The sequence below is a fragment of the Phyllostomus discolor genome, chromosome 4, assembly GCF_004126475.2.
Source record: "Phyllostomus discolor isolate MPI-MPIP mPhyDis1 chromosome 4, mPhyDis1.pri.v3, whole genome shotgun sequence".
In the NCBI taxonomy this organism is placed as follows: domain Eukaryota; kingdom Metazoa; phylum Chordata; class Mammalia; order Chiroptera; family Phyllostomidae; genus Phyllostomus; species Phyllostomus discolor.
The window spans coordinates 95,654,584-95,798,762 of record NC_040906.2 but is presented as its reverse complement, the minus strand read 5'-3'; the positions used below and the strand labels follow the sequence as shown (position 1 = coordinate 95,798,762).

Here is a 144,179-nt window from a genome sequence, read left to right as displayed (position 1 = left end):
TTGTTGTTACAGTTGGAGAGATTTATGTATTCAGCTTCTACTCTTGCATTCTTTATGTATGAGGAGGAAACAAATACAGATAAACTGAAAAGCCAGCCATTTCTTCCAAGAGGTTGTTGAGCTGCCCCAAGGCTCAGGTTGCCTTGGTTCAGAGAAATACAGCCTCAGGGAAATTCTTAGAGGACTTTTATCTGCTAACCTGCAAGCTGCTAAAAATTGAAGGATTCCTGGATTCGTAAGTCCCAAACAAAGCCTTTGTCAAATGTTGATGGGTCAATCCCAGAAGTCCCCTCCTTTTTAAAAAAAAAATAAAGCAGCTTCTTCCTACTCTACTTTTTTTTCTGAGCTAGAACAGAAAGGTGAGGTATCATCTGACAAGAACTCTACTAATCTGCTGATTGGTTGGGTGACAGTATCAACAATGGACACAATTTCTCTGCACCCTCTGTCTCCCTTGAAATGTGCCCAAGGACTTCTGTGACATTTCTAGGCACCCTAAACTTTTCCCCAACAGGTCTCATTCACTAGTCAATCACCCAGGACTCTTTTTTTTAACTTCCTCACTACATAGCCAAACTTTTTTGCTTAGTATTTGATAATGCTTTCTAACCAAGCTGATAAACTAAATCATAGGAACTGGTGGACAAAAATAGCTTAAAGTATTGCCTCTTCCAGGTAACACAGTTGTCCCCTTTCCTACCAGCTTCGAGTATAATAAACTAAGATTGCAATGATTATCCTGTCCTACGGGAGATAATAGGCCTCTCTTGCTTTCTAATGTCCATCTCACAGCTGACCTTATCAGCTCTTTCTCACTGACTTGTCATTGGGAGAATAATTATATTGCATGCTTGAAGAGACCAATGAGTGAGGGTTCAAGGCCCAGACTTACTGGCATCCTACCAATTCTACAGGGACTCTAAATTTAACCTGTCACAAAAGTTGAGTGGAATTGCTGGTGAAGTATTTTGGATCTGTTTATCACATCATTGTAGAGCACCTGGAAGAATTGTGCTATTGTCAGAAGATTACTATATCTCAAAAGAGGCAGGTAAAGTGGTGCTCAGGAGATATAAAACTCTATTAGGTATCTAGAAATTTAGTTCACCTTATTTTTTATTTTATTTGATTTGCTTTAGCTAAATAGAAGATTCTTGAATAGACAGTTTTCCAAATGTGATATACAAATGACCAATAAACATGTGAAAGAATGTTCAAAATCATTAGTCACCAGGGAAATGCAAAGCAAAACCATAACACAGTACCACTTTACATCCACTAAGATTCCTAAAATAAAAAATAAAAAAATAACATCACTTTGGTGAGGATGTCAAGAAATTAGAACTCTCATACACTATTGGGAGAATTGCAAAATAATGCAGCCAATTTGGAAAATAATCTGGAAGTTCCTCAAAAATTTAAATATAGAGTTACCGTATGACCCAGCATTTCCACTCATAAGCATATACTCAAAAGAATTAAACACATATGTTCATAAAATCTTTTACATGAATGTTCATAGTACCATTACTCACAATAGCCAAAAAGTGGACACAACTGAAATATGCATCAGTGGACGAAATGTGGTATATGGATACAATGGAATATTATTAAGCTATAAAAAGGAATGGCATGTACTAATGCATGAATGGACATTAAAAAGTTAGGCTAATTGAAAGATGTCAGACTCAAAAGACATCATATTGTATGCTTTTATTGATATGGAATATCCAGAATAGGAAAATCTATAGAGACAAAAAATAGATTAGTGGTCATCCATGGCTGGAAGAAGTAGGAATGAGGAGTGACTGGAAGTAAATACAGGGTTACTTTGCAGGGGGATGATGAAAATATTCAAATCTTAGATTGTGGTGACATTTGCAAAATTTTATAAATACTAAAAACCATTTGTACTTTTTAAATGGATAAATTGTATATCATGTGAATGATCTCTTAAGTTGTTAAGAATGAAAAGATATCTTATTTAAATAATAGATGATTGAAACTTTTTACACAGTAAAGGAGACCATCAACAAAATAAAAACACAATCTATAGAATGGGAGAACATATTCACCAATACATCTGATAGTGGGTTAATATCCGAAATTTATAAAGAACTTATAAAACTCAACATCCCCCCTCCAAAAAAATCCCAAACAATCCAATTAAAAATGGGCAAGGACCTGAATAGACACTTGTCCAAAAAGGACATGCAGATGGCCAGCACACATGTGAAAAGATGCTCAATGTCACTAATCATCAGAAAATGCAAATTAAAACCACAATGAGATATCACCTCACACCTGTCAGAATGACTATCATCAATAAATCAACAAACAAGTACTGGTGAGGGGGCGGAGAAAGAGGAAGCCTTTTGTGCTGTTGGTGGGAATGCAGATTGGTGCAGCCACTATGGAAAGCAGTATGGAGTTACCTCAAAAAATTAAATATGGATCTGCCCTTTTACCCAGCAATCCCACTTCTGGGAATATATCCAAAGAAACCCAAAACACTGATTCAAAAGAATACAAACACCCTTATGTTCATTGCAGTGTTTATTTACAATTGCCAAGATATGGAAGCAGCCCAAGTGTCCATCAGTAGATGAGTGGATTAAACAACTATGGGACATTTACACAATGGAATACTACTTGGTGGTAAAAAAAGAAGAAAAATTTACCCTTTGTGACAGCATGGATGGACCTGAAGAACATTATGCTAAGTGAAATAAGTCAGTCAGAGAAAGACAAATACCATATGATTACACTCATATGTGGAATTTAATGTACAAACTGAACTAACAAGCAAAATAGAGACAGACTTATAGACAGAGAATGGATGACAATTATTGGGGATGGGGTTAGGGAATCAAGGGATTGAGCAAAAAGGAAAAAGAACTCATAAACATGGACAACACTGTGGTGATTGCAGGGGGAAGGGGAATAAGGGGATAATGAAAAAAAAATACAATTAAAAATGTTTTTAAATATATGGTAAATGATTACGAATGTTATTTATTTTTTATCTTCAGCAAACCCGTTAAAGCCTTAGGAGGAAAAGGCAACCCAAGTGGTCTACAGGGCCAGACTCTAAAACCAAAAATGAACCCCTTAGTAGTGTGGCATCAGTTAAGAAAAGTTGTGCTTTTGAAAGGAGACCCTGACCCTCCATGGGTCATGAACAGATATGGTCTTCCTGTATCATTTTAAGACAAACCTGGGCCATTGAGCTGCATTTGCACATCTATAAAGCCTTTATTATGGTGGTCCTAGACCTCTGAATTCTCCGGATCAGGCATTATAAGTTTTCAGAATTTGGAACTATCTAGGGTGATCAACTTGTCCTGATTTGCCCAGAACTTCACCAGTTTTACCATTGAAGTCCCACATCCTGGTAACTTCATCAACATTAGGCAAAGTGAGAAGATTAATCACCCTAGGACCACCACATAGAGCAAATGGTTTGTAGAGAGCAGCTGTCTGTTTTTTATTCTTATAACCAACAGGCCACAGTGGGCAGAAATTATTATAATCTCTTTTGCTACAGAAAACAGACTCCCATCTTTTCCCCTGGGGCCCTGGGGCTCACTGCTGTTCTTATCCACCTTGGAAGAATGATCAGAGTTCAGAAACAATCCAAGAGGGTAAATCATATTTCAGGTTTAAAAGCACCAGAAAATACTCTTCACTGGTGGAATTCTGTCTCACTCACATATTAGAGGTATGCTGGAAATTCACAATGAAATTTATAGTATAAATAGAATGCTTTCCAACAAGTAGACACCAAATAAATCATAAACTCTAACCTGAAGCTAAAACTATTGATAAAAGGTATTCATTAATGAGGGAAACTTTCAAGTTAGTATGTGCTTCTCTGGCTAAAAATGTCCTAGAAGCTAATCATAACTCTCTGAAATATTCACTTAATAAAATTGATAAACTGTATCCAAACTGAAATTTTCAGAATAAGTCAATATAATATTAAAGAACATTTTATACATCACAACTAAACTACTTGTATTTTCAGGAAAGAAATAACACACATTCATAATCAGCTACCAGTACTTTAAAAATTACTTTGGTTTTCTTTTGTGTGTGTGTGTGTGTGTGTGTGTGTGTGTAATGAGAAACATTAATGTTTTGAGTTTGAAGCACTTGAGAGTTAAAAAAAAACCCATCCTCCTGAAAATAGGTCTGAAGTATTCTTTTCCAGAAATATGATTCAGGCTCCTATATACTAGAGAAGAAACTGTGATGGAAATGAACAAATAGTAGAAAAGTTTTATACAAAAGAAAGCTTAAGTTTCAATGGCAATACCAATGATAAAGCCCTACCCTGACAGTTGCTGAGTTTGTATGTAGTTCATCCAAGTGATGTCCTGGGATCAACTGAAGCAAACTGTTTTACAAAAATAAACTAATATGAAAACCTTTTCTCCAATTGTCATGCAAAGAAGATAATTATAATTTAAGATGTAATGACAGACTCTTCCTTTTCACATGATGAACTCATGGTTTCTTAGCTGTTCTACAGTAAAAAAAGGCATTTGACCAAAAATGACTCATTTTTGTTATATAATTTATAAAGTTGTTAAAAGGAAAAGAAATTCTCCCTTTCTTCCTTTTGTTTCTCCCTCCCTCCCTCCTTTCTTTCCTTCCTTCCTCCTATTTATCTACCCCGACTTTCTCTCTGTGTGTGGATGCTTTACAACTTGTCAGAGGCCAAAGGCATTTTGTGGTTTTGAAAGTCAAACACATGTTTGTTACTCAGTTGATAAATCCCACATGACAATCTCAGGACTAGTTGGTTGTTTTTGCCAAGGTGTCACTACATGGAGCTTCTCCTCCTGCTTAAAACTGCTCAGCTTCAGTGGTATCACATTTCCTCAGCAAGATACTTCTTTCTCATGAACTTATAGCTAAATTCTATGCTACTTCTATAATACAACCTACCATAAAATCTTCTATTTAAATGAATAGTTTTAAGCATCATTCATTTAGTAAATGAGAAAAGCAGCAGTTAGTTGAGCAAGGCAGATGGTGTAAAGGCTGTGCTTCTGTCACCACATAATGACTAAGGCTAATATGTTGATAGAGCTCTTTTTCTATATTAAGTCAAAATAATAGGACTGTTTCTTTTTCTTTCACATTCCTGTAGCCAGTCTGGCCTTTAGGACTTTTTCTCCTTCAAATCTGGTTTTAGAACTCAGATAAACCTATTATTATCACCCAGGTATGGTTTTACAACAGATTCTCAAAAAATGTCATTTAGTTCAGTGTTGCACTGATGAGATGCTGTAGGAACTTGATTCTTGTTTATATCAATTAGCCTGTGGTAAAATTAGTTTCATCATGCATCATTTTGCTTACAGTCATACAACCTACTGATGACGTTAAGTGAGGACTTCATGAATTTGACCCAGCTTCTCACGACCCCAGGAACAGTGCAGGATCCTGCTTTCCTGGGCAATAGGTGGCCAGCCCTGCATGTGCTATCTCCCAGAACAGATGTCATATTGCATAAATTTAGTATCTCTAATGCTGGTCATTTTCAAAACTAATTTGAAGTAAAAGAAGGCCCTGGAAGCCCCTTTAGCTTTTGCTTTTGAGTTTAATTGGATCAACATTACAGTGTTTCAACCTGAGTTTTTTCACCCAGGGTAAATAAGTCCTTCTATTCAGAAGGTGCAGCATGGGAATACTTCCCTTGGAGATTGCCTTATCTCACTGGTGATTGAGAGAAGGCACTGAGCATGCTTAGAATGGCCACTATGCTTTATTATTCTGACTCTCTGCCCTACCTCTCCTCAAGAATCTCTCATCCTGTTTTTCCATGAAGTAACCTTTCCATGTCAGGATCTGGTCTTGCAGTGGGGAGACTTGAAGTTTGGGATCAGTAGGGTTAATCCAGAGAAGAAATTATCAGGGAACCAGAATTTGGGTAGTTCTTATTCTTCATTCTCCAAAGTGGCCTTTTAAGCAATAAGAATTTTGTTCTTCAGCTGTCTGATTCTTGTGTCCATTTCTAAAGTCAGAATGTTGACAACAAATTATCACTTCTATAGAAACAAAGAATCCCCAAATCTTAGTGACTAAAAAGACAAAGGTTTTTGTTACATGTTCACCAGAGTTCTAGTCATCTGCTTTGACTCTTTTTCAAATGCTTGAAATCTGAGAGCTCAAAGCAGTTTTTAATACTTGAATACATGACACACAGTGACAGTTCAGGATTTCTAAAGACAGATGCAAATTTCAGCACCTCTGAGTGGGACTGTATTAGAAAATAGAACCAGAAAAAAATTTCAGATTTGAACCCTGGGATGTATTACAAAAACTGTGCCAGAGCGGTATCTTTAAGCTTAACTCTTTCTACTGAAGACTATGTTTATAACAAACAACATAAAGAATCACCTAAAACTGAAGTCTTTTCATGTCCTTCTGACTTGCTGAGAATTATTTTTAGTAATACTTAATACAGAGCTTTTTTTTCCTTTCAGATATCAGTTATACTAGATCAACCTCTATTATTTCTGGATTACATGTCAGCAATGGAAAATAAATTGAGTGCTTTGAGAAGAAAAAAATCATTACCAGAAAGATGAATAAATCTACTGTAATGGGTTACCAAAAGTTGGAGCTCTGGAAAGATCATTGGTTTGTTTTTTCCAGGAAAACATATCTTTTTTGGATATTCTTCAAAGTTGTGATAATCTCCTCCAGCAGCAGGTGGGAATTAGGTCTATTGACATCGCTGGTTCTCTGACCCACTGACTTCAGAGACAGGCCTTTCTTTGCTATGTGGTATTCAAATATAAAAACTGCTTTGAGCTCTCAGATTTTAGGCATTTAGAAAAGAGTCAACCACCAGCCAAATTTATATATTTGTTGCTTTTGCTATTGGAAGGAGATATCTTATTTCAACAGATATGTATTGTTCCTACCCTGTACCAGATAGTGTTGTGCGCCAATAACACAACAATTATCAAGACTGACATAGCCTATTACCTAATGGACCCCTCAATCTTAGAAGAGGAAGGTGGCTCTATATGTGTAAACAGCCTACAATTCAGTGTGAAACATACCTTGATGAAGACACACAGGGTGCTATGGGAATCTTATAACAGAGACAATCAGGGAAGACTTCCTGAAAGAAGTGACTTGTAGTTGTGATCTCAGGGTTAGTAGTTCTTAGCCAGAGGTAGAGAGAATTCGCAAAGGCCCCGAGTTTTTAACCAAAGGAAAAGAAAGTGAGCAAAGGCTCTGAGGTTGGCATCATTGTAGGATCTGTGTATGGGTAGGGGAGAAAGACATGCTTTTTAGAGAATAATTGAATAGAAAAGGGACAAGGCATGAGGTTAAAGGGATAAGGAAATGCAAGGTTATGGAAAATCTAGTAAAACATGTTAGTGAGTGTGGCCTCTATCTCCATAGAAATAATCATTGAATGGTTTTTAGCAGGAAACTGGTTTGATAAGATTTGTTTTTGGAAGCAATTTTGATTGCTAAGTTGAAGATTGGATGAAGCCTGGAGGCAGCAGTTTGAAAGGTCAAAGAGGGATTAAGTAGTGATCTAGGTGAGATATTATGGTTAGCTGTGGAAAGCAGAATATAGACATATTTGAGAAAAATATAAAAGGTAGAATTAACAAGACTTGATGACAGACATGATATGGATGGTGTAAGAGAGAAATCTAGCTTGCCACTGAGATTGTTAAGTCTCTGATTTGGACACTAGGTTGATAGTGGGGTCACTTACTGTAACAGGAAACTCAGGAGGAAAGTAGACTCGGAGGTTAAGATCTTGAATTCAGTTTGGGAAGTGTGTAGTAGACATGGCCAGTTGTCCACTTGCATCCCTTTGGGCTACCATTGAAGTCACCTGCAGATGTACCTGCAGGTATAGAAAGCTTCTGTATCTCTCTGTCTGAAGTCATTCTCTGGCCACAACGTAAGCTGAGCTGCAGAGCACATGTAGTCAGACTGGAAGTTCCAGAAAGTTAATGTCTCAGGAGTGACCGTCAACAGTGAGGGACACGAACTGATGAATAAATACCTCAGTTTTTCTGTCCCTTTATGTATCAGTTCTGAGGCATCTTCCACCCAGTGTCTCAGAGGGTCTTCAGTGACACTGAGCCACATTTGCCAATAGTGATAATCTGCTCATGAACACTATTAGCTTGCTTTCTTTCCTCGTCTCAATTCTTGTTCCCTTAAAATTCATCCTGGGATCACCTCCCTCCAAAATAAACTAGTTGCACCCGAACAGGAGGTGTTTGTGAGACAACCACATGGAAGTTCCAGAAGACAAAATGAATATTAAAGTCTGAAACTCAAGAGGGAAGTTTAGGCTAAAGATATCAACTTGGGAGTCACAAATATATTCTTAATCATTGAGGCTGTGGCTATAGATCATTTGCAAAAAAGAATGTGGAAGAAGAGGAGGGTCTATCATAATAATCATTTGGGGACAGGCAGAGGAAGCGTTGGCCTCAAATGTGACAGAAAAGGAACAACCAGAGGAGTGGGAGAAGGAGCAGCAAATGTGGGACCACCAAAATCAAGGGAGGGTATCTCAGGACAGGAGGGTTCTCAGAGCTGTGTAAGAGAAGAACAGAAAATATGGTCTCTGGACATAGCTACAAGGAGGTAATTGGTAACTTTGAGGAACACAGTTTCAGTAGAACTTAAAGGCAAAGTCAGGCATCATGGGTTAAGTCATAGTTGAAAGGTGAGAAAGTCTGGACAGAGAACATAGACAATCCTTTTAAGAAGTTAAACCATGAAGGGAGGGAGAACAATAGAGCAGTAGCTGGTGATAGATATGGGGAAATGGAAGGGTTTTTTCTGCACAGTGTCTTCATACTTCGCTCTGATTTCCTCTCCTGTCACCCTCTTCCACTTTAAGGATCTGTGATTACATTGGGCCAACCCAGATAGTCCAGGATAACCTCCATATCTGAAAGTCAAATCATTGGCAACCTTAATTCCACCTGCAACCATAATTCCTTTGACATGTACCATAATATACTAACAGGTTCTGGATACTTAAAGATTATTTTTTCATTGATAGTTCAATTTTTAATACTGTGTCATCAGTGTGTTATATCAAATTCTTCTAGGACAACCTTCCCAATTTTTGTGATATTCTTATACATAATACATTGTTGCACAGTAATATGTGTTTGGCCTGAAAGCAGTTGTGATTATTTTTATTTTTTCTTTTAATTGTTTTATTGTTGTTCAAGTATAGTTGTCTGCATTTACCCTCCTCAATCCCCTCCCCAGCCATCCCCACCTGCCTCCCCTTATTCCAGCCCCCCTTTGCTTTGTCCATGAGTCCTTTATAGTTAGTTGTTCTGAAAACCCTTCCCTCCTTTCCCCGCATTATCCCCTCACACCTTCCCTCTGGTTACTGTCAGATTGTTCTTAATTTCAATGTCTCTGGTTATATTTTGCTTGCTTGCTTGACTTTTATTTTTATTCATAATTTATATAAGAAACACAAAACTCAAAATTTTGAGACAAATAGTAAATATATTATGTGGTAGAAAATAAATATTTATAGGACTTTTTCCCCAGTCTTTCTAAAATTGATAATACAGCAACTCAAAGATTATGAGGAAGCAATCAATATTAAACACCAAACAGAAGCAGTGGCTACCTAATGGTTCTCAGAGCATACAGCTGATCTTAGTAATGATTGTTTTCAACCAAGCCCAGTTCCTGAAGTTCTTTATTAGCACTATTCCTATAAAGCTTTAATGAGCTCTATTCCACTTTGATCTGGGAAGAAAAGGAGAAGAAGGGAAGGGAAACAGAAAGACAGATGTCATCAGTGTGGGAAGGGACCCTGGGGCATGAAAAGAGCGGCCTCACCCACCCACCTAACCAGCCACTGGCACAAGGTGGCCAACTCACAGAAAGGCCACAGCCCATCCTGAGGGGCCCAACTGTGTGGAAACAGGTGCTTTCTGAGGGCTACTGAATGACCCCAGATGCTCCCCACCTAATGTACGCTTTTTAAGCCACCATTCCCTAATTGAAAAGTCAAAAAACAAACAAACAAACAAACATCTCTGTGATGATTCCTTTACAAGACTGACTGGCAGATCAGTGAAGAACATAAGGGAATGGGACGCCAGCCTCACAGGGAAGCAGCCAGAGTTGCCCAGAGAATGTCGTAGGCCACCCTAAGCAGAGTGGAGAAACTGGGCAGCAAAATGCCTTCCTGGAGCCTCCTATCCCTTTATTTTCATATACATGGGAATGAACTAGCATATGAAAATAGCTCACTTCCTGAATAAGCATTATACATCACATCTCGCATTAGATCCATTACATGCATTATCACCTTTAATCTTATCACCAGTTCAATGAGTTCCTTTGAGCACCCATAATTAACAAAATAAAACTGAGGCAGAAAAAGGCAGTTACTTTGTAAGGCCACACAGCTGATACCTTTAAGAGCTGGTTTCAAATTTAAGACTTCTGACTCCAGAGCTCCCCGTTTCAACCAGGATCTGTGAACTTCTTACAGCCTTCTTTTCCGAATAGTTTCTTCTTCAGTGGAGGGATGATTCAAACCATCAGCCCATCTTACTCTATAACAAGTGTTTTGTTTTGGTTATTTTTTGCTTGTGGGGGGACTAGTATTTGGAGTGAAGCCTGGGACAAATGTATAAAACAAATAGACAATGCAAGAATACCAGCAGGGGAAATAAAAGAATAGTGGGCAGGTGTTTTGTTTTATCTACATTTCAAAGATGATAGTTAAATTTTGATTGCTTGGGTGAGAAGTGGGGAGAATGTATAATAGTCCATACCAAAAAATACACTTTAGTGTCATTACCAGAAACAAGATGCCACCTGAAGTTATCTCATTCCTTGTCTGCAGGAGGGCTTTTTTGACTTGATTTTCTTCTTTACCTCAGAGAGATATGAGGTTGCCTAGCCACTGTGGGGAAAGGAACTTGTGCTGTAATGCCTTTTCTAGATCTGACACATCCCTAGAATCTATGGTTCCTCATTTTGTTGAATCATTCTCACACAAGCACTTAGAGTGTGTTGTGGCAGTGAACTGTAAAAGGGTATTACTGGGTGTGCCATGACCATCCATCAGTTTCTATTGACTGGCCAATTCACTTATGAGGTCAATTACTATAGGTAGCCACAGTGTGCCTGGTAAAGATGAGGCTGAAGTTATTCCCTCTCTCTGAAAGAATCACAGTGAGGGTTAGGGTTACCATGTTGAAAGAGAATAGGACAATTACAGCCACAAAATCAAATCACAAGCAAAACCTTGTTGACTCTTTGTATAGAAGCAAAATTTAAATGTTAAATTATAAACTCTACTTTAGGGCTACACTATTGCAAAAACCCACATATTTTGGTGCTTTTTAGCCCAACATGCTGTACTTTATTCTCTTAACTTCCCTTCTCTAGAAATTCTTTCCAGAAAAAGTACATTTAGAGCAGTCTATTATATTCATTTTACTCTATTTTATGAGTGTATCAGAATTTATTTAAGCATCCCATTACCGATGGTCATGCATGTTGTATCCAAACTTTGCTCTGTCAAGGAATTCTTGCAATGAATATACCATTTTATTTGAATCATTTCACACATGTGGAACCATCTTTGTAGGATAATTACTTAGAAGTGGAACTCCTGGGTCAAAGGATATGTGCATTTCTGTTTTTGAAAGATATTTCCAATTTGTCCTTCAGGGAAATTGTATTAATTTACATTCTATTAGCAATGATTCACGATCTTCCCCTATCATCTGCCTATTTTTAGTAACTAATTATTTTAACACAATTTCAGACATTAATGAGTATTCAATTATTCATATCATGAAATTAGCATTAATAATTCCTCAATCTTTGTTTATATGACATTAATACTTTTGAAGAATCTGGGACAGTTATTTTGAAGAATGACTTTCAATTTGGGCCAATCTTTTTTTTAAAACAAAGAACCAAGGTCAAATAACACAAAGCAAAGAAACAAGCCCTGGCTGGCATAGCTCACTGGATTGAGCGCGGGCTGCGAACCAAAGTGTCGCAGGTTTGATTCCCAGTCACGGTACATGCTTACGTTGCAGGCCATGACCCCCAGCAACTGCAAATTGATGTTTCTCTGTCTGTCTCTCTCTTTCTCCCTCCCTTCCCTCTCTAAAAATAAATAAATAAATCTTAAAAAAAAAAAAGAAACAAGGAGAACCTGTCAAGCAAGAAGAGAATAAGCAAAATAAATTGTAATACATTTTAAAAACATAATTACTAATACCTATCACTTTTTAACATTTGTTTTTTTGACTACTTAAGCATGTTTTGAATACTTACTAGATCACTTTGCCTGGTGATAATAGCTATATTTATTGAGTGCAAAATTTGTAACAGGCAGAATGCTAAGTGCTTTATATGCATTGTCTCATGTGTTCCTCATAATAATTCCTCAAAATTCCCCATATTATGGATGAATAAATTGCAGTATAAAGAGGCAGAATTGTTTCCCTAGGGTCACAGAACTAGTTTTCTCTCTCTTCCCTTCTCCTCTTTTCAAGTTACAAAAGTCATACATGCTCATTGTAACAAGTCAACATAATCTAGAGGAGGGTAAAGCAAAAGTCAAGCGCCTAGCTTCTCTCCAGTGCCCCATACCACAGGTAAACCTCTAATAACTCGGTGTGTTTATTTCCAGACCTTTTCTATTAGTGCCAAGATTTGAACACAACCTTTTCTGAATCCAAAGTACTTATTCATAATTAATATTAAATGTTGTCTCCTATATGCAAATAGAAAATTATATAGTTTTATATATATTATTAAATAAAATGGCTCTAAAAACACCAACTAGATTATGGTTGAAAACATATTAAGCACCATCTCTCTGATACAAAGAGACTTTCTTATTCACAGCATAAAGAACATAAACTTAATTAATTAATTAAAACAAAAAGAGATTTTGACAACTGACACCCTGCAAGTACCTTTTGTGAACTTTTTGTTTGGCCAAGTGTTGGCTATAAAAGTAGAAACAATTAGGCATGTAACCCAGAAGGAGGAACAGAAGCAGTTTTATTGTGCACTAGCTAATCTAGTTGAAGGTATGCTGTAGAAAAAGGTTGGAATTAATGGTTCTAACAAAATTCTTGCAGCTTATCAGGTAATCTAGTATTAGACACCCTGTATGGTATTGACTGTCCAGTATCCTGGTAAGGTGATGGTGGTGACCAGCATCTCATGCATGTTCCATCTACCCAAGGCAAGAACAGCAAACTATCAATGGTAATGGCACAGGAACTCACATTTTCAGGCCATAGGATGATCCAATTTAAAAAATTGTCCTTGTATTTTGGTGCATGCCTCATCCTTCCTAATCCGGAAAACTGGGCACTCAGGAAGACCCAGCAGTTTCACTGAGTTAAGCTTCTTTCTACCACCATGGCCAGGTGGCTCAGTTAGTTGGAGCATCATCCCATACACCAAAAGGTGACGGGTTCAACTCTCAGTTAGGGCACATATCCAGGTAGTGGGTTCGATCTTTGGTTGGGGAATGTATGGGTGACAACTGATCAGTGTTTCTCTCTCTCTCCCCTGCTTCCTCTCTCTCTAAAATTAATAAACATATTCTTGGGTGAGGATTAAAAAAATAATAAAAATAAAAACAATTAAAATTTTCTCTAAAAAATTCTTTCTGCCTTCTTTCTACTTCCACATTGCAAATAGATATCACTGGGACTCAGACTGAAGGTCTGTTGGCTAATACCTTACTTACAAAATTTTCATCTTTAATTTTTTTTCTTGTACTGTTATTATCCCTTCTTGGTGTCAAGGTAGTTACAACTTCATAAAATAAAGTACATGGTTTTCCTCCCCATCCTCTTTCTCTTTGTTCTTTAAATCTCTGAAAACTTTCAGATTATCTTTCTTTAAGGGTTTGTTAAAATACACCATAAAATTGTCTGTACCTGCCTTTGTAAGTGATAAGAAGAGGGTTGGAAGTTTCTTGATTACTCTTCATTTCTTCCTTTGTGTTTTCATTTTTTAGCATTTTGGTAATTTTTCTTTTTTGGAAAATAATACATTTTCTTAAAGTTTTCAAATTTATTGGCAGGAAGTTCTTTATACTACTATTTATAATTTTTTTTAAATCTCAGCTGTATCTCTAGTTATGCCCTCCTCTTTGCTCCTCTCTCTGTCACTCTCAAATTCTCTGTGAATTTCTCTGTCAGTAAGTTAAGAAGTCTGTTTTATAAGGCTTTTCCGAGAACCCACTTTGAGTTTTCATATTTTGTTTCTTCTTTGGAGATTTATTCCTTTCTGACTTGTTAAATTGAATATTAAACACTTGAATGACTTATTTTAAATATATTTTTGTAAGTACATTTCAGTGGTTTATCTCTCTAAATACCACTTTAGCTGAGGTCTGGCAGTAGAAGTTTTCCCTGATTTGAATCTTGGTTCTCTCACTTACTAGCTACGTGATCTTGAGCTAGTTATTTCACTGTTCTGTGCTTCAGTTTCCCCTTCTTGTTGTTCAGATCAACTATTCTTCATCATTATTAATGTTTCAAATAGGTGATCTATTGCTATTTGAGTGAAATTCTCCCAGTTAGGGGCTTAGCTTATTTCAAGGCTTTTTTTTAAATGAGAGGAGCATATAACTACACGATGATTCTATCTTCCTGGTGGACTGTTCCTTATCATAAAAATGTTTTTGATTTAAATTATATCGTTGCAAATATTAGCACTATTATACCATATTTTCTATTCAAATAGATGCTGACAGGTTTATATCTTTCTGTATCTTCATTTTCAAAAACACACAGCTAGTGACTGGCAAAATTAGATTTATTCTTAGGTCTGCTGACCCCCTCTGCCCAGTCCAGCATTCCTTTTCCTTACTAACATACATACCAGTCTGCCTTCTTCCACAACACTGCTGAAATCACTCTTCACTGTAAGGCCTCTGCCAACAACTCAGCATGTAGTAATCGCATCTTCCTCTGAATGAATGCTCCATGTCTACAGTACTCACTTAGCCCTTAAGGTATGCTATCCTAGTTCTGTGTGTATATCTAAGAAGTTTCTTGAGAGCTACAGTATGGATTATGTTATTTCTGCTGGCAACTTCAGAATTACTTAGTTAAGAAAGTTGTAGGGTACAATCTAGTGTCTAAAGGATTTGTCTTGAAGCTGAATTTGTGTTGCAGGCATGCTATTTTTATTTGCAGTGATTGGGGGTGGGTGTTACAAAGTTTGAGAAGAGGTTAGTCAGAGCCCTTGCATGCCATTCTTTCAGTCACCTCTGTCTTCTACTGACTTGCCTATGATGATGGTTTCTGACAGATGTAGCTGCTCTTCAAAATCACCTTTGGAGTGAGATTAAAAAAAAAAAAAAAAAAAAGGCATACCTTCAGATCCCCCTCCAGAACTAGAATCTTTTAGGAGAAGTCTTGAAATCTAGTGTTCAAGAGACTCTGTTGAGAAGTTCGAGTCAAAGGTATCTGATCCTCTACTTGGCAGACAATAATTTCTTGTAAATGCACAGTGGGCATCAAGCCTGGAAACACAAGCAAATACATAGTAAATGCTTTAATTGATATTGTAATACACAATAATGTGGCATTTCTGTTTCCCAACTCCCATTGCCATTGTTAAATTAATTAAACAAGGAGGCCATTAGACTGAGGTAGCTTTAGTACCTTAGTAGCCTAAGTAAGCAAACCAAAAAATATGTCTGATTGCTCCAGGGTTAAGAAACCAAAATCTAAGGACAACCAATCACGGACAGCAAACTAGGCTTCCCCAGATAAGGCAACCACTTAACCTATAGCTAGTCAAATAATTTCCTTGCTTTACTTCCATCTCTTCTCTGTAAAAGTCTTTCCGCTGGCTCCCATCTGTGTAGCATCCCTAACCTCTTCCAGTTTGGTGCTGCCTTTTCCAATAAAATTTTGTTCAAATAAACTTAAAAATGTAAGATGCCTCAGTTTATCTTTTAACACTACAAATATGCTCTATTCAAATAATTTTGGTAAGCATTTATATTAATTATTCACTTTAAGGGTACAAAAGAGGCATGTAGTAACAAAAATAATAATGGTTAATATCTATTGAGCACCTAAAGTGTGTCAGGCACTTTGTTGCTCAATGAGGGCTTCACATTCATTGTCTCATTTATCATTTACCCAATACACTCCTACTACGTGGAGACCGTAATCATGGCTGACCCAATCATTAGGCTCACTAGCCACCATGCCTGGGGTCCACAATACTTTTAGAATTCCGTGAAAATGTTTTAGTTTCTTTCAGAATCAAAAGAGAAAATAACCTTTATTTTAGCCTTTATACTTACAGATATTAGCTGTTATACTCACACAGTCATAAATAGTATAATTTGTAATATTTTTATGGAATAAGGGGCCCATAAGGCAAAAGCCTGTGAACCTGTGAAAGTCATAATGCAATCTTCACCATAGTCACTTCCACTTATCAGATGAAGAAACTGAGACTCAATAAAGATAAGAAGTAAAAGTTTTCACAGAGTGAGGCAGGAGGCAGAATGGAGGAGGTAATGTTTGGAGCCTGTAGATCTTCACCAATGACCATTTTAATTACCGCTCTATACACTGTACAGCATTATAGAGCAGTAAACTCTAAGTTGAGAAAACAAATTGGTTATACATTAACCAGTTTGAAAACACTTCAAGGAAAGAATTAATTAAGTACCTAAACTCAGGAACAGATCCAGTTGGTGTAAGACCCAAGGCTTTTATGACTTAGAAGATCTTCTTTAAGAAAAAAAAATATATATAAAAATTAAGTACCTAGTCTTGGAGAGGGTTGTCCAAAAAAGGGGCCCTCAAATGTAAGCCTCATTAGCTTTGTGGCAAATTCACTCCACCTAAATGTCCTTGGGCCTAAAGAATGCCAGAGAAAGAAGGAATGGATCTCAGTCAGGAATATCAGCAAAAGTTTTAAGGAGAAAAGGGGACTTTGAGGTATGGCTCTGATTTGGGAACCCTGAGTGCAAAGTGTGGGGAACAAATATGAACATAGTTTGTTCAGAGAAGGGAAGAGAACTCCATATGGCTGAAACCCACAGCAATGTTGGTGAGAAGGGAAGTGCTAGGTTTTGAGGAAGGTGGTGCCTGTTTTAAATACCAGGATGGAAAGCCTGCTAGGAATCTTTGTATGCTCCTGGGCCTCCTGTCATTACATAGTGAAAGGCAACACAGAATTTGAGGAATCTAGTACTATGGGCAGGACTCTCAGGAGGGGTGATAATAAGCAAAGCAATCTAATTACACACTAATTTGGGTGTGTTTTAATGAGTAATTCATGAGTTACGACTGGAAGGGAAGAAGCGGGAATAAAAAAAGAGAGAAAAAAGGAAAGAATAAGAATCAAAATGGATCAATCAAGTAGATACAAGAAATAGAAGGGACAAGGAGTCTGTAATAATTTTTATATTCTGAGCCTGGATAATTGAAGGAATAGTTGTGGGATAGCCAGAAATTTAGAGGTTGATTGGGTTTGGTTCTGGAGAAGTTAAAGACAACAAAAAAATATTGCAACAACTGGACATCCATCACCAGAAGAAGGTGAACCCTGGGACCGGGAGGCATTCTGAGCAGGGCTTGACTAGGCTCTGCTGGCATCATTAGCCTTTGCTGTGTTTTCTGCATACCAATGCCCCATCTAACCAACACACTCTTTCTCAATTATGCTCTGAGAAACTTGCAGTCAGGTCTCACTCTTCCTGTGGACTAAGAAGCATTTTGCCTTTTAACATGATTTCTATTATGAGATTAGTTTAATTTAACTCAGAGTTTCAGCCTGCCTTTGACCTCTCCAGATGAGTGGTCAAGAGGACGAGTCACAACAAAAATAGAAGGAAGAGGATGGGTTTGAGAGGGCATTATAGAGCTATAAAAAATAGAAAGGTATATGGAATTAGAAAGAAGATGGAGGCCTTTGATGATTCAAAAGATATTTATTTCATACTTAGCATGTTGGGCTTTTTCCTTGGAACAAAAGCCATTACTATGAGTGAAATGTAGTTTCTTCCCTGAGAGTATCTGAGTTTTCAAGGACAGGTTTTGGGAAAAGTGACAGGGTCATGCAGAGGATTAAGAAGAGGATATTCTAGAGGTGGAGGAGCAGGATGATGAACTTAGTTTTAGCTATTTTAAATTGGGTGATCTGAAAATGTATGTCTATACCCATTTATAAATATGGGGATGGAGGTTAGGAGAGAAGCCAGGGCAACAGTATAAATTTTAGAGTATAACAACCAGCACAAAGTTAAAGCCCGAGGCAGGTATGGCGTGGAAGTATTGCTTCCAAGGCTAACTGCATAGTATAAATGGAGGTTAGCAACAGAGCTACAGGTGCCTCAAAAATCAAATAATTGATAAAAAAAGAAAAGAGTTATAATTATAACTCTAAAAGTGTAATTATAAAATTGTAATTGGTGGAAAAAGGAAAATAATTAAAATGAATAGACTAGTGAATATAGTACAAACAAGTAAGGCAAACCAGGAAGACCAACTTGAGATCTTACTTTTTGATATATAAATTTCTCTGTAAGTAATACTTTACTTACATCCCCCCAAAATCAAAGATATATAGTTTATATTGTTGCTCATCTCCAAATATTAACCCATTAATTATATAGATGTCATTTCTAAATATATGCGTTATATTGGTCATGACAGAGAGATAGAGGACTGTGGAAGAAACACTGTTCCGTGATATGCCTGACCCTGTCTGACTGCTGCTGCCAGACCTTTGTGCTAGATTAGCTACATCTGGGCCAGAACAGAGACGCTTTCCGTAAACCCCTTCAGAGACTGTCTGACTCTTCCCCTCTGCCCCAAGCATGCTGGTTCCTAGAACAGCCTTTGCCCTGCCCTGTGTAAGTATGTAAGGCATTTCCCCCTTACCTGGGGCAGGAAACACGCTAATACCCCTATCTATCCTGTTTTGTCATATATATCTGCGTGGCACCTGCCATATAGCTTTGAGGATATCCATGTCATCTTGCTGCTGCCCAAGATGAGTCTCTATATTGATTCCCTTAATAAGCTTATATTGTAATGCTGGAGTTGTCAGCCTCTTTCTTTGGGCTCTTCCACCACAAAATTTTACATAACAATGATAAATGGATAAATGTAGATATACAGATTTGACTAGAAAGGATTTAATTCAGAGAACTGATTCCATGGTGACTGTGTGCTAAGAAGCCAACTGGGTACAATGAGTCAATCCAGAAAGTAGCAACAGCAGGAAGCCATTACCATTGTAGGTCTGAAGGGATGATAGAAGGAGGTGGCTTACCCCAAGCTTAAACTTGGAGTCATCTGAAGTGGGGATGTCCCAACAGAAGCTGAAAGCCAAGAGAAGTTATCTGTAGCAAGGAGGAAACAACTTGCTTTTTCCACTCTTCCTCCCAATCTAAGCTCAGAGCAGTCCTGTCCTGTGTCTCCTTTGGCAGAGACTGAATGCCAGAAGTCAAGGGAGTCTGGGAATTGTAGTTCTCTTTTATAAGGGGAAGAGTAAGGGGAAAACCGTGCTGAGAAGTTGACTACCTTTCTGTTACTGGTTTGTGATTTTATTATATTATGATCAAATATTGTGGTCTATAGGATAATGATTATTTGATATTGGTTGAGACTAACTTTGTGACTTAGGCAAAAGTCAAGTTTTGTAAATGTTCCAAGTGTTTTTGGAAAAATAGTATATTCTTTATCTTTGTATATATGTGCAATATTTCATATACAAACATCAGATTTAGTTTGTTAATAGTGTTATCCACACAATAAAGATACATTTTTATCTATACAACTATATCAATAACATGAAGTCAGGTTTTGAAAGAAGTTTGTTAAAAATCTCATTATGATTGTGGATTTATCAAATCCACACATCAGCTGTATGGGAAATAATCTATAAGAAACATGAATGAAAATAGTTGGAGGGCTGGTACCGTGGTGCAGATGAGAAACCATGGTGGCCTGGCCTAAGATGGTAAGAATGTAGAAAGAAAGGGAACAAGAGAAATTAATACTGATTCCTAAGTTTCTGGCTTGGGTCACTGGATGAATGGTGGTACTACTGTTCACATACATGGACCACCACTGACCAGCATTTTACCTCATGCAAATTACATAAACTCTCTGGACTTAGTTTTCTTATTTATAAAACTGGGCACAATAAATTGTATTTCACAGGATTATTGTGATGGTGAAATGAGTTACTATATATAAAGTAATAGCACAATATCTAAATATCTGTTCAATACTTTTTATTATTACCAACTAGGATATGCTTAATGCATATCCTAGAGAAGTTTGAGTTTGAGGTGGGAAATCAAGATTTCCTACTGAGGCCCATTATATTTGAGTTGTTGTTTTATGAGTTATCTCTTAATAAAGAGGGTCTGAGTCATCTCAGCAAATACTGCTAAGGTATGAAAGAGGATAGAAGTAAAAAACAATGACAACTGGAAGGTCAGAGTCAACTTTCAGGAGTTGGCAGGGTCAAGGGAAAATTTTCTTCAGGTGGTGAGAGAGGATCATGGTTTCAGTCAGAGAACACAGAGCCATCTCAGAGGAAAATGGACTAACTGCCTTCATGTACTTTTTTTTTTGTGTGTGTTGTTGTCTGGCTTGGTTCTAGATAAGGAAGCTCATCATCTCCAAAAAGCAACAGAAAACAATGTTCTGGAAAAAATGACTACAATTTACAGAACAACATTAACTTACATTGTATGTGATTTATTGTATGTTTAGTAAGCAGATTACTATAGTGACAGCTTGTTAAGAAGTATGTATTGCACTTTTGGTACAATAGGGAAAGGTGATTAACTTGACAAAGACTCAGGAGCACATATATTTCTGGCTTTGAGCTACTGTGTGGAATGAAGACTGAAATTATGAATTCCATAGCATGCACTGCCATGGCAGATTTTAGTGTAAGATTATGCATGACTACACCTCTCCCACAAGTTTGCACAGGCTTAGGCATTTTCTCATTAAGGTTGTTATGAAACCTGTTGGCATACAAATGCATGGAAAGATATTCCCAGGAATATTAATCTTGACTTACAATTATGTGTTCCCCTTCAACTGGGTTAGTGCCAAACTACTTTTTCTGTTCTGTATTGCTAAAGAGGAAAACATTACTTTAAGACTATTGTAATGGAGTCATCTTTTGTAAACCAGTGTTAAATCTATCACAAATAAATTATAAGATAGATTCAATTATGAAGGAATTAACACATTTCAAATAAACAGAAAATGAAAAACAAGTTCTGTGTAAAGATGATTTAACATGCACTTCTACCTTTCAGCTTCTTGGAACTCCCTCCACTAACACAAGTGAAGGGACAGTTTAAAGCTGAAACTCAATGAATGGAGACAGAAAAAGTAATCCAAGAAACAGATGAATACATAGTGATAGAATACGCAGAGCTGAGAAAATTGAATCTAATCAAACAGCAGAGAAAACTAAGAATAAACCTGACTTAAGAATATCCAAAGACTTAGAAACTAATGTCTTAGGTACTTTATGGAAGTAAGAATCAAATGGAATGTGCACTCAATAAGGAGTATTATTAGAAATTTTGTCTTAGAAAGAATTAGATCCCTACAATTCTCCCCAGATCTGTGCAGCATCCCAGAAACTGCCCATTCTTAACTGACAAAGAGTGATGGTTCATTTTCAGAATGAGGTAAAGTAGATGGTCTATGTGGAAGAATACCAGTGAGGCTAAGGATGAGGGAACTGTAGTAATAATAGGGGATTAAATGAGGGTGTGCATATTAGCTTTGTAAACATAACATGCCACATCTGTTCTCCTTTTTGAGTCCAGGACACTGAAAGCTAGGCTTTCACCCTCCTGGCAGGACATTGGAAGAATCTGTCCTGGGAAATACGGCTAGTCCATGATGAAAGACAAGACACTGAAAAGATAATGAAATGTGAGGTTTCCACATTAAACGGCCCACTCTGATGCTTCTACAGTGAAACTCACATTAGACCAACATCTCATAGCCTCCAAGCTTCCAGCCTGTGTTTTGTGTCTTACTCTTAAATGTTGTCAAATACAAAGACTAAGTTATCTGAGAAAAGCCTTTAACCTGGAAGATAGAACATAAAATAAAGAGGAAAAAGTAATATGGAGGAAATAAAAGTAAAACAAATGTCAAAAATCTCACAAAGAGAAGCTACTATAACCATGAAACAAGAACAGAATTCTACCCCAATATAAATTAACAAGTAAATAAATAAATGCAACAAAACCACAACATCAGAAAGGTGTTAGAAATTATGATAGCAGAAATGAAAATTTTTGATAGAAAGTTTGAAATATGAAGTTGACAAATTTTGCCAGTAAAAAGATAAAGAGATGGAAAGTAGGAGATTAAGAAACTAAGACAATTAGGAAAATGATCAATGAAGATTAGCATTTAAAAACAGAAAAATGTAGTGCCCCACATAAATCTATTTGGCTATGACTACCATTTCAGTGCACACCAGCCTGACATCCTGAGTGCCAGCACATAAACCTCTTGCATAGGGTTTTCTGTGACCACTAGTGCTTAATCTACCTATATGCGTGTGTTAGGTATGGACTCTCCCTGTCTTTGCAGGGAGAGCCTTCAATGGCTGATTGACAGGAGCTGGCTGTCAATGACTGATAAAAGTATTTTAGTTCCCTTGCATCATAGATGGGATAACTACCATGAATATTTTTTACTTGCTTCCAGAAATCCCCAGCAGGATTGCACTTAATAGGAACATAGTTAAAAGAATAAAAATGGCAATAAATATGTACCTTGATAACAAACGTTTTTATTGGTTTCCTTTATTTTTGTCTCCATTCTCTACTTCCCTACTGGTGTTCCCTTAGATCACCTCCTAAATAAACTGCCTGAACTCATAAAAAGGAAAGAAAGACAGGAAGAAAGAAAGAGAAAACAGAAAATGAACAGAAGGAAAAAGTTAATAATCTGAGTTTCCAGACTGAAACATTTACCAAGTGAAAACAGACTCAGGCTAATTCTATAACACTGTACAATTTCAAACATTTCAGGCAAAGAGAAGATCCTGCCAGACTGTAAAGAGGATAAAATATCCGGGTCATACACATAGGATCAGCAATTAGTGAGAAAAAAAGAGTTCCCCAAAACTTAGATAAAGATAATTGTTCTGTCATGGTAATAAGTGTCCATCCAAACTTGGTTTTTAACTTATCAAAGTCAACTGTTCTCAATGAACATGCTTTTGAAAGCCAAACAACCAGCATCAGTCCCTTACTTCTGAACATTGGTCAATCAGGGGTAGACTCACTACAATAAACACACCCAAAGAACTATGTTTCTACAGATGATAGCAACCCAATAAAGCCTCTGAAAGTCCACCAGTCCCTGAACTCCATGCTTCCCAAAAACCCAAGACAAGCTTAGAAGTTTGTTCTGCTTGAAGAGACTGAGCCTAACAGTATAGTTCTTTCTTACTACAGCAAGCAGTAAATTCATGTTTGTTTTCATTTCAGACACTGTGTGATGGTTTCATCATCTTTGGACATAGATTAATTTTTAACTTCTGAAAAAGAGGATTGGAAGCTACAAAGCAATGGAGAAAGACTTTCAAAATTCTGAAGGAAAATAATTTGAAACCTAAAATTTTACCCCCAATAAAACTATCATTTAAACATGAGAACAGAAAAATATATATTTTCGAGGAAGGTCCATGATGGTGGAGTAGATGAAAGATGCACTCACTTCCTCTGGACCAAATCAAAATTATAATTAAATTATAGAGCAATCAACCTGGACAACCATCTGAAGAGTAGCTGGACAGAAGTCCCATAACTAAGGATACAAAGAAGAAGCCACACTGAACTGGTAGAAGGAGCAGAGATGTGAAACTGGCTGGCCTTGCACCCATGTGCTGTGGTTATGAATCCAAATGGATATCTCAACTGCAGAAGTCCCTCCTGAGGAGCAAAGGGGTCTCAACCCCATGCCAGGCTCCACAGCCCAGAGCACCAGTGCCCGGAAGAGGAGCCCACATAATATGCTGTGAAAATCAGCAGGGATTCCATCTGCCCCCTGTAAGACAGAAGACTGCTGGGAACCCAGGCATCCTCTTAAAGGGACAACACAAAAACTCTTATTTGTAGGCACTTAACTCTGGGCTTCAGCAGAGGGATGTCAGCTCAGAAGGTAACAGAGTAAAACAGGGAGAGACTGAGCATTGTAGCTTTGAGGCAAGGACTGCAGGGAAAGTCTCCAGTGCCCCCATGTTGAGTCCCACCATGGCCTCCATCTTTTGTGGGTTAAATACTCCCCTAACACAGCAGTAGTCTGGTGAGTTACACTAGTTCATCCTGACTACTCCCTAGGCCCTGCCCTAACCAACTCATGCACAGCCAAACACTCTGTCAGCAGCAACCAGCCTGAGCCCACATTGCAGTCTTTAAAAAAAAACTCTCAAGGAATTCCTGTCAAGCTCAAGGAATGCCAGAGATACACAGGGAGAAACTTGAGTTGTTTTGCTTCAAGGCAAGGACCATCTTCCCACACAGGTGTCAGGCTCCACATTTTGTTAAACCCTTCTTCCACCCTGTCAAGTCTTAAATCTGCTAGAGCCTGGTGAACTTTACTAGCTCCACACTTACAAATCCCTGAGATCTCTTACTCCATTGTAAAAGTCCACAGGCCCCAGGTGGGTGATGTGTGGCCTCAGCATATCCTAAAACTTTTGCTAAGTGGCCTTAGACCCAGCACGGGTGCTGAGTTTGAAACTGGATTAACCTAGTAAACACCACTTGCCTCTAAGTACTGACTCTCTGAAAACCTGTCTCATGCAACTAGCATACTACCCAAGGTTTTTTCAGTGGCTGAGCCCAACAGACAGCCAGCATGCAGCAGGAGGTCTTAAAGTGTCTTGGGCTTTTTTGCTAACCTACCTCAGGTCCAGTATTGGTGGCAGCCAATTTTGGTTCACAACTGGGCCCTTCCCATGCTCAACGAGGTTCAGCAGAGGAAATTACCAACCACAAATTACTTTGTAGCCCAAACAGGTAGCCCAGGGCTGCCCACAGGCAGCATCAGACATTGATCTGCATGAGACCCTCCAAAGGCCACAGAAACAACACATAGAGGGCTGGCTTCAGACCTCAACAGACCACCACCCAATTACCTCCACAAGCAGCACACCCAAAGGTAGGTCCCAGCTGGCACCAGACCATGCTGAACCAAACTCTGCTTCATGGGGTCAACCCCTGCTCATACACTTTGGCCATGGCCAGTACTCACAACAAGTCAGCCTAATGGTCAACCCCATCCGTGAATGTGCCAACAACAATCAAGGCTCAACAGAAGGCACACATAACCCACAGAAAGAACACTCTTAGAGCACCCAGCCCAGGTGATCAAGGGCACTGCCACACTGATTCCCACAGACACCTACTACATAAGGCAATCCTAAAAAGACTGGAAAACATAAGGTATCTACTTAAAACAAACAAAAGCAAACACAAAGAGGCAGCAAAACTGAGGTGACAATGAAACATGCATAAAAAAAGGACATAAAAAACACACACACAAAAAAGGACCAGTGAGAAATGAAGAACACAGTAACTGAAATAAACAATACACTAGAAGGAATCAACAGCAGGTTAGATAAAACAGAGGTTCAAATCAGTAATTTGGATGGCAAGGTAGTAGAAAACACCCAATTAAAGCAGAAAAACAGAAAATGACTATAGTTTAAGGGATCAATGGGACAATGTCAAGGGTTACAACATTCATTCTAGGGGTCCCAGAAGAAAGCTTCCAAGGGATTGAGAAGCTATTGGAAGAAATATGACTGAAAACTTCCCTAATCTGGTGAAGAAAATAGATACACAAGTCCAGGAAGCTCAGAGAGCACCAAACAAGATAAATCCAAAGAATCCCACATAAAGACACATCATAATTAAAATGGCAAAAGTTAAATACAAAGAGAGAATCTTAAAAGCAGCAAGAGAAAAAGAGTTACCCACAAGGGAACTCCCATAAGACTGTTAGCTGATTTCTCAACAGAAATATTTCAGGTCAGAAGGGACTGGCAAGAAGAGTTCAAAGTGATGAAAAGCAAGGACTTACAACCAAGACTGCTCTACCCAAGCAGACATATACCCAAGGCTATATTTAAAATTGAAGAAAAGATAAAGAGCTTCCCAGGAAAGAAAAGGTAGAGTTTATCACCACCAAACCAGTTTTATAAAAAATGTTAAAGGGAGAAGAAGAGAAGAAGAAGGAGAAGAAAGGAGGAGGGGGAGAGGAGGTGGGGGGAGGAGAAGAACCATAAATATAAATAATAAAATGGCAATAACTATGTATCTAACAATAATCTCTTTAAATGTAAATGGATAAAACAATCCAACAACAAAAAAAGACATAGGGGAGCTGAATGGATAAGACATTATAAATATGTTATCTAAAAGAGACCCACTTCAGATCAGAAGACATACACAGACTGAAAGTAAAGGGACGGAAAAATATATTTGATGCAAATGGAAATTAAAAAAAGCTGGGGTAGCAATACTTAAATCCAGCAAAATAGACTGTAAAATAAAGGCTATGATAAAAGACAAAGAAGGACATTACACAATGATAAAGGGAAGAATCCAACAAAAAGCTATAACCTTGTAAATATATATGCACCCAACATAGGAGCACCACTGATGAACATAAAGGGAAGGACTCACAGTACTACAGTCATAGTAGGGGACTTTAACACCCCCTTAATATCAGTTGATAAATCTTCCAGGGAGAAAATCAACAAGGAAACAGTGGCTTTAAATGGCACACTAAACCAGATGAATTTAATTGATAGTTTTAGAGTATTTCATCCCAAGGCAACAGAATATACATTCTTTTTTACAAATACACATGGGACATTTTTCATGATAGGCTATGTGTTAAGCCATGAAACAATTCTGAATTAATTTAAAGATATTCAAATCATATCAAGGATCTTCTCTGACCACCATGGCATAAAACTAGAAATCAATTACCAAAAAAACCTGAAACACACAAAAAACTTTAAATAATATGTTACTAAACAATGAATGAGTTAACAATGAGATCAAAAGAGAAATTAAAAGATACCTTGAGAATGAAAATGAAAATAAAATACAAAATCTATACAACATAGTGAAAGCAGTCTTAAGAGCAAAATTCACAGCAATACAGATCTACCTCAAGAAACAAGAAAAATCTCAAATCAATAATCTAACATTACACCTAAAGGAACTAGAAAAAGGATGACAAAGTCCAAAGCAAGTAAAAAGAAAGAAATAATTAAGATGAGGGAAAAAATAAACAAAATAGAGTAAAAAAATATAAAATAACAATGAACATTTCAATGAAAAGATAAACAAGATTTATGAACCTTTAATCAGACTCATCAAGAAATGAGAGGAGAAATAACAACTGGCATCACAGAAATACAAAGGCTTGTAAGAATATACTGTGAGCAATTAATTATACATCAACAACTTGGAAAATCCAAAAGAAATGTATAAATTCCTGGAAATACACAATCAAGGAAGAAACAGAAAATCTGAAGAGACTGATTAGTACCAACAAAATTGAAGCCATCATAAAAAAACTTCCTATAAACAAAAGGCCTGAACCTGATGGCTTCACAGGTGAATTTTACCTCACATTAAAAGAATTAACACCTATTCTTCTTGAACAATTTCAGAGTTCAAGGGGAGAGGAAGCTCTCAAGCTCATTTTACAAGGCCAGCATTATCCTGATTCTAAAACCTAACAAAGACATTACAAAAATATTATAGGATCCCTGATGAACACAGGTGCAAAAATCTACTAGCCAACTGAGTTCAGCAATGCATAAAAAATACCTTGTACCCCGACCGAGTGGGATTTATTCCTAGAATGAAAGGTTGTTTCAATATCCACAAATCAATTAATGTGATATACCACATAAACAAAGTGAAACATAAAAATCATGTGATTATATCAATAGATGCAGAAAAAACATTTGACAAAATGCAGTACCCATTTATGACAAAAACTCTCAGCAAAGTAGAAAGCGGGGGAACATATATCAAAATAATAAAGACCACATATGACAAATCCACACCCATACTCACTCTGTTGAGTATTTTGCCATACTCAACAGGCAAAAATCTAAAAGCATTTCCCTTAAGATCAGGAAAAGACAGGAACACCCCTTTAAATCACTCTTACTCAACATAGTGTTGGAAGCACTAGTTACAGCAATCATAGAAGAAGAAATAAAAGGCATCCAAATTGGAAAGAAAAAAGTAAAACTGTCATTTTTTGCAAATGACATGGAACTATATAAAAAGAACCTTAAAGATTCCATCAGAAAACTACTAGAGCTGATAAGTGAATTGAGTAAAGTAGCAGCATACAAAATAAACACTCAGAAATCAATTGCATTTTACACACCAATAATGAATTACTGGAAAGAGAAACTAAGAAAACAATTTTATTTACAATTGCAGCAAATCAAAATACCTAGAAATAAATTTTAAAAAGGAGGTAAACAACCTGTACTCAGAAAATTTTATGACTTTGAAGAAAGTCATATCAATAGACATTCAATAGAAGAAAGACATTGAAGAAGATACAAATAAATGAAAGTACATATTGTATTCATGGATAGGGAAACTTAACATCTTTAAAATGTATATACTACCTAAGGCAATCTATAGAGTCAGCACAATCCCTATCAAAAATTCCAAGGGTGTTTTTTTTTTCCACAGAACTAGAACAAATAATCCAAATATTTATATAGTACCACAACAGACTCCAAATAGCCACAGCAACCTTGAGAAAGAACAAAGTTACAGGTCTAACATTACCTGATGTCAAACTATCAACAGGCTATATCAATCAAAACAGCATAATACTGGCATAAAAAACAGACATGTAGATCAATGAAACAAGATAGACAGCGCAGAAATAATCCTATATGGCCTATTCATCTATGACAAAGGAGGCAAGAACATATAATGGAATGTTCTTCCATACAGCATAGTGGTTACACAAATACATAATTTACAAGTGATCCCCTGATAATTCAAGTACCAACCTGGCACCATACATGGTTATTACAATATTATTGGCTATATTCCCCATGCTATAATTTACATCCTTATGCTTAATCTGTAACTACCAATGTGTACTTCTTAATTCCTTCACTTTCTTCACCCACCCCTCAACCCTCTTTTCTCTACAATGATAAGTTTATTCTCTGTATATATGAGTCTGTTTCTGTTTTGTTTGGTCATTTATTTTTGTCAGGTGTGAGGTGACAGATGATCACCATTCTGTCACCTCACACCTGACAGAATGGCTGTCATCAATAAATCAACAAATAAGTGCTGGGGAAGATGTGGAAAAAAGGGATCCTGTACACTTTTGGTGGGAATGAAGATTGGTACAGCTACTATGGAAAATAGTATGGAGTTTTGTCAAAAAAATAAAAAATGGAACTGCCTTATGACCTAGCAAATCCAATTCTAGATTTATATCCAAAGAAACTGGAAACATTAATTTGAATAGATACATGCACCCTTATGTTCACTGAAGTGTTATTTACAATAGCCAAGCTATGGAAGCAGCCCAAATGCCCATCAATAGACTAGTGGATAAAGAAGAGGTGGTATGTTTATACAAAGGAATATTACTCAGCCTTCAAAAAGAATAAACTCTTATCTTTTGTGACAACACAGATGGAACTAGAGGATATTATGCCAAGTGAAAATAAGTCAGACAAGAAACACAAATACCTTATGGTTTTACTTTTATGTGGAATCTAAAGAACAAAAACAAATGAACAAACAAAACAGAAACAGACTCATATGTACAGAGAATAAACTTATTGTAGAGAAAAGAGGGTTGAGGGGTGGGTGAAGAAAGTGAAGGAATTAAGAAGTACACATTGGTAGTTACAGATTAAGCATAAGGATGTAAATTATAGCATGGGGAATATAGCCAAGAAAATGGTAATAACCATGTACAGTGCCAGGTGGGTACTTGAATTATCAGGGGATCACTTGTAAATTATGGAATTATCTAGCCACTATACTGTACTCCTGGAACTAATATAAAATAATATTGAATGTCAACTATAATTGAAAAGTAAAATTTAAAAAATATGCCTAAGGAATCCCTTTCTTTTACTTGCAAAAGCTATGTGGGGCTGCTGATCACCAGTGCATAAAATGTCTGTTTTACTTTAAATCGTCTTTGGTCTTCTCCAACAGTACTGTGATAACAGCTCAGAAGTGCTTTCTCATAGGAAGCAGAAACATTCAGTGAGCCAGAATTTGAGGTTTGACTTCTTTTGTTCTTTCCATGTCTGTTTTTTAAAAAAGAAAAAATACATTTTTAGACATGCAAAATCTTAAACAATTTACTTTTCATATACCCTTTCTTGGGAAGCTACTGGAGGAAAGAAAGCAAGAGGAAGATACAAGTTGCTGAAAACAGGAGATCCAACATAGGGAAAAAGCAAAAAACAACTTCAGAATGATGGTGAAGAGAATCCCAGGATGGTAATTACACACCAGAGCAAACCAGTCCATCTCGCTGCTTTTATCAGTTATGTAATGCTGCATAACAAACCAACTCAAAATGCTGTGGCTTAAAAAACTCATCTATTGATCTTTTAGTTTTGCTGCATAGTTTTAGGTGATCATGGCTGGCCTTATTCATGTTTCTGTTGTTGGAAATTCAGCTGAGGATAACTGGTTTCAGTTAGCCACACACATGTCTGACAGGTGGCTTGGTGGTGGCTGAAGCTGTGGAGGTGCCTGGGCTATGTTTCTCTGCTCAGTCAACAGGTAAGCCTTACTCTTCACATGGCAGCAGGGCTCCAGGAGTCCAAAGCACAAGCACTTTTCAAACCTCTACTGTGTCATGTTTGCTAACACTTCATTGTACAAAGTAAATCACATGGTCATTCTCAGAATCAAAGTGAAAAGTACATTCAGTTACAGAGCAAAGGAGGATAGGCACAGGGAAGGGAATTGTTGTCCATTTTGTTATCATTCTATCACATAGCTCATCAGAAGGTTCCAGCAGAAAATCCTTTAGGAAGGTGAAATTGGCAAAATCTACCTGATATGTGTAAACTTGTTGAGCAATGATTTGACAATAGTCAGAGTTTGGTGTTGAATTAATAATAAATATAAAGATAACTATGCAAAGAAAAAATGGGAAATTATTAACTCTGAAAATAACAGAACATTGTTTAGCAATTTAAAATAAGCATAGTTTGCAACAAATTTAGTGGTAATTAGTGCTTACTTAGTTATAATCAGTCAGTTAACACTAAATATTGAACTAACCAAAATTTCAATGTGGCAATATAAGGAGAAAGATGGGGTATCAAAAGTCAGTACAAATGGCGGCAAGGATAAAAGGGAGCTGAGTCCTACTCTTTCACTCTGCCTGAATGGAAAACCAAGAGATCATATCTAAAACTAGAAAATCAAGAAGTTAACAATGTAAGAATATTATCTAGAAAAATGAAGATAATACAAAAACAATCAGATAAAAGAGGTAAAACTGGTGCCTCTGGGAGGAAGGAAATAATGAGGTGACAAATGACTGTGGTGTTTCACAGTAAGTCTTAGAGAACTGTTTGTCTTCAAAAGTACGTGCATGGTAACTTAAATACAAAATTAAAAAACAAACAAAGTAATCAGAGTCTTTAATACAGACTAATATGTAATAATCTCTGTCTAATATCAAGTGATAAAAGCAAAATGCAAAAGTTTATAAGCTATTATTTATGTTTTAAAAATGGATGGAGTGGGTAATATAAAGATTTGCTTGTATATACATGGAATAATTAATCAACAAGCTCTGTTGAGTCTACCTTCAGAATAAATTCCAATTCCAACCATATCTCACCCCTCTATCACTCTCATCCATAGGAAAGCTATCACCTCTGACCACACTAGGCCACTGGCCTCATTGCTTCACTGGCCTCCCTGCTTTTATCCTCCAGTCTAGTCTCCACTCAGCAGCCTAAGGATTCCAACTAAACAAAAAATTAATTCACTTATCTCCTGTTCAGAACCCTTAAGTTTTTTTTTTTTTTTTAACGTGTTGAATAAAACGAGACTCCTCATCAAGGCTCCACAGACTCATGTGATCTGGTTCTGACCTCATGCTCATCATTTTCTAGTCCATTCTTACCTTAGGGTCTTTGCAACTCATGGCCTCTCTGCCTGAAATGCTTTCCCCAGATATCTGTGGGCCTGGTCTTTGACTCAGATCCCTGCTCAAATGTAATTTCCTTAGAGAGATCTTTCCTATTCCCTTTTACTGTACCCTGCCTCCCCATATACTACTTACCTATCATTATCTATCACATCATCCTGATTTATTTTTCTTCATAGGACTTACCACCATTTGACATTTAAATATCTTTAATATTTAGTTGTCTATGTGTTATCTCCCCCAACAAAATGTAAAGTCCCATGAGGGTAGCCATATTTATCTGTTGTATTTATTGCATTTATTCTGAAATATCCAAGGCAGAGCCTCATCCAAAGTAGCTATTAATTTCTTTTGAATAAATTAATAAGCAATGAAAATACACACAGGAGTTAAAAAACTATTTACAGCAGCTGGTTTGGGAAGGGGAACTGGGAACTTGAGTGTCAGGAGCAGGAGAATAGGAAGACTTACTTGTCATTTCTTTAGGTCGCATGAACTTCAAACATCTACAGCACCCAGAGTCCAGACAACAGTCTCTGCAGTGCCTACCAAAAGGGCACACAAGGGTGAAAAAGAAAAAAGTGAGAACATCTGCTAAGAGTTACTTTCTCCTGTGAGAAAGAAGGCATTAACATTGAATTCATAGATTTCAAGTACATGTATATCATTTATAAATTACATTACAGTTCCATTTAGGAGGTGTTGCCATCCTGTGCACCAAGGTTTTCCTCCACGGCTTTCTGTGGGTTCTTATCTTCAGCTAGTCTCACTCCCTGTAGGCATTTTATTTTATGTCCCTTTTCTGACTCTGCTACTCCATTACAGCCAAATCATTTATACCTGATAGCATTGAAAACACTGAAATTTGTATTATAGTGGACTTAAGAACAGAAAGATTCAGTTGGAGGTATCCCTATCTTAACACTACACTTACTCATTCAATCCTATTGAGTAACGTTAATGGAAATGGAGTAGGTGTTGGCACAACCACCCTTAACCAGAGAGTGTGTCCCTGTAAATTACAGTCCCCTGGGTGTGTCTTGGCTGAGAAAAGGCTGCAAACCACTGATGTGTAGTCCACAATTTTGGACTTTGATACTCTAATTATATATAGTCCTTTGGTACCTATGTATTTATAGCCCTATGGGGACTTCTTGTAAGGACTCCTTTGTGCACAGCATTTCCAAGTTCCTCAGGGTATCAGGTATTGACAATATTTAATAAAGACTTGTTGTTTCAGTCATTAACATTAAAAAGCATAGATACTGCTATTAACTTATAATTATATCACCATGGTTTTAATAGTGAAGTATACAGAAATAGTAAAAAAAAAAATGCTGCACACACATACATGCATGTACATTTAGTAAAAGCAAGAAGTGTGTCTCAATCATTTGTTTTCCCATAGTACCTACAAAAATAGCTTTGCTACAATATGTACATTATAATAATTGGATAAGTGGATGAATAATGAATGAATGAAGTCTACAATATCTACATTGATAATAATCATAGATATTATTCATGAAACACTAACTATGGACTGGCCATTGAGCTAAGTCTTTGTCATCATTATCCCATTTAATCCTTACAATAATTATATATGAGCAGGTTTTTTAAATATTTTTTAAAGATTTTATTTATTTATTTTTAGAGAGGGAAGAGAGGGAGAGAGAGAGAGAAACATCAATGTGCAGTTGTTGGGGGCTGTGGCCTGCAACCCAGGTATGTGCCCTGACTGGGAATCGAACCTGCGACACTTTGATTTGCAGCCCACGCTCAATCCACTGAGCTACACCAGCCAGGGCAGGTTTTTTTAATACTATAAATGAGAAAATGGGGCTTAGAAAAGTAAAGTAAATAGTTCACAGCTACATAGTTGCTAAATGGCAAATTCAGGATTCAAGATCAAATCTAATTTCAAAGCCAGTGGCCTTTACTAAGCAACAACAAAAACAAAACAAAACACTCTCTGGATGAAAAGATGTTGAAATTTCTCCAATAAAATATTCCCATCTGATGACATAGTTGTCACTGAAAATAAACCATAAAATCAGTATATTCTGTAAGAGCAGAGGTTAAAGATGTAATTAGTAAAATCAGTGGGGGGAAATAAAGGGCATTCACAGTAGAGCTCAGGTCAAATTTAAGTACATGGTCAAGAGAGGTTAAAACATTCACATTTTAAAAACTTAATCAGAAGTTAGAGATAATTTTGAAAAATAGTAGAGAACTGGAAATTGTTATAAAAATGGGAAGTTGCTTCTTGGCCACAACTTCTACTTATTGTAGATAAAAAGTAATAACTGAACACTTTTTTTATATATAAGATCAAAACTCCAGTTTCATTCATCCAACAGGAACATTTCCTTGCAACCAAGACACTATCGGGCAAAAAAAGACAGAAATAGTTTGGAGGCTAAGATGCCACTCCCAAGGAGTTCACCATCCATTAGAGGAGCTGAGGAGTCTACGCAAGGCTGAGACAGAATGCTAGGTCAAGTGAGACCCAGACTGGTGGGTCCTGACAGCCAGGTAGAGAATTTCAGACTGATGGTTGTCAAATGGAAGCTTTGGGACAGCAAAGGGTTAAGGTCACTCTATGCCCAGGCTGCATATACCACCACTGCACTCTGTGTTGTGCTCCCCAATGAGGAAAAGAGATGTGGTAACCAGTCTTTCCTGAGATAAGATGAAGGGCTTAAATAAATTAATCAGAATTGTTCTGAACATGATAAGGGGTTTAGATGACAGAGAATGAGGCAACTGCTGAATAAGAAGAGATATACATATTTCTCTAAAATAAAAAAGTTATGCAGCTAAGACAGCTTGTTTAATGGAAAGGAAAATATGTTATTTAGTTAAAGAGGTGAGTGGCATGTGTTTGAAAAATAAAAAACAGACAAGCAAACACCGTGTGCTTGCTGGCAGAGCATGTATGAGGTGATGTGAGGGAGTTTTTAAGATTACTTTAAACTTTTCCATTTTCTTCCTAATTGAAGAAATAATACATAAATATATTTTTCTTGCAAAAATTATAAAAGTTACATGTCAAAATAAAGTTCCTTTTGGTTATCTCCTGGCAAAATTTGAACATGATGAAAAAAAAAAAAGCTGGTGGCAATAATAATATGAACTCCCTTTTACTAAGCAGGTGCTGTAGAAAACTGTTTATATATACTTTATTAGTTTTTTCAGAAACTTTTTGTGACTAATTACATAGAACCAAAGACTAAGAATACAACAATGACCTTAAAGAATTTGTAACCACTTCTATCCAAGCCTGGCATCATTTGCACCACAAACTAATATGGAAAGTGAGACTTGGAAAGATTAAACATCTCACCCAAGGTTGCTGTGGGATAAGTGGTGGAACTAGGATTCAAAACTTGCTCTGTTTATCTTCAAAGGCTGACCCCTCTTTCACTATTACTCAATTGTTTTCAAATAATTTATTTTAAAAGTATAAATCCTTAAAATTTGTTTTTAAAAATAAAATGATTGCATTACAACTCGATTCAGAAAAAAAGATAAAGTAGAAGCATGGTTCATTCAGTGGCCTATCTATAAAAATAAATTTGTTTCTATCAAGAGGAATGGGTGGAATTGCTTAAGGATTAACACCTCAAAGGTTCAAGTCTCCCATCGTTAAACTTTAGGAACAGGGGCCAAACATTAATGTTAATAGAGATCATCAGGATGAGTGGATTACAAACATGAAAGTGCCTGGGAATCACAGATTTGTGTTTCCCTTCCACTAACCCTAACCTCACTGGTACCCTGAAACCTGGAGTTGTTAAAAGCTCTGCCTTAGTGACCAATGATCTGCTAGATTTGAGAAGCAATTCTAGTACAACTCTGATATGTTTAGTGATTTCTCTTCACCACTCTGTCTTCTACCCATCCTCCCAATATGGAAATGTTTAACCAGGCTTGTACAATAGGACCACTTTAAGGATGCCCAGCATTTGTGAATTATCATCCAGAAATGTCTTGCTTTCCTTCTTTCTACCTTGACTTCATTTCTACCAACCCTGCAGTTGTAAACCACATAATCCTCTCTAGAATGAAGCAGGTCTGTTAATCCTAGCTCCAGACTAAGCTTTCTTCCCTAGTTACTGCTTTAATTTCTCATTCTTATTGGTGAAATATAAAACTCTCTTCCAGATAATCCCAAACCTATTTGTCTTGGCACTTAAGCTTCTCTTTATGATGGCTGTGTCCTGGCAAAACTCTATGTCTTCCTCCTTCATTCCTATCAATCACCTCCTGGCTTTCATGGATTGCTTATACAGCAACCAATTTTACAATTCCCTCATGAGCAATCATCCAATTTCTGCTTATTTCTAGTCATGCAAAGCTTTCTTCTTCATGGAAGAATCTGGCCATTGTAGGAGAGGAACGATGATTTTTTAAAGGATTCCTCCAGATTTTTAGCTAAAACTAGCTATATTTTCCAGCCATTTGTTCTTTCTTCTGGAATAGTGTTTCTCAATGTGGTCCCCAGACTGCAGCATCAGCATCACCTGGGAACTCAGCATCCCCCCCCACCCCACCGCAAATCTACTGAACAGAAACTCTGGGGACAGAGCTCAGCAACCTGTATTTTCACAAGCCCTCAGATGATTCTGAGGTACCCAAGTCTGAGAGCTCCTGCATCAGAAAGCAAGACTTCTCCTGAACCAATTTTCCTGAACACTGTTAGCTTGATCTAGAGTTATTAGTCACATTGATGCTATGTTTTGCTGGCTTCATTCCCAAAAGACACTTTACTCTTTCTGATATAGTTTTTATCTTGGTCTAAGGGCATATCATTGGTTATAACCTTTTGAGGGATGGAAACAAGTGAAGCTTTCCATTTTTTAAATTTTTAATTATAGAAATTATAACTAAAGTTTTCCCATGGAATGATTGTTAGTTGTGCCCAACATCAGGCTTATTTAGTCAAAAGGACTTCATGAAGGACATGAAAATTATATTGAACTTTGACAAATAGTAGAAATACAAGTTTTTAGGCAGAAATACAGATAAGGACAGTGTTGAAGGGAGAAGTTGGGATAATAAAGGCAGTTTAGTACATTGAATTAGAGCACTGGTTTTGAAATTGAAATGCCTGGCCTTAGCCAGCATGGCTCAGTTGGTTGGAGCATTATCTTATAAATTTAAAGGTTGTGGGTTCAATTCCTGGGTAGGGCACATGCCTCAGTTTCTGGTTCAGCCCCCTGTCTTGGCGTGTAGAAGAGGCAATCTATCAATGTTTCTCTCTTCAATCGATGTTTTTCTCTCCCTCTGTCCCCCACCCTTCCCCTCTCTCTAGAATCAACAATCACATCCTTGAATAAGGATTTTTTAAAAAGCAATCAGAATGTCTGGAATTCTACTCTAGCTCTGCCACTATAAGCTGTGTGACTGCTTCACATCTGTAAGATGTGAAGTCACAGTGGTACTCCAGGTGGTGAGAAGAACTCCAAGATGGCCTCAATATTTCTGCCTTATGGTATAGATGCCTCTCCCCCTGAGTGTTGGATGGCACCAGTGAATATAATGAGATTATCACTCCCGTAACTAGGTTATTAATCAGTTGCCTTGGAGTAAATCAAAGAGAGATGATCCTGGGTGATCCTGACATAAACAGGTAAGCCTAATAAGGAAGAAGGTGAAGGCTCAGGGAGACTTTCCTCCTACTCTACTACTGCCATGGAAGAAATCAAACAGACCATGAGATGGCAAGAACCTGAGGGTGATCTCATGGAACTGAAAACAGTTGTCAGCTGAAAGTTAGCAAGAAAGCAGGACTTTATGGATCTTGTTGAAAGGAATTGAACTCTACCAACAAGCAGTGAACTTGACAGAGGACCTCAGATGTATGGCAGACCCAGCTGACGCCTTGGTTTCAGTTTGTGAGATCCTGAGCTGAGGACCCAGGTAACCTGTGCCTAAACTCCTGAAAACAGAAACTGAAAGAGAATAAATGTATTGTTTTAAGCCTCTAAATTTATGATAATTTGTTGTAGAATTATTGACAAACTTCATGGAACTCCAATAACCAAGGAATTAAAGAAATAGTCAACCAGACCAACCAGACCTGTAAGGTAGGCAGCCAAAGAAAACTCAGGGGAAGCGGTGGAGGGTGAGGCTGACTGAACAGGAAACTGAGGCTCATAGCTGACTGTGGACTATGGTGGGGATTGCCTCAATGGGAGAACCTCCCGTTTCACACGAGGGTTCATTGGGAAGTGGGCTAGAGCTGAGCAGATGAGCTGCATTATTCCCTCTCTGGCCCCTCTCCCACAGACAGTGCTGCATCACAAGGAGGGCTGCCCTGCCCTAGTGAATACCTAAGGCCCTATCTCCTTACAACTTAACAGGTGTGCTGAGACAAAGAAATATGTCCCAAATGAAAGAACAGAGCAAAATTCCAGAAAGAGAGTTAAGTGATGAAAAGATTGCCAACCTGTCTGGTGGAGAGTTGAAAGCCCTGGTAATCAAAAGCTCACAGAAATGATTGAACTTGGTTACAAGATGAAAGACACACAAAGTGAAATAAAGTAAAACATTCAGGGAACCAACAGTGACAGGAAGGAAACCAGGACCCAAATCAATGGTTTGGAACAAAAGGAAGAAATAATCATCCAACCAGAACAGAATGAAGGAACAAGAATTCAAAAAAATGCAGAGAATCTTAGGAATCTATGGGACAACTTTAAACATTCCAATATCTGAATTATAGGGGTGTTGGAAGGAGAAGAACAAGAGCAAGAAATTGAAAACTTATTTGAACAAATAATGAAGGAAAACTGCCCCAATCTGGTGAAGGAAATAGACTTCCAGGAAGTCCAGGAAGCCCAGAGAATCCCAAAGAAGTTGGACCCAAAGAACAACACACCAAGGCATATCATCATTAAGTTACCCAAGATTAAAGATAAAGAAGGAATCTTAAAAGCAGCAAGAGGAAAGGAGAGAGTTACCTACAAAGGGGTGCCCATAAGACTATCAGCTGATTTCTCAAAAGAAACCTTACAGCCAAGAAGGAGCTGAAAAGAAGTATTCCAAGTCATGAAAGGCAAGGACCTACATCTAAGATTACTCTATCCAGCAAAGCTATTATTTAGAATGGAAGGACAGAGAAAGTGCTTCCCAGATAAGGCCAAGTTAAAGGAGTTCATCATCACCATTATATGAAATGTTAAAGGGATTTACCTAAGAAACTGAAGAAGATCAAAAACTATCAACAGTAAAATGACAACAAACTCACAACTATCAACAAATTAAACTAAAAAAAAGAAAAGAAAAACAACAAAAACAAAAATTAAGCAAACAACTAGAACAGGAACAGAATCAGAGAAATGGACATCACATGGAGGGTTTTCAGTGGGGAGGGGAAGTGAAGAAATAGAGGGGGGAAGGTGCAGGTAATAAGAAGCATAATTGGTAGGCATAAAATAGATGGGAAGAGGTAAAAAATGGTATAGGAAACAGAATTCAAAGAACTTATAAGTACAACCCATGGACATGAATAAGGAAGGGTGGAATACTGGAGGATTGGGGGGTGCAGGGTGGAGGGGGGGAAGGGGGAAAATTGGGAAAACTGTAATAGCATAATCAATAAAATATACTTTAAAAAAACATGAGAAATGGTTTTAGATAACCAGATTTCAGAAAATAAGGCAATAAAGGGCAAGGGCTCTGTCAGAAAAGAGGAAATTATGTGTTGCTTTGTGAGGGAGCATAGTTAGTGATGCAGATGTGGCCAGATGGAAGAAGACCGCAAGCCCCATACTTTTGGGGGGGGCATTTTGGAATATTGGAGAGATATAGCAATGCCCACTGGCAAGGGAATTGATGCACAGGTGGAAGAAGTCTCCAGTGAGTTAGAAACTAAGGATCTCTTTAAAGCCACACTCATTGGGCCAGGGAGAGTTTTTTCCCAGTTAGGAAGATGAAATCTTGTACATGAGTCATTGCAACAACTGTGAACCCTGACAGTGAATCATTCAGTAAAAATAATCCTTGATCAGCTGAGCACTAAGGCAGAGTTTCTGTTTCACACTCACCAAAGTGCTATCCACTGACTGAGCCCTTCTCCTTGTTTCACCAACAAAAGCCTAACTTGACACCTGGGTGTGTCATTGCCTCAAACTCGCCTTCCCAATCAAATAAATGCACTCCATCATCTGCTCCCTGACCACCATCTTATTAAGGGTCTGGTCCTGAACTGACTCAATCCAAACCTTACCAGCAATACCAGCCAGCTGATTTTGACCTCTATAGAATCAATCTCAAGCATATCCCATAATTTCCCTGGTTTTACCTGATTGGGTTCTTGTTAATCTCACTCAATGTGGCCCTTTCCAAAAGAGAATACTTTTTTAGAAATTAACTGAACCCAATTAATTGGTGGCAAGCGTTACAATTCTTTGAACTTAGGACAATCTAGAAACTAAACTGTCAAACTTACTTATTGAGAACAAACAACATACAAAGTACTAGATCAGATATTATGGAGAGTCAGGGAGTGAGGGGTATAGTTCATCTTCATCTACCCTATTTGGGAAATAGAGCATAAAAAAATAACAACACAAATCTTACATAATAACTAATGTGGCAAAACAAGAGATGTTATAAGAGAACACATGGCTGATTACCAAATAGATGGTCAGGATAGTAACTTCCATACAAGTTCTAGAAAGACCAAATTGCTGTGGGATTTTCCTCAGGAAACATCATGGAGAAAGAGGAAATGTTTGACCTGCATTTTAAAGCAGGCAGTATTATGGGCCAAATTGTGTCCCTCTCCATTTGAATGTTGAAGTCCTAACACCCAGTGCCTTGGAATATGATTATATTTGGACACAGCATGGGTCTTTAAAAAGGTGATTAAATTCAAATGAAGTCACTAAAGTAGGGTCTAGTCTAATACAACTGGTACCCACATAAAAGAACAAATTAGGACACAGGCACAGAGAGAAAACCATGCAAGGACACAGAGAATATGGCCATCCACATGCCAGATGCCTCAGAAAAAACTAGTCCTGTTGATACCTTGATGTTGGACTTCCATCCACCAGAATTGTGAGAAAATAAATTTATTTTGTTTAAGTTCTCAGTCTATGGTGCTTTGTTATAGCAGCCCTACCTAGCAAATTAAGACAGGAAATACCTGGTATCATTTGCCTTTTGAATTCAGGTGAATTAACTGATTCTGTAAGACAAGAAGGGAATAAAGGGGGCAATAGAAGAGATTGGATTAAACAAGAAGATGAATTTCAGGAAATGGTGTAGATTAAAAACAATGACTAAGAAAAAGTGGACAGTGGTTGCTGCAATAAACCTCTGTTGAGGAAAGACAGAGGTTTTTCCTCAGAAAAAGCTGCCAAGATTACTTACTCCAGCAGAGATACTCTTGTTTTGAGTCAGTGGGGGAGAAAACTGCATGAACTCAATGACAAAAAAGGAAGAAAGAAGTAGGAGGAAAGGATTCACAGGAAAATTCATGGTAATAAAGCCCAAAGTAAATGAGAAGCACCATGGAGGACCTAAGTTACTGGAAGAAGAATAATACAGAAAAGGAAGTAACATGAATCCTGAGATTAAAGGAAGTAAAAATTAAGAATTTAAGGAAGCAAAAGGAGTTTGAATGAAGCCTAGAGGCACTAAAAATAAACCATTACACATATGGGTCAAGTGTTATGCAAACCAGAAAGAGGTCATTCTGATATGATTAGATCATTTAAGGTTAGAGTCACAATTTATATGGATCAGAAAAAGAAGATATAGGGTATAATTTTAAAATAAGGAACAAAATAATATGGAAAGAAAGACTGGGCTTGGGCATCTACTTTTTAAAATATTTCTGGATTCTTTCAGCCAATAAGTTCCCCATTTTGCAGCACTTAAAACCAACCAAAATAATAAAATAACTATGAATGGAGGGGGGAAAGAGTGATATATTCCCTTTTGTCTATGTTGAGTAAATTAGATAAGATGTACCCAAGGTAGAGCTTATGGACAACCCTACAGCCCCTTTTGGGGAAAACACACAGTCTGTGGCTCCTGCTAAGGGGGTAGTTATGTTTCCAGCACATGGCCTCTGCTTCCTTCCCTAACCCTTCAATCCCAGTTCTCCCATCTTAGCTGACTAGAACTGGGAATTAACATGGAACCCCAAGGTAACTAATTTTTAGATGAGTGTATGGCTTATGAAGAGGTTGACACAGAACCTCTATTCAAATAGGGATATTATAGGCTTGACTGACATTATCACCTAGAAATCTGACTTGTAATTGACAAACTGTTAATAAATTGAAGCTTGGAGTTATTATAAAAGTTGAATAACCAGTTATGAACAAGCAGAGGTTGAAGTAAGCTGAAATCAAAAGCACTCACAGGAGAGTTGACAAACTGGTGAATAGAAATAGGACTGGTAGCTGTGCAGATGAAGGGATGCTGAGTGACTGCAATTATGGGATCCCTGAACTTGTCAAGTCAGTGAGAGGACTCAGATCAGTGACTCTTCACTACATGTCTCTGGTTCCTGAGTGACTGCCAGTGTCCATGAGGTCCAACTCCCTAGCTTTTCCTGAATTCCCAGGACATACGTATAGTCCTCGCTTCCACAAATATCTTCACTACATTCTTACTTCCATCAACCAGATGAACCATTGTTCTTCATAGTGAAGAGATATTGACAAACATCTTAATAATATTGGTTAACATTTATTTAACATGTATTATGTGACAAGCACTGGGCTGTTAACTTTACATGTTCAAGTTTATTTAATTTCTCCATAGTCTTTGAATGAAGTACTATTGGTGAAGCACTCACCAATTTATATGTAAGAAAACCTAACTTAAGAGGTTATCTCACTTATTCAATGTCACACAGCTATTTTGTGGCAAAGCTGGTTCTGAATCCAAATCTGAACAACCTCAGAGTCCAAACTTATAACTTTACTTAATTCCTATTAAGTTATGCTGTTTTTCTTTTTTTTGAATCATTTTGGACTAGGTAGTTGGAATCAACTACTACAGTCATAAAATTTGAAATGTAATGATAAGAACTAAAAAAATGGGGAAAAGGCTCTTATAATGAATATCATGTACTATAAAATAAAATAAAATAAAATAAAATAATCAGGCATCTTGCTGAAATTTAATACAAGAGAAATTCTAAAAAGTTCTCCCAAAGGAAGAAAGGCTGGATGGAAACTAATTAGTAATTTCAGATGCATAATATACTAGATGTATTACTTAGTTTAATAAATGTCTAAGGAAATATGTATTTTTCTAGTTTAATTATAACCTTGATTTACCTAATTTTCCTCACAGTCTTAATCTCCTTAACAATTAATTTTTTACAAAAAAATTTTTAGAAGCCAAACTTGGAGGTATGAGAGACTACTTAGCATTAAATAAAGAGATAGAGATGAAAATGTAGAGTTTACAAAACTTAAATGCAAGAAAAAGAAGCTGCGAAATAAAAAGTGCAAGATTCTAACTCTTAATTATGCTCACCTAACTAATATTTATTTCTCAAAATTGGAAAAATTAGCAGAGGTATATGAAAGATGTAACTATTTGAAAATGAATAATAATGTTGAATATATGTTAGACCCATGAAGGCATAGATTCTTTTGTTTCCTTCATTGCTAGATTCTTAGAAACCAGAGTAGCTCCTGGTATATAGTAGGTGCTCAATAAAATCTGTTAAATAAATTGAATAAATGACTCAAACTAAAAAAAGCTGAGATTCTCCTCTGAATTCAGTCTCTGAATGATATGTGAATTTGAGCAAGTCATTTAGCAAGGTACAAGTTTTATTTATTTCTTGGTTTGCAAGATATTTATTTATTTATTTATGAGATATAAGAAGATGGAATTTTCCCAACCAGATGTCAAAATTAACAACATGGTATTTGTTTAGAAATAGGCAATAAATCAGTGAACCAGACTAGAAAACTTAGAGACAGATTCTTGTGCGGTTGTTGTGTGTGTGTGTATTTGTGCGTGTTTGTTACTCCACAAAGGTGGCACACAAGATCAGTATAAATAATAAAATGAATTCGCTTGGGACAATTGGCTATTGTTTAGAGAAAAAAATAATGTTAATTCCTTCCTATACTATATATTAAGCTAAATTCCTGATAGGTTCAAAGACCTAAATATTTTTTAATAAAAAAGAAAAGTATAAAACTACCAAGAACAAAATTCAAAAAAATGTGAATTATCTCAAGGTGATAAAATTCTTTCTAAGAGTAACATTAAACCCATAACAATAAAAAAATTAAAACATAAACAATTATAATTGTTTTACATTCAAAAGTACTATAAACAGGGTAAATATATCCCGGCCAAGATGGAGGTGTATGAAGATATGCCTCACTTCCTCAAGCAACCAAAATAAGGATAACAACCAATTTAAAAACAAAAAATAACCAGAACTACCAGAAAAAATAAACTGTATGGAAGTCTGACAACCAAGGAGTTAAAGAAGAAACATCCATCCAGACTGGTATGAGGGGTGGGGTGGAAAGGATGCATGATAAGGTGGCAGCTGGTAGAACAGGATATCACACATTTGCATGAGGATAAACCAGGAGGAAAACTGGGGAGTGAGACAGACCACACAACCCAGGACTCCAGTACTGGAAACTAAACACACAAAATCTCTGGCAGTAAACAACTCTGAGGGTTGCAGTAGTGGGAAAAACTCCCAGTCTCACAGGATAGTCCATTAGAGGGGGCTCACAGGATCCTAGAATGTATACCAGCCCACTCACCTGAGAAGATGCACCTGAAGGGGCACAATTTGCTTGTGGGTAGTGGGGAAAGTGACTGAAAGTGGAGCAAGAGCCTAACAAGCTAGCAAGTGGCATTGTTCCCTCTCTGATCTCTTCCCCACATACAGTGCCACAATGCAGCAAAGTCATTTGCCCTGCCCTGAAGAATACCTAATGCTCAACCCCTTAAAAGTACCAGGTGTGCCAAGACAAAGAAACATGGCCCAAATGAAAGAACAGATGAAAACTCCAGAAAAAGAACTAAGTGATGGGGAGATAGACAATTTATCCAATGCAGAGTTCAAAACACTGGATGCTCACACAATTGGTTGAACTCAGGTGCAAAATGAAGGAAGAAATGAAGGCTACCCAAAGTGAAAATAAAGCAAAATATACAGGGAACCAACAGTGAAGGGAAGGAAACTGGTATTAAAATAAAGATTAGGAACAAAAGGAAGAAACAAACATCTAACTGGAACAGAATGAAGAAACAAGAATTCAAAAAAATGAGGAGAGCTGAGGAACCTCTGGGATAACTTTAAACATTCCAATATCTGAATCATAGGGATGCCAGGAGGAGAAGAAGAGCAAGAAATTGAAACTTATCTGAAAAAAATAATGAAGGGAAACTTCCCCAATCTGGCAAAATTACTAGACATACAAGTCCAGGAAGCTCGGAGAGTCCCAAAGAAGTTGGACTCAAAGAGGAACACAGCAAGGCACATTATCATTAAGTTACCCAAGATTAAAGATAAGGAGAGAATCCTAAAGGAAGCCAGAAAAAAGGAGACAGTTACCTACAAAGGAATGCCCATTAGACTATCAGCTGATTTCTCAAAAGAAACCCTGCAGGCAAGAAAGGGCTGAAAAGAAGTATTCAAAGTCATGAGAGGCAAGGACCTACATCCATGATTACTCTATCCAGCAAAGCTATCATTTGGAGTGGAAGAGCAGATAAAGTGCTTACCAGATAAAGCAAAGTTAAAAGAGTTCATCATCACCAAGTCATTATTATATGAAATGTTAAAAGGATTTATCTAAGACAAAGAAGATCAAAACTATGAACAATAAAATGGCAACAAATTCACAACTATCAACAACTGAACCTAAAACACAAAAACAAACTAAGGAAACAATAATAACAGGAACAGCATTGCAGAAACAGAGATCACATGGAGGGTTATTAGCAGGGTGGGTGGGGAATGGGGAAAAGGCACAGGCAATAAGAAGCATAATTGCTTGGCACAAAATAGACAGAGGAAGGTTAAGAATAGTATGGTAAATGGAGAAGCCAAAGAACTTACATGTGTGACCCATGGATATGAACTAAGCAGGGGGAATGCTGGAGGCAAGGGGGTGCAGGGCAGAGCAGGATAAAGGGGAGAAAAAAATGGGACAACTGTAATAGCATAATCAATAAAATATACTTTAAAAATAAAAATACGGTCAACAAATTAGGGAGGTAAATGGCAATCAAGAAAATCATAGTTATAATAGAAAATAAGAATCACTAGTCATAATATAGAATGCTATAAATCAAAAAGAATTATAAACAACATATAACATAGTACAAGAAAAGGAAAACAAAATAAGCAGGATATTCAGAGATGAAATTATGTTGTACAAATGACTGATACACATATTAATATATGTGTATGGTAAATACACAAATGGCCAATAAACATGAAAATCCATTGATCATTAGTATAAATTAATATAACATTTTAAAGGCCATCTTGGCAATATGTCTCAGCAGAATCAACATAATTAAAAATAAAAGTGTAGAGGAGAGAGTACTGGTTTTGAAGTTAAACATAACTGAGTCTGACACTTTCCTGTTATTTACCAGCTGTGTGAACTTGAGCAAATCACTTAGCCTGTGTAAGCCACTGAGTGTACATTAAAAAGAAAGGGTAATAGTGCCTCTCAGGCTTGAGGGAAGACTGAAAAAGTACATGTACAGAGCCTGGCACATAGCAGGAACTCAATAAATATTAGTCTCTCCTCTTCTTACTCTCCTGTCCTCTTTTCTACCCTCCCCCAGATTCCTAGTCAGTTTTTATTAGGCTGAGAAATGATTCAAGGCAGGAAAGTCCAGATCCCCTTGAAAGGAAGTTATAATTGGTTAAGGCATTAATATGTAGTTAAGGGAGAGCTTTCAAGGAAAGCAGCAAAGCAAAGTGGTATAGTGAGTAAAGAAAACAGAGCAGAAAGAACAAACTGCAGGTAAAGATTTGGCACCAATTAGATGAAAAGAGTCAAACAAGAGTGAGAGTAACACCAAACCCAAAATTATAAAGATAACAGATTAAAAAGTAAATACGTAATTATGCATTTTGAAGGGCAGTGTCACGATCACCAACCAGCAGTGACTGCAGAACGCTGTAGATGGCTCATCAGCACGTGAGAAAAACATACACAGAGACAACCAAGTCCTATGGGGAAGTAGGAATGAAATGGCCGTTCTCTCTGGTGGGGAGAGTGCCCTGTTTCCCCCACCAGAGAGGCTTTTTATTGGTTTTGTTTGCATAAGAATTCAGGTAAAGCTCCTTACTCATGGCTAGAAAGCAAGGATCAAACAATAGGTAACGAGGAAGTCTGAGGGCCTATTTTGAGTTAGGGTCAAAAAGCTGTAAAAAACTTCAAGGAACAAACTTACTTCTTCCTTGGACCCTCATCATTCAACTGAGAGCATTCTAAACAAAGCAGGTTTCACAGGATTTTGCATATTCTTTCTTAGGCCTGATCACCTGGGAAACCCGCCCAGAGGTATACCACCCTGTCATTGTTTTAGGCTTAGGTGGAGCAAGGGAACCAAGGCAACCAAGAGATAAGGAGATTTTTCTTCCAGAACGATGAGGACTCAGGCTATGTCAAAGCCTAAGGGCGAGGGTCCATCACCCTCTTTTGCTGTAGCCCCCAAAGTCCTTTCTTGGGGGCCTCCCACGTGATCGTGCCTGTCTTAGATCGTTCCCCCCCTGGGGAATTTTACCTGTCATTGGCTAACCGACCAAGCATTGGGAGCCAGGCATGGTGAAGTAAAAGGAGCAGAAGCGGTGCTCCTGCCAGGGAGATAAGCTTTTGTCTCCTTACTGGCTTATGGTCCAAGGTCATTCCCTCAGCCTTAGCCTTGGCAGGGGTTACAGCTCCTGATACCAGGCAGGGCAGTTCCCAACAGGGCAGGATAAAATAAAGTGTTGTGGAATTAGGAAGGAAAATTAGACAAATGAGAATGGTACAGACATTGAGGATAATAGTATTAAAATATTTCTGAAATTACGAAAGTATGATTAATATCATACCACCAAAACTTTGGGGAAGTAGAACATAGAAAAAATATTCTCATACAATGACTATCATTTTAGGTTATTCTTGTGTAGTATATTTTATGGATGTGTTTTCTTTTTTTAATTAAGATATATTTGATGTGTCATAAAATTCACTCCTTTTAAGCGTATAATTCAGATATTTGAGTATGTTCACAAAGATGTGCAACCATCACCACTCCCTAAGTCTAAAACATTTTCATCAACCCCCTACACCTCCCAAGAAATCTATTAGCAGTTACTTTCTATTCTCCATCCCTGCAGTCCCTAATGTATTTGTCAGAAGCATGCCTGAAACCAGTAGAATTTCCTTTTAACTTGATAGTCAGAAACAAACTTTCCATAAATGGATTAATAGTTTTCAAATTTTAATGTAGAGAAATCTAAATTTCTAAAATATTTAAAGAGGATAAAATTAAGAGATCAAACAAAAAGAAAAACAAAAGGTAATTTAGGATAACAGCTAAAAGATGAAGATGTAAGTAATTTATTAGCAAGCAGTAGACATAGCTTAAGATGTAAATAGTAACTTTATCAGATTATTGAAGAAAGGGGCATTTTGGGGAGTTCTGATGATTTTACTACTGTTTTATCTTTTTAAAAAAGTTTTTAATCAAAGCATGTTTGTAAAACAAAACAACAACAACAAAACCCAATGGCACTGAGGAGCTCACTGAATGAGAATGCTTTGCTTCTACATTACATTCCTACCCCACCCCTTTCTCTTCCACTCAAACCCTAGACCCACTTGGTTGAGAAGCAACCAAGTTTAAACTTTCAACAACTATAGTTTTTAAAATTCTTCTGGGTGGTTACTTCCCTATCTCTCAATAATACAGTCATATTGCCACTTCTTTGTTTATCAAACAGACGTTCTGTGAACTTCCTTCCCATTCTGATGGATGAGATCTCAGTTCACTCACCCCTTCCCCTTCTCAATATGAATGTCTCACTATTTTTAATTCCTCTATTATAATTTTAGGTAATATACTTGCTTCAGTTCCTTTTCATAACTTTCTTAATGTATGTGCCTTTGTATTTCCATTAACTATAATCTGTATCTCTCTACTCTACACTTTGAATAGGTCCCTTCCCTTTCCAATTTAAAATTTTCACACTGCTGTTTTCTGTAAGATTTCAATGAAAAAGTCCAAATAACCAGCACAATGGAATATGAAGTTTTAAGGACATTTTTAAAAAATGTGAAATAGTTCATGTACACAATGGTAGAGACTAATATAAGAACACATGCATTCAGCACTCAGTTTTATCAAATCTTAACATTATAATGTATTTGCTCCCCTTTAAAAAAAAACATTGCTGATCCATTGAGTGCTCCTATACTAATTGCTGACTCTATTTCTCTTCCATTCTAACATTTATGAGTAATATCAAAACCTCTTATTAACTCAGTGCTTATCATTCTAATACATTATGTATTTTTGACACATATTTTGGCATCCATGTATATCATATGTTTAATAATGACATTTTCCAAAGTAAAATGAAAGCTATGGGGATTGAGGAGCACTAATATTTCTAAATTCTCAGGTTTGGGGTAAACTCACTGCAAAGGAAATTCTAGGAGCATGATTCACTGGGCACAGAATACACCATTAAAGGTTGAAAAATAATAGCTTGGTGGCTTAAGGGCAATTATGGGATACACCAAAAGGAGAGAATCAGGAAGGTAATGTCTAATTTTGCTAAGAGATTTAAGATTGAACTTTCATGCACAAATTGAAGAGGACATTCCCTAACAATCTCCTCACTGCACTCGGAGTGTGGGTAGAAAGGGTGTTTCAGGGAACAGGAGACAAGACTAGCCCCTACTCTGCTTAACAGCATGAATCACACTTTACACAAGTGAATTTTAAGGAAGAAGAGACAGGAATCTGCACACTGACCCATTTTTAGCTTATGCAAAAGAATTACCATTTATAGCTCAATGTATAACAGAAGAAACATAGCATACAGCATTTAAACACTTGAGCACCTGCCAGCGAAGCAGAAGCAAGAGTCATAAAAGAAAGCACAAAGTTAAAAGAACAGAAGGCAAAAGAAAAGCCCAATGGCATGAAGATATTAATGCAAGGACATTCATTCTTCTTTATTACTAAACATACAAAATTTTTTCAAGAGAGTTTTTGATACCCATAATTCCCATATTGCCATACAGTAATTTTTTGTTTCTTCATATTCCTTCCCAGTTTTTCCCCAGTTTTCATATCCCCCTTTCACTCACATGTAGTATGTATAGAATGTATACCTAATTTTAATCATAGTATAATAAAATTCAGTATGCCACTTTTAAAATTTAATTAGCATTAATGACACAGTTTCAGTCATTAGACTTATCATTTTCAATGTCTTCACCTAGTGCCTTATACTTCCATTGTTACTACAGTAGCCCCCTTATCTGTGGGGTTATATCCCAAGAACTCCAGTGGATGCCTGAAATGACATATACTACCAAACTCTATATATACTTTTTTTTTGCTATACATACATACATTTGATAAAGTTTAATATGTAAATTTGGCACAGTAAGAGACTAACAACAATAATAAATGATTAAACAATACACTGTAATAAGAGTTATGTGAATGTGGCATTATTAGGTAAAATAAGGATTACTTGAACTCAAGCACTGTGACACCTCAACAGTAGATCTCCAAGACAGCTACTAAGTGACTGTCAGGCAGGGAGCCTTCACAGTTTTGATGTTGGAAAAAGGGATGAGTCATGGCCCAGGTAGGACCGAGACTCTCGAGAGTTGATCATCCTACTCAGAACAATGTGCAATTTGAAACTTATGAATTATTTCTGGAATTCTCCACTTCATATTTTCTGACTGTGGTTGGCTACAGGTAACTAAGAACCCAAAAAGTGAAATCATGGATAACAGGGGACTACTATGTTATAAATATGCTCCTATAGGCACTGTGTGTATTCTCAACATAAATAGGGAAGAGGATGCTAGGAAAAATTAGAAAATGAACATTTTTTAAAAGGTAGATGTGGAAGATTTAGAAGTTATCTTTAGGAGCCAGTTGATTTGGCAGAATTATGTCTCTGTTTTCTTTTATGTAAATTATGTATGTATTAGCAGGTATTCAATTCTGCTAAGGAAGATTCCCAACTTTTAAATTTGAAGACATTTACAAATGCAGAAAAAAATTTCTGATAAAAATACATGAGGACCCAGTATTAATCAATGCTCATTATATTATTTTAAAATAAAGAAATATTCCTGCCCTGCCTGGTATGGCTCAGTGGATTGGGTCCTAGCCTTCGAACCAAAAGGTCACTGGTTCAACTCCCAGTCAGGGCACATGCCTGAGTTGCAGGCCAAGTCCCCAGTTGGCGGCGTGCAAGAGGCAATCGATCTCTGTTTCTCTCCCTCTCTTTCTTGTTCCCTTCCCTCTTTCTAAAAATAAATAAATAAAATCTAAAACAATTATTTAAAGAAAAAATAAATATTCCTGAAAAGTTTGTTTCTTTTGGACCCCTCAGCAGTCACATGGGTGGACTCTTCATGGCTTCAAGGAACAGGACAACTTTGTCCCAAAGTAGTTCATGTAAATGGTGATAGAGGAAGGAGAGATGGGTATGATTTGTGCAGAAAGACTTTACTCTTCAATTGGTTGCTGTTTCCAACATGATTGTAATAATGCTTTATGTTTGCATAATGCATTATGGTTTTCTAAGTGCTCCTGTGGCCTGTATAGTAGAAGGATGTGAGGTAAGCTTCCACAAAGGCTGCCCCACTCTCCAGGAATGGGTACAGAACCCTGAAGGAACAGCAGCTAGGGAGGGTACTTAGTGGGACTGCACAGAAGGTAGCATCTTTGGCCCAGGGAAGGAATCTTTACTAAGTGATACTACTTCAAACTCTCTTCCTGTTGAAATCTGGGCAGCAAAATTCCTTCTTCTTTAATCATTGCAACTCAGAAACAGTTTAAGAAGGGCAACTTTAGGCAGGTTGATATTGAAAACTCCAGCACAGACCATTAAAATAAAAGCACTCTTGATGGCAATCAAGAGAGTAGTACAGGGTATAGAGCATCTCCTCCCAGCAAAAACAGCAGCACTTTCCAAAGTGTAAGCCTATTTGGAAGTTACAGGATTGCATGGAGCTTTGAAAGTAAAAACAGAGCCTGCATACTAAGACCACAATGTAGGGCCTTTCTATGTTCTTCTTCTAAGGGACCTTGCCTGGGGCATGCTGCTGGGTCACAGGCTGTTGTTAATGATGGTAAATTTTAGCAGAGGTGTCCAACTTTTTGGTGTCTCTGGGCCACACCGGAGGAAGAAGAGTTGTCTTGGGCCACACATTAAATACATTGCGACATGTAATCACAAAAAAAATCTCATGTTTTAAGTAAATTTATGATTTTGTGTTGGGCCACATTCATAGCCATCCTGGGACGCATGCGGCCAGAAGGCTGCAGGTTGGACACCCCTGCTTACAGCAAGCATGGTGAGGAAAGTACAGAGAGAAAATAAAGTCTTACACAGGAAGAAAGGAAAAAAGTTTGGGGGTTAATGCCAAAAGAGGAATACATATATATAAAATGCATACTGATGTCAGTTTCAGTTTATTTAGAAGAAATCACCATTTATATCTACAACATAGAAGAAGCATATCTTCAAGTATATTTAAATACTTGAACATATGTCAGAGAAGCAGAAATAAGAGTCACAAAACAAAGCACAGTGTTTCTAATATATAGATACACATAAATATGCATATATTTGCACATATATGTACATATATACATATATACACACTTGAAAATACAATTTACAAATAAGTTGAAGAGGTCATTTTAAAAATGAAAGAACTAGGACAGATCAGAAATACCAATAAACTACATAACTTATTTATTTTCACAAAATCACTGGGGATAGAACCAATATGAAGATCTTAATTAGCATTACTCTTACCCCTTGTGTGAAGCCTTCTCTTAACTCCCTCCCCCATTAGAGTTGACCAGTCCCCCTTCGTGACACAAAGTACTTTTCTTTTTTTTATTGTTGTTCAAATACAGTTGTCTCCATTTTCTCCCCACCACTCCCCTGACCCCAGCCAACCCCACTCCCCACCCTTGATCCTACCCCTCTTTGGTTTTCTCCATGTGTCTTTTGTACATGTTCCTGAAAACCCTTCCCTCTTTTCACCCCACTATCCTCTCCCACCTCCCCTCTGGTTACTGTCAGTTTGTTCTTAATTTCAATGTCTCTAATTATATTTTGCTTTCTTGTTTGTTTTGTTGATTAGGTTTCACTTATAGGTGACAGCATATGGTATTTGTCTTTCACTGCCTAGCTTATTTCACTTAGCATAATGCTCTCTAGTTCCACCCATACTGTCATGAAAGGTAGGAGCTCTTTCTTTCTTTCTGCTGAGTAATATTCTATCATGTAAATGTACCACAGTGTTTTCATCCATTTACTTACTGATGGGCACTTAGGTTGCTTCTAGTAATTGGCTATTGTAAGTTGTGCTGCTATGAACATTGGGATGCATAAGATCTTTTGAATTGGAGTTTCAGGGTTCTTAAGGTATAATCTGTTGGGGTCTGCCCTGCCTGGTCTCAGGAAGCTGTAACCCCCAGTGGCTAAGGCTGAGTGAGAGACCTCTGGACCAGGAGCCACTAAGGAGACAAAACATTTCCCTGGCATGAACGCTGCCTGTTCTGTGCCTGGCCTCCAATGCTTGATCAGTTAGCCAATGACAGGTAAGATTTCCCACAGGGAGGGGGGGAATCACCTAAGACAGGTATGATCATGTGGAGGCCTCAGGGAAGAGACTAAGGGCTGTAGAAATGAAGGGGTAATTGACATCAACCCCTGCTCCCTCAGCTTTGTCAAAGCCTGAGTCCTTGTTCTTAGTTGTGAGAAATCCAAGTCTCCTGGCTGCCTTTGTCTCCTCTGCCCAACTCAGGCCTGTGGGAGTAACAGGGGCAGTGCAGTCCAGACAAAGTTGGCGGACCCCTGGGGTAATCAGGCCTGGGACATAGAATATGCAAGATCCTGTGAGATATGCTTGCTGGAGGAGGCTATTGAATTAGAATATGAAGGCATGGGCAGGAAATGAAACTAGGAAATGAAACTTTTAGGTCCTGTAGTCTTTTTAAGTGATAAAACCCCAAACTCTGCCCAGAATCCCAGCAGGAGTTCTGTCAGTCCCTTTGAAAACTACCTATTCCTTTTGATCTTCCCTGCCAGTCTGTAATCCACAAACTGTGTCTGTATTCTCTTTTTTTTTTTTCAAAGATTTTATTTATTTATTTTTAGAGAGGGAAGGGAGGGAGATAGAGAGAGAGAGAAACATCAATGTGCGGTTGCTGGGGGTCATGGCCTCCAACCCAGGCATGTACTCTGACTGGGAATCGAACCTGTGACATTTTGGTTCACAGCCCACGCTCAATCCACTGAGCTACACCAGCCAGGGCTTGTGTCTGTATTCTTAATAAAAGCCCACTCAGGTGGGGACTCCGTGCTCTCCACTAGAGAGAGTGGCCATTTTGTCTTTATTTCCCCACAGGACTCGGTTGTCCCTTTGTATGTTTTTCTCATGTTTCAACGAGCATCTGCAGCAGGGATGGATACTGCTGGCCAGCATCCTCCACATAATCCCAACAGTAGAATTGCCAGGTCAAAAGGCAGTTCTATTTTTAGTTTTCTGAGGAAATCCATACTATTTTTCATAGTGGCTGCACCAGTCTGCATTCCCACCAGCAGTGCACTAGGGTTCCCTTTTCTCCACATCCTCTCTAACACTTGTTTGTTGATTTGTTTATGATGGTCATCTGACCAGTGTGAGGTGGTATCTCATTGTGGTTTTAATTTGCACCTCTTTGGTGGCTAGTGATGCTGAGTATCTTTTCATATGTCTCTGAACCCTCTGTATGTCCTCCTTGGAGAAGTGTTTGTTCAGCTCCTCTGCCCATTTTTTAATTGGGTTGTTTGTCTTCTTAGAGTGAAGTTGTGTGAGTTCTTTATATATTTTGGAAATTAAGCCCTTGTCAGAAGTATCATTGGCAAATATGTTTCCCCATAAAGTTGGTTCTCTTTTCCCAAAAGTACTTCTCATTTTGAGTCTTTTTTAGCATCACTCACAATCATGATGTGTTGTACTATGTATTTCATTTATCCTTTCCATTAGGCTTTGAGGTCCTTAGGATAAAGACCATGTCCTACTCACCTCATATCTTTGGCATCTCGTGCAGTATCTGGCCAGTGTATGTACATACATGCTTGTTGAAACTGAGCCTCTGCCTGTCACAGGGAAATCAGTTGTTCTGTTGAAGCAATTTCTTCCTAACTTACAGTTCAGTTATGCCAGCTTTTCTTTTAGGCAGAGAATCAGCTTCTGTCATGTTATGTTCACAGGGGCTTTTGTTTCCTTTCTCCTATAGGGGAATAAAGGCCAAGGTTTTCTGCAGAGGCTAAGACAATAATTCTTCCTATGTGCTGTTAAATATTTTTAGAAATATAGATGATTAGAGACCTAAGATTGAGTGCTGAGTGGAAAGGCAGGCACACTGACCCAGGCAGAGGCACAGATCTAGGAACCCCTCAGGGATGAGATTTGGGAAAAGGGAACGGGGGTAGATCTTTTAAGGCAAAAATACTCAAACTATTTCTGTCCCATATTAGGACAGTAAAATGTCTGAGTGATGTTTGGCTGGCAATATATGTATTTGTTGTTGCGTAACTACAGAGCTGATTAGAAGGGTCTTCTTTGGAATTATGGTATGCATTTGGGCCATTCTGGGATTATGGTATGCAGGTGTCTCATGGCCTTGCTTGATAGGGATTATGTCATCCACTCGGGTGTCAGCAGATACCCTGCTTTCAGCAGGCTTGGTGGACTGGTCAGAGTTTAGTGTTGCTCACAATGACCCTGGGTAATTGTTTGAGGGTAGAGTGCCCAACTCTACTTCTTTCATGAAAATCAAACCCCAGCCCTGTCATATAAACTGTGGGTGACTTTGACAGTCATCCTAGGAGGTAAGGGAGAGCAATGAACATTCATTCATGCCTACTATATGGCAGGAGCTTGGCTTCACAAATGATTTGAAATAGTTACCACCACTTTATGGAGGATGCCACACAGGTTTTTCATGATAAATCCAGGGTTCAAAGCCAAGTCTAATCTGCCTTTGAAATTGTGGCTGATAGCCTTAGGTGACCTTCAACTACCTCAATGGGCCACGATGTTTCTCACACTAATAATGAATGACTTGGCAGTTGACTATTACATGTAGGGCCAGGTATTCATCTCAGTCCAGATTTTTTTTTTTTAACGTCTTACGGGTCTTGTATTACTTTGCTAAGTGAAAGACTAGAGATTTGGAAAGTCAAGAGAACTGACCAGCAACAAAAAATGCTCTCTAGTCAGGAGAGTGAAAGGAATAAACTAAGTGAAAAGAGTCAAAGGTTAAGAGTATTTAGGTTATAAGAAGTCCATTAACCATAACCAATGTTTTACTGGTTTTGATAGTAGAAAAAGCACTATGTAAAAACACATGATATAGAAAAGGCTCTTTATAACAGAATCTACTGAAATGTAAGTGAGGAAGTGCATCTGAAAGGGCTTTCAAAGCACATGGTGCTATATAACCATGTGAGAGATTCTTTATATAAGAAACTTTTTGCAAGAGAAACTTGATACATTGGTATTTTTGCCTCTCCTTTGAGAACTAGAGCAGTTTTGAGAGTTGCTTCTTGCTGAAGAAACAGGTTGTTTTTGTTTTCTCAGTTTGGCAGGGTCAGGCAGAGACAAAATTAACCTTCAGAAAAAGAAACTCTGGGTCTCCATGAAAGAGACTCCACAACCATACTCTGAACTGTGGCCAAAAAGGTTGAGTAGCACTTTTTAAAAGTCTTTAGAAAAAATACATAGTAAGTGTGATAAAGCTGCGTAATCTAAAATAAACACCACTGGCATGCCTACAGACTTTTTACTAGAGAAATATTTTTACTTAAACAAATCAATTTTATTACTCTATCCCTTGTAATATTCAATGATTCCATGTCTGTTTTTTCTGTGCTGTGAAATCCTCCCCCACTCTCTCTCATTTGTTTTCTCTCCAGCCTTACATTTCTCATTGTACTTAGGAAAAATGTTATTTTGCTATTCCTTTCCACCAGAACTATTTCCATCATTCCTTGAGGTATCAGATCAAATACTTTGCCTGTGAGTCTGAGTACACATTGTGACTTCTTCCCTTTATTCCTCCCTTCTCCTTATTCCCTGTCTCTAACCCTATCATCTTAGAACTTCAAGTTCACACTGTGATTTCAAATACAGAATATTTTGCTGTTTTTCCTATGGGAGAGCTTAAAATCCTTCTCAAGTTACAGTTTTCCCCATCCATACACTCCTTTACAATTTAGATGCAGCATAACGATACAGTTAGTTCGACTCTCCTCTCTGGTTTATTACATCATTTTGATGAATTTCTACCTTATATGAGTCTTGCCGAAATAATGGCCCAGCATGCCATCTGGCCATCTGTGCTTAAAAGAACTGCTTCAGAGGCAAAGCAAAAGGTCCACAGATCCGCAGTCACAATAGGCTTTGCCATTCAAACACTGCCAGGTTGCTATTCAACTCATGGTAGAAAAATGAACTTCAGTTTTATTCACCTTAAACTTTTTCTTCTATTTTGTAAGACTGCAAAGTCTTACTTCTGTCTGGCCATGCTCACAGTGAAAATTAAAAGTAACCATATGGGTCAGCCTGTTTCTCTCATCCAGAGTAGTATTTTTTCAAATAAAATAGGGTTTGTGTATCTCCTCTGGGCCATTCAAATTTGAGAACTATCTGGGAAGCTGTGTTGAGAAAAGAATAGTAAATGTATGTTAGGACAGTATTTTGAACATTAACTGGTGTTTTCCTTTTTAGCCTCCTGTTCTTTCCCATTATCTATACTTCTCACTTCATCCTCACCCTTCAGGCTACTAACTATTTTGCCTTTATTGTCTTAAGAAAAGAATAAAAAAAAAAAAAACAGAGCTGATTCTTGACTTTTTTTTTTTGCATTTCAAAATAGACTTAAAATCATAAGCAAGAAAGAGTTTAAAAGCAGATTCTGTTGAATGCAAAATATTAAGCTTTTGGTATTTCAAAGCCAATGCCTTGAAGGTACTCAAGGCTTAGAAAGTGTTCAGTATATCAGAGCCAGATTTGTTTGCTTGCTGAGACTTGTAAGGGTTTGGATCCAGGAGCTGGTAGTGAGTAGACTCAGAGGTTTCAGAGAAAGTGGTTTGTGAAGTATGAGGTCTGTCCAGAAAGTATTCAGTTATGTGCTAGGAAAAATAGAAACATTTATTGAAGAAGATACAAAATACAAGAAACATTGTACATAGGACAATGATGCTTCAGTCCCCTTCAAAGTAGGCACCTCAGGATGTCACACAGTTCTCCCAATTGCCATCTGCTGCCCTGTCATAATTTTCTGAATCCCATCAACAGTCTGAAATCCCTTTCCTTTCAATGGTGATTTTAGTTTTGGAGAAAACCAGAAGTCACAAGGCACCAAATCTGGGCTGTAGGGGGGCTGAGTCACCTGGGTGATTGGATACTTTAGCAAAACACTCTACACAGGAAGTGATGTATGAGTGGGCATGTTGTGTTAAAGCTGCCAATCACCAGTTGCCCATAGCTGCAGTTTTCTGAATCATCCAAATAGTTTCTGCAGAGGAATGTTCAAGCTTAACACAAAATTTGATGCAGATTCACTGCTATACTTGCTCAGTCATTTTGAATGTGAAGGCCACACAGTGCACGTGCTCACTCAATGGTATCTACCACCCCTACTGACTACTATATTGAAGTCATATTGTTCATGCATATGCATTCCAGGCCATGCTCCTTGGCTGCCAGGTTATATATATATGTCTCTCTCTCTCTATATATATATATATGTGTGTGTGTGTGTGTGTGTGTGTATCTATCTATCTATCTATCTACATATATATATAGAGAGAGAGGGACATATATAGAGACAGAGACAGAGAGAGAGCTATAGTCCAAGACTTTCAGTTTATGACTAAGAAACTGAGGCCCACAGAAACCTAATCCCTTTGCCCAAGGAAACTCAGAGAATCAGTAGTAAGGCTTAGTAGTAATTACACTCATCCTAAACACTACAAGTTCCCACATTACAAATATTGGGTTGGCCAAAAAGTTCATTTAATTTGTTTCCATATGATGACTCCAGTAGTGTTTAGTTGTCTTTAACTTTATTTGGAACAATTTTGTTAGACTATATTGTGATAGCTGTCATACCAGCAGACACTTACAAAAATTATCAAAATTGGTGAATTTTTGAGACAAAAACAAATGACTCAAATGGAAGAACAGATCAAAGCTCCAGAAAAAATATAACTAAGCGATGAAGAAATTGCCAACCTATCAGATGCACAGTTCAAAACACTGGTTATCAGGATGCTCCAGGAACTCTCTGGGTACTTCAACAGCATAAAAAAGACCAAGGCAGCAATGAGGGTTGCATTATGTGAAATAAAGAAAAATCTAGAGGGAACCAACAGTGTTGGGAGCAAAATGTGAGTGGGAGGGGGTGTACAGGGTGGAGTGGAATAAAGGGGGGGATGAGATAACTGTGATAGCATAATCAATAAAATTTTAAAAATTGATGAATTTTTGTGCAGCCATTTTAATATTGAAGGTGGATGAAAATATGCAACATTTTGGGCATGTTATACTTTATTATTTTAAGAGATGTAAAAATACAACTGAAATGCAAAAAGAGATTTGTACAGTGTATGGAGCTGTGACTTATTGAACATGTCAAAAGTAGTTTGCAAAGCTTCTTGGTGCTATTGACATTTTGGCCAAATAATTCTTTGCTGTAGGGCTGTCTTATGCATTGGTAAATGTTTTGCACCACCCCTGCCCTCTACCCACTAGAAGACAAGAGCATACTCAAAATATCAAAATCAATAAAATTATTGATGAAAATGAAAAATGTGTATTTTATTTTACAGAAAAAACAAAATGGACTTTTTGGCCAACCCAATTTTAACCCTAAATGTAAATAACCTGCTTTTGGCCCTGGCTGGTATAGCCAGTGCCAATCAGTGGATTGAGCATGGGCCTGTGAACCAAAGAGTTGCTGGTCAGGGCACATGCCTGGGTTGCAGGCCAGGTCCCCATTGGGGGGCACATGAGAGGCAACCACACATTGATGTTTCTCTCCCTCTCTTTCTCCTTCCCTTCTGCCCTCTCTAAAAAAAATAAATAAAATCTTAAAAAAATAACCTATTTTGGTTAGGCAAATAAAGCCTTTTTTATTTCTTGGCTTATGGGCAATAGAAGCCAGGTTAAAGTATTTTATTACTCCCGGATTTCATATTTATTAATTCTTCTACTTGCTCATGCTTTATTTGTTTCCCCGAAATCAATACCCATGGAACTTTCACAGTCATTTCCAGACATGTGCAGAGTGGCAAAAGATTTAAATTGCTGATTACCATGTTCTTAGCTGAAGTTAAACACGGTGACACTTTGCCTTCTTTCAGCTGTCATATAAGTGTCCCTTTTGCAGTCTATTTAGTGCTACATTTTTCACATTTTGGGGGTTTTTTGCTGTTGATTTTGCTCCTTAAAATAGCCCCCAAGTATAATGTAGAAGTGCTGTCTCATGTTCCTAAGTGCATGAAGACTGTGATGTGTCTTATGGAGAAAATATGTTAGATCAGCTTCATTCAGGGATGAATTACAGTGGTATTGGCTGTGAGTTCAATATCAGTGAACCAATAATGTATATTAAATAAGGTGTTATTAAATGAACACACATAAAAAAAGTTATGTGTTTGGTTGACAAAAATATTGTGAATTGAGGCTTGCAGGAGGCTAACCCTGTATTTCCCCTAGGAGCAATGGTTCAGTATGTGCTAATTCAGCATTGGCAGAGACTTCATAGAATATAGCTACTGAAAATAATACGAATAACTGTATTTTAGAGGCTAACACATAAAGTCAAGTTTTCCTATCTTACTTTTTACTTCTCTGTGCCAGTTTAAGTTTTTCTTAAATATGATAGCTATGCTTTCATATTCTACAATCTTGAGTTTAAATAAATAAATTGGGAGTGGGGGGAGTATACAAAAATGGCTCCTAAATGTTATCAATAAAGGTATCACCAGAGGGCACAGACTTTTTAAAAAGTCATTGTTGGTTTGAGTGGCTCAAATATCTTTCCATTTTCATAGATTCTGAATCACTTATGAAATAGATAATGTAGCAGTAGCTACCAAGTTTGCAGTTCCTTCAGGAATGTTTATATCTTTTATTAGTGTTAAAAAAGAAATTTGCAGTACTTTTCATTAGAGAATTGTGAGTGCATATCATTTTATCAACATAGAACTCAACCTTATTTTGCTATTAGTAGAAAATGCAGGGTTTTTTGTCAACTACAATGAAAACCAAGTTTTTACTAATACCTTCAAGTTTTGCTACTATTTATGTTATAGTGAGGAATGGATATAATTCCTTGTGATTTGTTAAATGTAGCTATTTCCAGGAGGGCCAACATATTAAGCTTTAGCAGTTTCTTACTGTTGATTTATATATTTTTAGACTGCTGTACTTTATAAATTGATAAAACAATTTTAGGCAATTATATTTTATTACGAATGAGTTTATCCAATGTTTTCTCGACTAGAGGCTTTGGTGGAGAGAAATGGATAGGTTGGTATGAAGAGTTCAGCAAGAGATAGTGAGCAACCTAGAAAAATGGTCTATTGTGGGCTGAATTGTGTCCCTTTTAAAAGGATATGTTGGAGTCCTAACCCTCAGTACTTCAAAGTGTGACTTTATTTGGAGATAGTGTTTTTACAGAGGTAACTATCATAAAATGAGATCATTATGTATCAGGGTATAGAGCATGGGTCCCCTGAAAAGTGGAGAACCCCATACCCCTAATCCTGTAAAAATGCAGACCAGAGGGGCAGGGAGAGTAGAAGGTACAATGTTTCAGGCTCATTGCATAACAAAGGTGGATTAACAGCTCATGCCTTCTGAAGGGAAGAAAGGGGGGCAAAATTATGTACATGCACTGGCAGAGTGACTCTTGACGTAGCCAGAAGGAAAACTCATACAGCATCTACATGAGCTTTGGGAGCAGATGCCCTCCCTGGATACCTATGTATTGCTGGGAACTCTTGCCCTGACTAAAGATGGCAGCCAAAAGTGTGTCAAAAACACTGGGAAGCTGACAAAAATGGTGGTCACTAATGTACCATAGGAAAAGCCAAATGTTCAGTCATGTAGGAAGTTCTGAGCTGAGCATTTAGAGTGGGCGGAGCAACACGAGGTCTGAAGGGAAGTCTGCTACAAGGTCAGGATGTCTGCCTGGAGGTCTAGAGGTCAGGAGAAGATTGCAACAGAGCTGTTGGAGCTGTAGGGAGTTGCCTGGCCAAGGACACAGACACATGGGAGATGCATGGAACCAAACTGTGACCTGGAATGATGAGCTGCAGACTCCTGCTTTTCTGAAGGATGTATGGTAAGTTGCTCTCTTGGTAGGGGAGCTCTTGGTATGGGGCTGTAGAGCTTGGTTCAAGCTCTCTCCTTCTGGACTTTTGGCATTTGGATATGCTGGGCCTCTGGCCCTGCTTCCTGCATGGACAGGAGTGCTTGTGGGACCAGAAGTATGGGAGCACACTCCTGAAGGCAGGGTCCCATACAGGAATGTGTGCCTCTCTGGCCTCCAGCATCTGAGACACCATGGTCCAGTGTAGCATAGCATACAGTTTCCTGGACAGCTACATGGAGACTGAGAGCAGTGCACCCCAGATCCTGAAGGAGGAAACTGCTGTAAGAGGATGGCAACGCAGAAACACACAAGTGTACCTTCCAGAGAGGATGAAGATCTGTTTGAGTGACCAGCTTAAGGGCAGGTAAGAAAACAGAGAACTCCTGGGCATGGTTTCGGCTTAAAGTCTTTTGAAGAGCAGGGGAAGTTCTGGGTCTCATGGGAGAGAAGGGGTCTCAGCAGTAATGCTCTCAGTGTCCCCCAAAGTTGGAACCCTGGTAATAAAAACCTGTTTCCTTCAACACACATCATTGTTGGATCATGTAGATTCGAGGTGCTAAGTGGCTGAAACCCAGTTTGCACAGTTACAAAGAGGGTAGGCACTAATCCAAAATGACTGGTACCCTTATAAAAGGGAAACAGAGAGACAGGGACACACACACACACTGAGGAAATGCTGGTGAAGAAGAAGGTAAAGATCAGGATGATGCTTCTTCAAGCCAAGGAGCAATGAAGATTATCAGCAAACCACCAAAGACTAGGAGAGAGGCCTGGAACAGATCCTTCCCCTACAGCTTTCAAAAGAAAGCAACTCTGCTAACACCTTGATCTCAGACTTCCAGCCTTTAGAATTATGAGACAATAAATTTCTGTTCTTTAAGCCACCCAGTGTGGGGCACTTTGTTACAGCAGTTCCAGGAAATTCATACACAGCCCATCACTGGTTGAAGAATGAAACTAGTCCCTGCCATGTCTTCTAGTTCTTCTCCATCTTGATAAAGCCAGAAAAGGAATTACTTAAAACTGGACATGATGAACTGAATCCTACCTATGAGGATGAAACCACAACCTCCGCCTTTCACAGAGCACAAAATTGTGATTTGGAAACCTATCTTAAGGAATAGGTCACTCCAAGGCCATTTAGGTCACTGCCAACTGCCCTGGAGTCTTTCATGCAACAAGCTTAACTGCTTTTGTGTCATGGGAAGGTCAAATTAATGCAGAGAAAAAGAGTTACTGTGGGGAGAACATCAGGGGTTTTCAGGAGGGGGGTCTTCATTTTTATTTAACAGTCTTAAATGTGCTTTGTTACCTACTCTGGGTATTGAGTACATCTTTCCATGCTTTGTGCAGGCAAATCTACTTGGAGCTATTTTGGGCACAGTGTGGGCATGATTCTTTGTTCACTCTGCTCCTTTTCCCATGGTTTCCCTATTGATGGGGGTTATAGTAATAAATGAAGATATAACCTAATGAAAGTGACTTTAAAAATTAAATCACTGTTTCCATTATATTATCTATTTTCAACAATATGTTCATTCATTATACCTTTTGCTGGATATTTTGGGATGTGAGCCTTGCAATACCGACAAAAATTTTTCTGTGATGACAATTATCTGTTCTTTGCCTAAAAACTTGCCAGGTACTGTCACGTCAGCAGCTGAGATGGGGTCCAGTCAGAAATTAGAGCCCAAGTGAGGTAGTTCAGTTGAGGAAATTTTTTTTTTTAATATTTTATTTATTTATTTTTAGAGAGGGAAGGGAGGGAGGGGGAGAGAGAGAGAGAGAGGGAGAGAAACATCAATGTGCGGTTGCTGGGGGTTATGACCTGCAACCCAGGAATGTACCCTGGCTGGGAATTGAACCTGGGACACTTTGGTTCCCAGCCCGCGCTCCATCCACTGAGCTACGCCAGCCAGGGCAGTTGAGGAAATTTAATACTAGGAACTAGTTACAAAAGTATTAGAAAGGCCAGAAAGCCAAACTGGGCAAGGAGGAGCACCCCAGAGACTAGCAAAAGCCTTTACCCCCGACCCCTAAAGTTGGAGAGATGAACAGAGGAGCTGAGTTAACAGACCCCTGGAGCCACTGTCTCTGGCTGGACCTAGAATAAGAATTGATGAGAAGCAGCAGTCACTGGGAGAGAAGCTCTCTGAGTCAAAGAGGGGGAGAAATTATCTTGGTTTCTCTCTTATGCCAGTGCTCCTAGTTCATCCTTTTATATCTCATTGTCTTGATTCCTTTGGGGCATGGACAAGTGAGTGTAGCAAATGGAGTTGGCAGGAATAACTTTCCTTTGAATTAGAGAGTAAGAGTAGGGCAAGGAATGAGTAGATCTGAAAGCAAGTAGGAAAATGACCGTATCTTAAGTCTAGAGCAGTGTGTTACATTGGGTTTGGGTTAGCAAAAGTCAAAGCAGGTCAGAGAAGCCCAAACCAGGGGGTGGGAAAGGCAGTGAGGTATGATGGATGTTGCATACAAAATACAGGGTTATACATCCTGACTGGGCAAGCTCAGTTGGTTAGAGCATTGTCCTAATACACCAAGGTTGTAGGTTCAATCTCTGGTCAGGGAACATAAAGAAGCAACCAGTGCATGCATAAATAGGTGGAACAAGAAATCAATGTTTTTCTCTCTAAAAAAAATCGATCAATAATTTTTTTTTAAAAAGAAAAAATACAGGGTCATAAACAGAAGTTGAGGCAATATAGGGGACTAGCACATACATATCATAAATTATAAGTTGAGAAGAATAAAACAGTTTTCCGAAGATCAGGAGAAACAAGAAGTTACAGATTTTTCCAATAATTAGGCCACACAGAGAAGTTATAAAATCAACACATGTGGTGAAGTAACACATGGTGAAATATGCTTGGAGAAGTATACAATTCGTTATCTCTATGGAGGAATTCATTCCAAATAATTAGTTTGAAATGTAGACAGTAGAATCCAAAAAATGCCTTTCTTAGTTTTTGCTAATATCTTTGGCATTTTAAATTTTTTGGTTATCCAAAAGATAACTCCCACATCTACTTGAAAATTATACTTTATAATCATTTATATTGCCTTGCCTACTTGTCATTGCTCTTTCTCATGCAAGGAGATTATAAAGAAAAGTTGTTAACTATTTTAGTTTTCTCTTGATTTCAAACTCTTTAAGTAGGATATTCCTGTTAGTACTCAGAAGGCACTTAACTGCATTAAAGAAGGCAAAGATAATAAGGAATAAAAAGAGGAATCATCTGATCAATTATCAGAACAAAAACTTATATATAAAAGGGTAATGTAGCTTTCAAGGTACAGTCAAACCTCAGTTCTCAAACATCTCCCACATAGACCAAACTGCTTCTCAGACTTCCAGAGTGAATTAAGTTCAGGAACCAAGGTTCCACTCTAGTCTTATATTTTCTATCCTTTCATGACAATCTCCCATTTATTCCATTTTCACCATATGAGAAAAAGATACATACTTTAAAATGATCATATTACTCTACTTAAAAATAATCTCTCTCAATCTATATATGCTTATTTGGATAGCTCAACTAAAAATTATAGCTAGACTTTAATTAATTAGATTGATAATTTTTAATTGTTTTCCATGTAGTTTAATGATTATTCTATTACAGTTGTCCCATTTTCACCCCCCTACACCCTGCACACCCTCTCCCACCCACATCTCCCCCTTTAGTTCATGTCCATGGGTCATACCCATAAGTTCTTTAACTTCTACATTCCCCATACTATTCTTACCCTCCTCCTATTTTCTACCTACCATCTATGGTACTTATTCTCTGTACCTTTTCCCCCTCTCTCCTCCTCCCACTCCCCTGTTGCTAATGTGATCTCCATTTCTGTGGTTCTGTTCCTATTGTAGTTGTTTGCTTAGTTTCTTTTTGTTTTTGTTTTAGGTGTATTTGTTAATACTTGTGTTTGCTGTCATTTTACTGTACATGTTTTTTAGCTTCTTTTTCTTAGATAAGTCCCTTTAACATTTCATAAAATAAAGGCTTGGTGATGATGAACTCCTTTAACTTGACCTTATCTGAGAAGCACTTTATCTGCCCTTCCATTCTAAATGAAAGCTTTGCTGGATAGAGTAATCTTGGATGTAGGTCCTTGCCTTTCATGACTTGGAATACTTCTTTCCAGCCCCTTCTTACCTGCAGGATTTCTTTTGAGAAATCAGCTGACATTCTGATGGGAACTCTTTTGTGGGTAACTGTCCCCTTATCTCTTGCTGCTTCTAGAATTCTCTCCTTTATTTTAATCTTGGGTAATATAATTATGATGTGCCTTGGTGTGTTCCTCCTTGGGTCCAACTTCTTTGGGACTCTCTGAGCTTCCTGGACTTCCTGGAAGTCTATTTCCTTTGCCAGAATGGGGAAGTTCTCCTTTATTATTTGTTCAAAGTAGTTTTCAATTTCTTGCTCTTCCTTTTCTCCTTCTGGTACCCCTATAATTCAGATGTTGGAATGTTTAGAGATGTTCTGGAGGTTCCTAAGCCTCTCTGCAGTTTTTTGAATTCTTGTTTCTTCATTCTTTTCTGTTTGGTTGTTTCTTTCTTCTTTCTGGTTCACTCCATTGATTTGAGTCCCAGTTTCCTTCCCATCACTATTGGCTTCCTGTACATTTTCATTTATTTCACTTAGTGTATGTAGCCTTTATTTGTTCATTTAATTTGCAACCAAATTCAGCCAATTCTGTGAGCATCCTGATCACCAGTGCTTTGAACTGTGCATCTGATAGGTTGGCTATCTCTTCATCACTTAGTTGTACTATTTCTGGAGCTTTGATCTGTTGTTTTGTTTGGGCCTTTTCTTTCTTTTTTTTTTTTTTTTTTTGTCTTGATGCACCTGTTACATAGTGAGACAGAGCCTTAGGTGTTCACCAGGGTAGGGTAACCCATGTCACTAGGTTGTGACTCTGTATGTGGGGCTGGGATCCAAGAGGGAACAATGGTGCTTGCTCCACTCTGTGCTGGATTTCAGTCACTTCCCCCACTTTCCACAAGCAAACTGGGCCCTTCTGGTGCTGGTTCCCAGGTGGATGGGTTTGTGTACATTCTAGGACCCTGTGGGTCTCTCCAATGAACTCTCCTGTGAGGCTGGGAGTCTCTCCCAGCACCTCAACCCCCATGTGTTTTCAATCAATGTTTTGAGGCTTTATTTCCCCGAGCTGGGACCCTGGATTGTGTGGTCTATCTCACTCCCCAGTTTTGCCTGGTTTATCTATGTGCAAATGTGGGACTGCCCGGTCTGCCAACCACATAGTGCCCCACGCCTGAGCACAATCCACCACCTCGCTGGGTCCTTCCGCTGCCACCTTGCGCACCTGGGGTCTGCCAGCTGCTACCCTGAGGCTAGTCCTCTCCACCTGGCTGCCTGACTCAGTCTCTCCTACTGGTCTGGATGAATGTTTCTTCTTTAATTCCTTGGTTGTTGGACTTCCATACAGTTCAATTATCTGTTAGTTCTGGTTGTTTTTTGTTTTTAAATTGTTGTTGTCCTTCTTTTGGTTGTGTGAGGAGGTACAATGTATCCACCTATGCCTCCATCTTGGCCAGAAGTCCTAAATGATTAGATTGATAATTTTTAAGACTTCTATTCAAGATGGTGGCATAGGTAAACATGGTTGGCCCCCTTGCACAACCACATCAAAATTACAACTAAATTATAGAATAACCATCACTCAGAACCATCAGAAATCAAGTTGAATGGAAGTCTGACAACTGCTGAATTAAAGAAACCACATCCATCCAGACTGGTAGAAGGGGCAGAGATGCAAATGGGTTGGTTACACATCCATGTGTGGTGGATACAAGTTTTGGTAGGGATATCTTGGGAGTGAGGAGTCCCAGCCCCACACCAGGCCCCCCAGCCCAGAGCTCCAGTGCCAGAGAGATAAGGCCCCATAACTTCTGGCTGCAGAAACCAGCAGGTATTGAGTCAGTGGGAGAAACTTCTTAGAGTCCCAGGCAGTTTCTCTTAAAGTAGTGGTCCCAAACCTTTTTGGCACCAGGGACTAGTGTTATAGAAGACATTTTTTCCATGGATAAGTGTGGGTGACAGGAGGCAGAGCTCAGGCGGTAGTGTGAGTGAAGCTTGGCTTGATGGTCCACAGCTGACCTCCTAATGTGCGGCCCACTTCCTAACAAGGGTTGAGGACCCCTGTCTTAAGGAACCCACAAAAGAACTCACTCAGACTCACACCCTCTGCACTCCAGCACAGGGATAGCATCTTGAAAGGCATCAATGGCATACAGGGAGGAACTGAAGTGTCTGGCATCAAGGTGAGAGCTAGGGGATAGACTTCTTCCAGTCAGAAAGGCAGGCAGAGCCACTGACCCAGCAGGTGTCTGTGGCTCTGCCTGCTGGGTCTGTGGCTATACTGGGTCTGATAGCCACAGCATCAGATATCAGAGATGCCATCAACCTAACAGTGTTTGCCCTGCCTTGCAGATCCCCTGAGGCTCCATCCTGCCAAACTTATAACTGTTAACAGGAGCTTTTCCATGTGAATGGCTGGTCTTGGCTCATGCTTCACAACCTCCTAAATCCTTTCAAACAAGCAATAGCTGACCTCCAGAACCCCCACCCCACATACATACCTGTTGCTAAGTGGTCCTAGGCATGGCACTAATAGCAGCCAGCCTAGATTAATAGCTTAGTTTCACCTGGGAATCTCCAAACCCAGCACAAGTAGCAGCCATCTCAGCTTGCTTTATAGCTCTGGCAGGGTGACTGTGGACAAAACACATGGGGGCTGAAATGGCCTGAAGTACCCGGGAAACCCCAGGGCCTGCACACCCAGTGGACAGCTAGAGAGCACCACAACCCTGCCCCTGCACAGCTGATCCTCTATGGAGAGTGGAGGTTGGTGGTCAGTGGTCACAGCGATTCCTTACAACTGATTGGCCCATGTTAATCCATCCCATTGACTTGCCAACAGTAACCAAGGCTCAACTATAAGAGGAGGGTGTACTCAGCCTACAGGAAGGGCAAACCTCAAGTACCCAGCTTGGGTGATAAGGGAGGCTGTGCCACTACAGGATACCTATTACATTAGGCCATGCTACCAAGACAGGGAGTCATAGCAGCTCTACCTAATACATAGAAACAAACACAGGGAGGCTGTCAAAATGAAGAGAGAAAGAAACATGGCCCAAATGAAAGAACACATCAAAATTCCAGAAAGAGATAAACAAAATGGAGACAAACAATCTATCAGATGCAGAGCTCAAAACACTGGTTATAAGGATGCTCAAGATTCTTAGTGAGGACCTCAACAGCATAAAAAGATCCAATCAGAAATGAAGGATACACTAATTGAAATAAAGAACAATTTACAGGGAAACAACAGTAGAGTGTATAAAACCGAGATTCAAATCAATGATTTGGAACATAAGGAACCAAAAAAAACACCCAATTAGAATAACAAGAAGAAAAATGAATCCAAGAAAATGAGGATAGTATAAGCTGTCTCTGGGACATCTTTAAGCATTCCAAAATTTGCATCATAAAGATGCCAGAAGGAGAAGAAAAAGAGCAAGAAGTTGGAAATCTATTTGAAAAAATAATGAAAGAAAACTTCCTAATTTGGTGAAGGAAATGGACATGCAAGTCCAGGAAGCACAGAGTCCTAAACAAGATGGATGCAAAGAGGCCCACTCTAAGATATATCATAATTAAAATGCCCAAGGTTAAAGATTAAGAGAGGATCTTCAAAGCAGCAAGAGAAAAACAGTTACCTACAGTAGAGTTCCCATAAAACTGTCAACTGATTTCTCAAAAGAAACTTTGCAGGCTACAAGGGACTGGGAAGACATATTCAAAGTCATGAAAAGCAGGGACCTACAGAAAAGGTTGATCTACTCAGCAAAGCCATCATTTGGAATTGAAGGGCAGGTAAAGAGCTTCCCATACAAGAAAAAACTAAAGGAGTCCACCATCACCAAACCATTATTATATGAAATGTTAAAGGGACTTATTTAAGAAAAAGAAGATAAAAACTATGAACAATAAAATGGCAATAAATACATACCTATCAACAACTGAATCTAAAGAACAAACTAAGCAAACAAGAACAGAGACAGAATCCTGGATATGGAGAACATTTTGATGGCTACCTAATGGAAGCTGGGTGTGGGGGAATGGATGAAGAAATAAGGGGATTAAGAAGTACAAATAAGTAGTGGCAGAATAGCCATGAGGATGTAAAGTATAGTTTAGGAAACAGAGGAGCTAAAGAACTTACACACATGACCCATGGATAGAAAACAATGGTGTGAGGATTGCCTCAGAGGGTATGGGGTGCTGGGTGGAAGGGGGCAAAAAGGGAAAATTTGGGACAACTGTAATAGTATAATCAATAAAATATAACTTAAAAAAAGAAAAACCTTTAAAGTTTTTTTTTTATTAATTAAGCTCTTTTGGTGGAATCTAAATTAATAGCTATAGGAGATGCCAGGTTCACTAATCACATAAGTATCTTGCAATAATTAATGTTTGATAAAGGCAGTGTATTTTGCATGCTGTTATTTAATATTAAAATGTGCAATTTGGAATGTAATAAGGAAACATGTACAATTACAGAAATACAAGTTTATATAATGACACACACACAAATGAGGCCCAAAGCCTATACAGATATAATGAGGCTAATGTAGCTATAATTATCTAAGTAAAGAATAAAATTCATTCACCTAGAAATGTGAGCATTAAATAAGTATGTGCAGGTACTATGCTAGTCTTTCAGAACATATAGACTCACATAATTCATGGCCACAGAAGTTTATAAGCTAAGAGGCTACTCTATGTGCTATGAGAGATGACTATTGGCAGAGACCACTGGTGGCACAAAGAAGGGAGGTGTCCCCAGGTGGGGAGCCATCATCAAGTTTTCAACCTCAAGGTTAGGATCTGTGATAGCTCATCTCAGGCCTTAGCCTCCTGCCCACAGCAAGCTCCATCCTGGTCTGCCACCTTGAGCTAACATCACATTGCTGTACATATGGCCATGTCTCCTGCTAACCTCTCACTCCCAGTTCACAAAAGCACCCTTCACAAACCAGAATTCCACCACCTACACACACACACTTCACTTCCCACATCAAACAGATTGTCTAGTTATGTTGATACTTCTCAGGAATATCTCTGAACATTCGCCTCCTCTGCACCTGCACTGTTCTGCTTGCCATTTCTTAATTTATTCTATTACAATGTCTTATGAGGTCTCCCCACACCGTTTTGATTTGCTCTACTGCCACTTTCCACTGGCAAACGAGCTATCTTTCCAAAACACCTTCTCTTTTCCAATACTCTCTGATGGATCCCCATTGCCTACACACACTGCTCCTCAGACTTGGATGTTCTCCAGAATCACTTAGGGAACTTGGAAAAAACCACACAGATTTCTCCAGAATAAAAATTTCCAGAACAATCTGTATTGTTTACAAGTTCTCCAGATGGCTCTTTACTGTCACCCTGTTTCTATTTGGGAAGCCAGGGTTTATAGAGCTGCAAGATAAAGTCAAACTTAGCACATAGTCATTCACATATTCAACTCATGTCAACTCTTTCCCCAGTATACACTCTAAAAGAACCCCCAGCGTTCTCTTAACCTCTGCATCATTGTATGTTATGGTCTCCAGAATTGCCTTTTTACTTCCTTTCCCTCTCTGTAAAGCATTCTGTAAGCCTCCTTCTTTGAAACCTTCCTGGATCTCTCAGGTGAGTGAGCTATGGGTCTTCTGCTTCTAAAGCCCTGTGCAAATCTCATGGTGTACTTTAATTTTTTACTTATCTGTTTCCTTTATTGCACTTTGACTTCTTCAAAAGGTGGGGCTGCAGATTACTCACCTCTTTAGTTTTAGTGTGCAGCCTTGTTCCCGATTCATAACTGGCACATAATATAAATGAATGAATGAATGGACAAATGAATGAGCAGAGTTCTAGTTACATTATGATAAAAATTGGTTGTATATGAGGCCATTACTCTTTATGAGCTGAATAATTATGTAACTTCCAATAGAATGAATTAAGTGTAGCTAGCACAAGTTCATCAGCCTTTGGGATGAATTAGAAACCAAAATAAACAAATGTTACTGCAAAGATATAACGACTGCTTTTCTAGTGTAGGACTGAGGAGATCTTTACCCATTTAATGTAATGTTTGGCAGATGTCCAATGTTTTTATTTTTCATTTGCCTTTGTGTTCATTTATGGACTGACATTATAAACACACACATGCAGTGCATTTTTTGTTGGCAGTCAACAATATTTTTCAATGTACTATTTCTATTTTTTCTGCTTTTACAGCATTCTCTTATTTAGTGCTGGTAGTATTTTTTTAAGTGAATATCTCATGAACCCCCAACCACTCCCTATGCAAGAATTAACTTCATTGTGTAGGTTTACAATGCAACATAATTGGAATTTTTCATGAACTGCACTTGTTTTCACTTGCTTTAACATTCATTACCTCTCTTCAGGTAATAAACACTTATTTTTTTCCCCTTGTGGCTACCCCTCCTGCACCTTCTGTCCACGTGGTTCTTGTGGGCGTGACTGGTGGACATGGGGTGGGTATGCGACTCCAGGCTTAGCCAACTGGAGTCACAGTGAAGTGCTCAGGAAGAACCCTGATCCCAGACAGCTAATGGGAGTTACTCCCAGTTCCTTTGTTGGTACCAAAGAGAAAGAAGTATTCTGTACACTGGGGTTAGAACTTAAGCAATTTTTGCCACTATGTGAGTAAAGTTGCTTGAGAATGAAGTGGACACAGTGGCAAACAAAGCCAATAATGAACACAGGTTCTGATACTTTTAGTCTGCATCCAGTTATGCCTGAACCCAATTTACCCCTTGGAATTTACGCTTTGAGCTCCACTCACTTTAAAGGAAAAAAGGTTCTTCTTAATTTTAAGCTGGTTTCAGTTTGCATTCTTTCATTTACTACCAAGTGTCTTGACCAGTAAGACATTATGCCAGGTTCTGTAACATCATTAAGTTTGTTATAGTCCACAAGAATTGTGTGAATTTTCAATATAGCTTTTATCTTCTATAAATCTCTAGAGATACATTTAAGTAGAAGTGCTCCAACAGTTGTGAAATCTTAAATAAGTCACTTATTTTTCTGCATCTGTTTCTTCATTTGCTAAATGGGGGGAGTTATACTAAGTCCTTCTGAAAAATTATTCTATTAAAAACAACAATGATACAATGTGAGAGCAACTGACTGCTATTTACAGATAATACCCAGGTGTAAATGCAGCAATGGCACACAATATGCATCTAGGACTTGGAGGAAGGTGGAGCAAGAAGAGAAAAGTTGGCAAGATTACTTTTCGATGAACCCAAGGCAGTCTAACAATTTATTATCATGTTATCATTATTCATTTCTTTTGTAACTGGGAGACTTGTTCCAGAAATGTGAGACCTGTCACAGGTTGTCAAATTTATCAAAGGATATAAATAAAAGATGTATCAGAAAAAAATGTATTCACAATCTAGTTCCTTGTCATTAAACTAGAACCAAATACACAGTTTCGAATTGAGATGAGAAGCCTAAACATCTTTCAAATGTGTTTTAAGGAGAATGGCAATGCCTAAGACAGAAGTAGTAAAACGCCAATGAATATTTAAAAATTTGAGCTGCTGTAAAACTAAAACCAGTTTTAGTAAAAACCAACAAGATATGTTAAACAAAATGCAATGTATGCATTGGGCCATGTTGTAATTTCAAAGAATTAAGGATGCATAACAAACAAGTGCTGGCAAAGATGTGGAGACAGGGGAATATTTTTGCACTGTTGGTGGGGATGCAGACTGGTGCAGCCACTGTGAAAAGTAGTATGGAGTTACCTCAAAAAAATTAAAAATAGAACTGCCTTAAGACCCAGCAATTCCACTTCTGGGGATCTATCCAAAGAACCTCAAAACACTAATTTGAAAGAATATATGCACTCCTATGTTTGTTGCAGCATTACTTACTATAGCCAAGATTTAGAAGCAACCAAAGTGTCCATCAGTAGATGAGTGGATAAAAAAGCTGTGGTATATTTACACAATGGAATACTACTTGGTTGTAAAAAAGAAGGAAATCTTACTCTTTGCAACAGCATAGGTGAACACGGAGAGTATTATGCTCAGTAAAACAAGCCAGTCAGAGAACTACAAGTACCGTAAGATTTCACTTACATGTGGAATCTAATGAACAAAATAAACTAACAAAATAGAAACAGACTCATAGATACAGAGAACAGACTACTAGCTATCTGAGTAGAGTATGTAGGGAGGCTAGGTGAAAAAGTTGAAGGGATTAAGCCAAAACAAACAACTACAAAAACAAAAAAAAAACCCACCTCATAGACACAGACAGCAGTATGGTGATTACCAAAGGGAAAGGAGTGTGGGTAGAGGTAGAAGAGGGGAAAGGGGGGATAAATGATGATGGAAGGAGGCCTGACTTCATATGGTGAAAACACAATAAAATATGTACATGAGGAATTGTGGAATTGTACTCCTGAAACCTATATAATTTTATTAACAAATGTCACTCCAATAAATTCAATTTGTTAAAAAAATGTACTTCTTTTTATCTTTTATTTCAAAAATGATCAAGGTAGCATTTCCTATAACACTTTTAAATACAGTTGGCAAACACACGTTTATGTATGACTTCCAGTTTATTTACACATAAAAATGTCACTGCAACCTATAGCATCTTTGTGTTTTCCCTCTCACATCTGTTTTTTTTCTCTAGTTTTAGATATCGATACTCAAATTAATGACATCCTCCTAAGACAGGTTAAGCTTGGTCAGGCTAAATTATCCTAAAAACTTTCTTTGATTATGTTGTGGCATTGGTACTGGATTTCCAGTCCAGATAACTTAGAAATTTTTCTCCTATCCTACTAGATTTTTTAAAACTACAAAATTAATGTGTGTTTATTGTAACAAGACAGAAAATATAGTTACAGCAAAAAAGTGAATAATCTTCCCCTTTAATCTCATCCCTCTTAGGTTTCCCATTGTTTCATGCACAACTGTCTATATCATCTCTGTTTATGTCACATATAAATATATACATATATGTATAAATATATATGTATAAATTTATACATATATATTTACATGTGTAAATATATACATATGGGGCCCATCCTTCCTTTTCCCCTCCTTTTCTGTATTTTTTCCAAATATTAGATCATGCTACAAATTAAAGGTCACAAACTGATGGCCTGCAGACTAGATATATCAGGGAAAACATTTTGTTTGCAAACTATTACAGAAATTTAACATGAAAACTGGAAGATCTGGATCCACATGCCTATATGATAATAATAGTATTGATACTGCACAGGCTCCCCTATGTCCATTTCCTATTATTTACACCCTTACTAATCCACACTTCTATATTTCTGGTCTATCCCCTATAAGCATTCGCATTTATATTCTTCTGATATTACTTAGCAACTTGCTTTTTGGATTTTACATATCATGCTATTATTAATTAGAATAGATTCAGCAGCATAGAACTGAAACCAAATTACACTGGCTTAAACACTAAGGGTTTATTTTTCTGTCATGTAAAATAAGTCCAGAAGTAGGCGGTCTAAGGCTTTTATAGGGCACTACTTCAGGGTTATTACGGACCTGAGTTCCTATTTTTTGGCTCCACTTTCCTTAGGACATAGCTTCTAGTCTCAAAGTAACTTAATATTCCATAATGTTTGAGAAGGTCTAATCACCTTATCTGTGTTTCAAGCAGGAAGAAATGGGGAGAACAGAAAATCGAAATGGCATGCTTCCTGAGTCAATCTCCTTTAAAGATACTTTCCAGAAGTTCCTCTCAACTATTTCTACTTGCATTTCATTGGCCATAACTTAATCACACTACCACACGTACCTCACAATGAGACTGAGAAATGTAGTCTTTTGGTTGGGCACATATGCATCTGAACAAAATCCAGATGCTGTTATTAAGAAGAAAGCATAAATAACCTGTGCTTCACATCCTTGCAGTTAAAACAGACACGTGGAAGAGTATGAGAGTGCCCCCCGACATCCAGGCTCCCCTTCTAAGTCAGAAGAACCCTGAGATATACTTGGTCATAGAGGCCCTTGAAATAAAGGATGTATTTCCAAATTTTCAAATTTTTAAATAATTCTTCATGATCGTAATCTTTTCTCCCTTCATAATCTAGTATTTTTACTTTTTTTAGGAGTCACCCAAATGGGATTTCTAAAACTAACATATACAAATTTTAACTTTTTATAGATATCGATGGTTAACCTTGCAAGAGGTTTTAGCAATTCGTATTCTCAGGAACAGGGTGGGTACATGTTCATTTTCCTATACAACTATCAGTACTGGGTTGTTTTTCCTTCTTTTAAATGTGAATAATGGGTGAAAAATGTCTGTCATCATCTAATTGGTAGTTCCCTAACTACCAGTAATGAAAAGCCTCTTTTCCTATGTTAATTGTCTGTTTAATTTTCCTCTGTATGGGAATTTGTTTTAATACCTTTGTCACTGTTTCTGTTGGATTGTTTGCCTTTTTCTCATTTTTTTTTAACTATTAGAGATATTAACCTTTGTTATATGTGATGGAAATATTTTCTTTTATTCTATAATTTTAAAAATCTTTAGACAATAGAAATGTAATTGTTTATGCAACTAAATCTTTCCATTAATGGCTATGAGTTTCTTTTTTTATTTAAGAAAGTCTCTTGCACTTGTAGATCATACAAATATTTTCCTAAATTTCCTTCTCATATATTTATAGTTCTGTTTTTATTATTATACTCAGTCATTAACTAATATTTGTTGAGCACTTATTATGTGCCAAGTCCTCTTCAAATTCTAGTGGGTAAATCTTCTAGTTGGGAGAAACAGACAACAAACAAATGAACCAATAAATAACACAAGCATTTCAACAGAGAATGAAAACATAGTGGCATAGTAGTGTGAGGAAGGCTGCTTCAGTTTGAGTGCTCAGGAAAAGCATCTCTGAGGAGGTGAAATTTAAACTGATTCAGGAATAACTAATGATTAGGGAGGAAGTACAGGGAGAGGATGCAGGGAGAAATGGCCTTGGTATGTGTAAAGAAGAGCAAGAAGTCTGATGTAGTTAATGCATCTGGTAAAGGAGGAGACAAGTTAGAGAGGGGGCAGGCACCAAAACACGAGGGCTTAGTGGGCCACAAAGAAAGGTATGGATTTTAATCCACATTTAAGATTTATAGTTCATCTGGAATTTTTTTTTCTATGTAATACGATGTATGTATGTGGAATCTAACTTTTATTTTCTTTCTCAACCTTTCTTTGAGAGTTATGTTTTAAATAAACTATTTTATTTTGGAAGTAATAGGAAGACAAGAGAGATATCCCACCAAATCTCACCTTATTTTAAACACCGTACAGTTATTATTACTATATGAAATATATTTTCAATTGAAATTAAACATCTAATGAATATAATATTTTTATGCCAGAGAATGTATGTGGCCACTGAGTAAAATCTTTCTAGAACTTCTTTTTTACAACATGGTCAGAAGCAGTTGATAAGTCACCTATGAAAACCAGTTTTATTACTTTATAGTAACATAAAGCTTTTCATCAAAAAACATAGCCCTAGTTGATCAGCCATTTTATTCACTGAACTTGGCTCTAAAAAACATGACTTGGCCAATTCCAAAAGTCAAATCTACCCACAAAGGGCCATGATTTGCCACCAATGAAAATATTTAAAAGAATGTGCTACATGCTCTGAAAGGAAGTCTGAAGAAGACCTTCCAAAACTATTTTGCACGATAGTAGCATTAAAAGAGTAGCCACACAGGCCCTAGATAACTTCTGTGAGTAGGGGGACCTGGTTTGGGATGTTCAAGTCTATATGTTTAAATAATAAGTAAAAGAGCCATTACTTTATAATTATACCATATTTCTTTTGATCTGTCCATAAGGTCATTCTGTAATTTAAAATATGCTTTTAAAAAATTCAAGCTTTACAACACCCTAGGTTAGTTATTTCTGCTAATTTTATAGATGAAGAAAGATTAAAGAACTCATACTTAACTTGAGCCTCTTGGTTTCAAGTTCAGTGCTCTTTTTACACACTAAGGTAGTGGTCTAAGATCACATGACTTGAAAAGGGAGAATCCAGGTTCACCCACCTCTAAAGAGGGAAGAAAGTAATTATCAATTTTAAGTTTAAGGTCTTACAATACATAAAGTCTGTTGTAGAACAAAGATGGTAATTAAGAAAAATCAAGTATTTGTTTAGGGAAGACTGTTGAATGACAGAAACTTCTAAATATCTAAAAAAGCATGAAAGAGACAATATAACATTAAAACACAACAAAATAGGAGGCTCTCTAAAGCCACATCCCTGACCACTAGACTGCATGGACATCTTGACCATTTATCTGTTTGCCCTTAATGAATGCTCTCTGTGGATTTGATTAGTCTATTTGCAAATAGTCATCCCTACAGCAAGTACCTAAATTGATTTTTTTAAATCCTCACCTGAGGATGTGTTTATTGATTTGACAGAGTGAAATATGGATTGGTTGACTTCTGCATGACCCTACCCAGGATCAACCCCACAACCCAGGCATGTTCCCTCATCGAGGATTGAACCCTTAACATTTTGGTGCACAGGACAACAAACACTCCAGCCAACTGAGCCACCTGGCCAGGACAGTACTTAAGTGATTTTTAAAAATCTCTCTCATTTTAAAATAATGGAGATTGAGTGACATGTGAATTTCTTGGACATTTTAAGAAGCATTTACTAGGTTGGCCTTAAAGCATAGGAATGAAAACCCTAGGAAATTTCATGGTAGCTGGTAACCAGTACATCAGTCAAAATTAAACAATGCTCGTGGCATCACAACAAAAGAGCACTGAAAAGGGATCAGAATTGGATTTTGATCTGGACTCTGCTCCCTAGCTTTTCTAAAGTAATGGGAAAAATCACTTAAACTCTGTGCTCCTTTGACACTTGGGTCCTTAAAATTGATGCAAGATATAGAAACTTATTACTATTAACTTAAAAAAGGGGGAGGGGTTTATTGGAAGGATATGGCAAGGTTCACAAATGTTTCAAAAGTTTGAAACTAGACTTGTAAACCAACAAGAACCAAGCACCTTGGTTGACCTGAGCTAAAAGGAAATCAGGGTGTTATTAGGGAATAATGAACATAGAGCAGTCAAACAAATCCCACCTATCCACTATTGTTTTCCTCTTCAAATCTAATGAGACGTTTTTTTAAAAGATTTTATTTATTTATTTTTAGAGAGAGGGGAAGGGAGAGAGAAAGAGAGGGAGAGAAACATCAATGTGTGAGAGAAACATCAATTGGCTGCCTCTTGCAGGCCCCCGAGAACCTGGCCTGAGACCCAGGCATGTGCCCTGACTGGGAAACAAACCTGTGACCTTTTGGTTCACAGGCCAGTGCTCAACCTACTGAGCCACACCAGCCAGGGCAAACGAGATAATCTTTTAGATGCCTTCTAGCTCTGACATCCTCTGCTTCTCTGTATTTGGAGAAGGGTTAGCAGGAAGAGGACGTGTGCAAACAGAGGTCAGAAATGCTTTGGCCGGATGTGCATCTGAAGGCTCTGCACAACTGAGGAGGGCTGAGCCACCACAGCAGTACAGAAGGCGGACCAATTTGGCATCTAGCAAGCAGGAAGTCGAAGGGGTGTTAAGCAAACAAGGGGTTTGGGTAGACAAATTATGAGGAACAAGCACAAAATAACACTTCTAACAAGTGTTGGAATATTCCAACTGCTTCTAACAGTCACAGCCTTTACAGAGAAAGGACAGTCTTGACTATGTGCAAGAGACAATGGGGAATGGTTTCCTCATGCCTGCAAAACGAATGCAGTACCTAGCACCAACATGAGCTTCATATTTGAATGCAGTGCACAAATAAACGTTAAATAGAAAACTTGAACCCACAGGTCAGATCTAGCTTGCAAAGAATTTGTTACCAACAGATAACAATACAGATTTCTGACTTTCCTCAAAAAAAGGGTGGCTCTGGCAACACTGGGCCTACATTCCTGCATAGGGAGTTTTCTACTGTCTTTGGTCAGGATGTGGGTTCTCCAGATTGCTGTACCCTCCTCATGGTCCTCTTCACTCATAATGTTACCTGTCTGGATCCTGGGAGCATTCATTTCTGACCCTTGACAGAACTATTTTCATGACAACCCAGCAAAGGCCAGCATGTGGGCTGCCATCTTGAGGATTTACCAATGTGGGCTTCCCCAAGTGACCTGTTCAAGTCCCTTACCTCTGTCCTTGGGTCCCCTTTGGTAGGATCCCTTCAGTCCTGACTTACACCTGTAATGCTGGAAACAACCATTTCCTCTACCAAGCCACATCTCCCTCTTCTGTCAGAGCCAACCTGTAGACATCTGCTCTCCCCAATGAACTTACATACTGATGGCAGAAAAGGCAGCAAAGAATCCCAGCATCTTCCCCCAAACTACAGTATACATTGTAGAATAGAGACCATTGACGTCACTCTTTACTTTGTGGGCATGACTGCCTATAATAAAGCAGCCATGGCATATCCTTGCTTAAATCTCTTTGATGGCTTCCAAGTTGCTTTGAGGCTAAACTTTAAGATGCTAGAAAAGTCTACACATCTTTGGATTGATCGCTTCTCCCTAATTTCTCAGACTTCACCTCCCTTTGCATCTTCCCTTGCTCACTTCACTTGGATGACTTGGGTCTTCTTCCAATTTGTGGAAGAAGCCATGCTCTTTCCCACTTCAGCGCCTTGCTGCTTGTTGTTCCCTCTACCTGGAGGGCTCCCTGTTTTCTTTTCCCTTTTCCCTAACTCCCACTATCCTTCAGCCCTCAGCTTTTAAATCCCATATTGTCAGAGAAGCCTTCCCTACCTTCTTCCTCCCTGCCATTCTCCCACCCCACATGACATCCCCACTTCTCATAGCCCCTTGCTCTCTTTTATTCTTAATGCAATTTGTGTTTTCCCACCTAAGTGTACACCTACGAGAGAAGAGACCTTACCATTTTGTGCCTATTGAATATTCAGAGTCAGCATAGTCTCCTCATCCATAATCAAGTAGGTAAACAGTATTTTTTTAATCAAATGAATGAAAAGCCTACATTTCATCCCTCAGGCCAGTCTAATACCACACTATATGATCCTCTGGAATGAATTAGACATCCTTTTTCAGGAAAGATACTTTTATATATCCTCATACAAACAAGGTTTAACAGAAAATAAGCCTGGTGGAGAGGAAAGCTAGTAAACTTCTACAATAGTTTCCCCAGGTGGAGTTCCTGACCATCACCTGGTCCCACTCCAAATCACCTAATCAGAAAACTCAGGGGTGTGGCCCAGCAATCTATGTTTGAATAGGCCTTCCAGATAATTCTGATACACACTTAAATTTGAAAACCATCCTTCTAGGCTTTCCAGTTTTTAACCTCTTTCTTAATTAAATTTTTTGGTACTTAATCCTTGGCATAATCCTGTTAATAGAATAGTATAATCTTAAACTACTGCACAAGAAAATCTCTGTCATCATCCAAAAGCTTTGCATAAAGGCCTATTTTTGTATATTATGTGTAATACACGGATATTCCCCAGAGGCTTGCCTTCCTTGTGGTCAGAGGCCTGCTCTGTGGAGGGCCTACACATCTAAACAGGTTGGAACAACTCTAATATGCAATACTTTAATAATGCACAAGTGTAGTTGAATAAAACCTGGGCACAGAGGCGTAAGAGCCGCGGTCCAAACCTTTTGTTCATCCGTCCCTGGACTGCTCACCCCCGGTGTGATATCGCTCTTTACCACCCAGAAAAGCAGCCACTCAAGTTATAAGACTGGTTGTGTGCCGATGACAACGTTTTCAACTTGGCCGTCTTCCTCGGGGCACGAGAGAAGATATTCGTGGCTGCGGGACACGATTCCATCCGTTCCTCAGGTAACTGAAACTAAAAGCCCTTTTCAGCTTCGGAATTGAAGGATCGGGCTGACGTCTCCGCCCCCCATGCTCTAGGAAAACCCGAAGAGGATTTCTTTAACGTAGGGATGGAAGCGGCCTCCGGCAACTGCACCTCGTTGCGCATGCCCTGTCGCCCCTCCCGCTCTGAGCCGGAAGGGGGAGCGCTAGTTCCTGGGCCTGGCCTGGCCGGGCCAGGGCGTCGGCAACGGCAGCCATCTTGGCTTCCCCGGGAAAGGCGGCGCGAGGGGAAGAAGTTGTAGGGTGGGGGCAGGAGTGAAGAGGAGGGGAGAAGGAGGGGGTGGAGGCCGCGGCGGGGCAGGGCGGGGACTGCCTGCCCGCCTGGGTTGCGGAAGTGGTAGCCGCTGACCGAGCTTGCTTCTTTCTCGCTACTGCTTCAGCTTCCCGGCTTCCCCGCAGACGCAGAGGACGGCCTGGCTGTGGATGGTCAGATAGCTCCTACCTCCCGCCGCCAATCCAGGACCACAACCAGTACGGAGCAGACGGCGGCAGCGGCAGCAGCAGGCGAGGAGGAAGATGGCGGGACGGCTGCCGGCCTGTGTGGTGGACTGTGGCACCGGGTAAGGGGACTTGTGGGCAGGTATGGGGAAACTGAGGCTGGGGTAGGAAAATGGCGGGGGGGGAGGAAGTCCCGAGATGAATGGTAGGGCCAGGTGCTCCAGCCTGCGGTGTCAGTCCAAGCCCCGCCGGGTTACAAGGGGTGGGGCCCAAGAAACAGGGCCTCCCGCAGTCCCTGGTTTCACCCTCTGGGACTTGGGCGGGTGCGCGGGGGCCGAGAACCGCACCCCCCGCCCCGAAAAGATTTCTCTGAGCTACCCTTCCAGGCCCTTCCCCCACCGCGGTGGGCAGCGCTGTCTTAGGAGCTGCGCTGTGGTCGCCACCCCGGGGTGCGCGGACGTCGTGAGGTGGTCCCCGAGCCCGGCACCCGGCTGCCCTTTCTCTTTGTGCCCCTTCCTGCTCGAGGGTTTGGGGACTTAGGGGATCGAGCGCGGGGACTGGTTTGACAGAGGAGAGAGAAACGAGAAGCGCTCCTGGTAGGTTTTGCAAGACTGCTGTGACAACACTGCCCCGGGTGTGGGCGGGAGAATGGGAAGAATCAGACTCTGAAAATGGGAACCTAAATCGGGCTTTCATTTAGCTACCCACCTCCTCTTCCTTTTTAACTCCCGGTCTTTACCATCTTACAGTGCGTTTTAACCGGTGAACCAAGTCACATTTTGAGAAAGATGTCATGTGTTACTTCTCTTGCCTTAAAAAAGTCCCCCAGTGAGCAAGCGCGCTGCAACTTCCTTAGTTTTGTCAAAGCCGCTTCCTGCTTTCAGTCTTTTATACCCTTATAAGGTAGTTTTTCGTTTCCAACCTGAACTCTTCTTATTAGAACTTTCAAAATTAAGCCGATTTAAAATAGACTGAGTTGCTGGTGCTAGATGTCGATTTATGTAAAGTTAAAAAATACATTTGTGTTCTGCGGGGAAGAAGGAAGGGAAGCACACCCAGGAAAATATTTTTTTTTTAAGTTGTGTACGTTCATTCAGTGACTGTATCTTAAAGCGAGAAGGTACAGAGTTATAAGGGGTTGTGCTTGCTTTGCAAGGAGCTGTTTGTAATAGATCTGTAGTGTAGTTGACTGAAGTATGGAGTAGCGTTAAAGTGGTTTTTCCATTTGTAAGGCGTTTTAATACCACACTTTAGAGTTACATAGAAAATATTGTCTATATTTTAAAATGTAGAATGACTGCTTGATATTACAGTGTTGGAAGTATTTTCTTTTTGTGGATGTGTCCTGTGCTGATTTATTAATACGTATCTTAATTCCCAAAATACTCCCAAAATACTTTGGGGGAGAGGGGTTGGGACAGGTGGATTGCCAGCCTTCATCTTCCCCACTCTTATTGTTGGGCAAACTATTAAAGGATGCTCCCCTATTTGCCCTCTGTAAAATTTCTCTAACTTCATGCTAGTTAGACTGTTTCTAAAATCCCAGCTACGCATAGGGAAACAACAGAACTATTAAAAATTTCCCTTGGGAAAAATTAGCCTAGTTTAGGTTTGGAGCCTCTATGTATGTTTTTTTGTTGGGCAGCTCATTAATTTTTTTCTTAATCCAGTCTCACTTCCCTGAACCAGTATTTTTTCCCCTCCACTGGTGAATATTTTTATGTTTTGGGTTAGTTTTAAAATTAGATTTAGTTTGAGAAGGAATTTTCAAGTCTGTTTTTTTATAGTGAAAAATACTGCTACATAATTAATATTTTATGCTTTAGAAATTATTGGGTTTTCAATAAAATTAGTGTAGGTAATTGTTACCCTAATAAGTAACATTTTAACTGGGATGTTATTTTTTTCCCTTTTGAAATACAATTTTTGTTATTTTTAAATTAGTACACAGGTATTTCATTGAGGTTAATGGTCCTTAAGTGACCTTTCTGATAAGGCAACCTTGAATTTAAAACACCTGTGACCTGGAGGCGTGGAGAGAGGGGTTCAATCTATGTTTAGGGTTTTTTAAATATTTCAGTTATTAATACATTGTTACATTTTCCATAATTATATTAGTTTTACCTCACAAAGAGAGGTTGTTAACTGGACACTTAACTATGATTTGAATGGAACTAATTAGGATTGTCCATTGCCCATCACTTTCTTTTACTGTCTATCCTAATCTGAACTTCATTTCTAGGGATCCACTTATTTTGGTCTTTCAGTTGCATATTAATACAAGTCCTTATTAGCATGTAGAGGATAGCTCATTGTGATTGGACCTGGGATAAGTATCTCTGAGTAAGGCCTTAATAGAATTTTATGTCCCAGAGTACTGTGGTATCCAGATGGAAATTGCACCAGATGGTAATTTCTGTGTTCCTTGTGCTGTAGAGAATGCATTCATATCTTAGGTCTCTAATTGCAGTTACTCACTTAATGTAAGTGAAAAATGAAAACCGTAATCAGGTTGTTCATTCCATTTCATTATATGTTAGGGAAAGGTGACTGAAAAAAGTGGCCATCTATGAAACCTGATGGTCTTAGATAAGAAAAGTTAAAAGAGAGTTAGGAAACACTTAATTCCAGAATTTAAAGATCCTTCAGCAAAGATCTTTTATCTCAATATAAGATGAAGAATCATCTAAGCTCAGATCATAAAAGAAAGTAACTCCTTTTGAAAAGACTTCAGAGAGAGATACTTTTTCATATTGATACCATATCCACAACTTTTTTTGGTCGGTATTAGAATAGTGCTGTAGAATAAAATTTGGCCACAAAGATTCTCATTGATAGAGATGGTTGCTTAAGAACTACATTAGAGAACTCAAACCTAATACCAGTGGTGAGGAAAACATTTAATTTTTTAAAGTACTTTTAAACACATTATAACACTTAAATTGTCCTGTTGCATATTTTTTGTATGTTTTCACTCATTTTTTAACATTCAAGCCAAATGAGGGAGCTTGTTATGTACTGTTATTATGTTGTGGATTGGGTACAGAGCTTTGCATGGTGAAATTTCTTTTTCCCCTTTATGACTTTGTTTTTTTTTCCCTGATGCATTATGCTTTGATAAACAAGTTCCATTAACTATGATTGAAGAGGTTAATACAGCCTTACTGTAAATAGAACTCTGGGATATATTCAGATCTAGAGTGAATTAAAGAATTTCCCTAGTTGACTTAAACTTCTGAGCAATCTTAAAATTAAAATGTAAACAAATATTTTGTTGGAGTCAGTGGATGAGGAGCTTATTTTATTCATCCTTGTAGTCACATTCTAGCAATGAGGATAGATGGGATGATCTCAAAAGCAGAGGGGAAGAGCTGAGTGCATAGGGGGAAACATAAGAAAGTTCATGTTTCTTACATAAATTCTGTATATAATATTTTATAATGCTCCATATTTCTTCAGCCATCTTCAAGGGAAGAAACATTCACAATATCTTGTTAGCTCAAAAAAGTTTATTAAAATTTTTATTTCTTCATTGGTCATGTTTTGTATACTGTTTGAAGTAAGTGTAACAGACATGTTCTTTTTGAGAAGTTAGAGTCGTCTTTACATTTTCCTAAAGTCTTTCTCCTTTCTTTTTCTACTTTGTGTTGAAACGTTGATTTTTGGATTGGGTATATATTGCATCTAATGAACTTTCCAGCCTTATTGTAAAATATACGTCAAATTTTATTTTTAAGCATAGAAGGGAAGGATCCACCAGTAGATGTACTGGCCAGGCTTTTTATTTACCTTATCTTATTTAATCTTGTGACAGCTTTTTTTTTTAACCTAATTTTACAAGTGAGAAAACTGGATTAGAAAATTGAAATTGCTTTTTAAATGTCATGTAGTTAGCAGCTGGTGAGGGTTGCTATTTTTACTTCAGTTCTGTACCTAAGTCCTATGTTTTCTCTATTGTACCATGGGGACTTTTCATAACTGTGTACTTTACTTTATTAGTAATGTTAACATTATTTATTCTTGTTTAATCTTTAAAAACCCTAGCATTATGCATTTATTTTAATTAATTAGAGAAACATTACTGTGCATGTCTCCTAAATAAACAGTAAATCTTTCTGACTTAGGATTTTTTTTCTTGGATATGTGGATTCCTAGCCTTATTTCCTTGTAACTTAAATTTATTCCCCAGAAAAAAATGTATTCTCTTATAAAATAGAGGAGAGAAACAAAAAAGGTTTTATCAGGTACTAACAGCTAATATTAACCCAGAATTATGTGTATATTCTTAGCAGCAGGCCAGGCACTCTTGGAAATATAATGAAAATGTATAATACAGTCTGTTCTCAAGAATTTTAATGAGACAAGAGATATAAATCATTTTTAAACAACTAGAGCATGGTAGAAGACTACATTAATCAAATATTAAGATACTTTTCTGACAGTAATACCTATTCTGTAGGTTGTAAGGGAAGAATGAGACCATTGTCATTAGTCAAGGAACATTTAGTGAAGGTAGGATATGAGGTCTCTTTTTAAGGATTTGGAAGGATGCAGAGGGTAAAGCATATATAGGAAAAAGGGGAGAATAACTGGTTCTTGTTTGTAACCCTCTTAGCATGTGTTGTACCACCTCCCTTATGAATTGAGGACTACATAATAACATAAAGCAGACTAGATTATGTAATGTGAAAAGATACTAACATTTATTGAGTACTTACTGTGTACCCAGGTGTTCCTTATACGTCAGTAGAACTTTGATTCAAAATAATTTTACTTGATAAATAATAAAAATCTCAGAGAGAAGTGAAATTTTGAAAATAGGGATTTCAGAATATTTTCAGGGTGCAATACAGTAGGATCAGATGTAAAAGAGGTATTTGGGATGCAGTTAATGAAACTTGGCTCAGAGTAAGAACTTAAATCTTTGTAGAATGAATGAGCAAGAATTAGGGGTGTGGTTTAAGAAACTGCTTCAGAAATACCCATACCCAGTGACTCAGGATTTCAAGGATTGGGCCTTGGAATATTGATTTAAATAGGCTTCTTAGATATTTTTAAGAAGCCCTCTAAGTGCCAGCTTTGCAGAGACGGCTGAAATACAGGGTATTGACAGTGGGAATGGAGCAGAAGAGAGAATTTGGGAAAGGTTGCTACTTTTGTTTAATTTGTACCTATCTTACGGCATTGTTTTGGATTGTTTATTTATGGTCAGCAAGGTCTTTTGTAAGTGATAGTTGTTTTTCAATTCAAGCTCTACCATTTAGGATGACCTGAAGCTGGACCCTTTGAATTCTGCAGGTCTTATTTTTCCCTTCTGTTAATTTGGACAATATAGTACTTTCTATGTGTTATTTGGACATCATAGTATCTCAATTTTTTTTTTAAGATAATGAAAGTGGCTCAGCACAGTGATTGGCACATAGTAAGAGCTCAATACATTGTAATTATTTCAATTATCAATAAAAATGACCTTTTATTATTGAATTGAAGATTTTAAGGAAAGGAACACGGTGTCATGCTTGTTTTTTCTCCTGCAGTGCTTTTGCTTACTTCATTTCGTTGCATAGTGGAGGTGTATAACTAAGACTTGGCAGTTGGTTGTAGTGGATTGTAAATAGGCATCAGTGAATATTTTACTGATTGTGAATTTGAGTGGGGCATAAGGGAGTTGATTTTAAGAAGCTGAGTAAAATTGAAACATGTTAGAGATTTTGGAATCATGATCCATAATTGGAAATATTCTAGAGGAAGTTAAAAATACAGGAGCTTAAGGAATGAAGGGGAGAATTTGGCAAGTATTCCTATAATTTGTACATTGAAGCTAATAAAATGACAATTTAAAGAGAAAACAAAAGGTTAAATGTTAATGTTCCTTCTTATCAAAAATCTTGAATATGTGATATGGCTTCCTGAATATCAGAGTGAGAAGCATGATTGAACACATGTGGCTTGAAGGGGTGAGAGATCAGCCATGCTGACAGCCTTTGTCTTCTCTCACCCTTTCTTTCTGCTTAGGAGGAGGATTTGCTCAAAATACGGCTAAATTTTCCTCCACACAGTATACCTCCTTAACTTTCCCTCCTCCAATATGTGGAAGCTGATAAATGCTTGGACTAGGACAGAAATGCAGAATGGTTAAAATGTAGCTCTAAGCAGTATGGTTTTTGAAACAAAATTCTTCTTTAAAAAAAGGCATTTGAATACTCCCCAGTAATTCTATTGGAACTTGTTGGCTTTTTCATAACACTACTGATCTGTAATAGCCACTGATATGAAGAGGCAAGAGTAAAGCAGTTAAGTAATATGGTAATATTACATTAATGTGCTTTGTAGCTTACCAATCACTTGTAAATACATTATTTAGTAACAAAGCAAGATAAGGGGATGTTAGTGGAATAATGTTTTAAGTTTGGTTCTTCATAATAGAATAATGTGCTATTTGTTTTATATCTTTATGTGGGCCTTTATATCATAAAATATATAAAAGGTACCTACATAGTTGAATTGTACCAGAGCAAAAAGACAAATACTCTAATTTTTCCAAAGGACCATTTTTGCAGAATTTTAACAATTTTCTTTCAAAAATTGTTTCTAAAAAATTTCAAACTGTTGACTTAAATTCAAGTCATTCTTGAATTTACACCTTGCAACCAGGAAAGGAACAGCTTTGAATTTGTATGGTCAAATATGTTCTTTTTCCCTTTTGCTTCTTTTCCCTATCCCTGAAACATACCTCAAAAATACATTTTTTCCATCTGCTCTTGTGCTGAATATTCTGTAGTTAAACATTCTCTTCTTGAAGGCTTCTTGCCCTTTGTGAAGAGTGTCTTTAAGACTTTGTAAGTTACATTAATTACTGTGAATGAGAGGTTGCTACAAGGAAGATAAAATCTTAAAAGGGGGAAATTCAGTTTAGGGTTGATTTTTGAAATTATTTTAAAACATAAACTATAGTATGGGTCTGTGATAAAATACAAGCGTTCGCTCATTTAAACTTTTAGAGCTTAGTATTAAATACAGAGCATTTTTTTCTGTATATGCATTTTTCAAATTCATTTACTTCAAGGCTACAAAAATAGAATTTAATTTGTACTTGTGACACTTTTTGTGAATTAAGGGAAGTGCCTAATGACTCACATTAAAATACGGAGCTGAAAGATAATTTGAGAAATAATTTAAAACACTTTACAAATGAAGTAGAGGTCCAGAATTGAGAAAAGTTTTTCAGGAGTGTTCCTAATTTTTAATTGACATCATTGTAAAATTTTCTTAAATTTTATTTGGAGTGTTCACATTCATGGGTTATAGTAGTTGAAATATCTTATTAGTAGTTGGTATAATATAATGTATGTTATTTATTAAGGTAGTTTTGGTTGAGGCCTGATGCAGTGCTTAGCATCGAAATTCTTTAGTGTTTTTGTTGTAATACAAACACGTATTATATGAGAGATAAGAAAAACTAATTTTATGTTCCCCAACATAACATTTTAAAGTAAGTTTAGAGAAGATTTTCATAGAATGAATGCTCTTTATAAAGAAATATGCTTTTTATTTTTTTAGTCATATAAATCTTAGATATATTTTAGTTTTGGATTTCAGTTATTTACATGGGATGTGTACAGATGAGACATTTCAAGGTACTTTAATAATTTTACTTTTTGAGATAATTGTTCATAACCTTTTTAGAAACCTTATAAAGCAACTACTGTTATCAGTTTGTTAAGATTTTTTTTATTTATTCACTTTTTTTTGAGAGAGAGAGAGAAAGAGAAAGAAAGAAAGAAAAACAGAGTGGGGTTGCTGGGGGTTATGGCCTGCAACCCAAGCATGTACCCTGGCTGGGAATCGAACCTGCAACACTTTGGTTCGCAGCCCACGCTCAATCCACTGAGCTACGCCAGGCAGGGCTATTATCATTTTAAAGATGAGGAAACTGAGGTATAGAGAGTTTAAGTAACTTGCTAAAGTAAATAGTGGATACAGTTGAGCAGTAAACCTAGAATTTGAGCCCTGAGGCAGTCTTAATTCCAGAGTCAGCTGCTATACTGTTCCCAGCTGGGATATATACAACAAGGGTGGTTAAATTGTTAACCCAGTTTTTCAAGCATGTTTGGATATAAATATATATATAAATCTGTTTTTAGAACTAATTTTTAGTACAAATATGAAATATATAGAGATGTCTTAGTGACTAATTTATTACTTTGATTAACCTGAAACACGTGCATGTTAAATGACATAGACTTATTTATTAGTTGTGTGAATATTGCAAGGGCATACATTATATCTAACACAATAAAACTTACAATTACTGGTTAATTCAGGACAGTTCAATTGAGGAAATGATGTTTAATTACATATAACTTTAAAATGAAGGCATATATATTTCTGAAGCTGCAATTTGAAAAGGAATATTGGATGCTTTAAAAAAGTCAATCCCCTCATAAATGACTACATAAAACACAGAAATGAAATAGTTCAACCTAAGAATAACTTAATAATATAGGACTGTTAGATTATTTTAATTAGACTCAGAAGACTTAATATATAGATTAAGGGAAACACATGGGTTACTAGAAAGTTTTTAGAATTAAAGAGATTATTCTCTCTGGAGTATATGATGGGCTTAGATGCATTTTTTTTTTTTATAAAAAAAAACCCCACAGAGTTTTAGTAAAAGCTTGTATGTTTCCTGCTTGAAAGTATTTTAAAATTTTGCTGTGTAATAATGAAAAATGGTAGAGGTAGCAGAGCAAAGAAGAGAGACCTTATGGGACTTTTTTCCTTGCCTTTTTTTTGTTGTTGTTGTTAATTTATTGTTTGTTTAAAAGATTAGTTGAAAATTTTATTGCTTCCAAAATGACTTTATAGGAGCCTGCCTTGCTTGTTTTAGATTGCCTTGCTGTCAGGAAAGTTACTTAAAAAACAATGACAAAAACAAAGGTTTGATTTTTTAATTTAAGTGAACAGAATGTATAATTAATTGATGGGAAGATTCTGGGAAGTAAGAGAAATGTAGCTCGTTGCTGTACAAGTGAGAAATTTTGGATGCAAATAACAAAATGACTCTAGCTAATATAAACAAACAAACAAACAAAAGAATTACTTGAAAGGCTGTGGTGTCGATCACAAAATTGATGAGGTTGGAGAACCAGGCTCAGAAAAGCAGACAAAAAGGGAGGCTGGGTAACAACAGTCTGCCACCAAAGTTATGCTGCCGAAGGTCTGCAGGATTCTATTAACTAGACACTAGCCATATGAATTCTAACCCATCTCTTCATCTTGTCAAGATTTAAGGTTCTGACCTAACCTCAGATTGGCTTGACATAGATCATATCATGTATAGTAGCTGACACCAAGGGAATGATAGTTCCCTCCTGTAATAGGGTGTGATGTTTTGCCTCCAGCCAAGTCTTAAAAATAGGTGGGTCCTTCAGAATAGGAATGGGGATTCCATGCTGGCAGAAGATGAGAGTGTCCACTGTAGGGAAAAAGACTGGTATGGGGAAATATGTTGACCATTTTTCTTTACGTTGCCTTAAATTTATTATTTCATTTTAATTACTGCTTGATCTGTTACTAACTAGCAGTTTGAATTAACATTCTTTCCCAAAAGTGCAAAAACCCTTAGAATTTGTGTTCATTCTAAACACGTGAAAGAGCAGGTTTCTTTTTTAAAAGGAATAATTGATGGTGTGAATAGTAGAGGATTTTTGTTAGAACAGATGTAGAATGGTCTAATAATTTTGTGATTATGGAATATTTTGGAAAATAGGATCTATTAATGCAGTAATATGAGTGGCTAGTTCTTTAGTTTTTTTTTTAAATAGTGAACCAGAGTTATAATTTAAATAATTTGAGCTGCACTCATTTGTTTCAAAAGATAATGAGATACACATATGAAAGGAAGGAAATAGCTTATGCATCTCTTTGTTTGTAGTTGGAGAAATTGGTCTTCAGTAAATATTTGGTAAGCATCAACTAGGCAAATAAATACTTCTGCAATACTTTTTGTTGTGGGGAGTATAAAGATGAATAGAAAACGGTGCCTACCTTTAGGAAGCTCACATGTGCACAGGTAATTATGACAATGTGGTAAATGCACTGGAAGGCATTAATTAAACTTTTTGGAATTACAGGTGCAGGAGCATTTATATTTTCCAGGGAAGATGAAAAAAGCTTTCCTGGTAGAGATAATAACTTAAGTAGGCCTTCAAAGATGAGTAAATGATTGATAGGCAGCTATAAGGCTAGTGTACCAGGTGAGAGAACTGTGAGAGGAAACAAAAGGAGGTGGGGAAAGAGTAAAGGTTGAATTTGTGTATGTTAGGTTTGATATACAAGGAATTAGTAATGTACATATGGTACACAAAAGAATTGAAATGATTGATATGGTACAGGGAAGTAGTGGAAGAGTCTGATATATGGTAGATGCTCAGTAAGTGCTTCTTGAGTTGAATTAAATTAAAAATATATGTTAGAGCTGGACTATGGAATTTTGAAGGTTCTTGAATTCTACACTAACTTTTGTATTTATGTTGCAGGTAGTATGAAACCATAACTATCATAAACTAGGCTTATTGAAAGTAGAGAGTATATATGATGGCTTTATTATGGTGAATTATCAAGCTAGAAGTAGAAGCCAGTAGTTATATAGTGCATACTATGTACCAGGAACTGTTCTAATTGCTTTACGTATGTTAATTTATTTGATACCTAACCCTATTGAGTTAGATACTGTTACTCTTTTATAGATGAACCTGACACAGAGTATAAATTACTTGCCAAAGATCACATAGCTAGCATGCTAAACTATACTGTTCTTTCTCAGGTTTTATTTTGGTTGCAACTACCCATGTTTAAGGGAAACTACAAAAGAGCATTGACTTTGGAGGATTATAGATACTTGAGTCAAATCTGGCTTTACTACTTTTCTGAAGTGGCTTTTTTGAGCTGCAGTTTCCCAATATTATGTAAACAAAGATAAGATAGTCCAGCTATTATATGGGGTTATGATAAAGATTAGTGTAATATAAAGCATGTAGCAAAAATAGTTGACATAATAATTAATGGCAGCTATGGTTATAATTACATAAGTATATTGAACATAATTACTTATTTAACTCTTAGAATATTCTCAGTTCTATGCTCAGTGCTATGGTATATACAGAAAACTAGCATGATCTTACACTTGGATTACAGTTTAGTTCCAGAGATAAAACTAATGTATGTGAAATAATTAAGGATGGTGTTTTAGTGTTCAGTTGTTTGGGGAAGTTAATAAGGGCTGTAGGATTTGGAGGGTGGTTTATCAAGGAGCTGAACTTGACCAAATGCTTGGAAGAGCATAAATAAGATATGATAGGTGGAAGGGAAGGAAGACGATCAATGTAAGATATGTAAACTAAGTTGAAAGTTCTAGGATGGTAGCATGTCTTTTTTGTTTGCCTTCTCTCCAAGTTACGACCTTGTGCACAGTATTTGATAATTCCCAGTAAATATTTTATTGATGAAGGGAAGTCAGGAAAGAGTTCCACAATATTTGAGGGGGAGAGGACAGTTAGGATTGCCTTACTTGCTCGGTAGGACAGCAAGTAGTTTATGTTATTTATTTAAATTCTGCCTTATTTCAGGATTAATATTTTCATCACCCCCCAAAAATTTTATACCCACTAGCCATCAACTTTCCATTCTCCCTGCTATCAGCCCTTGGCAACCACTAATTTACTTTGTCTTGCCTGTTCTGGCTATTTCCTATAAATGGTCTATGGCTGTTTTTGATTGGCTTCTTTCAGAAGACAAGTATTGACTCCTGTTATTTACATCTTTAGTGGTGGGTAGTTGCGTTGGTGTACTAGCAGAAAGTTTGGGAAAACATTGCCAAGAATCTTTGAAAAAGTAATTACAGGGATGGATAGAAGAATAAAAGGAGCCCTATGGATAAAGGAAAACCGCCTGGAGAAGGAGGTTGCTGGGCTGAACACTTAGTTCCAGTCACTCTGTTCTTCAATCCTCATAACATCCTTGTGAATTCACTTTTATTCCTTATGCATTGGAAATAAAGTCTATGATCACAACATAGTAGATGCTGAAACAGACATTTCACTCATGACTTTTTGATTCTAAGGTTCATGTTCTTTACTAGCCAGTACTGAAAAGGAATTAGATTGTACTTTTTTAGGCCTAAAAAGATTAATAGAATGTGGTTTCTGTTGACTCAGAGGAGGCCAGGCTCTTCCATTCAACAGTTTTAGAAAAGTACAGTGATTAACATAACAATATGCTCCTGTTTATCAGAATTCTTACCTGTTAACAGTTTACTATGTTTAATCTCTCTTGGTTTTCTTAACAGTAAAAGTACATTGTTGTTGACTATCAACAAGACTTTTCCTCTCCCCAGAGGCAGTTAGGAAGGATCATAATAATAGATTAACCATTTCTTCTATAAAACTCATTTTTTTTTTGCCAAAAGACCAGACTATATTTCTATCAGTCCAGTCTTTCCTTCTTGCTAAGTTTACTACATTTCTCTCTCTTTTTTTAAGATTTTATTTATTTTTAGAGAGAGGGGGAGGGAAATAGGGAGAGAAACATAAACGTGTGGTTGCCTCTCACGCACGTGCACCCTCCTACTGGGGACCCTGGCCCACAACCCAGGCATGTGCCCTGACTGGGAATCAAACTGGTGACCCTTTGGTTGTCAGGCCAGTGCTCAATTCACTGAACTACGCCAGCCAGGGCTAATTTTATAACATTTCTACTCCTGTTCTAGCCATCAAATCTTTGTTAAATTAAAAAGCGCTTTTGAATTCTCTCCTTTTTATTGTGTTCCCTTCTTTAAGCAATTGCCAAGTCCCTTTTCCTCCCATGGAGACAAAATCAGCATTGTTTTCTTTCTTTTTTTTTTCATTGCTTCCATAATCCAGGGAGATTTTTTTTTTAAATATTTACCTTGCTTTCCTTGACCACAAAGGAAAGTTTTGGTTTAGTTTTTCAAAATATTATACTTACCTTGGGAGTTTTTGTAAACTTAGATTGGATAGCTTTGCCTTTTTCATTTTATAGCCTCTTTAAAATTCATTTTAGAAAATGACACTTTCATTTTTAAGTGTAGGATAGTATAAACAAGTGAAGTGGATTCATAATTTGAGTTCTGAGATAAGCCAATGACATGTTTTAAATTAAAGTAATATATATACATGTCTGTGCATGAATTGTCTTTGGGACTAGTCTTTAAACGAGTTAAATTTATTGAGATTTTCTAAAATGTGAGGTTGGATTTTTCAACTGTTAAACCGAGGTTGCATTCTTTATCTAAGTCCTACTTAGTTGTGGTATCTTATCTTTTTTGCATATTGCTGTATTTGTTTGGTTAAGGATTTTTACATCTACAGTTGATATTTGAACATAGGTTTGAACTGTTAAAGTCCACATATTTTTTTAATACAAAAATCTGTTTTCCTTATATTAACATTTTTTCTCTAGCTGATTTTATTGTAAGAATACAGTATATAATATGTAACACACAAAGTATATTAATTGACTAAGAGTGGGCTCTTAGTTAAGTTTTGGGGGATTCAAAAATTATATGTGGATTTTTGACTGCAGAGGGGTTGGCACCTCTAACCCCCTGTATTCAAGTCAACATCGAAGATGTTGGTCTGCCATTTTTTTTTTTTTAGTTGGAATGTTTTTATATGATTTTGATAATAGAATTATTCTGTCCTCATGAAAGAATTTGGAATGGATTTCCTCTATTATTTAAAAGTGCTTTATATAAAATTAGTGTTGTATTTTCCTTAAATGTGTTACAGAATTTACCAGTGAAACCATCTGAGCCTGGAGTTTGCTTTTTGGTAAGGTTACTGATAATTGATAGCTATGGGGTTATTCAAATAGATTTTGTGTCATCTTGTGTTGATTTTGGTAAGTTTTTCAAAGAATCTTCCCATTACATCTTAGTTGTTTAATTTGATACAATGGTTTTTTTATACTCTTTTTTTATCCTTTTGATGTCTGTATGGTATATAGGGTTAACCAGTTTTTCATTCGTCATGTTGGCTATTTTTATATTTTATTTTTCTTGATCAGCCTAACAGATCTTTTCAAAGAATCAACTCTTGACCTGTTAATGTTCTCTGTTGGTTTCCTATTAACTTGATTTCTGGCCTTAGGCTTACTAGTTTACTTTCTTCCATTTACTTTGGATTTCCTTGGCTGTCCTTCTCCTAGCTTTTTAGGGTAGAATCGGAATCTTAGGTCGTTGACTTTAGACCTTTATATATTTTTTCTAGCATAAGCACTTAAAAGTTGTTAATTTCCCTCTAGGCACTGCTTTTAGCTGCATCCCACAAATTTTGATTTTTAAAAAAAATTTCATTACTAATCAACTTGAAATATTTTCTAATTTCCCTTGTGATTGCTTTGACTTCATCAATTACGTTTAGAAGTGTGTTTAATTTCTAGCTATTTGGGGTTTTTCTAGGTACTGCTATTGTTTTCTAACTTATTTGTAGTCAGAGAACATCAGTTATTTATTATTTTAATAATAATATTTTAATATTTTAATATTTTTGAGACTTGTTTTATGGCTTAGCATTTGGTCCAGGGCAGGGATTGGCATGCCTTTTCTGTAAAGGGCCAGATAGTAAATAGTTTAGGATTTGTGGATCACATACAGTTTTTGTCCCTGCTGCTGCTGCTTCTTTCCCTCCCTTATCCGCCATTCCTACCCCTTCAGAAATATAAAAGCCATTTAAAACTGACCTGTGACACCAAAACAGAGCACAGGCTAGATTTGGCCTTCGGGTCAGTTTGCTGATGAATATATGTCCAAATGAATATACCATATGTACTTAGTAAGAATTCACATTCTGCAGTTTTTAAGTGTATATTCTATAAATGTCAGGTCATAATGGTTGTTGGCATTGATCCTCTATGTGCCTTCACTAATTTTTCTTTGGGGGGGATAATTTAATTATCGGTTACTGAGAGACCAGATGACAGCGTTTCTTTTATATTTAAGTGTATGCTGTCTTCTTGATTATTTTACTCTTTATAATTACAAAATTTTTCTTTATCTCTGGTGTTACTTTTTTTCTTAATTGTTTTATCTGATACCAATATAGCCCCTCCAGCCTTCTTATGCTTACTGTTTGCTTTCCATACATCTTTTTACATTCTCCATCTCTATTTAAAATGCATGTCATACGGAGAACATGTAGTTGGGGCTTATCTTAAAAAAATGTTCTATTTTTATCCTTTTAATAGGAGAGTTAATGTAATGTGATAATTGATTTGGTTGAATTTAGGTATACCATTTTATTCATTGATTTTATTTATTTATTTATTTATTTATTTAGAGAGAGAAGGGAGGGAGGGGGAGAGAGAGAGAGAGAGAGAGAGAGAGAGAGAGAGAGAGAGAGAAACATCAATGTGCGGTTGCTGGGGGTTATGGCCTGCAACCCAGGAATGTACCCTGGCTGGGAATCGAACCTGGGACACTTTGGTTCCCAGCCCGCGTTCAATCCACTGAGCTATGCCAGCCAGGGTATTCATTGATTTTTAAAAAATTGTTCTCTTTGTTGCTTGTCCTTTCCTTTTCCTTTTTCCCACTTTTTTTATATCATTTGAATTTCTTAGAACTCCATTTGATTTATTGTTTGACTTTTAAAAATCTTTTCAATTTTTTTTAGTGATTAGGGATTACAATGTACATCTTTTAAAAAAGTTACTACTCACCATTTAGAGTTAATAATTTAAAACTTCATGCAAAGAATAGAAGACATCTTGCATTGTCTTTATTGTCAACTTTCATTTGTTGAAGGACGTTTTTGTTTATATTGATTTCTCAGTTCACTGATTCCTCACCTACTTCACACTTTAAAAATGTTATTCTACTGTCTTCTGGTCTCAGTAGCTTCTCATAAGAATATGGTGTAATATGCATTTTTGTTTTTTGCTAATGGGCCATTTTTCTCTGACTGCTTATAAGACTTGTTCTGTTTGATTTTCAGTAGTTTGGTGGTAATGTGTCCTACTGTGGTTTTCTTTGCATTTATTCTGCTTGGGTTTCCTTGAGCCACTTATGTCTTAAACTGAATTGGGAAAGTTTCCGTCATTATTTCTTCAGAAAAGGTTTTTACTACTTTTTCCTTCACACTTTTGATAAGTGCCCTTTGGTGTACAAAAGTTGCTAATTTTCATGATGTCCAGTGAATTTATATATATTTTTTGCTGGTGCTTTTTAGTGTCACATCCAGGAAATCATTGTTACATCCAGTATCATGAAGCTTTTCTCTATGCTTTCCACAAAGATTTGTAGTGTTAGCTCTTAACATGTAGGTGTTTGATGTATTTTGAGTTAAATAGCTCCAATTGTACTCATTTGCAGCTAGCTGGTTTTCCAGCTTTCCCTGATACCATTTGTTGAGAAGACTTTCCTTTCACCATTTGAATGGTTATGGCACCCTTGCCAAAAATCATTTGACCATAAATGGGAGAGTTTGTTCTTGTTCTTTTTTCTGTTCCATTAGTCTGTATTTCTTTCTGTATGTTAGTACCATGTGGTTTTGGTTACTGTAGTTTTGTATTAAGTTTTGAAGTCATGAAGTGTGAGACCTCCAAAGTTCTTTTTTGGGATTGTTTTAGCTATTCATGATCCCTTAAGATTCCACATGAATTTTAGGGATAGATTTTTCTATTTCTTTAAAAACCTAGTTGGGATTTTGATAGGGACTTCATGAATCTGTAGGTCAGTTTGAGAAAATTTCTTGAAAATGTTAAATGTCCCAAGTCTGAATCCTCTACCAAATGAGGCTATCCAGATGGCAAATTTAAGAAAAACCCAAGCTATTTAATCCATTGTTTAAAACTTAATGAGAGGCGTTGTTATCAAAGTGTCTGCTAAATTTCTAATGGAAGAGTTTTTGCTGAAGGCACCATAGAAAGATTTTGTGTGTATGAATGCTTTTTTGCATATTTGTGTTTTATATCTGGTTGGGTATTGCCTTCTGAAATTGCTTAATTATATAAATGACTTTTTTGAACACACAAACTTAATAGAAAATTACAAGGACTGTGGAAATATAAATTATATTGGCAAAATTTATGAATGCAAAGCAAAACATTTAATTTGGAAAAGTAAGGTTAAAATGGTCACTGTGGTCTTTGGTCAGTATTAGTTTTAATTCTAAAGAACATTATAACTAAGAGAGGTCTATATTTGTATGCTTAGAGAAATTCTTAATATAAAAATATTTGATATGGAATTTTTTATTTGCTTTGTTACAATTTGATTTTTTTCTGTGTCAATGAAAAGCAAGAGCTCTTAGTTTAAATAAAGTGGTCACATCGTTGTTATAATTTAAAGAGTTTGAATTATTGAATGCAAATTGAGAGAAAGGAATTTCTTTTTTAGTTGAATTTATTGGGGTGACTTTGGTTAATAAAATTATATAGGTTTCAGATTTACAATTTTATAATATATCATCGTTGTATTGTAGTGTATATTCACCATGCCACGTCAAGACTCCTGTCTCCACTTAATACTCTCCTTTACCCTTTTCTATCTCTCTAACGCCCTTTTCCCTCTGGTAATCACCATACTGGCCTGGGTCTATTCATTGCTATTTTGTGTGTGTTAGACCTCATTTTTTTCACCCAGTCCCACAACCCCACTTCCCTCTTAGAGCTATCAGTCAGTTCTCTATGAGCCTGTTTCTTTTTTGTTTGTTAGTTTTTTAGATTCCACATATGAGTGAAATTGTATGGCACTTGTCCTTCTCTGACTGGCTTATTTCATTTAGCATAATGCTTTCTACAGGTCTGTCCATGCCCTTGCAAAGGGTAAGATTTCCTTCTTTTTTTTTTTTTTTTTTTTTTTTATAACAGAGTAGTATTCCATTCTGTAAATGTACCACAGCTTTTTTATCCACTCATCTACTGACACAGACTTGGGCTGCTTCCATATCTTGGCCGTTGTAAATCAAGCTGCAGTGAACATAGGGGTGCATATATTCTTCAAATTGTTTCAAGTTTCTTCAGATATATTCCCAGAAGTAGAGTTGCTGGGTCATACAGAGGTTTGTTTCATTTTTAATTTTTTGAGGTATCTCTGTACTACTTTCCATAGTGGCAGCACCAGTCTGCATTCCTACCAACAGTGCACGAGGGTTCCCTTTTATCTACATCCTCACCAGCATGTGTTGTTTGTATTATTTATTGATGATAGCCATTCTGACAGATGTGAGGTGACATCTTATTATGGTTGTAATTTGCATTTCTCTGATTATTAGTGACTTTGAGCATCTTTTTATGTCTGTTTGGCATCTGTATGTTTTCTTTGGAGAAGTATTTCTTCAGGTCCTTTGCCCATTTTTTAATTGGGTTGTTTGTATTTTGGTTTGAGTTTTATAAGTTTTTACAAATTTTGGATTTTAACCCCTGATCAGATATATCATCAGCAAATATATTTTCCCATTCAGTGTGTTGTCTTTTCATTTTGTTAATGGTTTCCTTCACTGTCCATACACTTTTTAGTGTAATATAGTCCCATTTGTTTATTGTTTTCTTTTGTTTCCCTTGTCTGAAGAGGCATATCAGAAAAAATGATATTATGAGAAATGTCTGAGATTGTACTGTTTATATTGTGTTCTAGGATTTTTGTGGTTTTGAGTCTTAACATTTAAGTCATTAATCCATTCTGAGGTTTTTGTTTTTGTGCTTGTGTGTGGTCTAAGAAAGTGGTCTGATTTCATTTTTTGCACATACCCAGTTTTCTCAGCACCTTTTATTGAATAGACTGTTTTTGTCCCATTATATGTACTTTCCTCCTTTGTCAAATATTAATTGGCCGTAAAGGCTTGGGTTTATTATTGGGCTTTCTATTCTGTTCTGTTGATCTGTGTCTTTTTTTTATTGCAGTATCATGATGTTTTGAATACTATGGCCTTGTAGTATAGTTTGATGTTAGATAGTGTAGTATAGTTGGATATCAGATAGCAGGGGGCAAACATCAGGGGAACCACAGATTACTTTCCAGGAAGTGCTATGGCCCCCCCATCCCCCATGTATACTTTTGTCTTTTACTGTAGTGTTTGTTTTAAAGTTCTTTTTTCTCAGCATTGCTGTGTGGCTATTTGGGGTCTTTGTGGCTCCATATAAATTTTTGGAATATTTGTTCTAGTTCTGTGAAATACGCCATTTGTAGCTTGATAGGAATTACATTGAATTATAGGTTGCTTTGGGTAGCATGGCCATTTTAATGATGTTAATTGTTCCTATCCTTGAACACGATATATGCTTCCGATTATTTATATGTTCTTCAGTTTCTTTCTTTAGTGTCTTAAAATTTTCCCAGTACAGGCCTTTTACATCCTAGGTTAAATTTATTCTTAGGTTTTTTGTTTTGTTTTGTTTTGTTTTTAAGCAGTTGTAAATGGGATTAAATAGTAACATCATCTGCAAACAATGATAATTTTACTTCTTTCCAATTTGGGTGCCTTTTATTTCTTCCTCTTGTCTGATTGCTGTTGCTAGTCTTCCAGTACTATGTCGAATAAGAGTGATAAAAGCAGACATCACTGTCTTGTTCCCTGTCTTAAGGGAAACACTTGGCAGTTTTTGCCCATTGAATATGATGTTGGTTGTGGGTTTGTCATATATGGCCTTTATTACATTGAAGTATGTTCTCTCTTCTCACTTTACTGAGAATTTTTATTGTATGTGGGTGATAGATTTTATCAAAAGGTTTTCTTCATCTGTTGATATCATTACATGGCTTTTAGCCTTCATTTTGTTTATGTGCTGTGTCACATTTATTGATATACAGCTATTGTACCAACCTTGCATCCTGGAATAAATCCCACTTTGTAATGGTGTATGATCTTTTTCATGTATTGTTATATGTGGTTTGTTAATATTTTGTTGAGAATTTTAGTGTCTTTATTTACCAGGGATATAATTTTCTTTTTTCTGTTGTGTCTTCATCTGGTTTTCCAATTAGTATAATGCTGGCCTCATAGAATGACATTAGGAGTCTGTCCTCTTCAATTTTTGAAGTAGTTTGAGAAGGAGAGGTGTTAGTTCTCCTTTGAATGTTTGGTAAAATTCACCTGTGAAATTATCTGGTCGAGGACTTTTTTTTTTCGTTGGGAGTATTTTGATTACTGCTTCAATTTTAGTAGTTGTAATCTGTCTATTCAGGTTCTCTCTGAGTCTTCGTGATTTAGTTTTGGAAGATTGTATGTTTCTTGGAATTTATCAGTTTTATCTCGTTCAGTTTGTTGGCATACAGTTGTTTGTAAACCTTTCTTACAGTCCTTTATATTTGTTTGGTGTCAGTTGTTACTTCTCTTTCACTTCTGGTTATATTTATTTGGTTCCTCCTTTTTTCTTGGTGAGTCTGGTTAAAGGTTTGTCAATCTTATCTGTCTTTTCAAAGCTCTTGGTTTTACTGATCTTTTGTATTTTTTTAAGACTATTTTATTTATTTCTGCTCTGATTCTTAATTCTTTCTTTCCTTTTACTCACTTTGGGTCTTGTTTGTTGTTCTTTTTAAAATTCCGTTAGCTGTAAACTTAGATTGTTTATTTGAGATTTCTCTTGTTTCTTGAGATAACCCTGTTACGTTGTGAATTTCCTTTTCTCTTAGGACTTGCTTCATTGTAGCTCATAGATTTTAGGTTATTGTGTTCCCATTTTCATATTTTTCAAGGTATCTTTTGGTTTCTTTTTCCCTTGATCTCATTTTTAACCCATTCATTATTTAGTAACATGTTATTTAGCTTTAGTGTCTTTGTGTGTTTTTCAGTTTTTTTCTTGTGACTGATTTCTAGTTTTATATCATTATGGTCAGAGAAGATGCTTGATATTAATTTTATTAAATATATTGATAACCTGTTTTGTGTCCTCATACGTGGTGTGTCCTAGAAAATGTTCCATGTGCACATGAAAGAATATATATTCTGCTGCTTTGGGGTCAGATACTCTGAATAGATCAGATGGATTTAATTGATATAGTTATGTCATTTAAAGCTGTTGTTTCCTTGTTGATATTCTCTCTGAAAGATCTGTTCTTTGATGTCAATGGGGTGTTAAAAATCCTCTACTATGACTGTTACTGTTGACCTCTCCCTTTATGCCTGTCAAGATTTGCTTTACATATTTAGGTGCTCTTGGGTGCATAAATATTTATAAGGTGTATATCCTCTTGTTGGATCGCTCCTTTTCTCATTATGTAGTGTTTTTCTTTGTCTCTTATTGTAGTGTTTTTTTAAAGTCTGTTTGTCAGATGTCAGTATTGCTGCCCAGCTTTCTTTTTAATTTCTATTTGCATGAAATATCTTTTGCCACCTTGAGAAAGGAGTTTCTTTTAATCAGACAAAAAGTGAAAGGAACTTTTTTGCCATCTTGTTCAGTTTCTTTTCTATGGTATCCATCAAACATTTTGAAAGTTTACTGTAACAATGTCTTGATAAAATTTTAAGTATAAAAATTGATAAAAATTAAGTTAATGGATGCATGCATTTGAAAAGCTTTCATTTTAAAGTTTAAAAAAATTACTATTTTATATTTTTTCTAATAATTTTGTATAAAGAAAATTTAAATGACGTTTTTAAGCAGACCTTTTTTTAGCTGTATCCAAGTTTCCTTCAGTTTATTAGAATGTGCTTTTTAAATATTACTTTTTTATCCATTGATATGTAACTGATTGGAAATATACTTCATTTTTCAGTTCATCCTTTTAGACTTAGCTGTTGGACTCAGTTCCCTCAAATCTTAGACTCATTTCCTCTCATCTCTCTTCCTTCCTCTACTTAAATGCCTCTAACCTCTGCTCATTGTATATGAGCATTGTGTTTAAGTTTGACAGTTCTGTAGTCCCAATCTGATTTTTTTATTCTTGTGACATATTTTCTAAATGCTTTCTGTACTTTGTTTCTTAACTTTTATTTTTTTTTTTTTGTAATTTCAAAGCCCAGTTTCCAAACCAATTTTGAAAGTTTGTAACAGTATAAGGGACTGTTTTTTAAAGAGTCAAATTCTTATTTTGTCACCTAGCACTTGGCTGTCCACCAGAGAAAAAGACAAGTTTTTGAGTGTTCTGCCTAACTCAGGAAGTCTTTTCCAGATTTTAGTATATGATTTGCTCCGTTTTTTTAAATATTGTATTATATACTACATTTTTCTTTGGGCCAGGAACCAAATTAACTTTTAGAGGCCAAACAACTTTAAAGTTAAGTGAACTAGGACATTTTGCCTCATTTTTAAAAGTGAAAATATTGTCATCTCTAATAATCACTAAATACTGTAATTTAGTGATCTCTATCCAGTGTCTTTAGGGTTTACATGATTTTGTTCTTTAGAAATATTACTTAAATTTTCAAGTCAAGGCAGTAGAACATTAGTAAATATATTTGGCCGTTCCGCGACCCTTTAGTTTAGAAAATTAATTTTTTGCTATGGGGTTTTCATTGTGGTAGAAATGGCTAGTTGTAATGATGTATTTATATAGTTGATATACTTCATATAGTTTTTATGTGTTTTGAGGAAGAACATACTTGTTTTGACTCCTGTATTAATAAGTTAATTAGATGATTCTTTTGGTTTTATTTTAAAAGTAATTCATTGCTGAATATGCTCAACCTAAAGAATTTGATTTTGACCAAGAGTGGAGTGTTGATTAATCTGGTGATTTGTTAAATGGAGGTTTCTTAAGAGACTTTCTTTCTACTGTAATATGGTTTCTTCCTCAGATAGCTTAGTGTTATATTTGGGAGATGCCATTTATACACAAAAGTAATACAGGCTTGTATACATGTTCAACAAGTGGCAGAGATAGTTTATTGAAGGAAAGGTTGACTGACTGATAGTTAAAATGATCAGAAAAACTTCATGGAGGAATCCTAGGTTGTGAGCTTTTTGAGAGGGTGAAGTGTAAGCACAGATATTATGTGAAGGGAAAATGTGTAAGTCATGTAGGGGAAAAGAAGTGGACTTCGAGTTGTGTTCATGGAAGCAAACAATGGGAGACACGTAAGTAGAATTCGGACTTAATATGGAGAACCTTAATCAGCTCAAGGAATCAGAATCATAATTTTTGTTGGGAAGGACTTTAGGAACTATTTACAATTAATCATTTTATAGAAATGGGCACAATTTTTATGCTGAATTTTGTAGGCAATACATTCTTAGGTGAAGATTTTTGAGTTAAGCAGTGAGTTTTTTGGGGAGATTATTCTGTTCTCCTTTGTAGGGGTCATAGAATTGGAAACAAGATGTTCTTTGTGTTTGTTAGGGTATTGTACATAATGAATTGCTGTAGTGACAAATGGTAATAAAAATGGAAGGATTAGCAGAAGGAATAATTAGGTATTAATCCTCCCTCTGAGTGTTGGTTAGACAGTAGACTTTTAGGGTGTTGTGGCTCAAACAGTTTTAGGCAGTGTCTTTTTTAAATAAGCCTTTATTTTGATAAGTCAGGGTTTCATTTGTCCTTCAGAAGGGCTAAGCATACTGTTGACCCTTCTCAGCACCACTGTAGTCTCTACTTTTTAAGGTACTGTTTTAAATGATTCTGCACTCTTATTTTACCATCATACAGTTGATTTTCAATGAATTCAATGGGAACAGATTCATACCAGTTGATGGTTGTTTTGTGCATTTGAATAATTCTAATTTTCCTGTCTTCTAACCAGGAGAATGTGAGCTCTTCAATCATGATGACATCCATCTATTACAGGGGTTCCGTTTTACTTTACACAAAGGTTTCATGTTAATAAAAGACTCTGATTTGGAAGAAAAACATTTGGAAGGGCGATAAAAATATATCAGATATGAGCTATAATCTGAAAAATGTTCTGCAGATTGACTTTGGTTTGTGGGTAAAGGGATAACTTGTACTATGATTATAAGCATTTAAAAGTTCAGGTACTTGCATGGCTTTTATCTGATTATTGGAGGAATGGAAAAATTGGAGAGAGTAAATGAAAAGAGTAATTGTAATTACAGTTGACATGTATTGAATGGGTCTTTTGTGCCAGGTCCTGTGCTTAATGCTTTATCTTGTTCTCTTATTTGACACTGTGAACAGTATTGAGTTCTTATTTTACAGATGAGGGAGTCTTAAGACTTAGGAATTATTATTAAATAATACTTGTACTCACAAGGGCAGAGGTACCGTATTTTTAGGACTACAACACGCACCCAGGTTGTAGAGGAGGAAAATAGGAAAAAAACTTTTGAAGCAAAAAATGTGGTAAACTATTTAAAAACCTGTGACCCTGCTCCACTGCCCCCTCCCCCACAGCGAGCCAGGTAAGCTACATTTGGACTATAAGATGCACCCCTCCCCCTCCAAATTTGGGGGTGTGTGCCTTATAGTCTGAAAATATGGTAATCAACTATCTGGAAGGTTTTTAAAGTTTTCTTACAGAGGTGGTGATATTTAACCTGAATTTTTCAGGATGAGTAAGAATTTAGATGTTGTAATCAGTGTTTGAAAGGAGCTCATTTCCTGTAGTTAGAACAGTGTTAATAGTGGCTCCATGGCATGAAATGAGTTGTCTGCTCAGAAGCTCAGCAGTTTTCTGGTTAGGGAGGGAGTCTGGTATGGTGTCAGGGCCTCTGAGGGAAGCTGTCAGGAGCCAGGTATTAAAGGAGCTCTCTTGTATGCCTTGCAGAGATATTTGGTTTGTTTATATTCAAAACAAGCCAAATAGAGACAGCCCCATAGAAGAGAGCAGGCTGACAGACTTGGTAGCCGGGTTAGGGGGTAGAAGGATCTAGCAAAAAAGAAAACGACTTCTGGACATGGACAACAGTGTGGTGATTGCAGGGAAATGGGGTGGGTGGAGGTGGGAGAGGGTTTAAGGGGAACAAATAGTAATGGTAAAAATATAATAAAACATAATTTAAAAAACATAGGCCATGGGGAATTTTTGAAGGAGTTTAGTCAGTAGAGCAATATCACATTTTGAACAGTTTATGTTTTTGTTATTTTTAATGATTCATTCTATTTGGTACTCTCAGGTTCTTAAACAATGTTTGGGGCCTTATACCCCCTAAGAGATTTTCTCTCCTTTTATATTAGAAAAGTAGTTCTGTGGATATTATTAGAATACAAAGAATATCAGTAATTTGCCTGCCTACTATTTAGCAGTAGGTTTGAATATGGAATGATATAATAGTATGTTACTTTCTCTTTAAAGCCTGGTCATGGTTAATAGGTTTTTCCCACATAGCCATAAGGTGTCCAGCTGTCTCCTAAGTAAGCCCCCATTGTTCTGCTTGTTACTTATTATTTTGTTATTGTCAGAATATAGGCTGTATCCACTGTGGCAAAACATTTTAAAAATTATATTTATTTTTTAAATAGTGATGCATTCAAATGGTATGAGACTATATACAATTAAAATCCCCTTCTCACCCTGACCATCACCTACCCCAGATCCCTTCCCTGGGGACAACTACAGTTACTGATTTCTTTGTACTCTTTCAGAAATATTCTATACCTGTACAATCAACTATTATTTTATATATCTTTACCTTGTCCCTTTACTTTTATACAAATATAGAATACTTAAAACATTGTTCTGTACCTTGCTTTGTTCACTTAATACATTTTGGAGATTGTTCTTATCAATACACAAAGAGCTGCTTCAGTCTGTGTTTAAATCGCTCTATATTATTCCATAGTATAAATTTAGCATATTTAACTAGTTTCTCATTTGATGAGTTTTTCGGTTGTTTTTAGTCTTTTGCTGTTATAAGCAGAATTGTAGCAGAAAAGATGCAGTATATATATCTACATACACGTATATGTACAATAACATGGTCTTATTATAAGTTAGTTCACTGAAATATGTATGAATATCCCTGTAGGATCAATTTCTAGAAGTAGAATTTCTGGTTAAAAGATAGGGATATTACCCTGGTTGGGTGGCTTAGTTTTTTGGAGCATTGTACCAAAAGGTTGTAAGTTTGATCCTTGGTCAGGGTACATGCCTAGGTTGTAAGCTCAATACCTAGTCAAGGTACATAGGGAGGCAACTGATGTTTCTTTCATATTGATGTTCTCTTTCTCTCTCTTTTTCCCCTTTCCTCTGTAAAATCAATAAGTATATCTTTGGGTGAAGATTTTAAACAAAAAATACGGGTATTCATAATTTTTGAAAGTAGAGGTGTTTAAATGAACTTAAGCTATGGAATTTTATGTATTATTTACCTACCATGGAACCTCACTGTATAATAAATGGAAATCTAGGAATTACATTCATAATTGTTAAGATGTAAGTAAAATCCTTACACATTTTTTGTTTGTTTCTCAGGTATACAAAACTAGGATATGCTGGAAATACAGAACCACAGTTTATCATCCCTTCCTGTAAGTATTTTCTTTTATGCCTGAAATAAACTGATTTAAAGATCGTTTTTCTTAATTAAAGTAAGAGGGAATCATTTCTGTATTTTGTAATATTTAATCCTTTAAATACATAGTTTGTGAAGTTTAAGTGTGGCCTCATTTCTGCACCTGTAATCATTCATTTCAGATCTCTGTTTAGCTTCATTTACCAAATCTCCCAAATATCTTTTTAAGGAAAAGAAATGAATTTTCTGCTTTAAAGACATCACTGTTAACAGGGTGTGCTTGAACTAACTGTTAAGAAGTGCTGCCTCCATCACACACCTGTGAAGACTCATTTTGTTTGTGGATTTGATTAATACTTGCAGGGCCTTGTGCTTCTTAACTTCCCTGACAAGAGCCTGCGTTTCAAAATAAGGATTGCATCTCATCTTGATGTTAACTTCAGGTGTTTCAAGTATTTATAAAATACTACACACAGTGTTGTTGTTCTGTGTTATTTATGTTTAATTGACCATCAACTCCAGTAGTTTGTTTCAATAATTTTTAAAAAATACTCTTACACTTGGTTTGTTAGTGCTTTTATTTGTTAGTACAAATTATGTATTTGGTTCTTGATGGGCAAGCTTTTGTGCTTTTGACTTTCAAATGATTTGCCTTTTGCATGTTATATAGTAACACCTCTGATGTACTTATTCTGCTCTTTAATTAAAACTTGAGCCTATTAGATGACAAACATTTTGAACCTTTGCTTGGTGGTGCTAACTCCTAGATAATTTAATTTTGGGAGTGTCACTTATTTTGCACAGTAGTATTTATGTGACTGTTTGAATATCTTTTTTTTTTTTTAGATTTTATTTATTTATTTTTAGGGAGGGAAAAGGAGAGAGAGAGAGCGAGCGAGAGAGAGCGAGCGAGCGAGCTGGGGGTTATGGCCTGCAACCTAGGAATGTACCCTGCCTGGGACACTTTGGTTCCCACCAGGGCTGAATATCTTTGTGTATTACTAATTTATGAAAATAAGAAAGAAATGGAAAAATAAACACTCAGAGAGGACTGAAAGCAGCTTAGGTTTCAGAATTAGTGCAGTTGAGAAATTACTAGGCTTGCCAAAAACTGCAGATCTTTTCATCTCAGTTGGGCACTCATTGGACATGAACAAGTCAATTGTTTTATAATTTGTATAGCAAGAACAAAATGAAATGTGTGAAATATGAGAAAGATACTATCAAAAGTCTACCTAAAAGGGGAGATTGATTGATTGATTGATTTATACTTTTTTTACACTTTGGAAACAAACCTATTTGACTTTGGCACTTCTGATATACTTTTGGTATACTTTTCTAGGAATTGGTTTTGTAAGAAATCAGTCTAACACTTAAGTCTAATTCTTTAATACCTAGAATGGATTTTAGGTGACACTAATGAAAAGGTTCTTTCTGACAGTCTTAGTTTGCTGGTACTGTTGTCTTCGTGTATACTGAAAGACAAGTTTGCTCTTCTTTACTTTTTCCCCACATTTATGTATCAGTTTATTGATTGTTTTTTTAAAGAATTTGATGACAAATATTAGCCCAATTGCTGACTCATAGAAATACTGTTGTGGACTAGTACTTGACTTTAGTTATACAGGATGGCAAAAGTGGGTTAATAGTTGTGTGTGCTTGAAACAGTTTATTCTTATATTATTTATTAATTATTATATTATTTCTTTGTATTACAACTGTAAACCTACTTTTGCCCCCCAATTTGAGTTTACTGTTGTTAGACTATTGTATTATGTATATATTAATTTCCTAAGGCTACCATAACAAAATACCAAAAACTGAGTTTAGGCTTAAAACAATAGGAACTTACCAGTTGTGGAGGCTAGAAGTCCAAAATCAAATTGTCAACAGGGCCATGATCTTGCTGACATCTCTAGGGGCGAAACTTTTTTCTAGCTTCTGGTATTTGCTGATATTCCTTGACATTTCTTGGCTTGTATATATAATCACTTGAATCCCTTCTCCCTGTGTGTCTTCCTGTTGTCTTTCTTTTGTGTGTAGCTGTTTGTGTCCAAATTTCTCCTTTTTTTAGGGACACCAGGCATTGGATTAGAGCCCACCCTAATAACGTCATTTTAACTGCAGAGACCCTATTTCCAGATCAGGTCATTTTCTGAGGTTAGGATTTCAACATGTCCTTTGCAGGACACAATCAAACCACAAAAATGCTGATTTTGCAGTCTTTTAATTTGTAATCTTTTATAAGGCATTATAACATTAATGGCATTATGTCATTAAAAATTTAATTTAGTGAATAAATTTAGAAATTGACTGAATTATCTGGATGTGTATGTACATTATAAATGAATTGCTAGAGAAGATTTCTAACATTTAGAAGTAGATTTAGAATTTCTTTCCTTCCATATTTTCTACCCACCTTATTAAGGATATAATTGTTCCTAAATGAAAGTATAAGTTGAATGCCAGATTAACTTTAAATGTATGCAAGTAAATATTTTTTATTTATATTATAGATGTTACATGTAGGTATTATATATAGTTGATTATAGTAATAAGGGACTGCTTAACTAGGAGGATGAAGAAATTTATATCTTAATTATGAAATATGTAATGTTTTAAGTCTAGAAACTGTATGCTGAGTTTCTGAAGTTATTTAAGGAGATAATTGTGGGTTTTACCTAAATGATTTGAAATTTTTCTTTCATATATGATTTAAAGCTTAATAGAACTTTATCTTAGTGTTATATTTAAATTACTAATTCCTAATAGTGTGAATAGGATAGGAATATGAAGAAAACTAATTTTTGAAAAAACTCCCCTTGAAATTTTCCTGTTGTCATTTGTTAGTGTTTTTCAATTTTCTCTTTCTGATTGTCCATCAAGCATATATTGATTTCATGGGATTATAAAATTAAAATAGATGTTAACATAATTTTTTAAAATATCATTTACACATTCCCAGAGTAGTGCTTCTTTTTTTGGCTTTTAATATTTGAGCCCTAGGGTCTTTAGGTGGAGATTTCATTGTGTTAAATGAATTTTTTCATTGGTTTCTTATGACCTTTGTGCTTTAGTTTGATAATTTAAATATGCTAGATCATGTTTTGTTTAATAGCACTTTATAATGGAGGAAGTATAAATTATAAATTTATTTCACTTGAAAATAATAAAATTTTTGATATGTATGAAAAACTTTTATTTTAAAGGTATTGCTATTAAGGAGTCAGCAAAAGTGGGTGATCAAGCTCAAAGGAGGGTGATGAAAGGCGTTGATGACCTAGACTTCTTCATTGGTGATGAAGCAATAGAAAAGCCTACATATGCAACAAAGGTATATTTTATGATTTGTAAAAATAAATAATATATATACTTTAAAAAAATTAGCATGTTTAATGATTGTACCATTTAAAATTTCATTCAGTTATAGGCCTAATACTCTCAACTTTTTTACAGCAAAAATTTCTTCTTTCCTTGTAGTCCCTCCGAACTTAGCTTTTTTTTTTCCCAAGAGGAAAATTTAAGCCTGTTCATGTGAGCAGAACTATTTACTTTTCCATACCCATTAGATCTCAGAACCATCAGTGTGATTGGCTTTCTCTGACTTCAACATTGCCACATTTAGAGATATTTCCCCCTCACTGGTATTCAGAACCATACCATTTCTCTTATATTTGAAGTTGGTAACATCTGGAAATGCCTCTCTCTTTACCCCCTTTTTTCTTTTATTCTTTCTTAACCTTCTTGCCCCTGCTTCCTTTTTATTGAAGTATATATATAGTAAACTAGGTAAGTCTTAATTATACAATTAAAAAAATTTTATGACTCTAATCATAAAAGGTTAGGATACAGAGTAAATCTAGTAACCCAGTTGCCCACGCTTAGTTACCACTCTTACCTATTCCAAAGGGTAAACACTATTCTGACATTTATTATTTTTGAACATTGACTTTGTCTGATTTGCAAATTTTCTCCTTTGTACTTCATTTCTTCTCTTGCATTCATTGATGAACAACTGCCATGTGGAAAACCTTAGCTAAGTGCTGAGAATACAGTGGTAAATCAAAAAATGCTTCCCTGATGTTAAGGCTGTTGCAGTGTGGTGGGAAAGAATACACTGAAGAAATAATTACAAGTGTTAAGGGTGTTACAAAAAGTAAAGTACAGCATACTCTGGAAATATATATCATGAGTCGCTCACTAACCTGGTTTGTGGACTGAGGAAAGTCTTGGAGGAGGAGTAAGTCTTTTAAGCTGAGGCTTGAATGGTAAAATACAAGTTAGGTGAATTGTGTAGGCAGTTATTCTAGGGAGAGACTCTAATATTAAGGAAGGCTTTAAAATATGAGGGAGCCTGGAAATGAACAACCAATGTGTCTGAAGCATAGAGAATGAGGTGGAAACATGTGAGGAGGCTGGATAGGTAGGCCAAGATAAGATAGTTCAAAGTGGTGTTTGGTGATGTTGTCCTATGGGCAACATTAATGGGTTTAAAAATACTGATTAAAAACACAAATATTGAAGTCTTTCTCCTTTGGCTAGAATTCTGGCTGTGCTACTTTCTAGCTTGTGATACCATTCAGTAACTCATCCTTTCTAGGTTTTTGTGTCTTCGCCTATAAAATGGAGATATTCTTAGTATAGTAATGTTGGGAGGCTTAATGAGATAATACATACAAAGCAATCATTATGGTGTTTCAAAATAGTGAAAACTCAGTCTGTTGGCTGTTTTTATTATTTGGGGACACAGCATCATTCTGGGAAGACCAGACTATTGTAATAGCTAAGGCAAGGACTTAGTGGACTACAGTGATGGCAGTGGGGATAGAGACAAACAGAAATTGTGTGTATGCACACAAACATGTGACTTTCTTTTTTTTTTTTAAGATTTTATTTTTAGAGAGAGGTAAGGGAGGGAGAGAGAGGGAGAGAAACCTCGATGAGCAAGAGATATTTTGATCACTTGCCTCTTGCGTGCCCCTAAGTGGGGAACTGGTCTACAACTCAAGCATGTGCCCCGACAAGGAATCGAACCAGTGACCTTTTGGTTTTCAGACCTGCACCCAATCCACTGAACCACACCAGCCAGGACTAAACTTTTAACTTTCATTATGGGGACTTTCAGTCAAGATGGTAGCATAGGTAAACCTGTTACCTGCCTCCTCCCACAACCACATCAGAATTATAACTGAGCTACAGAACAACACTCATTCAGAGCTATCTGAAATCTGCTTGAGTGAAAGTCCTACAAGTGGGGAAATTAAAAAAGAAGATACATCTATCAGAGCTGCAGAGATCCCCCCTGAAAACTGAAGAATTCAGCCCCATACCAGGCCCCCCCACCCTGGGGTTGAGTGCCAGGAAGAGAAGTCCCCATAACTTCTGGCTATAAAAATTAGTGGGGATTGAGAATGAGAGAGCTAGAGGGCTTCTGCAGGCTGAGGCAATTCCACTTCAAGGGCCTGCACTTGGACGTATTCAGACTCATTCCCTCTGTGCTCCAGTGCTGGGGCAGAAGCTTGAAAGGTACCAGGGTCATAAGGGGAGGAACTGAATTATCTGTCATCAGGGCAAGAGTTGGGGTGGGGGGGGAGCAACCTTTTCCAAGAGAGAAATGCTGGCAGAGGCCATTGTTCCTTTGAAGAGCCCTCCCACCACAGAGCCTATAGGTAAGCACCATATCTGAGACTTCATTAACCTGTCTTACTCTGTTTGCTCTGTCCTAGTGATTCCCTGAGACACTGTTCCATCCAAGTTCAGGCCCACCCAAGCTGTTTCCAGTGGCTTTTCCATATGAGTGTCCTGTCTGGCTTATGCTTCAGATTTTTAAAAAATCTCTCAAAAAAGTAGCATTTGGGACTTCTGGCCAAGATGGAGGTGTAGGTAGACATACTGTGCCTCCTCACACAACCAAAATAAGGACAGCAAAAATTTAGAAACAAGATAACAACCAGATCTGACAGAAAATGGAACTCTGTGGAAGTTGGACAACCAAGGAGTTAAAATATACACATTCATCCAGACTGATAGGAGGGGCGGAGTCAAGCAGCCAGGAGGAGAGGAGTCATGGCATAAAAAGCGGTGGGACCAAACGCGTAAGTCATCCTGGGCGCGTAAGGCATCCTGAGCCCAAGAGCACAGGTAGCTGGCAGACCCAGCGAGGAGGTGACTGTGAAGCGAGGCACTGTGCGCAAGGCTCCTGGCTGTCTGGGCCACATTCCCGTGCAGATAAACCAGGAGCGATTGGGTAGTGAGAAAGACCTTGCAACTTAGGGTCACAGTGCCGGGAAACAGAACCTCAGGGCACTGATTGAAAAATACCTGTGGGGGTTGAGGTGCAGGGAGAGACTCCCAGCCTCATAGGAGAGTTTGTTGGAGAGACCCACAGGGTCCTAGAACATACACAAGCCCATCCACCTGGGAATCAGCACCAGAAAGGCTTGGTTAGCTTAGGGGAAGCAACAGAAGGGACTGAAATTCGATGGAGAGAGGAGCAAGCACCATTGTTCTCTTCTGAACCCGTCCCCACATACAGCATCAATTCTGCCACTGGGTTGCCCCACCCTGGTGAACACCTAAGGTTCCACCCCTCATATGCAACAGTTGCGACCAGATCCCCCTGCCTAAAAAAATGGCTCAAACGGAAGTACAAATCAAAGCCCCAGAGCCAGTACTTTTAAGCGACCAAGAGATAGCCAGCCTATCAGATGTACAGTTCAAAGCACTGGTGATCAGGATGCTCACAGAATTGGTTGAATTTGGTTGAAAATTAGATGAAAAAATTAAGGGTATGCTAAGTGAAATAAAGGAAAATAGACAGGGAACCAAGAGTGATGGGAAGAAAACCGGGACTCTAATCAATGGAGTGGACCAGAAGGAAGAAACAACCAAACAGAAAAGAATGGAGAAACAAGAATTCAAAAAAATGAGAAGCTTACGAACCTCTAGGACATCTTTAAACATTTCAACATCTGAATTATAGGGGTACCAGAAGGGGAAGAGGAAGAGCAACAAGTCGAAAAGTTATTTGAACAAATAATAAAGGAGAACTTCCCCAGTCTGGCTAAGGAAATAGACTTCCAGGAAGTTCAGAGAGTCCCAAAGACATTGGACCCAAGGAGGAACACACAAAGGCACATCATAATTACATTTCCCAAGATTAAAATGAAGGAGAGACTTCTAGAAGCAGCAAGAGACAAGGAGACAGTAACCTACAAAGGAGTTCCCATCAGACTGTCAGCTGATTTCTCAAAAGAGACCTTGCAGGCAAGAAGGGGCTAGAAAATAGTATTCCAAGTCATGAAAGGCAAGGACCTACATCCAAGATTGCTCTATCCAGCAAAGCTTTCATTTAGAATGGAAGGGCAGATAAAGTGCTTCTCAGATAAGGTCAAGTTAAAGGAGTTCATCATCACCAAGCCCTTATTGTATGAAATGTTAAAGGGACTTATCTAAGAAAAAGATGACAAAAAACATATATAGTAAAACTGACAATATTATCCACACCTAAAACAAAAGCAAACTAAGCAATCAACTAGAACAGGAATAGAACCACAGAAATGGAGATCACATGGAGGGTTAGCAACAGAAGTGGGAGAAGGAGAGAGGGGGAAAAGGTACAGAGAATAAGGAGCATAGATGGTAGGTAGAACATAGGGGAGGGTAAGAATAGTATGGGAAATGTAGAAGCTAAAGAACTTATGACATATGGACATGAACTATAGTGGAGGAATGTGGGTGGGAGAGGGTGTGCAGGGTGGGGGGGTGAAGTGGGGAAAATGGGACAACTGTAATAGCATAATCAATAAAATATATTTTAAAGAAAACTAGCATTTGGCCCCAGTGTGCCCCATACCTTTTGCTAAGTGGCTCCAGGCCCAGCACTAGAAGCATCTCGCCCTGATTCACAGCTTGGTCTCACCTGGGTACCTCCAACCTCAGCACAAGTAGCAGTCCTCTGCAGATCACTTTGTTGCTCATGTTGGGCAGCCTGGGCAGAGCACATGTGGCAACTGACCTTGGCCTGCATCTCCAAAGATGCCCCAGAGCCAGTGCATCCAGTGGACAGTTTCAGACTATGTCAGAGCATCACTACCCAACCACTGCACAAGTGACACTCTTTAAGGAGTAGACTCTTTGGGCATCAGCCAGGCTAAAGTAAGTCTTGCTCTGTGGTTGACCCCTTCACAGCTAGTCCTCCACAATGGTTGGTGGTTGCAGCCAGTCTTTGCAGCTGATCAGCCTGTGTGTAAATCCCTCCCATTGACATGCCAAATGCAATCAAGGCTAATTACAGCAGGAGGGTGTACACAGGCCACACAAGGTGTGGTGTACCAAGTTATCCAGCTTGGATGATTGTGAAGCTGTTCCATTGGACTCCACGGAACACTGAACTACGTTAGGCCACTCTACCAATCCTGAGAGACATAGCAGCTCTACCTAATAAATATAAACAAACACAAGAAGGTGCCAAAACATGGAGACAAAAAAAACATGCATCAAATGAAAGAACAAAACTCTGGAAAAAAGAACTAAGCAAAATGAAGACAATTTACTAGATGCAGAGCTCAAAACACTGGTTATAGGGATTCTCTATGAACTTAGTGAGAACTTCAACAACATAAAAAAGGACTAGACAGAAATGAAGGATAACTAATTGAAGTGAAGAATAATTTACAGGGTATCAACAGTAGAGTAGATAAAGCTGAGAATCAACTCAGTGATTTAGAATATAAGGAGGCAAAAAAAATAACAACAACCCCAAAACTTGGATCAAAATAGCAAAAAGAGTCCAAAAAAATGAGAATAGTGGTAAGAGGTCTGTGGGACAACATGCATACCAGCATTCACACTATGGGGATGCCAGAAGGAGAAGACAGAAAACAAGGGATTAAATACCTGTGAGAAAAAAAATATTGACAGAAAACTTCCCTAATTTGGTGAAGAAAATAGACATGCAAGTGCAGGAAGCACAGAAAGTCCCAAACAAGATGAACCCAAAGAGGCCCATACCAAGACACATCATAATTAAAATGCCGAAGAATAAAGACAAAGAGAATCTTTAAATAAGCAATAGAAAAGCAGTTATTAACAAGGGAGCTCCCACAAGACTGTCAGCTGATTTCTCAACAGAAACTTCGGAGGCCAGAAGAGATCGGCAAGAAATAGTCAAAGTGATGAAAGGTAAGGGCCTACAAATCTAGATTACTTTACGCAGCAAAGCTATTCTTCAGAATAAAAGGACAGATAAAGAGCTTTTCAGATAAAAAAGAGCTAAAGGGAGTTAATCACCATGAAACCAGTATTGCATGAAATGCAAAAGGATCTTTAAGAGGGGACAAAAAAAGAACTATGAACAATAAAATGTTAATAAATACATATCAAGAATCGAATCTAAAAAAGCAAATGAGCAAGAACAAACAACAGACACAGACTCAACAGACTCAGAGAACATTTTGATGGTGGACAGATAGGAGGGATGTTGGTGGTATGAGTGGAAAAGGTGAAGTGATTAAGTACAAATTGGCAATTACTGAATAGTCATGGGAATATTAAAATATAGGAAATAGAGTCAATTTTCTAATAACTGTGTTTGGTATCCAGTCGCTGTGAGATTTATCAAGATGATCACTTAATAACTTAATAATGTCTAATCACTGGGGTATACTATACACCTGAAACTAATACAATAATGTACATAAGTAATTGAAAAATAAAAATGATTTAAAAATGGTAAAAATTTCATCATAGGGAAATTAATACATGAAAGTACAGAAAGGAATATAATGAACCTTCAGGTACCCTTCACAGAGTTTTGGAAGTTATTAACCTATTAACCAACCTTGTTTTATCTGATTCTCTCTACCCATCTTCCCCCAGATTATTTCAAAGTAAATCCCTAGATATTATTTTACCTACATATATTATTTAAAGATACGGACTTTCAAAAATGTAAATGTATTTTAAAAATATCACACCTAAATACAGTGTGCAATTTCTTAATATCTGGAATCTAGCCAGTGCTCAAATTTCCCTGAGAGTTAATCTGTTTGAATCAAGATTCAGACATCTACTCATTGGATTTGGTTGATGTCGCTTCCGTCTCTTTATCTATAGGTTCTTTTCTGTGTGCATATTATTTCTTCTTGCCTTTCTTTATGGAAAAATTTTGCTTATTTTTTTTGTTAAATGTCTCATATTCTGTATTTTGATCATTGCATCCTGTGTTATTTAACATGATCCTCTACTTTTCTATATTTTACTTTTGGGGTACTTAAAAAATGATGGTTGAATCTAGAAGTCTGATTAGATGTGTGTACAAACATTGTTTTTGTTCTGTCCAAGAATAAAAAGGTGGATATTTATGGAGTAACAGGGCATGATTAATAAGATATTGGTGGTAATTTGCACATTATAATTAAGGTTAATTCCCAGCTCTTGGGTAGTTTCCTTGCTCTTCTTTATTTCTTTAGACTGAGATTTACAGAGAAATACTTTTGACTGGGGTGTGGTATAGGGAGGAGAGGATAAGTTTAGTTTTTACCAAGTTGTGTATTAGGTATCTGAGAGACATCTAATACATTGTTAGACAAATAGTTGGCCTTTGGAGCTCAGAGACATATGCAGAAAGACTAGTGTAATGACCTTCCATCGAAAGTTACAATTTTTAACATTTTGACTTGTTTTCATCGTATTTTTCAAAAATATAATGAACCATCTGAAAATATGTTGTAGGAATAATTTTATTTGTAAGTATTTATATATTCACCTTTTAAGAATGATCTCTAGTTTGATTATCACACCTAAGAAATGCTGTCCTCATCAAATATCTACTAATGATGTAGTATTCCTTGGGTTTTTAATTTTTGGTAGTTTTATTTTGATGTTAATAATATTTGTGTTTTATTTTTGTTTTATAGTGGCCAATTCGCCATGGTATAGTCGAAGATTGGGATTTGATGGAAAGGTTTATGGAACAAGTGATCTTTAAATATTTAAGGGCAGAACCTGAAGACCATTATTTTCTCTTGGTAAGTACATATTGTAATTTCAGTGAGGAAACTTGAAGCTAAATGAAAATGTTTTCATCACATCTTTATATGCACTAGGGCATACGTTATTATTTATTAAATTGTCATATGTCTAAAAAACTTTGTTAGAAAGCTCTATCATCTTTAAGACCATCCAGCTCTAGGTTCCATTAGACCAGTAAAATGTTGAAACACCAAAGTTTAGGTACTTAATGAGTTCTTTTGATAATTAATATGTTAAGATTCAGAAAAAAGTCAGAAATAAACCACTTCCCTTTTTTATTTCTAGTCTGATTATTTTATTTGTAATTCTTCATAACAAAAATATAATCAGCTTCATTTTTAAACCTTGTTCTTCTTTTTACCAAAGTAGTACATGCTTATCAAATCTTATGAAATTTAAAACACAAAAAATTAGCTCTCTCCTTTTTTACCTCTCCCAACCCTTGATTTGTATTCCCCAGAGACAAACATTTTACATTTTCAGAGTTATTTTCTGAATAGTATTTTATAAATTTAAACAATGTTTCTTTTATTTTGTTTTATAAATATTAGACACTCCTCACTACTTAGTGAAAGTGATGATGTTTTGTTCTTCTTTTTCTATTTCCCCTCCCTTAACATGAAATCTATTTCTTCTCCCTCTCCTCTCTCAGTATAGTTATATCATAGATTTTGGTTAAATCAATGTTTTACATTTTGTTATAGTGATTTGTGTATACAGGCATACTTTGGAAATATTGCAGGTTCGGTTCCAGCGATATTTACTCACTGCAGTAAAGTGAGTAATAATCTTTTTGTTGGTTGAAGTCTTATTAAAAAACCACAACATCTGAAGTGCAGTAAAACTCAGTGCACTAAAACAAGGTATGCATGTATTGTTTATGGCTGGACCATAAACATAAAGTTGAAAGAACTTGACAATGAATAGCCATATACCCACAGCTAGGCTCAACAGTTAATTTTATTATAATTGCTTTATGACATCTATTGGGTTATCCATTCATTATTCCATCTTATTTTTTTAATCACTTCATAATGAGTCTCAGATGGAGTCGTTTCACCCCTAGTTTAGCATGAACACCAACTAGAATTCATTATTTGTTTATATTTTTTGTTTTATATAGAATATACTTGCTGTAAAATGTACAAATCTTGACCCTGCCATTCTATGGGTTTTGAGTAGACAGGTTTTGGCAAACTTTCTTTAAAGGAACAGAGAACAAATATTTTTGGCTTTTTAGGTCATAGGGTCTCTGTTGCAGCTACTTAATTCTGCTATTATAAGCAGGAAAGTAGCCACAGACAATACTGAAATGAATGGGTATGGCTGTATTATAATAAAATCATATTTATAAAAACAAGTATTGGGCTGGATTTGGCCTACAAGATGCATGATGTAGTTTGCCCCTGATTTTGACATATGTATACATCTGTGTAACCTAATCTAAACGTTTATGGACATCTAGAACATTATGGCTTAGAAAGTTTTCTCATGTCTTTTTCTGGTTAATCCCTGCCCCCATGCCCTAGAAGCAACTGATGCTCTGCTTTTTTTCAGTATAGATTCATGCTTACATTTGAGATTCATAAAATGAAATCAAACAATATGTGCTCTTTGATAACACTTCAGTCATTATAGTCTTGAGATTCATCCATGTTGTTGAAGGTACCAGTAGTGTGTTGCTTTTTTGTTGCTGGGTTGTATTCTATGATATGAATATGCCTTACTAATGTATTTTCTGTTGATGATCACTTGGGCTGTTTCCAGTTTTTGACTGTTGAGATTATTTTGGCTATTGTGAATGTTCTTATACCGAATTTTTTGTGGATTTGTGTTTTCATTTCTCTTGTGTAAATACCTAGATATGGAATTGCTCTGTCATAGGGTAGGTGAGTAATAGGTTTTATAGGAAACTTCCAGAACTTTTTCTAAGGGGTTGGACCTTTTTGCACACCTACCAACAATGTGTTAGTGATTTGTTTGCTATATATCCTGTTCAGCGTTTGGTATGTCAGTTTTTTTAGTTTTAGCCATTTTAGTGGGTGTGTAAGAGTTCTCATTTTGATTTTAATTTGCATATTCCTGATGTTTAATGACATTGAGCACGTTTTTGTGTACTTACTAGCTATTTGTATGTTTTCCTTGTGAAATCTCTGACTATATTTTACATGGTACTTCTGTTTGTCTTAGAATTTATAATTTACTTGCCTTAGCTTTTTAGTTTGCTTACTTTTGTATGTATTGCTAAATATCTTTATACTGTTGAACATGGTTCTAAAACTCTCTTAAATAAGTTCAAACCAGGCAGTGTAGCTATTACAGGTTTCACATATAGAAAAAGTCTACTCCTCCCCTGGCTGGCGTGGCTCAGTGGATTGAGCGTGGGCTGCAAACCAGGCCTCGCAGTTTTGATTCCCAGTCAGGGCACATGCCTAGGTGGCAGGCCACAGCCCCCAGCAATCGCATATTGATGTTTCTTTCTCTTTCTCTCTCTCTCTTTCTCTCGCCCTTCCCTCTCTAAAAATAAATAAATAAAATCTTAAAAAAACAGTCGACTCCTTTCTTTTAAAACTTTCTCTATGGTATCTTTTAAAATTGAAAAAAGATTTAATATGTAATAAATTCAAATGTTATTCTTTTTTTGTAATTTTTTCTCAGGGATCAGTGACTGATTTCAAGGTCAAAAAGATAATTCTTCTCCATTAAATGTAACAGTTTTGCCTTTCAAGTTCAGATAGTTGTGATAAGAAAAAGGATTGGGTTGTCATACCAGACTCACAAGAATAATAGGTCTTACCCAATTTCCAACTTTAATAATTTAAATGAATTAAATGATCATGAGGCATAGGCAAAACATGAAGTTCAGGATTACCAGTGCTTTCCTAGGTCTTTTTTCTTCAGACTTAACCCTAAGTGATGTATGCAGCCCCATAACTTAAACTGAAGAGAACTGTGTAAACATTTTATACTCACTTAATAGTTATGTAACTTCATTAACATTTTCCAGGAAGCTGTACTATAAATTTGTAGAATCTGGGCTTATTTACTATAGTTGTAGACAGACCAGGTACATCCTGCTATAACCATTGCATAGATAAGGATGCTTCCACTAACAAATACCATTGATAAGTTTGCCTGGAGGTTACTATGTTTACAAGGTGATTTGACTGGGTCTCCTCTCTCTTTTCCTCCTTTTCTTTCCCAGTGTTTAGTTTGTATGAATGTTGTGACATAGTAATAGTTTCTTTTTTTATGTGAATAACTACATTATTTTCTCATGTATAAGTTTGTTTGAACTCTCTGTATTTTTCTTTGGTCTATGTGTCTGTGTTTATCTCTGAGTTTAATGCCTTTTAAACACAGTGTTTGAAATAAAATTTTTAAATTAAAATTATAAAGTTATCAAAATCTGATATTGTTTATTTAAAATGTTATTCAATTTAATAGACTGAACCTCCTCTGAATACTCCAGAAAACAGGGAATATACTGCTGAAATAATGTTTGAGTCCTTCAATGTTCCAGGCTTGTACATTGCTGTGCAGGTAAGCAAGTTCACAAATTAAGATATGCTTGACTTTTAAATTTTAATCTGGCTTAATAATTCACTGTTAAAATATAGAATATGTAAATATATATACATGTATACACACACATATTTTTTTCTACTTATATATGTGTATATACACATATATAAAATAACCTCAAAGCAAATCACAATTCTTTCTTGATAATTTAGAAATCATATTATAGGAAATTGAGTTATCTAGTCAGCAAGAGAAGTGTTAAAGTTAATGGTGTTTGGTTAATTCAAGGTCTTTTATAGAACAGAATAAAAGGGAACTAATATTATTTACTTCATGTCAGAAACTTTATATGTATTCATTTATCCTTATAACATTTGTTGTGTCCTTTTTTAATAGTCTATTTTGACTGATTTATTGCTAGGCATATTTGACCACCTTGTCCTTTGTGCCTCTTCATATCCCGTATATCATAAATCTCTGTAATACTCTATTGCACTTAGTTTGTATATAATCTTCAGCTTCTGTCCCACCCCTCAGTACTGGAACTCACCTCTTATTTTCTTAAACCCATAGTAATTGCGATACCTGGCATATCACAAATGCTTAATGAGTATATAAACTATTGTGAAAGTTCTCTTAGCCTACAATGATTGTGGTGTGATCCTGTGTTAGAATTGGAGGTTGGCCTAGACATGTTCCTAGGTTCCTTTCAGCTATTATATTGCAAGTTGGTAAAATAAAGCCAGTTTAGCTCTTTTTAAAATTATTAGTCATATATTTTGTTTGAGGCTTAGATTGCATGAAATTTAGATTTTTAAAAATGAGCTAGCTGTGTTAATTTCTTAATTTGCAAACACCTTTTTAGAAGAATTACACTTTATTGCCCATGCCACAATTCTTCACAGAAAAATATTATCAACTTTGTTTCTTAATTCTTTAAATCATAGTATTTGGAAGTGTACCAGGGCTTCTGTGGATAAATAAATATATATCCCTAAAATCATGCTACTTAGAAAATTTGGAGAGAATTTTTTAAGAATGATACTTGTTTTTGACCATCTGTGTATTGAATAAGTCTTATGATTGGGTGTTTGGTTGTATGCTTCTAGTACTCTGTTGTTTTGTAACAGGCTATCCCATATGAACATAGTTTAAGTCTTGGCAATCTTAGTAATTTACAATTTCATGTTAGTCTTGGCTTTAAGAGAAAAATAGCCTCCACTAAAAGAAAGTTTTAAAATATGTCCATAAAAGCAAACATAAGCCTGTAATTTGTCATAATAAAATGTAGGATGTAAACAATTTGATTGCATAGTGTTAATTTTGCTTGTTTTCTTTCCAGACAGACATACTACATTTAAAGTTGAATAATGTACTTGAGTAAAATATTTATTTTTTAACTCCCTTTGTTTTCACTTTTTACCTGTATTATTTCTTTTTATTCAAGGCCGTTCTTGCCTTAGCTGCATCCTGGACCTCAAGACAAGTAGGAGAACGGACATTGACCGGTACGGTAATAGACAGTGGAGATGGTGTCACTCATGTCATTCCTGTGGTAAGGATTTAAAAAAAATTTTTTTTAAATATATTTTATTGATTATGCTATTGCAGTTGTCCCATTTCCCCCCTTCATTCCCCTTTACCCTGCATACCCCCTGCCATCCAAATTCCCCTGCTTTAGTTCATGTCCATGTGTCATAAGTTCTTTGGCTTCTACATTTCCCATACTATTCTTGCCCTCCCCCTGTCTGTTTTCTCCCTACCATCTATGCTACTTATTCGCTGTACTTTTCCCCCTCTTTCCTCCTCCCACTCCCCTGTTGCTATCCCTCCATGTGGTCTCCATTTCTGTGGTTCTATTCCTGTTCTAGCTGATTGCTTAGTTTGTTTTTGTTTTTGGTGTGGTTGTTAATAACTGAGTTTACTGTCTTTTTACTGTTCAAATTTTTTTAAAAGATTTTATTTAATTTTAGAGAGGGGACTGGGGAGAGAGAGAGAGACAGAGAAACATCAATGTGTGGTTGCCTCTCACGTGACCCCCCACTGGGGACCTAGCACGCAATGCAGGCAAGTGCCCTGATTGGGAATCTAACCTGCAATGCTTTGTTTCACAGCCCACACTCAATCCACTGAGCTACACCAGCCAGGGCCACTGTTCATATTTTTTATCTTCTTTTTCTTAGATAAGTCCCTTCACCATTTCATGTAATAAGGGCTTGGTGATGATGAACTCCTTTAACTTGACCTTATCTGAGAAGCACTTTATCTGCCTTTCCATTCTAAATGAAAGCTTTGCTGGATAGAGCAATCTTGGATGTAGGTCCTTGCCTTTCATGACTTGGAATACTTCCTTCCATCCCCTTCTTGCCTGCAAGGTCTCCTTTGAGAAATCAGCTGACAGTCTGATGGAAACTCCTTTGTAGGTAACTGTCCCCTTATCTCTTGCTGCTTCTAGAATTCTCTCCTTCATTTTAATCTTGGGAAATGTAATTATGTGCCTTGGTGTGTGCTTCCTTGGGTCCAACTTCTTTGGGACTCTCTGAGCTTCCTGGACTTCCTGGAAGTCTATTTCCTTAGCCAGATTGGGGAAGTTCTCCTTTATTATTTGTTCAAACAACTTTTCCACTTGTTGCTCTTCCTCTTCTCCTTCTGGTACCCCTATAATTCAGATATTGAAACGTTTAAGGATGTCCTGGAGGTTCCTAAGCCTCTTCTCATTTTTTTGAATTCTTGTTTCTTCATTCTTTTCTGACTGTATGTTTTTTTCTTCCTTCTGGTCCACTTCATTGATTTGAGACCCAATTTTCTTGCCACCACTATTGGTTCCCTGTGCATTTTTCGTCATTTCACTTAGTGTAGCCTTCATTTTTTTTCATCTAATTTGAAACCAAAATCAACCAATTTTGTGAGCATCCTGATCACCAGTGCTTTGAACTGTGCATCTGATAGGTTGGCTATCTCTTGATCACTTAAAAGTATTGGCTGTGGAGCTTTGATTTGTTCTTCTGTTTGAGCCATTTTTTTTGGCAGGGGGATCTGGTCACAGCTGTTACATATGAGCGGTGGAGCCTTAGATGTTCACCAGGGTGGGACAACCCAGTCGCTGGGTTGTGATGTTGTATGTGGGGGCAGGGTCAGAGAGGGAACAATGGAGCTTGCTTCGCTCTCTGTTGGATTTCAGTCCCCTGTGCCGCTTTGCAGAAGCAAATTGGGCCCTTCTGGTGCTGGTTTTCAGGTGGGTGGGCTTGTGTACATTTTAGGACCCAGTGGGTCTCTCAAACAAACTCTCCTGTGAGGCTGGGAGTCTCTTCTGGCACCTCAGCCTGCACAAGTGTTTTCAATCAGTGCTTTTAGGCTTTATTTGCTGGCGCTGGGGCCCTGAGTAGCACGGTCTGTCTTGCTGCCCGTTTTTTACCTGGTTTATCTGCACTTGAATGTGTGACTGCATATGGCCAACTGCCTTGCATGCCTCACGGGGTCTGCTTGTTGCCTCCCCGTGCCCGCCAACAGGGTCTGCTAGCCACAGCTTTTTCCTGTCGCGACCTCTCTCTGCTGGCTGCTGACTCTGTCCCTCTTACCAGTCTGGATAAATTGTTGTCGGGACTTCTGTACAGTTCAGTTTTCTGTCTGTTCTGGTGGTTTTTTGTTTCTAAAGTTATGTTGTTCTTAATTTTGGTTGTGGGAAGAGGCACAGTGTCCACCTACATCTCCATCTTGGCCCAGGATATTTTAAAATTACTGAATAGGACATCAGATAATACATTTGGCAAAGTTAAAGTGTATGAATTAGTACCACTTTTTAAAAACATTAAATGGTACACTTTAAAAATTTGCTGTTATTTGGCCATTTGTTCAGCTATAGCTGTATTTTGCTCACATTGTTAAAATTTTATAAACAAATTCTAAAACATTTCTTTTGCTATAGTTTTGCACTACTGCTAGAAAATAATTAGAAAATTATTAGAAATAGTTTCTAATTCATAATTAGAAACTGATGAATTGGAGTATCTAGAATGGAATACATTGCCTTGTTTTCTTAAACATGGACCTCTGTGTTCCAGTTTGATGTGTGTTTGTGTCTGTTAGCCAGTTGATAGTCTTACTCATCCTTGATTAACAATTTCACATTGGTGTGTATATTAACTAAATGACACTTGTGAGCATATGACCATTAATGACTTTCAGAGAACTGGTTTTTGAATAAAAAACTTAAGATGAGATTGTGCTTTACGATTTGAATTTTAGTAAAGGATATTAGGAAAAATGCGTCAAATCGGCTTGTTGTCCCAGATAGTATTTTTCTGCCAAGGCCTTTGTGCTTCTAATCTCAATAACATATTAACTTTTTTATTGTGCCTCATAGATCTAAAATGACTGCTCAGATTTGTACTGATTATTTTCTTGCTTTCTTTTGAAATAATAGATTATTTTAATTATTTTAATATCTTTTATCTTCTTTATTGACTTGTTAGCTATGCTGTCTTTTTTTAAATGTCATTTGCTAGTTTCTTGGGATTGTTGCTCTAGGGCTTATAAATAGTAAACATCTTTAACTTACCATAGTCTAACTCAAAATAATATTTTAACATTCATAACTCTTCTAGTCTATATTGTCATCATTACTTGTTTTACTTCTACATGTTATTACTCAATAGTTCATATTAATTTGTTTCATTATAAATAGTAATGTTAGTTTTGCTAGGGTAGCCATAACAGAGTACCACAGACTGAGAAGCTTAAACAGTAGAAAATTAATTTTTCACAGATATTGAAACTAAAAAGTTTGAGATCAAGTTCTTAGAAGGGTTGACTTCTTCCTGAGGCTTCTCTCTTTGACTTATAAACCTTCTGTTTGTGTCTCAGTCTCAGATTAGAGCCCACTCTAATTACTTCATTTTAACTTAATTACCTCTTTAAATGCCTTTATCTCCAAATGCAGTCACATTCTGATATTAGGGACTAGCACTTCAACATAAGAATTTTGGGAGGGATAGGTCACAAGTCAGCCCATAACAAAAAGTTGTCTTTAAAAGAGATTTTGAAAAACACATAGAATTCTTTTATATTTACTCACATAAAATTTTTAGTATTCTTTATTCCTTTGTGAACGTCCATGTTTTCATCAAGCATTATTTCTTTCTGTCTGAATATGATGGCTTCTAATGTGTTTTTATAATGCTGATCTACTGACTGAATTCTTTCAACTTCTGTACACCGGTTGACAAAATCTCTTTTTTTTGCCTTTATTTTTGACAGATTATTTTACATGATATAGAATTTTAGGTTGATAGTTTTCTTCCTTGCTCTGTTTTATAGGTGTAGCTCCACTGTCTTCTTCTGACTTATTTTGTTTCTGAAAATGTCTGCTGTAATTCCAGTGTTCCTTCCTTTGAATGTAATGTTTCTTGTCTGTCTGCTCTCAGGTTATCTCCTTACATATTCTGGGTTCACTAGATTTCAGCCATTTGATTGGGATGGTACCTAAATGTTTTCTTCATTTCTTCTAATTAGCTACTTGGATCTATGGGTGTGTAGTTTTCATTGTATCTGGAAAGTTTTTGTTCCCTATTCATATATCTGCTCTGTCCCTCGTTTACTTCCTTATCTCATAGTTAACTGATAATCTTTTTCATTTTTTCTAACCTTATTTTCCCTGTACCATTTTGGATAGTTTCTATTTCTGTCTTCATGTTCTCTATGTTTTAGTTACTGTTTAATCTTCTATAATTACATTTAATGTATTTTTAATACCAGATCATTTATTTTTGTCTTTAGAAGTTCTGTTTGGGTTTTTTTTGTAACTTCCATTTCTCTCTTTCTCATGTTTCCATTGATCTTCTTGATCATATGGAATATATTAGCTATTTTAATGTCCTTGTCTTCTAATTCTGTATCTTTCACAACATTTCTGTTTCTCGATTGATTTTTCTGCTGGTCAGGGGTTGTATTTTCCTGGTTTCTTTCTTGCTTATAATTTTTGATTGGGTACTATATATTCACATTATTAGGTCCTTGATGTTTGGACTCCTTTAAAATATATACTTATTTTTTTAAGATGGGTGTAGGTGAAGTTGACCCCTTCACTGCCTCCTTTTTATTTTGCCTACTCTTCACTGTTAACTACCACAGGAAACAAAATATTTTGTCATGGCAAATGAATAGTTCCCCAAGAGGAAAACTCCAGGTAACAGAGACAGTCCTGATAGCTCTGCCCCATGGCCAAGGCCACTGCAAAAGCTAGAAATGGACAGGTCCTCTCAAATACCTCCTGACACCCAGGGAGGGTCCTGCCCAGAATGGTAACACAAGGACACAGGATCCCTGAAGGGTGACTGGTACTAAGACAGTACCCCACCTTCTGAGCACCGTGGCCTATTCTTTGGGTTGCAGATTCAGGGTCTAGGTGATCATCAACAATGCAATTTGTGACCTGCAGTAGAAATGATCAGTCCATGGCAGCAACTGAGGGCTGCAGTCCCCACTCTCGTGCCTTGCTGCAGAATGGTGCCCCTGAGGTATCGGGGGCCTGAAGGAAGCCATCATTTTAACATGGGAGAGGCTGCCATGTGTTCTCTCCACGATGTAGCTCTTGGGGAAAAAATCCCTCATTGACCATCAAGTTGAAAAACCGGTCTTTCTCATGCCAAAATCTTTAGTACACCTGGTCCTTTGAGCCATCCACAGCCCTCTTCCTCCTGCTGCTGGGGAAGGGATGGGGCAAGCCATATGACAGAAAATTCCCATGCACATATAATCGGATGGGTGCTACCATGTGGTATTCTGGCAGAACCTTGATGAAATGCTCTTGTCTCCTATCCCAGAAGCACACCTGGCCGGGCTTCGGGTGTCTGCCATAGCACAGCCCCGTAAGGGTCAGGAGCTGAGCCACCACCGAGAGGTTTGCAAGCCAGCTTACCTGGGCACTGGGCACGTTGTTGGGGAGAGGAAAAGTCACCAAGTTTTAGCTCTCAACTTAAGGAACTGAGTCCTCGCCTGTGGTTGAGCAGGGAGGTGCCGAGGTGCACGGTCCAGGAGTGGGGCGGAGTGGTAGCCTCCTATAACTATTTTTAAAGTTTCTTAGTTCCAGCCAAGATGGAGGCATAGGTAGAAACACTTCACTTCCTTGCACAACCAAAAGAAGGATAAGAACCAATTTAAAAATAAAAAAACAACCAGAACTGCCAGAAAATCACAACTACATGGAAGTTCAACAACAAAGGAGTTAAAGAAGAAACATTAATCCAGAGTGGTGGGAGGGGCGGAGACAGCAGCTTAGCAAGGACTGGTGGCAATGTGGCTGGAGACCAGGCAGGTGAGGCAGGGGTAGGGTTACAGGAGTTCGCACATTCGTAAGCAGATAAGCCAGGAGGAACATCTGGGGAGCGAAACAAACTGCAACCCAGCATGGGGAAATCAAAAGCATCAAAACCTCTGGCTTAAAAAACTTGTGAGGGTTATGGCAGTGGGAGAAACTCACTATCTCACAGGAGAGTCTTTTGGAGAGGTCCTCGGGATCCTAGAACAGCCACAAGCCCACCCTGCTGCAAATATACACCTGAAAGTTTATAGTCCGCTTGTGGAAAGCGAGAGAAGTAACAGAAAGTGGGGCGAGAGCTGAACAAGCTGGCAAGCTGGCACTGTTCCCTTTCTAACCCCTCCCCCACATTAGAGCACCACAACACAGCACAGAGGGTTGCCCTGCCCTGGAGAATATAAGGTTCTGCCCCTTACAACATAACAGGTGTGCCGAGACAAAGAAATATGGCCCAAATGAAAGAACAGATCAAAACTCCAGAAAAAGAACTAAGTGATGAGGAGATAGCCAATTAGGATGCTCACAGAAATGATTGAGTTCAGTCACAAAATGAAGAAATTAAGGCTATACAAAGTGAAATAAAGGAAAATATACGGGGAACCAACAGTGAAGGAAGGAAACGGGGACTCAAATCAATGGTTTGGACCACAAGGAAGAATTAATGAATCCATAAGGAAGTAAACATTCAACTGGAACATAATGAAGAAACAAGAATTCCAAAAAAATGAAGAGAAGCTTAGGAACCTCTGGGATAACTTGAAAACATTCCAAAATCTGAACCATAGGGGTACCAGAAGGAAAAGAGGAAGAGCAAGAAATTGAAACTTATTTCAATATAACCTATTTAAAAATCATCTCATCTGAAGTCTGCTATGTAAAATATCTAGTACTTCTGAAAATCATTATTTCTGTTATTGACCCATTTTAGTCTTGTTATAAACTCTTTATCAGTGGCAGATGATGTCTAAGTTGCTGGCCATTCTTGTTACCTGTACAGTATTATAAATTCTGTGATAAGGAAACTATGAGGAATACAGTTGAGAAATAAAGACTGTAAGAATTATCCTGGGATAAAACAATAATTAAGATACAAATACACTAACTTGAGGTATTGGTCTTTAATAGCTAATTATTTAGGTTATGTTAATTTTGAAGACAGTAAATTTGTTACTTTCTTCCCTTCTGTGTAGGCTGAAGGGTATGTGATTGGCAGCTGTATTAAGCACATTCCCATCGCAGGACGAGATATAACATATTTTATTCAGCAATTGCTGAGAGACCGAGAAGTAGGAATCCCTCCGGAGCAGTCCTTGGAAACTGCTAAGGCAGTAAAGGTAAAGAGCGATGAGACTGTAATTGCATTAGAAATTAAAATTACATTTATAATATTAACATGAAAAATTCTTAAGAACAGTACTGTAAAAAAAACTTGTAACCAGTTACAAATCATTACTCTTAATTATGTATATATTTTTTGTATTTCTTTATAAGGAAATTTTGGGGGATTATCAAACCATTGCCTGGTCTCTTCACATTTCAACATTTGAGAGGACTTAGCATAAAAGAACATTTCTGCCAGTTGACTAACATATATTTTGGTGATTATTTCCTTTCGTAAAATAAATGAGTGTACTTCAGAGTTCTCAATCTCAATTTCTTCACTGAGTTCATTATTTTTATTTTAATTATTTTCTGTTAACAGTGTTTTTGATGTGATTGTTTTGGCTATAGAATAGTTGACTCAAGTGTTAATGACAAATAGAAAAATGTGAGGGCTTGTGTGTAAGTTATTTTAACAACTTAAATGCTACATAAGTCTTTATTATATCAGTGTTTCATACAAACTATCAGAATACTTAGCCTTTTTAAATTTATCATTTGTCAACATACCTAGAAAATTTCAGTGGGTCTATCACATGTTTTGAATATAAGGAAAACTTCCCTGGCAAAAAACATCATTAGTTTATTTATCTTTGCATGATTATAGGGTTTTTCTCACTCTTGAAAGCATAGGTGGCAAACACTGGTCTGCAGGACAAATCCAGCCCTCCTCCTTGTTTTATTTGACCCAGCACTTTTTTTCTACCCAGTGGCAGCATTGAGCTCTCGCTTAACTGTTAAGGAATAGTTACATTTGTACAGTCCTAAAATTGCATTTGGCCCTTTGAAGGCAACTGTGAGGCTGATGTGGCCCCCAGTGAAAATGAGTTTGATGCCCCTGCTGTAAAGGTTAGGGATGAAAATGAATTTGCTACTTCTTAAGTAGTAAAGGAATTACCAAATGACTGCCAAAAGTCACCCCAAGTTGGTGACATTAGTATTAAATATGTAAAAAATTAACATGAGTGCTATTGTTTTAGCATCTTTCGGAAATACGTGGAGTTTAAAAAAAAACAAAATACCAAAGATTTAAATCTATTCTAGATAATACTGATCTTCAGTCTGAATGTATTTTAAGGATCATTATTTCTTTATAATTCCTACTTCCATGATTCAGAGAAAGAATACCTGATACGACATAACCATCTTTTGTTTTCTAATATTTTGTTTTCTAATATTTTTTCATTTTATGTCCTTTGATTATCAGTAATAATGCTTGCATCTATCAGGTACAATTCTTGATGTGTAAAAATATGTGAAATGTATATTTTTCTTGGTAAAGAAATAATGAGATTGGTAGTCAAGAGTCCAGAAATTGAAAATAGAATGTTATAACTGATAACCATTTTTGAATTGTATTTTAGATGATAACTTTTACTTGGGACATATGACCAAATATACAATAATCCAGCCTTGCGGGTGATAGAGAAAGAATAGTTTATATTTTTGGCCTTCTTTCTTTTGCTTATTTAGTTAGAGAATAATCAATTTTGTTCTTGATAGGTAATAAGGATGTATATGATTTGGATTAATCAGTTATTATTCTTCAATTCGTGTGTATTTTATACTCTCTCCTCTCTAGAATATAGACTCAATTAATTACTGAAACAGTGTAAATGTTGGATGACATTTATAAATGTTTTCATGAAATAACATTAAAATAGTAGAACTTAACTCTTTAATTTATCAAATCATAACCTGTTCATATATAAAGCCAGGAATTATATATAGGAAATGAGTTGTCTATTTGTACTACATATACATTGATATTCCAACAAAATTTTCTTTAGGAAATTAAGCTAAAGAAAATTTTGTTGGACCTACCTTAATTTTCTGAAGATTTTTTTGTTTCTAGTTTACTGAAACTATGCCTTTTTTTTTCCGTTCCTAAGAGGAAGAAAATTACCTGTTTTTTGTTGGTTTGTTTGTTTGTTTTTTAGGAGCGCTATAGTTATGTCTGCCCAGATTTAGTAAAAGAATTTAACAAGTATGACACAGATGGTTCAAAGTGGATTAAACAATATACTGGAATCAATGCTATCTCAAAGAAAGAATTTTCCATTGATGTTGGTTATGAGAGGTTCTTGGGACCTGAGATCTTCTTTCATCCAGAGGTAATATTTTTTTAGATGGAATTGTTTAAAAATATTCAGTACAAAATGTTAGTCAACTATAAGATTATTCAGGGCGAGTTAATCTCAGGAACTTTCTATTGTATACTAAAATGCTATAATGAGTTATATTTTTCAAGAAAGACCCCTGGCTGGTGTAGCTCAGTGGATTGAGCACAGGCCTGCGAGCCAAAGGGTCACTGGTTCAATTCCCAGTCAGGGCACATGCCTAGGTTGTGGGCCAGGTCCCCAGTGGGGAGCGTGCGAAAGGCAACCACACATGGATGTTTCTCTCTTTCTCTTTCTCCTTCTCTTCCCCTGTCTCTGCAGAATAAATAAAATCTTTAAAAAATTTTTAAAAGTAAAAATATTTTTAAAAAAGAAAAAAATGACATATTAAGACAAGCTAAACATTTACCATTTTATATACTTAGAAAAATAAAACTATTTGTGGCTGTTTTTTAGGGTCATGGAAAGAGGGGAGCCCTTAAAATTTGTGATTATTTAAACAAAATGTAAAATGACCACTGTAAAAGAGCCTTCAATTGACATAAAAATATAAATTACTAGCAAAATAGTCTTCTGTCTCTAAAATGTCAGTAACATACAGGCTATTTTAAATTAATGAATAATATGTGCTTTTAATAATGACAGGTTCTTGTAACTTATTAGAAATTTCACTTTATTAGTAGAATTACTAATGTTAAATGCCTGCTGTTATTTATTCATTTAGCAAATAGTGAGTGAATATGATTGCTATGGTCTCAGTTTATGCAGTGAATATTCAGAAACTTTGTCTTGGCTCTTATCCAGCTTAAAGAATTAGAGAGATGAATATCCAAACAGGTGTACTTGCTTCAGTGGATGCATGTATCAGGTGAGGGAATAGAAGCAAAGAGCATCTAAATTTGCTTGGGAGAACCAGAGAAACTTTCTAGAGATAACAGTTGAACTGAGACTTAAAGATGAGTGGGTATTTCTTAGGCAGGTATGCTAAGGGAATATCTTTCTGAGTAGAGGTCTGGAGTATATGAGAGAACTAGACAATAAAATATAAGGAAGAAAGTGGTAGGAGATGGATCCAGGTAGGTAGGTGCTCATGAGGGATTAATATGCTGTGCAAAGGAGTTACAGGATTCTGTAGCCCTGCAGGAAACTTCAGCATGGAATGACACACATTTATGTATAGTATTAGGAAGGTCACTCTGGCTGCACTGGAGTGGATAGGTTGTAAGAGAGGTGTGAATTGTGTTGGAAATAGGTGAGTTTATTGTAGTTTTTCAGATGAAAGATACATAATGTCAGTAGGTCAATGAGAATGGGAAAGGAGGTAAGAATAAATGAATAGGATCAAAATGACTTACTGATTGCTCTGACGTAAGAGGAATGAGTATGATGATTCCCAAGTTTGTAACGTGAGCAACTAAGATGTGCTATCCACTCAAATTAGGAACAGTGAAGGGGAAGACTAGGTGACGTGGAAACATGAAATGACTATTATGAATCTTAAAAAGGTTCCACAATGAACACTTTAATTCTGAGGGTTATGAACTGTGGTGGGTTCTTGAGTGAGGATAGATGTGAAGACCTCACCACATGTGGAACAAAGGAAGAGATTGGTCAGGGAGAGGATATGGGAAGAAGAGGAAGAAAGGGCCCCTAGTCAACACCAGCACTTTATGGACGGGCAGCATAAGAGAGCCTGACAAGAATACTGAAGATTGCAGAATGGGAGAAGCCAAGCCAAGGGATTGTGGTGTTAACATTAAGAGAAGGGAATGTTTAAAGAAGTGAGGTTAAATAGTAGTGTCAGTTGACACAGTATGGTGAGAGAGGAAACTTGAGAAGTACTCATGGGTTTTTAGCATCCAGATTATTGGTGATTTTAGGGGAGCAGTTTCAGTGGAATGGTTTGATAGAAGCAGCTTGTTGCATCAGTGAGAGGTGAAAGACCTGGGATTATGCCTTAAAAAAAATTCTCTTTAGTGGTGTTTTAAGTAGAGAAAGAACAAGATTAGATATGTGCATTCAGTTTACCATGTTTTTCAAGAATAGACCTGTTTTTTGTATCATATGAACTGTGTCATTCCCAAGTGAATTTTAAGATTCTTTCTGTTGTAGTCGGAGATATTTCTGTCATAGGTCCTCTGTCGTTGAAGGACACTCTGGTTTTTGTTTTGATTAGATGTAAGTATAGGCATCTGAACTTGAATAGTGAAGATAAAATGTATGCAAGAATACGGATACTTATTTTTCAACTGCTAAATTTATCACAAATACAAGAACTATTTTTAGAAGGAATGGGTTTGGCACTTTGCTTTTTTGTTTTTTAAAGGAGATTAACATTATTTTTGACAAAGCTATTTTTTAAAGATTTTATTTATTTACTTTTAGAAAGAGGTGACAGGAGGGAGAAAGAGGGAGAGAAATACCAATGTGTGAGAGAAACATCTTTTTCCTCTCCCATGTCCCTAGCTGGGCACTTGACCTGCAGCCCAGGTGTATTGCCCTGACTGGGAATCAAACTGGTGACCTTTCAGTTCACAGGGTGGTGCTTAATCCACCAAGTCACACCAACCAGGGCACCCGGAGCTATTTGGATTGCTGTTTATTAGTTGAGTGTATTTGTCATAAATTTTTCAGAGAATTGAGAGTATTTGTCCCTTATAGCCACTTTCAGTAATATGAAGACCTAATCTGAGGCAGTTAGAGGCAGAACTGATCCTTTTACTTCCAGTAAGCCCAAAAAGATTCTTAATAGGGACCCTAGGTTGAGCCTATTAGTATTAAAGTATTGAGTAACCTCCAACAATTTATTGTTAATTTTTTGTTATTTTTACCTTTATTTATTAAATATTCATTGCTTGCTGTTTTACTTCATGTTATTCTACTTGTCACTTGAGGTTCTATAATACTCTAGTCCCTGAAATTTTTCAAAACATAATATTCAAATCAGATTTTACTTCTTTCTGTGGGTAGACCCAGGTTATGTAAATATTAAAAGGTTCTGTAAATTTTTTATTTTTGTATAGTCTCAGTTAAAAACTGCTATGAGAAGGGTGTAGAGAGATACAGCACAGGAATGAATGACTCTTGTCCCTGCTTTTTACTTGCTCGTGGTATAGCACATAAACTATCTTAAAGGTAGGGAAAGGATTGTGGGAAGGTTATCTGTGTGTGTGTGTGTGTGTGTGTGTGTGTGTGTGTGTATTGTTTTAGGTAAACACTGAACACTATGGTTGACAAAGGTTAGTGTAGAGAATTGTAAGTTGTATATTTACATCTTGATACCATTTTTTAAAATGAATATTATAGAACATATTTTCTGTCAGGTTGTTAGTATTGTCTGTCTAGGTTTTGCAGATTAAATCTCTTAAGCTGTTGACAGGTTCTCAGGCTATAGAGGTTATTTGGGGTGGTGGGTAAATATGTGTTATACAACATACTTTTCACATTTTTTTTAAACATTGGTTAAAAAAAGGTAGGTTTGAGATGGAAAGTTGTTTGACAGTTTTTAAATCATTACAGAAGTGGAATGAGGTTAAAAATGTTTTTAAAACCTAATTTTTAATTGTGACATTTAAGTCAGTAATGTTCTAACCTCTATTATATATCCAACTTTACTTACTTTTCAGTTTGCTAATCCAGACTTCACTCAACCTATCTCAGAAGTTGTAGATGAAGTAATTCAGAATTGTCCTATTGATGTTAGACGTCCTCTCTACAAGGTCAGTATTTGCACCTAAATTGTTACTCAAGATCATACTAGTAAAAACTTTTTATCTTCTTTCCCTTGTTGAATGTTAATTTCAAAACACTTCTCTCCAATAGGCTATAATAGGATTTTAGTACAATTTTTATATCTTTGAAATTTTTCTTTCTTTTTAAATAAAGGTCATACTTAATTTACTTTTCTCCATTAATACAGAATATTGTCCTCTCCGGAGGGTCAACCATGTTCAGGGACTTTGGACGTCGCTTGCAAAGAGATTTGAAAAGAACTGTAGATGCCAGGCTGAAACTGAGTGAGGAATTGAGTGGTGGTAGATTGAAGGTTGGTTTTTTTTTTTTCTGTTATTGGTGGGAAGGTTGAGAGTGCCTTAATTATTTAATGGGAATGTGAAATGTCTGCCTACTTTTGCTTTACTTAGGAAAATAAGTGGAACCTGTCAGATATTCTAGTGGAAAGTGGTTAATATTATAGATTCATATCCATATTGTTCATCATTTGATTCCTCTAGGTCTTAGGATATTATGTACATTTTCAATATTTTTAGTTGTAGCTGTAAGAGATTTATGTTTCATCCTTGTTCAATGTCAAATATTGAAACAAAAATGTTGATTCAGAGGATATGTTGCTGAATAAAACACATTTTATTCAATTAGAAAATTACCAGAATGAGGGATCCATCTGAGGCTACCATAATCAGTCAGAATTACTTAAAAGTAAAATACAGCACTTGAGAACTGGCGGTCTCTTGAGAAATTGTGTGGCAGCTGACTGTTTTCAGCTCCTAAATTTTGATGATCTGAAACCTGTTCTTTTTAATGCAGTTAAAAAGTATATTTAAGCAGTAGTTTATTTAGTTCAGCTATTTTCGGCTTTTTTAATCTCATGGCACACAAATTAATTACTAAAATTCTGTGGCACACCAAAAAATGTTATATTTTTTTGCTGATCTGACCAAAAAATGGGTATAATTTTGATTCATTCACACCAGATGGCTATTGTTGTGTTGTCTGTTATAATTTTATTTGACAGTCTATGGGAAAAGGGATCAGTGCTCCTATAAACAGGTATTTATCACATGTTTTAAAAATTCTTGAGGCACTAGTTGAAAATTGCTGGTTTAATTTGTAGTGAGTGGACTCATTACAGCTACATGAAATGAAAAAAGAAATGCTGTTTTTTTGAGTATAGTATTGCAGTAAAGGAAAACTGTTTAACATATTTTAAAGCTTTTGGTACATTTCTAAATAAGAAATGGGGGATTCCCCTCCGCCAGTGATGTCAACAATGTACTGACGTTTAGTGACATAGGGAAAATTTGACATAGGATTCTGCTTCTTTCCCTTTTATTTTACTCGATAGTCATTTTGTAAGCTTTTTCTTTTTAGATTTTATTTATTTTTCGAGAGAGGGGAAGGGAAGGAGAGAGGGAGAGAAAAATCAGTGTATGGTTGCTTCTTGTGCACCTCCAATTGGGAACCTGGCCTGAAACCCAGGCATGTTGTGTCCTGACTGAAAATCGAACCAATGATCCTCATCAAATTTTCAACCACTGGTTTTAACATTCATATTTCCTAAAATAGTTAACTACTGTGGTAGTTGCCAAATGGTATTTTGCAAATTCTATCAATCCTTTTATGGTTTTAGTCTCATTTTACCTACAGACAAGTTTTCCCTTCTTATTCATTCATTCAGTAATATCTGTGTAAAATGCTGACTTCTCACATTATTCCATAAGGTACATCATTAATACTGTGATTTAATATTAACATATTAATACTATCAATATCATTAATTTTGATGCTCATATTTTCTCAGATTTAGGCAGTGGAGCCTAGCTTTTTTGATGTGGTCCCAGTACTTTTCAAGCACTTTCTTACTTTTTTGGCACAGCAAGATATTCCAGGCTCATTCTATGCATTCTCTTCTCCAGAGTAGGAATCAGCCCTTTCCTACCCTGAAGGCATCCTTGTTCATTTTAATGGGGAATGCTATTAAGAAATCAAGTTTTGGACACCAGATGTATTCATTCCTGCTGGGTGTCACTGCTAAGCCTTTTTGGCTATCCGAGTTAGGATGTGTGTGTGTTTGTGTGCGCATGCACATCTATATCTAGTTCTCTTTGTAAATTAGAATTGTGAATTCATACTGATACTGCCATTTCCAGAAAACCAGAAGGTTCACTCTAACCTTCTAATTTTCCATAATTGTAATGCTTGTCTCTGACAGTGAGAAGAAACCTGGTTTCTGTTACCTACAGTATATTTTATGTTTTTGCTCAATCCTGGAGTATGTGTTTATAATAATTTTAGAATTGTTGATACATACCACTATGAGAAATAGGCCCACTGACTATTGTTCAGCATTTGTTTCATTTTTATCTTCAGTCTGAGGGCATAATCATAATCCTGAATTCACAAGTCACTTGGATTGGTCTCTTCCCCTACTTCAGTATGATTATGTATTTTAAAAAAATTAAATGAGCTTAATACTTTTCCTCTGTATCATTTTGCCCAGTGTGCAGCCTCATGTTTTAAATTCAAGTTTCATTTATTTTCAAGTATGTGAAACATTACATTTAATGTGTGTAAATTTAAATTTAAGGCAAATAATACAGAAACTTATTTTAATTTGCTGTTGAACTGATCATCTTATGTCTTTTGTAGCCAAAACCTATTGATGTACAAGTGATTACACACCACATGCAGCGATACGCAGTTTGGTTTGGAGGGTCGATGCTGGCTTCCACGGTAAATGAGATGAAGCTTATTTTTATAATTTGATTTTTGTTGGCGTTTTAGATAGAAGAATCTTTTAGTACTTAAATTTCAAAGAACAAAGGAAATTTTTAAAAATGTTTTAAAATTTTTAAGTTGGACACATATGTACATGGTATTTTTTAAAAGTGCAAGTCATTTAGATTTAATGTTTATAGTTTTCTTTGCTTGGTAGACATTTTTTTAGAATGAGCATTTAGTGTTTAAATTTATCTGTAGGGAAAATTCTTTTAACCTTGTGGTAGTGCAGATTCCAGAAGGTCATTGTTCTTTCTGTGTAATTATTTAAAAGTATTAAGTTAAAAGTAATGTTTCACATATAGAAAGTATCATGGTCTAAACCAAGTAAAGGGAATTCTGAGAGCCCTCTTCCCAAACCAAAACATCTTAAAGCCTCTTTTAAAAGGTATTTTAGTATCATTAGCCTAATAAATATTCGTGCTTTATCCCACAATGCACGAGTGTTAAATAAAATGAAGGTGTTTTTTTCTGAATTACTGAAAACTATACAATATTGAATTTGGAACCACTAAAAATAAGAGATAAAAGTTTTTTTTTTCCTTAATTTTATTTGTCTTCACTTGTGCTTTATGACCTAGTTGAGTTTGCAGTTTTGCCCTTTGATAGAAATGAGGTAACTGAAAGAGCATGGAATGTCTGTGCATACCAGACCTACAATGAGGAAAGCAAATTGACAACAAGTTTTTGTAGAATGGCTAACAGTGGTTTATCTGTGCTTCAGATTAATGCTGTTTCTTTAGATTATGAATTCAATATATAGTTTGGGAAAACCTCAGTACAGTAATTTTGGCATTTGAGAATCAACCTTCCATTCTTCAAAATTTCAAAATCTAGGACAAACAGTTTTGAGGTGGAGGGCCATGAATTAAACACTCCTTTTCAATTCTGAGTTAGGTTTATAGGTGATTTTAAGTCATGGTTGCTAGAGTTTCTAAGCTTTGTTTAAGTACTATTCATAGACTGTTAATAAATATTTTAGATCAAATCTATTTTAAAGTATATTGAAAAATGGTAGATTTTTGACTTTATGAAAATACATGTTTTTGTTTCAGCCTGAGTTCTACCAAGTATGCCACACCAAAAAGGATTATGAAGAAATCGGACCTAGCATTTGTCGTCACAATCCAGTGTTTGGAGTCATGTCCTAAAATTGACTTCATAGTTATTGGGGTTAGGGAGGTGGGAAAGAAATAATCTTTCTGATTACTTGTTTTGTCTGGATGGCTGGTTTTGGGGTTTTAAACCTGACTTGAAATAATGAGACCAAACATAATTATACAGGAATATTTTAATAACTATATCAACATGCGAATGTAGAGGAAAGCCAAAAATGATTGTGTTTTTCTTTAGATTGAATATTTGAATCTTATGTATAACAAAAAGAAATGGGTTTTAGTTCTTTCTGTGCCCCAATATTTTGTATATTATTGAATTATCCGAGATTTGATGGGATTTATCAGTATGTAGATAGCTCTATAATGCTTGAATTGTACACTTCTAAGTGTGCAATGCAAGAGCTTGTTTATATTTCATACTTTTTATACTTTGAGGAAAAAAGTCAAAGAAAAACTAGTATTTGAGTACAAACAGTGACCAAGTAAGGATAAATTCAAGAAATAGCCTCATGAGACTTGACATACACATGCTCATGGGATTCCAGTTATTATGAATTGCTGCCATCCCCCTGTGCTGCCCCAGTGGTTTTCTTTGCAAGTGCTTTTGGAACTAAGAAGCTAGCATCTTGGATGAACTGATCCCTGGTAGTGCTTTCTGATTACTCGCATTCTGTTTGTTGCTTTAAAGGAAAAGTAAAGACAAGATTGTTGGACCTGTATTGCAGTTCTGTAGTGTCATTTCTTATTAAAAAGTGAATCATTTGATTACCAAAATTCATATATTTAAGGCCTAACACCATTCTAATAAAGGCACAAATTTCTTTTTAATATTTGTTTCAAGCTCTTTAATCTTTATAAATGGTTAACAATCTATTCTTTTCAAATCTCTGCAGTAGTTTTCAAATCACAACAGTTGGTTAGCAAGTTGACTTTGTTATGTGCTCTAAACAAAAAATTGTGAACTCTTAATATGTTGAGTGCTTTCATTTTGATAACTGGATCTCCATTTGATATTTCATTTGTATAACTCATTTGCAGTCTGAAAATTTTTTTAGTGCCAGTCCCTGACATATCACGAAAAGTTAATTTTCTTTGCATTTTAAGATATTTGGATCATGAAGAAAACATGAAAATAAATTAAAACTGAATCATCTTTTCTAATGTTTTTTTTTTTAAGTAGTGTCATTGTACTTTGTGTATGTATTTTCTGTGATTTCTGTTTCTGTTGGATTCATTGAAATCTCTATGTTGTATGTATTAGAAATTTCTTGTGAACTTCAAATTTTACCTGTTATTTATAGAAGACAAAAATGGAAGATTTTACAGGCTTTTTTAGAACTTAAGCAGTAGTACCAAAAAACCCTTG

At 36.8% G+C, this 144,179-nt stretch overlaps 1 protein-coding gene and 1 pseudogene across 1 annotated transcript; one reads left to right on the top strand and one right to left on the bottom strand.

Annotated features, from left to right (window-relative positions):
- The first annotated feature begins 83,169 nt into the window (after positions 1–83,169).
- On the top strand, positions 83,170–143,964 carry ACTR3 (actin related protein 3). The gene is made up of 12 exons (XM_036023644.1): positions 83,170–83,557; positions 109,766–109,821; positions 113,015–113,139; positions 120,725–120,835; positions 124,287–124,382; positions 125,812–125,919; positions 132,870–133,013; positions 135,000–135,173; positions 138,806–138,898; positions 139,099–139,224; positions 141,567–141,650; positions 142,751–143,964. The coding sequence occupies exons 1-12, from the start codon at positions 83,514–83,516 to the stop codon at positions 142,844–142,846; spliced, it is 1,257 nt and encodes a 418-aa protein (XP_035879537.1). The 5' UTR covers positions 83,170–83,513; the 3' UTR covers positions 142,847–143,964.
- Positions 130,732–131,304, bottom strand: LOC114494033 (annotated as a pseudogene).
- Positions 143,965–144,179: the final 215 nt, after the last annotated feature.

What these genes read in the sequence shown, in the direction of transcription:
- ACTR3 (XM_036023644.1), top strand. Translation starts at nt 83,514, where the DNA reads ATGGCGGGACGGCTGCCGGCCTGTGTGGTGGACTGTGGCACCGG. An exon ending in TTAGACGTCCTCTCTACAAG is followed by an intron (nt 138,899 to 139,098) that starts GTCAGTATTTGC and finishes CCATTAATACAG; the next exon opens with AATATTGTCCTCTCCGGAGG. An exon ending in GGTCGATGCTGGCTTCCACG is followed by an intron (nt 141,651 to 142,750) that starts GTAAATGAGATG and finishes TTTTTGTTTCAG; the next exon opens with CCTGAGTTCTACCAAGTATG.